General features: G+C 40.7%; 7 protein-coding genes across 7 annotated transcripts; 1 reads left to right on the forward strand and 6 right to left on the reverse strand.

Moving 5' to 3' along the window:
* Positions 1-543: 543 nt before the first annotated feature.
* Positions 544-4,141, reverse strand: rag1 (recombination activating 1). Its single transcript, XM_033038895.1, has one exon. The coding sequence runs from the start codon at positions 4,130-4,132 to the stop codon at positions 1,034-1,036; it is 3,099 nt and encodes a 1,032-aa protein (XP_032894786.1). The 5' UTR covers positions 4,133-4,141; the 3' UTR covers positions 544-1,033.
* Positions 4,142-13,385: 9,244 nt separating this feature from the next.
* Positions 13,386-20,918, reverse strand: LOC116984396 (ETS-related transcription factor Elf-5-like). Its single transcript, XM_033038552.1, is given in 4 exon segments — positions 13,386-13,935; positions 15,120-15,315; positions 19,405-19,423; positions 20,823-20,918. Coding segments are annotated over 4 exon segments (396 nt in total). The 3' UTR covers positions 13,386-13,850.
* Positions 20,919-35,980: 15,062 nt separating this feature from the next.
* On the reverse strand, positions 35,981-56,382 carry ndufs3 (NADH:ubiquinone oxidoreductase core subunit S3). Its single transcript, XM_033038898.1, has 7 exons — positions 56,275-56,382; positions 47,264-47,326; positions 46,294-46,391; positions 45,609-45,758; positions 44,644-44,769; positions 43,244-43,363; positions 35,981-36,277 (listed from the first exon to the last, which is right to left on the reverse strand). Exons 1-7 carry the CDS (start codon positions 56,333-56,335, stop codon positions 36,110-36,112), a joined length of 786 nt encoding a protein of 261 aa, XP_032894789.1. The 5' UTR covers positions 56,336-56,382; the 3' UTR covers positions 35,981-36,109.
* Positions 56,339-66,938, forward strand: kbtbd4 (kelch repeat and BTB domain containing 4). Its single transcript, XM_033038896.1, has 4 exons — positions 56,339-56,478; positions 58,033-58,657; positions 61,935-62,041; positions 63,028-66,938. Exons 2-4 carry the CDS (start codon positions 58,054-58,056, stop codon positions 63,883-63,885), a joined length of 1,569 nt encoding a protein of 522 aa, XP_032894787.1. The 5' UTR covers positions 56,339-56,478; positions 58,033-58,053; the 3' UTR covers positions 63,886-66,938.
* A 974-nt stretch (positions 66,939-67,912) lies between these two features.
* On the reverse strand, positions 67,913-76,591 carry ptpmt1 (protein tyrosine phosphatase mitochondrial 1). The gene is made up of 4 exons (XM_033038897.1): positions 76,361-76,591; positions 73,879-73,959; positions 70,821-71,012; positions 67,913-69,296 (listed from the first exon to the last, which is right to left on the reverse strand). Exons 1-4 carry the CDS (start codon positions 76,505-76,507, stop codon positions 69,129-69,131), a joined length of 588 nt encoding a protein of 195 aa, XP_032894788.1. The 5' UTR covers positions 76,508-76,591; the 3' UTR covers positions 67,913-69,128.
* A 3,286-nt stretch (positions 76,592-79,877) lies between these two features.
* Positions 79,878-97,162, reverse strand: LOC116984643 (SPRY domain-containing SOCS box protein 3-like). The gene is made up of 5 exons (XM_033038899.1): positions 97,067-97,162; positions 85,503-85,687; positions 83,648-83,779; positions 82,129-82,319; positions 79,878-80,846 (listed from the first exon to the last, which is right to left on the reverse strand). The coding sequence occupies exons 2-5, from the start codon at positions 85,678-85,680 to the stop codon at positions 80,652-80,654; spliced, it is 696 nt and encodes a 231-aa protein (XP_032894790.1). The 5' UTR covers positions 85,681-85,687; positions 97,067-97,162; the 3' UTR covers positions 79,878-80,651.
* Positions 97,163-99,165: 2,003 nt separating this feature from the next.
* On the reverse strand, positions 99,166-105,505 carry LOC116984644 (prestin-like). Its single transcript, XM_033038901.1, has 2 exons — positions 105,083-105,505; positions 99,166-102,905 (listed from the first exon to the last, which is right to left on the reverse strand). Exon 2 carries the CDS (start codon positions 102,805-102,807, stop codon positions 100,471-100,473), a length of 2,337 nt encoding a protein of 778 aa, XP_032894792.1. The 5' UTR covers positions 102,808-102,905; positions 105,083-105,505; the 3' UTR covers positions 99,166-100,470.
* Positions 105,506-111,034: the final 5,529 nt, after the last annotated feature.

The following is a 111,034-nucleotide window of genomic DNA, read 5'->3' on the forward strand; positions in this document are numbered from 1 at the left end:
GGCCAAAAATCATGTGGTGACAGGTACTGATTATATCCTTTAAAAAAAAACAGTGCATGTGTGTATTGGCAAAAGTAATGCCACAATACAACAGCTACATAAAATATGAAATGACAAAATTCAAATTTCTATGTCTATAATAAATGTCAGTGACTCTCCTATGAGGTTACTCAAAAATCAAAGCAATATATTTCCATGTAGCATTAGAAATTGACCACAAAATTACTGTATATAAAATAACTAAGGAATACAAACTTGTTGCTGCCTATTTTGGACTCAGATTCAATGCCATGGAAACAGCACATGTCCATGCAAGTGACCTGTATGTTTGTAGACGACATTCCTCACAGCTGAGCTGGAATCATTATGAGGTCCTTATCAGTACTCGCTCGAGCTTTCACCAGCACCTCTCCCAATAGGAGGCATCAATTTGAGCCAAAGCCTTGGCTGCAGGAATCACAAGCTACATTTCATCTTACATTTTAATTGTTTAAAAAAAACAATCGTAAAGTTTAAAATAAAGCAAATACATTTTTTGTCAGAGAAATCAAGAAATTAGATAAAAATTCAGAAAAGCAAAATATCACAATCGACTGGCACTGCAGATCTTCGTCACTTTCTTCCCATCAATAACCATGCCATTGTTTAATTTAAAAGGTTCTCATCTGGCATTGCGAAAATTAAAAGTACTCCTTCATTTGAAGTCCTCATCTTGCCCAGTTTTCTTTCATATCAGAACAGAGAATCTAACCAATGTTCCTGCTTTATGTGATTGCCTAACAAGATCCAAACAATACTAAAATGCTCACTAATTTGTGATTACTTTCCACTTTGGCTGCAGTTGAGACATGCAGTTATCACTGGCCTTGTCCACCATAAAGTGACCATATTATTTTAATAACACTACTGGGATTTCTTCATCAACACCATCTCTGCTCCCCAGGCTTGGCCACGGCAAACCTCCAGACCATCGGCTGTTCAGCCTCCTGTGGTTAAAATTATTTAGAACCGATTTCAGCTCCAAGAACTCAATTTAAAAATTATTGGAATTATTTTCATTTATTGAATTATCTTGTCTGATTACTGCATTGTGCACTTCCATGAACCTCTGTAAATATTTTGAAGTATACAACCAGTGGTGCTTCAGTATATCTTCCAGCTCATAGCTCTTGGACTGCCTTGCATTCATCTTTCTGAAACGGCGAAAGAGTTTGTTGCCCGATTCATTGCCTTCACTTGCCCATGCACCTATTGAGCCATCTCTTTCAATGATCTCAGGGACATGAGCTAAAGTCTTATGAAGGTAGTTGGTGATCTTCCCATCATATCTGTACTTGAACTTTGTATTAAGCAGTTCTGCAAATCTCTGGGAATTAAAGCTGTACTGACAAACAAGATCCGGGCATTCTTTGAGTGGGAATGTGGATCGCCACACGGGTTTCATGAGAATGTAAAGGTGCATCAATTCCCTGAGAATCTCTCGTCTTTCTTCAGAAGGCATCAGTTCACATACTGCTTCCACAGTCTCTTCAGTCATTAGTTTCCTTGCAAAGTTTCCATTCAGCCTCATGATAGGTTTCAGGTTTACTTTTTCCCTGAAATGTTTATCAAGCATTGCCTGCAACCTTTTCCTTTCCTCCTTAGATGGACTAGGATTTTTGTGCAACTCCCCAATCTCATCCTGGAATAGCTTGTAGAATTCAGTTGCATTGCCAATGTCACAGTGCAGAGCATCTATGGAGGTCTGTGTTTCAATAAATGCTTTTGCTGCAACCCCCTTCACCCTGTCACGTAACTCTTCAGCTGTCTCCTGATATGGATTTGTGCGCCAAACTTCATAGCGCTCTAAGTTCTCTTCATGGCTTCTTGTTATGGAATGAAGGGTCAGATTTTGTGAAGCGTTGCTTCGAGTGGCATCACAGAGTGTACACACATACATCGAGCCTGATGCTTCAAGGCCTTCCATCTCACGGACCAGCTTTTCATCATAACCCGTGCCTCGAAAGATAAACTTAAAGGATCTGGGCAAATCTCCAATTTCAAGGATTAAGTCACTGCTTTTCATTGCTTCTCTTTCGGCGACTAGGGAACCCAGGATTGCCGTCATGGTTTCGTGGTCAGATTCATCGGCCAGCATCAGGCAAAGTGGCTTGCAGCACAACTCAGAATTTGGCTTTAGCTCCTCAAAGACGTTCACTTTCTCACCATTTTCATTCTCCACGCTTATAGTCATGATTGTGAAGGAATACCTCACTGCCTTCTCTGGAACTGGAGGACCACATCCATGTTTTTCACTAACATCGCCCATTCCATCGCAAGATTCTTTGATTACTACTGTAAATGGTCCACCAAAATACTCATCGATATTTTGGCATTTTAAACCTTCCAAAATATTATCCTCAAGATCTTTCAGTGTTGATACAAGTGCCACATCGTACCTAAACCGTCTTGAAATTGTTTCCATTGGATATTCGTCAACACAGTGTGGCCAACCACAAGTGCCATCTATTATCCCTACTTCAGTGTTGGTAGAGACTTGTGGTAGAGGAGGTTCCCATTCAAATGGATAATAACCCGGCAACAAGGTTTTCTCTGCACTTCGGAGTGCATGCAGCGGTTGGAAGATTTGCTTCCCGGTTGTTGCTTTGACGGTTTTATACATTTTATGATATTGACTGCAACTTAGAAAGGTACTAACCCTAATGGCAAGACAGACTGCTGGCTTCAGCCCTGATCCATGTCCTTGCATCAGAGCCTCCAGTTCATCTGCTTGCCTGTGCTCGTTACCAGCTCTCAACGCCAGCACGAACAGAGTAAGGCACACTGACCTCACATCACCACCTTCCTCCTTGTCCGCAAATGCCTTCACCTGAAGTTTGAGATATCGCAGCCGATGTTTTTGAGCCCGGCGAGTTAGAGAGAGTAAGTGTTGCCTCGGCCGGCCACCCTTGTTTGTTGGTGAGTAGGCGTGCAGCATTCTTTTCTCTTTGTGATACTTGGCATGGTTGGGATATTCGCCAAGTCTCACCTCCACTCCACAATCTGCCGCCGGACATTTTAAAACCAATGAATTGAGAACACTTACAAATGATTTTACTGGGCTTCTACACTCTGTGGGATCACAAGGAAACCTGCAAACGGGACAATATTTTCCGAGCACTGCAGTGCATTTGAGAATGCATGTTCTGCAGAAAAGATGCTTGCATGGTGATTGCACTGGGTCAGCCAGTAAATGTTCACAGACCTGGCACGACACTGACTGAATAAAGTTATTGGGATAATCGAGCATAAGGAGTTTTGTATTTAGGTGGATCTTCTTGCAGTTAACAATCTTCTTGGCCAATAGAATACTTGTCGAATTTCTTTGATCTTTTCTTTTAGTAATTCTTGATATATCAACTGCCGTTTTGGACTTCTTTGCGGCTGGTGGACTTCGTTTGAGAACTTTCCGTTTGCGAGTCCCATTTCGAAAGTTGCAAACATTGCAGAAATTGGAGTGTGGCTTCCACTGAACAATTGTGCTGATGGGAAAAAATGCATCTTCGTTAGTTGTGTTGTTGATTGTCTGAATAACAATCCGCCAGCAATTGTAGCAAAAGTGGGTGGGATGTCTGGCCTCTGAGTCCAGCCGCACATCAATATTAAATGTGTTGTGGATGAGCTCAGGCCAAAAACTATTTCCATATCCCATTTTCCTAAGAACCTCTTGTGTGACATCATCAACAGGGCCATTGACTGGGTATTTCATGTCATAGCTGTTGGTATTAAAGGAAACTCCACAAATGCGGCAGAGATTTTGTAATCTTAACATGTGATCTTCCAAAGATTTTGTTTCCATTTGCCTTTCATAGAACTTGGCCTTTGGTGGGATGACCTCTAAAGGCATGTGTTTCAGAGACTTATCTTCCAAAGTCTTCTTGTCCAAGGGCAATGTCTCCAAACATGTAGTTCCCGGTGGCTTGATTTGAGGGGGTGACATTTGCCACATTAGACCATGAACTGGCTGAACAGTTTGTGGCTCAAAAACCTTTGGCGCTGAAATCTTGGCTTTCTTTTGGACGTTTATTGTTGGCCTGGTTTCTGAATTCCTGAAATATTCAGGTATTATTTGCAGCGGCATCTCCATTTCCATCAGAAAATGGTATCTAATAGAGACATAAGAGTAATTTTGATTAAAATAGGATCACTATTCATGCCGTTTATTTAAGTTAATCTCTTTTGCACTTAATTTTAATTTATAAAAATTACATTCTCACTGCAAAGCGAACATTGTGCTTTTAATTCCAAGAGGCATAAAATTAATCTAGTCTAATTCATGAGAAAGTTAAAAGTAACTTAATCTACTTGGCACTCTGCCAGAATGTGAAACAGCCTCTTCCACACAGTCTCCCATCAGCGGATTAATGTAAAGTTGCTTCTGATGTCTTTTGATGACCAGGAAAGAACTGAAAATGTTATGCATGCGTTCAAAAATAAGAGACGGATGAACCTAGCCATTTGTCTTAACCTCAGTGATGGGAGAGATTAGCATGGGTTGTGAGATGTGAGATGGGGGGTGGGATTCAATGCAGGACTGAGGCTGGTGAGAGTCTGGTAGTCAGTATGGAAGGTGATGAAGAAAGTTCATCGGACAGAATAGACAGGTGCATGACTAGGAGCGAGGATGGACTGTTGGATTGAATTGCATATATTTTAATGTGAGAGGCCTGACAGGTTAGGAGGATGAACTCAAGGCATGGATAGGTACGTTTGACTGGGATGGTGGAGGAATTATGGAATCCTAGCTAAGGGAAGGATTGCACCGGCAACTTAATTTTACAGGGCTATTTGCCTTATGTTCTATTTGCTTTTAAATTGTTATGGATAAAGACAGGGCAGAACAAGTTAAAATTCTAAAGTGGGGCACGGCCAACTTTGATGGCATTGGACAGGAACTTGCTAAATTTGATTGAAGTAATTCGTGGGCAAAAGAATGTTTGGTAAGTGGTGTACTTCGATCCACATCCCCCCCCCCCCTGGCTCTACATTTCACTCCTTTTTCATCTAACAACTTTTGTCTCCTTTTCACTTCTACCCTTTGTTACTTACCCCTCCCATCTGCCAACCAACCACACCCCCACTTCACCTGTATCCACCTTTCACTTGTGAGGCTTTGCCCCATACCCACAGCTTTTCCAGCTTTCTTCTCCCCTATTCCAATCCATCTGCAGAAGAGTCCCGATACGAAACGTCGTCTGTCCATTCCCTTTAATATGCTGCCTGACTCATTGTGTTTCTCCAGAACATTGAATTTTGCTCATCATTCAAGATCTGCAATCTCTTGTGTCTCTTTAACAGCTGCATTTATTTGATTGGTTTGTATGTTCCACTAAAGTGACACCAATCTATAAGAGTGATCTAGCTAACAACATTTATTCAACACCCTTAGCTGTTTTGAGATAAAATTCAGAAAATATCGTTTGTGTAATGAGACAGACACCATCAGTTATTGATGTAGTCCTCAAGGGTAATCTTTTTTATTCTATTCCATAGCTGTTGACACAAAGTACTCCTGCATTGGCTGCAAGATATTATGTATTTTGTATTGTAAGCATACACCTATTGAATGTAGACAAAGGACAATTGAAGAGAATGTTGGTTGTGATTCTTTAGCACACCGTGGAATATTGCAATATTCTGCATTGATACCAGCATAAATACCAGCTAATTAGCTAGAAAAAGAATCAGGATATACAATTATGCAATTGCTTCAAATGGATTACAAAAGCAGTAAAGAATACATTGTGTCACAATATTTGTCCTGTTGTTTAACTAAAGGTTAACCCCAATACAAGAAATGTGTGGTGCTTAGTTTGAAACCCATACAAATTATTTCCTATGTATATACTTATTATACTATATCTAGAGCTACCCTGACACCAGGTAACTGAAAACAGAAATGGTGGGGTATCTTAAAGATTTTCTTGCCCTTTTTTAAGAAGTGCAATTTCAAAACATTAACAACATCAATCCACCATGTTAGAGGTTAATGTTAATGAGTCTGGACTTAATAAAATCTTGAAACACTGAAGATAAACGTATTGCCAAATAGTTATCAACTGTGTAGGTTAATTGGCCTCTATAAATTGCCCCTAATGTGTAGGAAGTGTGTAGAATGAGAAAGTAGAATAACATACAACTAGTGTGTAATCGGTGATCAGTGTAGACCCAGAGGGCCGAAGGTCCTGTTTCAATGCTATATATCTAAACTAAATTAGAGTAAATGTTAATATTAAATTATATTTTTTGTGAAAGGATGTTAGTAAAACAAAACCAAATTTATGAATAGTTCCCTCTACTTTCTCAAAGATCAGTCATTTGGTGGAAATTTCACTGAAATCAACCCCACTATTTCACAAAGACAATCCAATTCTCCATTAACTGGGGGATACTCCCTGCCAACTCTTCTCATTTTTGTCAGAGTTCCTTCTAAAGTAAGATATAATATAAACTGAAACATAATCTAAAATCCAGCAATGTTTAGGAAAGTAGTGAAATAAACACCTCAATACAATTATTTCATACATATTCTAATTTTAATATATTTAAATAAAAATCACATTAATATTATATAAATTAAACTGACTGTGTGAAATTGTTTACACTCTTATTGATTTTTATTTCAATATTTTCAACAATGTTATTATTCTTTTAGCTTGTTGCAATATGTTCAGAAGCTAAATGTCATGGTGGCCATCACATTTTTATTATTTTACATTAAAATATATATTATAATAGAGCCATTTCTTACCTTTCTCTTGCAGATGGTGTTTTTCACAGAGGTCTTCCACCTGTTTCAGATTATGAAGCTAACTCTGCAATAAACAGGAACACTCTCTCCTCTTCAGGCTTATAGTTTGGCACCTGATGTGGTGGCCTGCCTCTCTGACATGCCACTCACAAACTAGTGGTCAGACTTAACCACATTCTCAAACTGTGAATGTTTTGTTGCATGATGTTTTCTAACATAATAAATTAAGTGGTGCTTTACATGGCCCGTAGTGTCTTTATTTGTATTTCTTATTTAATTGTATTTATCCTTTTTTATTCTTATACTATACTGATGGTGAATCTGTGGAATTCTTTGCCACAGAAGGCTGTAGAGACCAAGTCAGGGGATATTTTTAAGGCAGAGATAGATAGATTCTCAATTAGTACAGGTGTCAGAGGTTATGGGGAGAAGGCAGGAGAATGGGGTTAGGAGGGAGAGATAGATCAGCCATGGTGGAGTAGACTTGATGCGCCGAATGGCCTAATTCTACTCCTATTCCTTATGACTGGCAATAAATCATAGAGTCACAGAGTCATGGAGCAAGGAAACAAGCTCTTCAGCCCAACATCCATTCAATCACTGAGCTAGTCCCTTTTGCCTGTATTTGGCTTATATCTTGCAGTTATAGCATGACATCCCAACTCATGTACTCAATACCCTTACGGATTATGGGACACATTTCAAATACCTTCTGCACCACCCTGTCCGGTATTAACTCATGGAACTCCTGGTCATTATTGTACAGTAAATATAATATTGATAGATATTTTCTCTTTATTGTTAAAATTTAATGAACCCCACTGCAATAGCACACATCTCCTTTAGTTTTCCACCTGCATGCTGCTGCCATCTTCTGGACTGATTTATTATCACAGTATTTTTTTGTTGTTTGTCTCCCAAGTCATCTTTGCCTAAAGGGCCCCGTCCCACTTGGGTGTCCTTTGCGTGTCATTTACGCGACATCATTTATGCGTCACGATGCATGACACGCGCGTCGTGGCACGCATTACGCGTGCATGGTGTGCAATATGTGCGCATGGTGCGTGGAGACGTAGGCGTGCGGCGCCGCAGGATTTTGGGATTCACAAAATCTTCGCGCGCCACCTGCGTGACGCGCAAATGATGCCCAAGTGGGACAGGCCCTTAACTTCTGCCCCCTGACTCTCTTGAATTTCTGGCACATTACTGGTGTCTTTAACTGTGGAGTGACGCAAAATACCTATTCAACCTCTCTATTACTCTTTATATATCTGAAAAAACCTTGATGGATGTGCTCAACGCAGGAGAGAAATGAAGGAATGAGAGGAATCAAGCAGCAGAGTGCAGGACAGCAGAGTGGACATATGGTTGGAGGGTGAACACAAAATACTGGAGTAACTCAGCGGGACAGGCAGCATCTCTGGAGAGAACGAATGGCTGACCTTTTTTGGTCGAGACCCTTCAGACATGGTTGGAGGGAGGGGGACTGGGGGTGGGGAGGTGTGGGGGAAGGGGGGGTGTGGAGGAGGGGTGTGTGGGGGAGGGGGATTGTGTGTGGGAGGGGGTGTGGAGGAGGGGGGTGTGGGGAGGGGGGGAGGAGGGGGTGTGGGGGAGGGGGGTTGTTGTAGGGGAGGGGGTGTTGTAGGGGAGGGGGTGTTGTGGGGGAGAGGGTGGTGGTATGGGGGAGGGGGTGTGGGAGAGGGGGGGTGTGGGAGAGGGTGTGTGTGGGGGATGGGGTGCGGGGAATGGTGGTGTGGAGGAGGGGGATGTGTGGAGGGGAGGGTGTGTGGGGGAGGGGTGGTGTGGGGTAGTTGGTGGGGTATGGGGGGGTGTGGGGGAGGGTGGGTGTGGGTAGGGGGTTTGGGAGGGGAGGTGTGGGGGAGGGGGTGGTGTGTGGGGGAGGGGTGTGGGGGAGGGGTGGTATGGGGGGAAAGGGTGGTGTGGGGGGAGGGGTTGGAGTGGGGTGGTGTGGGTGTGTGGGAGGGATTCCACTCAGTTGCACCACACAGCACCTCCCGGCTCCACACAGCGGCTTCCCTGACTCCACACAGCGGCTTCCCTGACTCCACACAGCATCTTCCCTGACTCCACTCAGCGGCTTCCCTGACTACACACAGCATCTTTCCTGACTCCACACAGCGGCTTCCCCGACTACACTCTTGTGGACTCAATCAGTACGGCTTGCGGACTCAGCCCCGCCTCCGGGATTTATTCTCCTCGCCCCGGAGATTGACAGCGGGTGCCGGAAGGAGCGTTACCTTCATGGTGACTGACAGGCGAGAAGACCAATCTGCTGATCTCACGATTTTTTAAGCCTTCATAACATTTGTAATATTCCACCGATCGGAACAAAACTTGGTGCGCTTGGAGCAAAGGAGTACGGTGAGTACGGTGACAAAAAAATCCTAGCGTTATAAGGCACCGTTTTTGTGCAAATTAAAAAAAAAAGGCAAACCAAAAGAGGACAAGATGAGAGTTTTAGTAATAGTATAGATAGGTGGAGTCAATAATGGGGGGGGGGGGGGGGTGCTGGCTTGTGTAATGGACTGCGCTACTTCCAGAACTTCCTGCAATTTCTGATGGTTCTGTGCAGAGCTGTTGTCATACCAAGCTGTGATGCATTCAGAGAAGTCGCATCTTTGTGGTTGGACCAGGACAAGATGCTGACAATATTTACACCTTGCAACGTAAATTTCCCGACCGTCTCCACCCCATCACTATTGATGCAGATGTGGGCATGTTCTTCGCCAGCTCCTTTACTGACATGGAGAGAGAGGTTGTTATCTTGACACCATACGAGGAGGATCTCTATCTCTTTCTTGTACTGTGCCCCATCATTGTGTAAGATGTGGTTGTGTGGAAATGTTCCACTCATATTGCCATCAAATTTTAGGCCTGCATGTACAAAAAAGTTCTGCAGTTACATATACAAGTTGAATGTTGAAAAAATAAACAGATACTAAATAATATAAAAGGTTGGAAATTATGGCTTATCATTTTGGTGACCGAGTGCTGAAGATATTCTTATAACATTAGGTAGAAACAAAGAACTGCAGGTGCTGGTTTAACAAGGACAGGCACAACATGCTGGAGTACCTCAGTGGATAAGGCAGCATCGTTTGAGAACATGAATGGGTCCCAATACATCACCTATCCATGTTCTCCAGGGATGCTGCCTGACCCGCTGAGTTACTACAGCATTTTGTGCCATTCTCATAACATTCTTCTTTGTGCGACTTTAGCAGAGGTATTAGCCTGCATAAAATAAAGTGTTAAAATAATATCATCACCAGCAATAATTTTCAGCCATCACTGTTAGAAAATAGTTTGCACATCTATATAAAGCGCTGGCCAAACTCTACCTTCAGAGATAAAGGAAATGCTTCTCTATATATTGCACAGAAGGTATAATTTGCTATTCTGCACTTAAGTACATATTTAAATCAAAGTAGACTTGGATTTGGCCTCATGGAAATATGCTGATAAAGTAAGCAGAGGGAAAGTATCTCAACTAATGAAAAATAATACATTTACAGGTAATCTGATAGGTTGACGAGAACATGGAGAGAGACTTTTAAACCAGCCCTTCCATCTATCACCATGGGAAATGTTCGCTGTCTAACGAACAAACTAGACGAATTAGAAACCCTGGTCAGGTACCAGAAAGTGTACCGGGAGAGCAGCATTGTTAGCTTGACAGAGACGTGGCTGACGGAAAACACGCCCGATTCTTTGATCAGTTTCACCGGCTTCAGGTCGATACGTGCGGACAGGGACACCGGAGCGAGCGGTAAGCAGAAAGGTGGGGGGCTTTTACTGCTCGTCAATAACAAGTGGTGTAACCCTAATCACGCTACTATCAAAGAACGGATATGCAACAAGGACATTGAACTCTTAGCGGTTAGTTTAAGACCTTATTACCTACCCAGGGAGTTCACTGTGGTGGTAGCCATTGTTGTTTATATTCCTCCATCTGCCAAGGCGGAAGTCGCGTGTGACGTGCTGCACACCACTATAGCGGGACTCCAGTCCAAGTACCCAGAGGCGTTCATTGTTGTGTCTGGAGATTATAACCATGTCTGTCTCTCTAAGACTTTGCCCACCTTTAAACAGTATATTGACTGTACAACCAGAGGTGATAAAACACTGGACCTCTTGTATGCAAATGTCAAAAATGCATACAAATGTACTGCACTGCCCCCTCTTGGTCGATCAGACCACGACATGTTACATCTCTCTCCCTCCTACACACCAGCTGCCAAGAGGTTGCCTGTCACCATCAGAACATCAAGAGACTGGTATCCTGAGGCAGATGAAGCCCTGAGGTATTGTTTTGAGACAACAGATTGGGATGCGTTCTGTGAGGAGTATGGGGAAGACATTGACGGCCTAACAGAATGCATTACCCATTACATCAATTTCTGTTATGATGACATCATGCCACCCAGGGTAATTCGTTGCTACCCCAATAACAAACCCTGGATTACCAGCAGCCTGAAGGCCTTACTAAATGAGAAGAAAAAGGCTTTCAGGGAGGGCGACAGGAATAAAATCAAAGAACTTCAAAAGGAACTGAAGGTGAGGATTAAGGAGGGGAAAGAAGCCTATAGGTTCAAATTAGAACGACAGCTGCAGCAAGATGGTGTGAAGCAGGTATGGGCTGGAATGCGAAAGATCACGGGCATGAAGCAGAACGGTGGTACACTGCCTGATGGTGAACAGGGTCTGGCTGATGATCTGAATAGATTCTTCAACAGATTCGACGGCTCCACACCACCCCAGCCTCCCCCACCTGGTCTGCTGACCATTGCTGCTTCCTCTCCACCTCCCATCCCTCTCTCCATCACTCCTGAGACGTCACCTGTACGGAGTCCCCTCTTTCCACCTCCCACTCCACCGGCAGCCCCACACATGACTCTTTATACTGCTCAGGTCAAGGTGATGCTGGACAGACTGAAGCCAGGGAAGGCAGTGGGGCCTGATGACACCAGCCCAAGGCTACTGAAGACTTGCTCTTCAGAGCTGTGTGGTATTTTAACACACCTGTTCAACCTGAGCTTACGTCTACAGAGGGTTCCAAGGCTGTGGAAAACATCTTGCCTGGTACCTGTCCCAAAGAAGACCCATCCCACTCTCTACAATGACTACAGACCAGTAGCGCTCACTTCTCACATAATGAAGACATTTGAGAGACTTGTCCTTTCCTACATCAGGACTAGTGTGTCAAATCACATGGATCCTTTGCAGTTTGCGTATCAGCCTAACATCAGTGTCGATGATGCCCTCATTTACATGCTGCAGAGGGTGTACACACATTTGGACACTGCTGATGCATCTGTAAGGATTACTTTTTTTGACTTTTCAAGCGCCTTCAACACTATTCAGCCCCGACTGCTAGGGGAGAAGATGGAGAAGATGAAAGTGGATCCATCACTGGTACTGTGGTGTTTGGATTATCTTTCCCTCAGACCACAGTACGTGCGCCTACAGAACAGTGTCTCGGGCACCATCTTGAGCAGCACAGGGGCTCCACAAGGAACTGTGCTGGCTCCGTTCCTGTTTACCATCTACACAGCGGATCTCCAATGGAACACCAACAACTGCTTTTTGCAGAAGTATTCGGATGATACAGCTGTTGTCGGCCTCATTAAAGGGGGCAATGAGGAGGAATACAGAGACATTATAAGTAACTTTGTGGAGTGGAGCGCACACAATAATCTCCATCTCAACACCAAAAAAACAAAGGAGATAGTGGTGGACTTTAGGAGGGGGAGGAGGAGGACTCAAGCAACGCCGATCAACATTAAGGGCACTGAGGTGGAGGTGGTTGCTAATCACAGGTACCTTGGGGTGCAGCTTGACAGTGAGCTGAACTGGAAGTGTCATATGGAGGCGGTGTACAGGAGGGGACAAAGCCGACTGTATTTTTTAAGGAGGCTGAGGTCTTTTAATATCTGCCAACCCCTACTGTGCAGTGTCTACCATTCAGTGGTGGCCAGTGCTCTGTTCTTTGCTGTGGCCTGTTGGGGAGATGGCGCCCGTATAGCGGATAAAAACAGATTGGACAAACTAATTAGGAAGGCCGGCTCAGTGGTCGGGGCTGAGCAACGAACGGTCCAGCAGGTGGCAGAGGCCAGAACTTTAAATAAACTTGGTTCCATAATGACAAACCCCACTCACCCACTCCATGCCCTGAAGGTGATCAAGAGCAGTATCTTCAGCAAGAGGCTGATTGCACCAATGTGCAAAACGGAGAGATACAGGAAGTCCTGTTTACCAGCTGCAATAAGACTTTTTAATGAGCACAAATAACTGCACTTTTTTTTTTTTTTTTTTTTTTTTTTTTTTTTTTTTTTTTTTTTTTTTTTAAATTAATTGTATTTTAACTTGTATTTTAACGTATTTTAACTTGTTATGTATGAAAGCGTGGTGTTATGTTATGTTTGTCTTGAAGCTGTCGTGGCAAATAATTTCCTGAAAAGGATTATTAAAGGAATATTCTATTCTTCTGTATAGGAAATTCAGAAGAAACCATTGAGTGGAAATCACTGCCAAATTAATTGAATGTCTACACTGAGAGAAATTAAACAATCATTCAAGGAAGAAAAGAATAAAGGGATAAATGGATAGGTGAGGAAAGATGGGAGGAAGGTCAAGTATATTGCTTATTTCTGCACTGTATCCTTTATGTAGGTCAATGTAATAGAGATAAACAACTGGTTGTCTATAAAACACAAGAAAACAAAAGTGATAGGTAGATGTAGATCATAGATTTTGAAGTGCATTGACTCCTGAGTATTTACAAAGTGATTTGCAACATAATACATTGCAATTCAACATCTATATATTATGAGCTTAATGTATATTTAATCTTTTTTTTAATACAACATTCATTGTAAGGGTTTGATCTGTAATAGGAATGTGATTACATTGCCTAGTTATGATGATTACTGATAGCCTAGTTTCTGAAGAGTGCACGAGTGCATTCTAGCGTAGTCTCTTATTTTCCATTAGGGCCATATTTATAATCAGGTTGTAATTGATGAGTAAACGAGGATATTTATCTCCAGCCATATGCATTCCTTCCAAACTTGTACATTGACCTTCTATGCACCCGTTCCAAATTTCCAGTTTTGTAATAATGCCTGAAAAGCAAAATAAAATGAAGTGATCTGTCAACAATTATTTCCCTCTGTAAAATGTGACAATCAGGTATTATTGGCAATAATAAACTACCAGTATTCAGGATTGGTCCATGAGTGATTCTATAATTGCAAAAGATTTGCAGCATGCAAAAGATTAACACATATAAACCGGATTTCCATAACCTTTCTTGCACTTATTTTTATTTATGCTCTGGAACTTGCACCTTCCCAAACAGAAAAAACCTTTAGCGGTTTTTTCTATTGTATCTAATTCATAGAGTCATTGAGTCTTACAGTGTGGAAACAGGCCGTTTAGCCCAACTAACCCAAACTGGCCAACATGTCCCATCTGCACTAGTCCCACCTGCCTGCATTTGGCTCATGTCCTCCTAAACTTCTCCTATCCATGAACCTGTCTAAATGTTTCTTAAACATCCCAATAGTACCTGCCTTATTGACCTCCTCCGGCAGCTCGTTCCATACACCCACCTTTCTTTGTGTGAAAATGTTACTCCTCGGGTTCCTATTACATCTTCCTCCCGTCATCTTAAACCTATGTCCTCTGGTTTTCAAAACTACCCTAGATATTTCAGATATTTCTCCCAGCAGTGATGAAGGAACGACAATGTATTTCTATGTCAGGTTTGTTTGTATCTTGGAAGGAAACCAGCTGTTGAACTCTCTAGTGCCCTTGTCCATTGGTGGAAGAGACCCAGATTGGGGTGATCCAGACTAGTAGCTGCAATGCATTTTGTAGACATCTCATGCTGCAGCCACAGTAGTGTAGAGATTTAATGGTAAGGGTGGCACAAGCCCTTCGGCCCACCGATACTGCACCGACCAGCGATCCCCGTACTCCAGTGCTATCCTACACACTGGAGACAATTTAGAATTTTACCGAAGCCAATTAACCTACAATCCTGTACATCTTTGGAATGTGTTAGGAAACTGCAGCACCTGGAGAAAACTCATGAGGACACAGGGAGAACATACAGTTTTTTCTGGGATATGTTTCTTGTAATGTAAACTGAACAGTGCCTTGCAAAATCCTTCCCTATTATAACTAGATTGTACATAATTAAAAGTGCCTAATTGTGAAATAAAAATAATTCCAATTTACCAAATCACATTTCTGTTTGGAAGTTCAGCCTGATACACAGATTGCTAAAATAGCACAATGTTACCTCAATGTTCTGCTTAGTTTCTCATAGGTCATGTGCTCATTATTTTTCCTTTGTCCCCAGAGCTTAGCCAGAGAATCGGACTTCGCAACTTTGAATATTCCTTCTCCTCTGTCTTCTCATTCCAAAATGCTGCTGTTTTTCTTAGGAGAGTGGAGAAGATCGCGAATAAATTCCCAAAGGTACTCTCTTTGCAAACCTTCAGGAGAAAGCAAAAATTTCACTTACTCATATATCTGAAGAAGGGTCTCAACCCAAAACGTAACCCATTCCTTCTCTCCAGAGATGCTGCCTGACCTGCTGAGTTACTCCAGTATTTGTGTCTACCTTATATATCTTATGTTATGCATGTTACAAAAAAAAAAATCTTCCCACTCCAGTTACCTCCCACACTCCAAAGACGTAAGGGTTTGGAAGTTAATTGGCTTTGGTAAAATTGTAAATTATCTTTAGTATGTGTAGAATAGTGCTAGTGTCCGGGGATCGCTGGTCGGCGCAGACTCAGTGGCCGAAGGGCCTGTTTCCGCGCTGTATCTCTAAACTAAACTAAACTAAACTAAACTAAAAACTCAATTTTAGATAACATGCATCACATTTCAATGCTTGATGTGCTGTGCTCTGAAGAATAATTGCCCAAATAATACCAACTGAGAGCCACCGCCTACAGCACCGCCCCTGGAGCCCCCTCCTCCAAATACAGTGTACTGGGCTCCATCACCATGATCTAGGCAGCAGCATGGCCTCCATTGCTGCACTTAGGGAACCATATGAATGTATTGCCATATATGGCAATATATGTGCGGCCATATTAACGTATTCCCATGCACATCATTGTGAAACGTGGGAAACTAGAGCATCCAGGTGAAACCCACAAGCTGAACATGCAAAGTCCTCACAGACAGCAGCATAGAGTCGGGACTGAACTTGATTGCTGGATCTGTGAAGCAGAAGCTCTACTAGCTACCTCCCTAAGAATTTGAAACTGAGCATCAGCTTGGCACACCACATGGAAGTTTCCTGCGAAGAAGTGACCCAGCCTGCATTCAACATCTCCAGTGTCGAGGAGGCCACATTGTGTGCACCTGGGAACAGTTTGCATTCCTGATCCTCAAGAAGGAATTGTAAATAGCTTGTTCTATGCTCCCCCCAGTCTAGTTTCAGTCAATAAAATACTGAATCTAGCACTTGAGCAACTAAACTTTATTTTGGATAACACAACAACAGTTCCCTATACAATACCTAACAAGGTTCGATCCTTGTATCTGCTTGGCCAAGCCCTTCCAGCCTCGTGCAAGCAGAGACACTCCAAAAGGTCGTGCAGTCCCAAGCGTTCTTGCAGAAGATTGACATCGGACCTCGTGGGAGCTACCTTTTATAGGTCCCCGAACCTTGAGGGGCCGAACCACATGTGGGTGGTCTATTTATAAACCAATCAAACATATTGATAATAACAGTACATAATTGACAGTTCCCTAACCCAATAATACAAACTGGAATGCATTGTATTTGAAAGAAGCTTCTAGAAGGAAGCCAACACAGATGAACAGTGCAACATGTGCCCTGGGATTCAAACAGTTCCTCCAAGGCTCAACATTTCAACCAATCAACAATTAACAGGGCACTTGTTTTGCAACATTATTTATACTATTTGCAATGCCTTTGCAGCAATCCAATCGGAATGATGCATTTAAGATTCATTTGCAAAACTACTATACATTTTATCAAGTTAGGAGAAACAAAGATAACACCTGGATCCTTCACCATCCTGCATATCAGTCTGAGCCTTGGCTGGCTGGCGCCATCCAAAGCCTGTAAATTTCAGCTGACAATGGTTAAGCAATTCTGACAAGGGATCCTCCATTTCATGGTGTCTTTAATTTGGTCAGTGTTAACAGAATGAGTTTGAAGAGCCGTGCTGCATCGCCCTTAGTAGCAAAATGGAGATGCTAATGGAAAGGGAATGGATGGTAAATAAGGAAGAGCAAACCAGGGAGTCACAGAAGGATTGGTCCCTTCAAAATTCTTAAAGGGGAGATGAAGAGAAATCTGTCTGATGGTGGAATGTTCTTAAAGGTGGCAGAAGTTATAGAGATGAATACATGACAATATACTGTTCAAGAATATTAAAATTATAAACTACAAGTCCTTGTGATTTAGTTCCTGCACTCAACCCGAGTCAGAGGTTCCTAGCCAAGCAACACAGTTAACATTACAATTGCTCCGTACTTAATATTCTACAGATTTCTGCTGCAAAATTCTCAATGGCATTTGTCAATCCAACATGCTCTTTTCAAGCAGGAGGTGATGCATAATTCATGTATGAAATGGAACTCTGCCACTTTGTGAGCATGTTAGGGAAGGGTGCTTTTTCACATTGTTGTACAAGATAATGTGATCCAAAGGTATGAATTAGCTTTCATATAAATTAAACATACACGGATATCACCGATAATAATAATTACATGCACATGTAAGATTACGTTCAGGAGAATATAAATGACTAAAGGTCACGTTGCAATTCTCTGCCTGGAGAACATCACTAGAGAGCCCCTTTTCTATTACTAGTTTTATTTTAACTCTCCTCTCTTTCACCACAATAATATCTCATCATGTTATTCATTTAATGAGATTATAATAATGAGAAGGCCTCCCACACATCTTGACAAAACTTTATTTTGCGTAAGTAGTCAGCCAAATCATTCACCTGAGCTCAATTATGGAGGGCCAAGACTCTTCCATTGATGGCTTTTCATCGGCCTTCCGGAAATGTACCTTCAATAATTAATCCGTAGGAGGACTGACGAGATATTAATGAAACTTTGATAAGGAAAGCTTAAGGACAAATCTTTATCAATTAAGTGTTTCTACCAGGTATAGAAAATGGACTTATCCAGACTGTGAATAGAAACTCACTCAGGAGGCAAAAGTTAATTAAGAATTAACCATTTCCATGTATCAGTAACGTGCCAGCATGAAAATGTATGAAGATTAAATATGGGGCTGTTCAGCAATGAATGTATCAGTGTATCAGTTGCATACTTCCTCATCACTGCCTCTTCATGTATTTCCCCCTCCAATGCCTGCAGCCATTTCTCTGTTGGCATTATCACCACATTGTAAACAGCATTCCTGCACTTCTTGTTCCTCCAGGTCTTTTAAATATCATGACTCATCCTGTTCGGCAGACATTTCAATGAATGCTGCCCCTCTGGAATTGTGCCATCCATAATTTAATTTTAAATTTAATTTTAAATTACAGCTTTGTCTTCTGTTCTCTCTGACTACATGAATATGTCACCACATTCTTTGCGTGGTTAAGCATGAAGCCTTCATATTTTATAGCTACCATATTGCATGCATCCTCCGTTTACAGAACAGGCTTAAATATATTTTAAATAAGATGAAATGGTCACAGATATAATCTATTAATATATAGTAGAGTGGGTACAGAATCCAGCTCTGTAGCACTGGCTGTTTGAGCTCAGAGGGTGCCAAATTAATTCTAATTTGCACCACTCTGCAGGCTGAGCCAGTCATCATGTTAGGAAATGTGTTAGCGTGTGCAATGTTAACACCTGCTGGAAGAACACAGACTAGTCAGGCCATATCAACAATCAGTCGGCAATGTCACTTTCATGCCAGTACTGCCAAACTGGTGCTTGATGCTCATGCTAATGAGAGCTTGGTTTGGGAACAACTCTGCCCAAGATCGTAAGAAATTGCAGAGTTGTAGATATAGCCCAGACCGTCACATAGACTAGACATCCCACCATTGACCCCATCTGCACCTCACACTGCCTCGGAAAAGCAGCCAACATAATCAAAGACTTGCTCCTCCCCAGTCATTCCTTCTTCTCCCTGCTCCCGTCTGACAGAAGGTGCAGAAGCTTGAAAGCACGCACCACTAGACTCAGGAACAGCTTCTTTCCCACTGTTATCAGGCTTCTGAACAGTCCTACCATAAGCTAGGGTACTGTCCGATTCACCTCTACCCCATTGTAATTTGTCCATGGAACTGATGTAGCTGAAAGCTGAGGAATGTATTCTGCACTCTGTATCTTCCTCTTTGCTCTATCTATACATGTGTCTGACGATTGTATTTATGTATAATATTATCTGATCTGTTTGGATAGCATGCAAAACAAATCTTTTCACTGTACCTCGGTACACGTGACAATAATAAACCTAAACCTAAATCTAAATGTGTTCAGATGGACGCGATTGGGAGGAGGAAGAATCCCACAAAGTCTATTAAAATGGCTCATCAATAACTTGTTTGGTTTCTCACTGATTTCTACTGACTGTTGCTGTAATTTAACAATGGTTTACTGGTTTCTGCAGGGACTAGTACCCAAAGTTTGCCTTCAAGCCGCCTGGAATAACCAGTTCATCTAAAGCATGCTGCATTTGTGGGGATTCATGTGGTACTTGGCATTGCCGAGAGAATGAGTCGTTGCATGCAGGGCAGGGCTGGCAGCTAGAAGAGGCAGGAGGAGGGAGAACAAAACTCAGCAGCAGGCCAGTGCTTCACAGACAATAACTTGCCAATGTGAATCGTAGTGAGAAACAGTGGATCAGGCATCTCTGCTTAGTAAAGCTCAGAAAACAATGAAGGTCATATGCACACACATATGCCCTCCTCACTGCACCCCGTTACCATTCCTAATCATATTGACCTAAGGGGCCAGGTATATTTCATATCATTCTTGGTCGATTAAGCTGGCAGAACTAAATTAACTTCAGGTAGGTGCTTTTTCCAAACTTAATTTTAATTGACATTAATGTTTTTTATTTAATTTGCATATCTCAAAGGTGATTTTAAGTGATTTTATAAAAATTGTTAATTATGTTTCAGATGCTTTCAAGAAGTATGAGTCACCAGAAAATAATCAAGAAATCCGTGAGCAAGGCCTTTCTGCTGCGTGCAGTTTGGTTGTCACTCGGGTCCACTTTACGTCAAAGAATGATGGCTGGCCAGATTTAGGAGCCAAGCAACTGCAAAAGTCATCCCACCAGAGGCAAACAATGAGCAAGGTTGGGGTCAACCATGATCTGGAGGAGGCTGAGATTGAGTAGGGATATCTTCACTAAAATTTGTCAAATCCAATTTCGGAAAAGGTAAATAGGGTGAAAGGTTACCGTGGATAGGAGGCAGAAATGGAGAGCTGAGGTTCTAGTGAGACCAGTCCTGGTGGAGTAGGCACTAGAGGCCAAGTATACATTCCTGCTCCTGATTCTAGTTCACATGTAATTGCTCATCAACCTCTGGACAGGGCAAGAGCTGATTTGTCACCATGGCCACATCACTGTGTCTCTATGTGTCTCAATCTCCTACAGGCTTGAGCTAGTGATATTTTTAACCTATCAAAGTTTGCCTTCCACTATTGCAAAGACAGAACACTTTCTGTTCCAGAAAGCTGAATACATCTTCTTGCATATATTACAGGGCAGATATCCAAGGGCAAAACCAATCACAAAATGCATTTGGTCCTATTGCATACATGTACACAGCACATGCAAAGCACCTTTAACATTGGTGCCTTAACATCAGAGAGCACTTATTTGTTGACCAAGTGACCAAGTGACCAACAGGACAACGGAGGCCTCCTCAATTATAAGAGAAAGGAGCACTCCTAGCCTCTCCAGTGCTGGGAGTCTGCCACTGAAAATAATCATCAAATTGTCAGTTGCCATTCAATCAATTACCTCAGCACGTTCTGGCTGAGGCCTTCTTTCTTTGTGGCCCAGCCCTGAATTATCCAAAGCTTTGCCCACATCTTCATATCTGAATTCACAATACATGGTCCATTGGAGGTTGTGGTGCCGTTTTAATATCCATCCAGTCTCTCCCATCTTGGTTACTCTTCAAAATCTACTACTCGTTCCTTGAATTATCATTGAGAACCCTTTCATTAGGGCAAGCGATACTGGCTGTAAATGCATACTAATTCAGGGCAACTGCATTGAAAGCTAAAGATTTCATGTTCATAAGTTCTAGGAGCAGAATTAGGCCATTCGGCCCATCAAGTCTACTTCGCTTTTCAATCATGGATGATCTATCTTTCACTCTCAACCCCATTCTTATGCCTTCTCCCATAACCCCTGACACGATATGATACGATAGAACTTTATTTATCCCAGGAGGGAAATTGATCTGTCAACAGTCATAAAAACACAAAATACATGAAACACTGTTGGCTGGCTGCTGTGTGCACAGTGCCTGAACCAGAAACAGTAAGTTTTTTTTTTTTAAATGGCCCCTTAATAATTTTTACAGTCTTACTAATCAAGAATCTGTCAATCTCTGCATTAAAAATATCCATTGACTTGACCTCCACAGCCGTCTGTCACAGACATTTATGACACAGACATACAGAACTACGATCTCATGACGCCTAGCAAGGTCCCCTGTGCAGCAACATATTACTGTACCACTAAGGAACCTCTCAGCCACTTTGTCCTTTGCTCACATTGTTTCCAGGAAGTGCACAAGAGCCAAGAGCGCAGCAATTATTACCCATCCCTAATCACCGTTTGTGAAAGTGATGGTCAGATGCAATTTTGAACCACTGTCTTCTTTGTTGGGAAGGTACTCCCCCAATCCTGTTGGCGGACAGTGATGATGATGGAACTATGATGTCTTTTCAATTCAGGATGGTGGGAAGAATCAGTCCGAATTCTTTTTGTTCAATTAATTTCATCAGAGCAAAGTGATTAATCATCTTTATGTTGGGCAATTTTGGTGAGTGATGATCTTGTTTAGTGACGAAGTATAGCTACTCAGGTTCTAAGTAACTAGGAAGATATAATCATGTCACCAATCCATTATACAGTTTATTATTACACCCACGCAATTAAAATAAATACCTGTGTGGAACAATTCCTTGTTTTTCCAACTCCTCTTGAGAGGGTGGTAGACTAACCTGTTGAACGTGTTTTCCATATACAAAGTCAGATAGATGATTGTAATGATGCCAACATCTGACCTAATCGGCGCTATTCAAAGTATGCCAGCAGAAACAATTGTCAACAATAGCATATACCCACTGCCTAAATATTACTATCTGATTTCAGTTATTAATATTAAAGCAAAAGAGTAGCTATGTTATTATTTTTGATGTTCTTGAATAAAAAAAACTTCAAATAAATAACACTAATATAGGTCGTATTCTAGATAGTGAAAATGTTTATCAATAATTACAGCAGTGTCTTGACTGCAAAATCTGCCCCCAGACAACCTGGTGATCAATCAGGATACACCCAGAATGCTAATGCCCCTGTCAAACTTAGGAAACCTGAACGGAAACCTCTGGAGACTTTGCGCCCCACCCAAGGTTTCTGTGCGGTTCCCGGAGGTTCCCGGTGGTTTTTGTCAGTCTCCCTACCTGCTTCCACTGCCTGCAACCTCCGGCAACCACCTGCAACCTCCGGGAACCGCACGGAGACCATGGGTGGGGCGCAAAGTCTCCAGAGATTTCCGTTCAGGTTTCCTAAGTGGGACAGGGGCATTACTCACCATCCGTTGCACTTGGAGAATTGCTGCATCTTGGATTTTTTTAATGATGTTGTGAACTTTTTCCCCAGCTCAAAGTGCCTTAGAATGGATAAAAGATGTCAGTGCAATATTTATTAAGTTTATCTTAATCACTGTTAAACTTTATATTTTCTCCTCCAAGTACTTTCCAAAATATTTCATTGGCTTCACCCTGATATAACATGTAGACCGCGGCACTCAATCACCCAGTGGAAACCAATGTTTTCTAAATTCAGGCACTCCAATACTCAGTTACCTTTGTCCCAGGTGAGAATATTAACAAATCAGATCTTTGATTCCATCCTTAATTTGTTTTAAAAGCTTATAATGTAAGGGTCACAAATTACATTTATTTAGATATTTTCTTGTGTAGTAATAGAGTCATTGGGTCCCATAGAACAGAAATAGAACCTTTGGACCACTGGATCTGGCTGACCATCTATACTGATCCATCTATACTGATCCCATTGGCCAGAACCCAGCTTTCTCTGCCTCATAGTGTTTCAAGTGTCTATCAACATTCATCTTAATTATTGTTACAGTACTTGTCTCCACTTCTTACTTGAGGTGCTGGTGATGTATTCTCCCCACATTCTCTTCGTCTCCTCCCAGATTCTAACATTCATCTACACATAAAGAGCAATCTACAGAAGCCAAATTAATCTACCAATGTGAATACCTTTGGGATTTGAAAAGAAATTGTAAATCTATGGCGAACGTGGAAACTCTACACAGACAACAGCTGCAGTCAGATCTAAACCCAGGTATCTAGCACTGCGAGACTGTTTATATTTCAGATTACCTTCAACTCTGTGGTTTAATTCTCTCTCGTATTTTTTTCAATAAACAAACCTTCACTATCCTCTCTCAGCACCATCAACTTCACAACCTCCACCATAGCACAGACATACTATTTTTTCCCTCTCCATCCCTTCCTCTTCTCCACAATTTAGAACAAGCTGGATTTCTAACATTTCCTAGTTCTAATGAAAGGTTATTGGATCTATAACTTTAAATATGTTTCTCTCTGTACAGATACTGCTTCTTCTGCTGAGCAATTCCAGCAGTTTTTGTTTTTATTTAATACTAGACCAAGTAGGACCCGTTGGGTCCCATTCCCCCAACGCAATATTCTACCACTCACCCGTTCTCCCAACCTGTTCCGCCAACGCAATATCCCACCTCTCACTCATAGCCCCTAACTGCGCAGAGGCGGCTAATTTCCCCTCATCCCCCAGCCTTCCCTCCACTTCCTCTTCACCCTCCTTCTTCTTTCCCCTCTCCTCCTCCCCTCCCCCACTCCCGCACCTCTCCTTTCCCCTACACTCAGTCACTCCCTCCCTCCCTCCATAACACCTCTTCTCTCCATACTTCTTCCCCTCTCCCTACCCCCCTCCTCTCCCTCTATCTGCAGCCGCGGGAGGGGGGAGGGAGAGGGAGGGAGAGGGAGAGGGTTCACTTAGGGCCCTGGGCTGTGGTTGTAGCCGGTGGGATGTCTGGAGGCTGCTCCCCATGGGGAGGCCTCTTCCATTCCCTCCCCACTGTGTCCAGAATTTTCTAAGCTATCGTGTACCGCAGTGTCAAAAAGTGACTGACTGACTTTCTGCTATTTTAAAATGCTGCAAGCGCAGGGAGACTTTCAGTTATCCGTGCGTGTGGATTTAAAAATAACTGAAAGTCACTTTTTGATGCTGCGGTCTGAAACCGAGGGAGGGGGAGGGAGGAGTGCGGCTCGGGGCCCAGTCTGTGTCTGTGTCCAGCATGCTTTTATCGGGGACAGTGAGTTTTTTTAAATGTAAATGAGATCCCATTGTGACGTCATACGCTGCTAACGGCAAGTGGTGGCGTGTTTTAAATTATTTTAAGTTAAAAATGTGAATAACTTGTAAAATATAACATAAATGTGAAGGAAACTTGATACACCACACCACAGGACAATGGTGAGTAAGGTGGTCCAATTTTTTAAGCTATCGTGTACCGTTTTGGCGTAATTCAGGACATCACAGACACATAAACACACAGACAGTGATAGAAACAAACAAGATGAGTTTTAGTAATATATAGATGTTCAGCATTTTACATGTTCAGCACGTACAATTTCATATTTTTGAGTAGCTTATAATATATCGCAGGTGCTGTTTTCAAGGGTTTGCTGTGCATAGATTGTGCAATTTTATTTCTCTATGAGACACAGAGATTGCACCACATGCCAATGCAATGGCTATGAGACATGAGAGGGTCATAAATGTACAAGTTCTCATTTTTAGCCTCTGTATCATTTCATTTGAAGGACAACATTGTTTTTGGAAAGTCTAGATAGGCTGATATTCAAAAAGACTGACCAGGTTTTCTGAAGCATCCTTAATCTGGAGAAACATCCAAAAACTCTGAGACAATAGGTTAAAATACAAATGTCAATTCAAGGAAGAAAAAAAATTACAATGAGGAAAAACGTTGTCAAGTTGGAAGAGCACAGAGAAGATTTATGTGGATATTGTCAGGACTCAATGGTCTGAGCTAAAGGGAGAGGTTGAGTAAGTTGGGACTCTATTCCTTGCAGCACAGGATGATGAGGAGTGATCTTATAGAGGTAGATGCACAGAGTCTTTTGCCCAGAGTAGGGGAATCCAGAACCGGAAGTCATAGGTTTAAGGTGAAGGGGGAAAGATTGAATAGGAATCTGAGGGGTAACTTTTTCACACAAAGGGTAGTGGGTGTAAAGAACGAGCTGCCAGAGGAGGTAGTTAAGGTAGGGACTAAGTGCAACGTTTAAGAAACAATTAGACAGGTACATGGTTAGTACAGGTTTGCAGGGATAAGGGCCATGCGCAGGCAAGTGTAGGGCTGCCAACTCTCACGCATTGAGCGTGAAACTCATGCATTTTGCCCAATTCTCACGCTCTCATACTGATCACAAATTTATCATGCTCTGTTGTGAGAAATTCTGTGATCAACGAGAATTTCAAAACTAATATCAACTGCATGGGCCGCGGGTGTTGGAGAGCCGGGGCGGTGGGAGGGATGGAAGTAGAAACAGCGGCGGGGACAGATGCGGACGAGGAGCCAGGGCTGGCGAGTGTTTGCCGGGCCGGCAAGTGTTTGCCGGGCTGGCGAGTCGCTCGCTGCAGCTCTGGCCATGGAGCAGCCTCAGTACAAGAGTCCCGGCCGTCGGAGGCGTCGGAAGCGTTGCGCCACTGCCATGAGAGTCTCTGTGCCGAATTCGCCCTGGTGACCAGCATGGATCAGGCTGCGGCTCGGTGCATCCTGGAGGACAACCAGTGGCTGCTGGAAGTAGGTATCAAGCACTGGGTAGAAGCGGTGGAAGATAGTGGCCTTCAAATGGAGGTGGTTGGAGAAAGCATCCTGCTTGCCTGCTAGATTTTCACTTACTGTAACTGCAGGAAAAATGTTCCCGATATAGGGGGAGTTCAGAACCAGGGGGTTACAGTTTAAGAACAAAGTGTAGGCCCGTTAGGACTGAGATGAGGACCAGCTTTCTTCACCCAGAAAGTTGTGAATCTGTGAAATTCTCTGCCCCAGAAATCAGTGGAGGCCAATTCACTGGATGTTTTCAAGAGCGAGTTACATTAAGCTCTTGGGGCTAGCAAAATCAAGGGATATGGGGAAAAAACAGGAAAGAGGTACTGATTTTAGATGAACAACCATGATCATATTGAATGGCAGTGCTGGCTCGACGGGCCGAATGGCCTATTCCTGAACCTCTTTCCCATGTTTCTATGCTTGAGTATATGGCAATAAAACTCGACCACTTGATTTTGAAGCATTCATGCATGGTGGAGGTATAATGTAGTCATAGAGTGATACAGTGTGAAAACAGGCCCTTCGGCGCAACTTGCCCACACCCGCCAACATTTCCCAGCTACACTACATGCTTTTGGTCTATATCCCTCCAAACCTGTCCTATCCATGTATCAGTCTAACTGTTTCTTAAATGTTGGGATAGTCCCTGCCTCATCTACCTCCTCTGGCAGCTTGTTCCATACACCCACCACCCTTTGTGTGGAAAAAGTTACCCCTTAAAAAGTTACCTCTTTAAAATACTTTAAACAAAAAACATTGAAATCGTACTTCCACAATGCACTAAAACATGATTTTAATACATCACATTTCAAAAAGTTCCTACTGTGGGAGGGGACACACCAGGTTTCTCCACTCCCTCAACTATTATATTTGTTTACCTCACTGACTATTTCTAAACCCCCCCCCCCCCCCCAATTTTTTTGACAGGTTGAATAGAAATGTCCCCAATCTCGTTGTTTTATTAATTGAACACGTAGACGAACATCCTCAAGGAGTGTAATCAGATGGAAACTGATTCAAATGCGATGTTTAAGAGTTTGTTCAAAGGAGGGGCATATTTTAAGGAGTGACAGAGATACTTGCAGGGGACTGTGTGAGGAGGTTATTATTTGTCTTTAGTTTTAACTTGAACCAGGACATCTGAAGATTCAAAGTTTAATATAGTAATTGTGCTGATACTGACTCCAACCAACCACGTAATGAATATCATCCATTCCGGAGGTTTTATTTTCTGATGCCATTTAAACTTCACTTGGATTTCAATCACTTCAATGTAAAAGTAATCGGGAATCGGGAGCATGGGAACAAAAATGTGTCCTCGCTACATATTAACTTTATGCATGTTGGTAGGTGCAATCGAAACAAAGATCTTTTTATCATTGTTGTGTTATGAATACCACAGAAAATATTATGTACTCTCAAGATCACATTTAAGTAAATAATATTGCTTAAATATATAGTTATTGGACTTTGCATTTCGGAAAAGTCCCAACTGAGAGGAAGACAGCAAAATACTGAAAATATTGGGGGTAAAAATGACTTCAGGACAGTTTGTTAGGAAAATGAAGGAAAAGGTAACAGAATACATACAGCTGAGTGAATATACTTTTATGGATGAGAAATTGTGTTCAACCAAATGATTACTTCTTTGACAAAGTAACTAGCATGTTAGATAACACAGAAGCCAATGGATGTAGCAAATTTTGTTATACAAAATTTGGTCCGTGAAGTACCCCATAAAAGATTACCGCATTAGATAAGCACCTGTGGACTTGAACATAAAAGGTTAAGTCCAGGGGGTCAGATATGGGGCTTTATGTGTGGGCCAGATATATTGTCAGTGCAGAGGGGCTAGGAGCAAGGCCAAGTGTGCATCCAGATGGCGCCTGCCAGTGGCGACTTTTTGCTAACAGCCAAACAGACGATTACTTACAGCAACAAGCAACTTACCTGGATCGGAAAAACGGCAGAAATCGGCGCCATAACGTACAAGCTGCTAGTGCATCTGAAAGCACTAGCGATTTCGCGATCTCCCGCAGCCTCCGACTGCAAGCGTTCCCTAGACCGTATCTGGTACAGTACCTGGAAACAAAGGGGAAGCCTGCATTGTGTCCGGAAACGTGGCAGACGGGCAGGACTTCAGGTCAGGCTGAAGCGCAGGGGACTTCGGCCCCCTCTCCCTACTATCCTACTGGCCAACATACAGTCCCTTGAAAATAAAGTGGAGGACTTAAGGGCACGACTGCTATATCAAACGGAGCTGAGGGAATGCTCTGTGTTCTGTTTCACAGAGACATGGCTCACCCCCAGTTCCCCAGACTGAGCGGTCCAGCCAGAGGAATAACTCCAGGACTGTTTGGAGTCTGTAGACTGGGCAATGTTCAGGGACTCGGCAACGGACCTGAACGAATACGCCACAGTCGTTACAGACTTCATAAAGAAATGTGTGGAGGACTGCATCCCTACAAAAACCTTCCGAGTGTTTCCCAATCAGAAGCCTTGGATGAACTTTGAGATCCGGTGTCTGATCTCCTGAAGACCAGACACCGGGCATTCGTGTCTGATGATACAGTGGTCTACAAGAAGTCCAGATACGACCTTGGTAAGGCCATCAAAAAGGCCAAAAGGAACGTCTGCTCCAAGCTGGAGGATGAGACAGATGTTCGGCAGCTTTGGCGGGGCCTGAATTCAATCACCTCTTACAAGGCGAAATCAGGAAGTAGCTCGAATGTTGGCGTAGCATCACTCCCTGACGAGCTCAATGCGTTTTACGCGCGCTTTGATAAGGAGAACAATGATGTGCCTTCTCGAGCCCCCTTTCGCTGTGATGGTATTTCAGTCACATTCACAGAGGCCTGCGTCAGAAAATCCTTCAGAGGAGTGAACCCTCGAAAAGCGCCTGGACCTGATGGTATACCCGATCGTGTTCTAAAATCCTGTGCGGACCAACTGGCTGGAGTTTTTACAGACATTTTCAACCTCTCACTTCTGAGGTCTGAGGTTCCCATCTGCTTTAAAAGGACATAATTTAAAGAAGAGCAAGGTGCCCAAGAAGAGCAAGGTGACGTGCCTCAACAACTATCGACCAGTGGCACTTACGTCGGTGGTGATGAAGTGCTTTGAGAGGTTGATCATGCCGCAAATCAACTCCTACCTCGACAAAAATCTGGACCCACTGCAGTTCGCTTACCGCCACAACAGATCAACGGTGGATGCGATCTCGCTGGATCTCCACTCTGCTCTGGACCACTTGGATAACAAAAACTCATATGTCAGGCTGTTATTCATTGAGTACAGCTCGGCATTTAATACAATCATCCCCTCCAAGCTGGTTACCAAACTCGCAGAACTGGGTCTCTGCGCTTCTCTCTGCAATTGTATCCTCGACTTCCTCATTCACAGACCATAGACTGTTCGAATTGGTGGAAAGGTGTCAGCCTCGGGAGAACCTCAAGGCTGCGTGCTCAGCCCCCTGCTGTACTCACTCTATACTCATGACGGCGTAGCTGGTCATAGTGCGAACTCCATCATCAAGTTCGCTGATGACACCACTGTTGTGGGACGTATCACTGATGGGGACGAGTCAGAGTATAGAAGAGAGATCGACCGACTGACCGAATGGTGCCAGCACAATAACCTGGCCCTCAACACCAGCAAAACCAAGGAACTGATTGTGGACTTTGGAAGAGGTAGGATGGGGACCCACAGTCCCATTTATATCAACGGGTCGATGGTGGAAAGGGTCAGGAGCTTCAAATTCCTGGTCGTGCACATCTCTGAAGATCTCTCCTGGTCCGAGAACACTGATGCAATCATAAAGAATGCACATCAGCGCCTCTACTTCCTGAGAAGATTACGGAGAGTCGGTATGTCAAGGAGGACTGCATTGTGGCTTGGTTCGGCAACTTGAGCGCCCAGGAACGGAAAAGACTACAAAAGGTAGTAAACACTGCCCTGTCCATCATCGGCTTTGACCTACCTACCATCGAGGGGATCTATCGCAGTCGCTGCCTCAAAAAGGCTGGCAGCATCATCAAGGACCCACACCATCCTGGCCACACACTCATCTCCCCGCTGCCTTCAGGTAGAAGGTACAGGAGCCTGAAGACTGCAACGTCCAGGTTCAGAAACTGCTTCTTCCCCACAGCCATCAGGCTATTGAACTCAACTCAAACAAAATTATGAACATTAATAGCCCATTATCTGTTTATTTGCACTTTATCTGTTTTATTTATTCATGTGTGTATATATTTATACAATGGTATATGGACACATTGATCTGTTCTGTATTCATGCCTTCTATATTCTGTTGAGCTGAAGCAAAGCAAGAATTTCATTGTCCTATCTGGGACACATGACAATAAACTCTCTTGAATCTTGAATAGAACTAGGTGTGCAGTCAAAGCTGGGACAATGGGAGTGTTCAGCACTGGGAGCCTACGTAGGTAAGCAGCTATGATCAGGGTGGAATAGGGGGCCAGGTGTAAGGCTGGACTCAGGGTCAGGAATGAGAGAAGGTATGCAACTGGAGTCAGGGTCAGGAGTAGTACCAGGTGTGCAGTGAACCCAGGTTGGTCAACATGGGCCAAGTGCTTGATTATAATCTGGTTTCCATACATGAATACACTAAGATCATTCATGTGCTCAGATCATTCATGCACCTGTTGATCAGAGCCTGGCTCTACTGTGGAATGTAATTAGGAATATAATTTTGCCTGACCTTATTCATAGCTAATCCAATTTAAAGCATAAATATTGCATTCAAGTGTAAATTAAAAGACTCACTGCAGTATGCACCAAATTGCATAATTTCAAGCCGAAAAATGCAAAAATGCACCATGCCTCAACTCCTCCTCAATGCCTGCTCCACATAGCTCACAATCTTTCAAAAACAGTTATATCTGCTCTGTAAATACCTCCAGTGCTCTAGCCTCCACAGTTCTCTGGTGTAGCAAATTCCAATGATTCACCACCTACTGTCGGACAAAATTACTACACAGCTCAGTTTTCAATGACTGCCCTCTTATATTGTAACTATTTCCCTCATTCAAGGCTCCCTTCAAGGATCTTGTGCTTCAATAAGATGCCCTCCTTGTTCTTCCAATCTCCAAGGAATACAGCGCCACAGGCGGGACAGCCTATAGCGCCAGAGACCCCGGTTCGATCCTGGCAACGGGTGATATCTGTATGGAATTTGTACATTTTCCCTATGACTGTGTGGGTTTTCTCCAGTTGCTCTGGTTTCCTCCCACACTCCAAAGACGTGCAGGTTTGTAGGTTAATTACCACTCTTCCCGGCCCCACAGCAGAAGCGTCCACGTGGCGGGGCTGGAAACTAGAAGTATCCTGGGCTAACTCTGCTACCACAATCATCTACTGCAACAAGTGATGGCTTCCACTGATTGTTGCCGGAACCTTGCGCCCTTTTCAGGACGGACGATGACAGCGAGGCCAACATTTGTAACAAGATGGACACGAAAAGAAGACCACTCTTCCCAAAGCTGTGATCTTTTCAACAACAATATAATTAGTCTAGGTGACTCAATCCTATCTATTCCCGGAACCGTCATTGCACATTTGTTGCCAATGACTATAATTGGCAGCTGGACCCAGTCACTGCCAGCTCTCCAGCTGTTCATCTAATCCAGTACTTGGAGGGTCCCTCCTGAATAGGTGTGTAGCACCACCTTGGTCCAACTCAGTGAAATATAGTACAGGCTATCCAAGTCTGTGGCCTGCTCTATCATGGACTAGCTCACATTGGTGTCCATTTTCATATGTAGGGTGATGTCCTCAATTGACAAACTGCCTTTACATGAATCATCATCATTGCTTTCTTCATTTGTTCCCAACTCTTCATCCTTTAATTCCACCATAAAAGTACAAACCGAGATGGTTCATACCATAGATTTTCCTTTCTGATTCTAAGGTATATCAAACCATTAGCCCATTTGAAGAATTGCACCTTTGAAGGATGTTCCCTTTTCTTCAGCAACTGTAACATCAAGCCCTCTGTATTACGGGAATCTCCAAAAGCAGCTCTGGTGAAGCCTCCTGCTTTTCCAAACGTCCTGTAGACATCCTAACGTTAGCATGTGACCTGTCCCCCCCCCCCCCCCCCCCACTGAACCAGCTTCAAGTTCAAGTTCAAGTTCAAGTGAGTTTATTGTCATGTGTCCCTGTATAGGACAATGAAATTCTTGCTCTGAAATTAAGCTTTCAGAGTTCAATGAAGACCACACTGCTTTTACTTCAGAAGGGAAATTGGTTCATGTGCCATTTGCAACCTGAACATTTACTCAGCCATTAGGTTCCCCCATTTTAAACCACCATGCATCAATTCTCCCATCCTCTTTAGGCAATGTTAGACCAAAATATCCTGTTAAGGTCTACACTATGTCCTCAGTATATTTTAGCAATAACTTATAGTGCCAGTGGTCTATATATATCCCATCCCTCCTTGAGCAACCATATCTCTTTTCTCTTCTCAATTATCACCATATTATCACCTTCACTCTTCTGTGTCCTCTCCCAAGACCTTAATGATATTTTACACCTTCAGGAACAATGCCACATGTTCCACAGATGAGGCAAGTGATGAGCCCAAATTCCCAGGTGTATCTGCTACTCACATTACAAATAAGTGAAACTGTTATTTCACTATTTTTTGATCACTCTAATAAATGAAGTAATAATTTGAAGACATTTTAATTTAGAAAATGGCTCAAAAGTTCAAACCTTTTAACCAGTTGTGATTTGATTAAAACTCCATTGAGAAGAAAAATGTGTTTCTATGACCTGTTGACAATATATCTTCTTCAAAAATAATAACTCAAAATGAACTCAAAAATAATAAGACCTTTGTTTTATGACAGGTTGATTGCATCACTGAGATTCGGTAAAACTTTGCCAAGTGGTTTTCTTGGCATTGATGATACCATGGCAAATTACTGAGTCATAACAGGCAGTAAATACACCAAACATGCCAGCCAGTGAATAAAACTACTTTGTGTGGTACATTATTCATAGAGTAGATCAAATTGGTAGATGGAATGAGGATGCCAAAAGGAAATGAAGGTGGCAGACAAAATTACATATTGAACTTAATGAAATACAATGCTGGGCTAACGTGGAAAGTTACCATATATAAACATTCCCAAAACAAGTCAGGCAGAGACCCGAGTCTTAGTTGGTTTAATGTACAACTGAGACAAAACTGGAAAAAACGTAGAAGATAAAGTGGAAGAAACTTAGAAGATAAAGCAGTTGAATCTGAGATTCAACTTAGAAGATAAAGTGGAAGAAGCCGCAATTAAACACTATCTACTAATAGTCACCAAGAAACGAGCAAATTGAGAACTGGAGAAAAAAGTTCGTTTAATTCTTTGTGGTAACCCTTCTAGGTTATGAGGAAAGTTTAAGCAAATGACACAAATTTTCAGCTGGTAATTTTCTGCTTGAGTGATATTTAAGAGGAATGTACATATATAGAGTATGGAAAAATGTACTGTGGAATAGTACTTTAAAATAAACAGCGAGAGTAAGACATTCATATTTTCTCATGTTTACTTCCACTGCAGAAAGAGGACATTCAGCTCATTGAGCCAGGGCAAATCTCAGAGCAATCCTATTTACTTTCCTGGAACCTATTCCAAAATCAGGCCCTTAGGCCATCAACCACATGTCAACCATCAAGTACCAAGCTATATTGACTCCATTTACCAGCAATTGGTGATTCATGTTTTACCGAACGCCTTCTTGACCACCCTATCTACCTGTGACGCCACTTTCAAGAAACTATGTACCTGCATTCTTAGATCCCTCTGTTGTACAACTCTCCAGAGCCTTGTCATTCCCAGTGAAGGTCTTGCCCTGGTTTGACTTCCCAAATGCAACACCTCACAGTTATCTACGTTTTATTTATTTAGCGAATGCAAAGTCCTTTAGCCAAGCAGTTGCCTCTTGATCTGCTGTATGAAGGGTGACAAGTCCTCCTTTGAGTCTTTGTTGAGGGCATGCTTCAATGATGTGTTGCATTGTTTGCTGCTCTCCACAAGCACACCATGGGGTTGGACTGCTGCCCCATTTGTGAAGGCTGGCCAAGCAGGGGCCATGTCCAGTCCTGAATCTATTCAGCGTCGTCCACTGCTTCCTTGGGAGATTGGTGCCAGGGACCGGTAGGGTGGGGTCTGACACCAGATGTTTATTTGGGACGTCCTTGGACTCCCATTCCCTTTTCCAAGCTGATTGGATGGTGAAATCAGCTGGTGGTGGGTTCTTCCAAATTGGTCGTCTAGATGGAAGTCGAGCAGTGGGTGGGTTGAAGATGTCCATGTGAATTGGCTGATGAGGGGAGTTTTTGGTCTTTTGGAGCATCCTTTGAGTGAGGACTACTCGCCGGATGTGTGGAGGGGCTATGTTGGATAGGACAGGGAGCCAGGGGAGTGGTGTTGAGCGGATTGTTCCTGTGATGATCCTCATTGTTGAGTCCAATTGGGTATCCACATGGTGTGTGTGGGATGACCTGGACCAAACAGGGGCACAATATTCAGCTGAAGAAAATGCAAGGGCTAGTGCTGAAATGCGCAGTGTGGGGGCTGCTGCCCCCCACTTTGAGCCAGCAAGCTTACTGAGGAGATTGTTTCTGGACTTCACCTTAGCTGCTGTTCTTTTAAGATGTTCCTTGAAGGATAGGGTCCTGTCAAGGGTCACTCCGAGGTAGGTTGGAGTGGGGGCATACTTCAGTTTGGTCCTGCTCAGATAGATGTTTGGTTCTCTTGTGGCTTCTGCATTATGGAGGTGTTAAAGTCGTTAAACACGTTAAAGTCCATCAACCATTTCCCCGCCTAATTGCCCAGCTGGTCAAGATCCTCCTGTAGTATTTGATAACCCTTTTTGCTGTCTACAATGCCACCCACTTCAGTGTCATCTGCAAACTTACTAATCATGCCTTCCACATTCTCATCCAAATTGTTGATATAAACCACACACAGCAATGGGCCCAGTGGGGATCCCTAGAGGAACTCCAATAATCACAGGCCTCCTTCTGCATCTTTCCATGAAGTCAATTCTCTATCCAGACAGCTTGCTCTCCCAGGATCCCACAAGATCCAACCTTCCAGAGCAGCCTACCATGCGGAACCTTATTAAATGCCTTGCTGAAGTCCATGTAGACAATGTTTTGCCCTCATCAACTTTTTTGGTTACTTCTCCAAAAAGCTCAAGTGAGATTTTGAAGACATGATCTCTCGTGTACTAACCCATGCTGACTATTCCTCTATCTATCCAAATCCATATACACCTTATCCCTCAGAGTACTCTCCAGTATTTGCCTACCACAAGTGTTAGGCTCACTGGTCTTTAGTTCTCAGTCTTTTCCTTTCAGTCCTTCTCAAATAGAGGCACAACATTAACCACCCTCCAATACTACATGCATGTCTAATGATGATTTATATATCTCAGCCAGGGCAGTTTCTCAGAAACCTGCAATGTCTTCTCTAGCCTCCCAGTGTCCTCAGATATATCTGATCAGGCCCAGGAGATTTACCTACCTTCATACTCCTCAGGATGTCCAGCACCTCCTAAACCTCCTCAGGCCATCTCCATTAATTGACCCAGTTCCCCAGTCGCCATGTCTTTTTCCACGGTAAAAACTGAGGAGAAATACACCTCTCCCTCCATATCCTCTTACATACCCATAAATCTCCTCACCACCAACTCTCCTGCCCCATTCTTCGCTGAAGCTGGGCAATTTCAAAATTCCAGTTTATTTAAAATTCATTGGTTTTGAAAGACTTGGTAAAGGCCACATTTAGATTTGACTCAGTCGATCACTAAACTATAAAATCCAGTACCCAAGCAATAACAAAGGAATTTGGTAGGAGTTTTTATAGGCCAAATCAAACAGCCTTATCATTATCTCACTATTATTCAGATGTCCAAATTAAAAGTGCCATTTCACAGCACGGAGTTATTAAGAGTTCAAATACAATTAAAGTTACAGAAAAGCAACCTTATACAAGTAATTTATTTACATAAATATCACACAGACCATTTGGTGTTACAGAACAACAGCTACTTGGGTCCATGTGAGAAGTGATATTACTCAGGGCCTTCCCTAAGATGCAGCTGCCTCTATTCACTTTGTCTCAGGCTTTTTCTCTCCAGCGTCAAGTTTTGGTAATTCAACCGGCTCACGATGTGCTGGGAAAGTTTCCCACGGGCTATTGAGGTCAAATTTGCGGAATTCCTGGGATAGTTCAACTGGCTCAGCAACCACACGTTTGACTTCATCATCATAACGTACCTGGAAGAAAAGGTAACAAGTAACATCGGTGACATACTTCATGAGATCGAACAATTAACATTGGTGTTTAATTATTTCTAAATAGCTGATGTGCTTGCATTGCAGATTTTTAGAACATAGAACGTACTGCACAGAAATTGGCCCTTAGGCCCAAAATGTTTGGGCCGAACTTGGTGCCAAATTAAACAGATCTCATCTGCCTGTACATGATCCATATTCCTCTGTTCCTTGCACTTGCATTTCTAAAAGCCTCTTTTTTTTTTTTTTTTTTTAATTTATTTATTAGAAGTAGACATATTATAAAATGTAGTTACATATTATAGTTAAAAAAAAAAACTTTTCATATACAATGTCATACATTATAAAAAATTTCCATTATCAATTACTTCTGCTTCTAGTATTTTTATTTTTTATAGAAAGCGAGAAAAAGAGAGGGTAGAAAGTTACAAATAAAAAAGAAAGCAAAAAACAAAACAAAAAACAACACAACAGAAAAACAAGGGAGGTGGAATGGGTTACCTGTAATACATCAATGGAGATAGGTTCGTAGGTTATAAAGTATAGAGTATAGTTTTTCATCTGTTCCTGAGTTCAAGTTTCAGCTGGGTCCTCGTGCTGTGCCAATCTACCCCTTCAGATAGTTAATGAATGGAGCCCAAATTTTATGGAAAAGATCTTGTTTGTCCATTAAGACAAGTCTAATTCTTTCTAAGTATAGGGTCTCCGACATTTCCGTAATCCACATTTTAATTGTGGGGGTTGTAGGGCCTTTCCAAAATTTTAATATTAATTTTTTTCCGGTTATTATACTGTAATTGAGGAAGTTTCTTTGGTTTGTTGTGAGTGTTAAGCTTTGTTCTGATATTCCAAGTATTATTAATTTTGTGTCTGGGTCCAGTTTTGTATTAATAACTTCTGAAGTTATTTCAAAAATATCTGTCCAGAAATGTTTAAGTTTTATACAGTTTGCAAACGTATGTGTTAAATTAGCCTCTAAATGTAGACATTTATCACAAATAGGAGAGATTTGTGGGAAGATTCTATTTAGTTTTATTTTAGAGAAGTGTAGTCTATGTAAGACCTTGAATTGTATTAAAGTATGTCTGGCATTTAATGAACATTGATGTATTTGTTGTAAACTTTCGTCCCACATATCTTTCGTGATAGGATGACCTATTTCATTTTCCCATTTGTATCTATATGGTTCGGTCGGTGGTACCTCGTTATTTAGTAGGGTGTTATAAATATAAGCTATTAGTTTTTCAGTATTAGGATGCTTGTTCAGACATTCATCAAGAATTTCTGATTCCCTATTCCTGTAAACTTGTGTATTAGATTTAACATAATCTCTAATTTGTAGATATGTGAAGAAATTATTTGAGTGCAGTCCATAATTCAGTTGTAACTCTTGAAATGAAAGAAAAGTACCTTTCCCATAAAGATGTCCTATATTTTTGATTCCATGATTTTTCCATTGTGTGAAACCTTTGTCCATAAAGGATGATTTGAATAAAGGATTATTTACAATGGGAAGGCAGAGTGGTATATTATTCAATTTTAAATCTTTTTTTATTTGTTTCCAAATTCGTATTCCACTATGTATTATGGGGTTTTCTTTATAGGTTTTTTTGTGCAGTTTTGTGGGGGCAAATATGATCGGTCCAATTTCAAAAGGTAGACAGTCTTCCTTTTCCATCATTAGCCAATTTGGTCCATTTCTTCCAGCCAAAAAGTCATGTTTTTAATATGGACTGCCCAAAAATAAAATAAGAAATTTGGCAAAGCCAGACCTCCATTTATCTTTGATTTACATAAATGTTTTTTACTTATTCTATGATTCTTATAATCCCAGACAAAACTTGTAACAATGGAGTCGACTTTTTTGAAAAAGGTTTTTGGGATATATATCGGAATTAATTGAAGTAGGTACAGCAGTTGCGGTAAAAAAATCATTTTTATAGCATTAATTCTCCCAAGCATTGAAATGGGGAGTGTTTTCCAGTATTGAATATTCTTATGTAGTTTATTCAGTAAGGGTGGGAAATTTAGTTTAAATAAAGAGGTATATGTCTTAGTTACATAGATTCCTAAGTATTTAAATTTATCTTTAACTATTTTAAAAGGGGATTGTGTATTGTATGTAAATTGAATTTTGTTATTGACATGATTTCGCTTTTATTCCAATTGATTCTATATCCCGAAAACTGACCAAATTGAGTTATTAGATTTAATAGGTTTGGAATACTAGTTTCTAATTTTGTAATATATATTAGTATATCATCTGCATATAAGATTTTATTCCTTGTGTCTCTAGTATTGTATCCAAATATTCCTGGATGGTTTCTAACGCTTTCTGCTAGGGGTTCGATTGCGAGAGCAAATAATAGTGGGGATAGTGAGCATCCTTGTCTACAGCCTCTAGAGAGATTAAATTTAGTTGATAACATTTTGTTTGTTAATATTCTAGCTGTTGGGTTAGAATATAACAATTTAACCCATGTACAGTACTTCTCTCCTAGTTGAAATTTTTCCATCACCGAAAATAAATATGGCCATTCTACCTGGTCAAATGCTTTTTCAGCATCTAACGAGATAATTGCTAGCTCTGCATTAGGGATTCTATTGGAGTATATAATATTAAATAATCTTCTCAGATTAAAAAATGAATACCGTTTGGGGATAAACCCTGTTTGGTCAGGATGTATTAATTTACTGATCACTAAGCTCAATCTATTAGATAGAATCTTAGTTAGTATTTTCTGATCAGTATTTAAGAGGGCTATAGCTCTGTATGAACCTGGGTCTTCAAGATCCTTGTCCGTTTTTGGTATAAGTATGATTCTTGATTCATTTAGAGTTTCTGGGAGTTTCTGTTGAGTATAAGCGTATTTGTACATTGTCTATAGGCGTGGGGAAAGCAAATCATAATTTTTTTAATAAAATTCCGAATTTAGACCATCGGGTCCTGCCGACTTTCCGTTTTTTAAGGACTTTATTGATTCTTCAATGTCTTTTATCGTAATTTCAGACCCTAGCAATTCTCTCTCTTTCTGATCTAGACCCGCAAACTTACAATTCTGTAAAAATGTTTCCATTCCCGTTGATTGTTCTGTTATTTTAGATGAATACAATTTTTGGTAGTATTGTAGAAATCTATCATTAATATCTTTAGGCAGTGTTAATGTTTCTCCCTTATCTGTTCTAATTTTGTATATTGTTTTTTCCCCGTCCAATTTGCGAAGTTGACGCGCTAATAGTTTTTGTGGTTTGTCACCAAATTCAAAATTTAATTGTTTTGTATGTTGATAAAGTTTTATAACTTGGTCTGAATAAATCTTGTTTAATTTATATTTCAATACTGCAATTTTATTGTGTTTTATCGTGGATGGTGCTGCTGCATTTTCTGTGTCTAATTGCTTTATTTCCATTTCCAGTTTCTGTTGTTTGGCCCTATTCTCTTTATTAAAAAATGATTGGGAAGAAATTAATGCTCCTCGTACAAATGCTTTAAATGTTTCCCAAAGAAGGGAGGCAGAGATTTCAGGGCTATCGTTAGCCTCAAAAAACATTTTAATCTGTTTTACTAGATATTCATTACATGACTTATCTTTTAAGATTTGGGGATTAAATCTCCATTGTGACTGTGTCTCTGCCATTCCGTTTACTTTGATCATAAATGTTAATGGGGCGTGGTCTGAGATTATGATGTTATGATATTGTGAGTTATAGGTGAATGGGATAAGTTTTGAATCTACTAAAAAATAGTCTATCCTTGAGTAAGTTTTATGTACTGGTGAGTAAAATGAATATTCTCGGCCCGATGGATTTTCAAATCTCCAAACGTCCTTAATATTAGTGGTATTAATGTATGAATTTAAAAATTCACTTGATCGAGATTTTAGTTTTCTTTGAGTTGATGATCTATCCAAACAAGCATCCAATGTACAATTTAAATCTCCACCGATTATTAAGTTTTGTTGTGTACCTTCCGGGATATTGTTAAGAATTCTCTTAAAAAACAGAGGGCTATCAAAATTTGGTCCATACACATTGAGGAGTGTCACCTTTTTTAAGTATAACCCCCCTATTATTATAATATATCTGCCTTCAATGTCTTCTATCGTTGATATATGTTTAAAGGGTATACCTTTACGAATTAATATTGCAACACCTCTTGATTTATGTGAGAATGAAGAATGGTACGCTTTAGCAATCCATTTTGCTTTCAGTCTGTGTTGTGCTTCCTTTTTAAGATGTGTCTCCTGGAGAAATATTATATCTGTTTTCAATGATTTTAAATGTGCTAACACTTTGCCTCTCTTGATAGGTTCATTAATTCCCTTAACGTTCCAACTACAGAATTTAATTCCCTCACCCCCAATTTTTATATTCATGTCTTGCATCTTGTGATTAAGTGGTAGAGCAGATGATTCAGCACACTCAACCCTACCTTATACTTGAACTTCAGGTAGATGAATTTTAGGTCACGTCTGTTTTCCATCCGAACGTATCTCCTTAAATAAAATATGCAATTCCATTCCAAATACAAAATATAATGTGATATAAGATAAAAAAAGGTGATAGCTAATAGGGTTAGTAAAGTGTGGAAAGTAAAAAAGAAAAGCAACTACAACTACAATTAGTGCAGTTAGTGATAGCCACCCTAATGTGGCTAAGCATCTATGGACTTCCGTAGCTTTCGGTTTATAAAAATACTAGCTCCGTGCTTTCCTTGAAAGGAAAGTTTCCAATTCGATGCATACAATTTGTGGGGGGGAAAGAAATATTGATTATATTCCATTAATGGTATAATTAGTAGTCTCAAATTGAAATATTAGTTTTGTATAATATAAACATTTATCAAAGAATAATCAAAAACGAAAACATCAGAGAGAGGGCCATCAAACATTTCTCATTATAAAATACCTGAATCATACTTTACTTATATTTCATACTTTTAATTAATTCTTAAATAATCTAAATAATCTTGTTATCATTAGTTAGTGTTAGTTAATATTCTTGATTATTAATAGTTGTTAGAGGTTAGAGGTTAGTACTAGAATGTTAGTATTATATATCCGTTGCAGGAAATATACCCAATTCTTATTGCGAATTTTAGGCAACTCTTAAATATAATAGTTTAAAGTTTAGAGTTCCATATCTTCTCTGCGAGATAGCAGTGTCCGAGTAGGTGTTAAGAGTTGAATATTTTTCAATATTTGATCTTGTCTTCGACTTTCTTGGCAAATTCAAATGCTTGATGAAGAAGTCCATACACATTGAGGAGTGTCACCTTTTTTAAGTATGCTTGATGAAGAAGTATTCCTTCTTCTCGTAACTGACTCTCAGTGTTGCGGGGTATAACAGTCCATATCTCAGATTCTTTATGTTCTTCAGTATTCTTCTTGTTTCTGTGAACAACGCTCTTTTCTTAGCAACTTCCACGGGGTAATCTCTGAATACGCTAATCTTGTCTCCTTCATATACAAGATTTCTGCTTTTGCCAATTTTCCTCATCATGTCATCCAATACATGGTCATGTTGGACCTTTACTATCATTATTCTTGGTCGGTCGCCCACCTTTGGGCGACCCACTCTGTGCGCTCGGGCAAGTAATGGCGCCTGATCCAGGTTCAAAATTGTTTTCAGTACTTCTGCAGCAAATTCACGGGGGTCACGAGTCCCCTCTCTGCCTTCCTAGATGCCCACGATTCTTAAGTTCTGACGCCTCTGTCGTCCCTCCAAGTCTGTACATTTTTCAGTTATTTGATACAATAACTTTGATAGGCGTTGGTTCTCAGTGATGAGTTGTTTTGTAGTTGCGGTGCTTGTCTCTGCAAGTTCCTCAAGTTCTTTTACAATCTTGTAGTGTTGGTCTAATGTCAGGAGAATAGGTTCAAGTTTAGAATCAAATCTGGATTCCATCTTATTCAGTTTTCCATTTACTTCTTCAGCGTTTTGAGTCATATTTCTTTCCATTTCTAATTTCCAGTCCTCAAGGACTTCGTGTACAATCTCTGTGACCTCTTCTTTAATTTGTTCTTGCATTTCTTTTTTTAAAGATGCTAGCTCCTTTTTAACCTCTTGAAAGTTCTGTCTAAGATTTTTAAGTTCCTCCTTAAGGAATGTTTTTAATTCTTCTTTTAATTCTTCCATCTCAGTCTTATTCTTCTTCTTTGAGATGTCTTCTCGGGATGCTGTTAAACCTGAGGCCGAGGCTCCAGTTGGGCCTACCTCTTTAGACTTGCCGTTTTTTGCCTTGTGGGGGGGAGTATGTTGAGTCGACATACTGCCGGTGTCGCGCGCCTGATGACGTCACGGGCTTAGTACAAAACAATCGGTCCCGGTTTCTGCAGGTAGGATCTGTCTTTTCCTCCCGTTTTTTCGGTTTTTTCACGGAGCTAGTTGGCGCGAGTCTCTCCTACTCCATAGCGCCACCGGAAGTCTCTAAAAGCCTCTTAAAAGCCTCAGATCTCCTCCACCACCACCTCAGGCAATGCCTTCCAGGCCCTCAACACTGTATACAAAACTTGACATGTATATCTTCATTAAACTTTCCCCCTCTCACCTTACAACTATGAGCTCCAGTGTTGGACATTTTTACCCTGGGTAAAATGCTCTGACTGTCTACCCTGTTTATGCCTCTCATGATTTTATACACTTCTATCAAGGCTCCCCTCAACCTCAGACCTTCCAAAGAAAACAATCCAAGTTTATCCAACTTCTCCTTGTACCTGAAAGCCTCTAAACAAGGCAGCATTTTGGTAAACCTCCTCTGCACATTCTTCAAAATCTCCACATCCTTCCTGTCATGTAGCGACAGAACTGCAGGCAATACTCCAAATACTGCACGCAATACTCAAGACTTTTTTCAGAAATTTCAGGAACAGGGTGAATGATAGAGAAAAACAAAAGTCAATTAAAAAAAATTGATAGCTACACTATTGTAGAAACAAGATGTTATACCTCCACATAGCCAGACAGTGGAAAGTCTTTGCGGAAAGGATGGCCTTCAAATCCATAGTCTGTAAGAATTCGTCTCAGGTCTGGATGGTTAGCAAAGAATACGCCATACATATCCCAAATCTGGAATGAATAGTAAAAATTTCTAATTTAATTATAAACTTTAAATTGTAGACTTAATAGATTCAATATATTTATGAAAGACATCGGAAATTTGTGCATCCAACCTACAAAATCTAAAATTATCTACTGGATAAAATGTTTTAAATTATAAAACCATACATAATAAATACATTACTTAAATGTCACTTCTGAATTAGATCATTTATTGTATCTTGACTTAATCTAATGTCCTATTTTCCGTGCTTGCATCCCAAAGCGCAGTAGAGTTGTTTTAAATCGTATTATTAATTGTGTGGCTGCTTTTGGAAAATAAGCATCTTACAACAGTTAAGTCCAATTCAACCCTAAAAGCCTCATGATTTTTCACTTGGAATTCAAATTTTAACAGATCAATGAAGTAAAAGTCACCCAGTTTATCAAATCTGCTCTTTCCAGATAAATTAAGAGCCATCAAAGGCTGGATGCCCCCAAAACTGATGCCACACCTCAAATTAAAAATTCAAATCTGTACTGCTGACATCCACAAGCAACTTTCCTCCACCAAATTAGATAGCCATCCTGAATTTATACACACAACCTTCAATTGGTATTTGTTACTACGTACAAAGTAGTTCAGCAAGTTCTATAAAAAAGTAAATCATTTAAATAACATCTCTCGTCAGAACAGGTAAGAAGTCCCATTGAGACTGGAGTCTACCTTTGGTTTTTAGACATTTAACGATAAAGCAATGATTTGTAGTTTTCTTCATACTGATCTCCAATCCTGCCTACAACTAGCTACCTAAAGCCTTGTTTTCATATTCAATTAAATGAATAATCTACCCTCATTAATAATTAATAGGCTGTCAGAATGTTGTTGAACCTCTTCTTTGCCGGTCCATCAGATTCTGTCAGCAAGCTCTAGCCTCCGATATCTAATATTGCTCTGCTCTTAGTTCAATTATCTACCACTCCTTACGGTTACATCCCTCCAAGCATTGCACTTTGTCTTGCCTTTCCAGGAGGCAAACTATTAATAAAACAGGAGAATCCAGGTCTTCTTCTTGCATATGTCGTGCACAGCCTAAAGTTGAAGGACAACTTGTTCTATTTGATCTTATTTGATTATGCACGTCAGGTTGATTGCATTCGTTGAAACAGGGCGGACCACGTGAAGGTTGCAACCTCCCACCTCATGAATTCAGGTCAGCTTATATTCATGGTGAGAGCAACAAAATTAATCTCAGATCAATGCCCTTTGCCTGAGCTGGAAAAAAAATCATTGTATTGCTTCAGCTCACCTCTCTTTCATACCAGTTTGCAGCTTGAAACACAGGTACTAAGGAATCCAACGGCGTCAACTCATCGGTGTAAGTTTTCACACGTATGCGAGAATTAAACCGCAGCGAAAGCATGTTATATACAACCTATTGCAAAAGAAGCAGTTATCTTAAAATTCAATCATGACTATCATTAATCAGAACACTGAAACAAGATACAAGATACACCGAAACAAATGAAAGTCTTGCACAAATTGTCAATTTTTGTAAAACTCTGAAATACATCATTGCATATTCTTTATATTTATGCATGCATGGAATTAAACAAGTGATTTGGCAATTTGGAATTTCCTATCATGGCTTTTGTTTATGATTAACTCTATACTTTTTTAAGCATCAAAAGGAAGTGATGTGTGGAAAAGTGTTCAAACAAAATACGCAAATTTTCTTTGAGCTTTATTTTCTGATAGGTGATTGCTGTGATATTTGCATGTATGAAGTCTATGCCATCATTCAAGAAATGAAGAAGTTGAAGTCCATTCTCATTGTAATTGGCAATATACAATTGGCAATGGTGTCTCATTGATAAAGATGCTGTTGTAAGGTTCATTTGAGACTATGCACTCACATGCCGTTCACATGTATTTTTGTTAATTTCACTCAAAAGTGTGATCTGATGAAGATTGTCAGAGTCCTGACCTATGCCATTTGCTATTTATTTTGTTCTTAGAGCACTGCACACATAACTCTTTCACTTCTGTTCTGTTCCTACTTCTCATACAAGATCTACTTTGGAAGGAAGTAGTCTTCCATTTTAGACAACATTTTACCCAATATATTTTATGCTTCGGCAAGCAATAAGCATTTTAAGTAAAATCTAATAAATACAAAGTAATTTGAAATTCTCATAATAAAATGTGCACAATTTAAAAGCTGCTATAAATGTAATACTTCATAACTGTAGCCCTGACCCTTTATCCCATTACCTCGAATCTAAACGGACGAGTTGGGACATCCACTGCAGTCTCATCAGCAAGCGATTTAAATTGGGCATTGGTATGATCTCGCAGGAATGTCAGCACCGGTATTATGCCATCTGGATGGATACAGAGTTCCAATTCATTGAAACAAGTTACCTATTGAACAAAGGCAAGACAAAGATATGTATTGAAGAAAAATAAAAAATAATTGCAGGTGTTGGGAATTTGAAATAAATACAGAAAATGCCAAAAACATTCAGCGGGTCATAGAGAGTCACAGAGACATACAGTGTGGAAACAGGTCATTCGGCCTTACTTGCCCATGCCAACCAACGTGTCCCATCTATACTCGTCCCACCTGCCTTCATTTAGCCCGTAACCTTCTAAACCTATCCTATCCATGTACCTGTCCAAATATCTTTTAAACATGGTAATAGAACTTGCCTCAAGCTACCTCCTCTGGCAGCTTGTTTCATAAACTTACCACCCTTTGTGTAAAAACGTTGCCCCTCAGGTTCTTGATTACTCTATTCTGGGTAAAAGACTGTGCATTTACCCTATCTATTCTTCTCATGATTTTATACACCTCTATAAGATCATCCCTCATCGTCCTGTGTTGTAACGTATAAAGTCCGAGCCTGCTCAACCTCTCCCTACAGCTCAGGCAGCTCATATAGCTCATACAGCTTACCTGAATGTGTTGGACATATTTGGGAAGAATGTCAGCAACATATTCACCAAACTGGGATAGCTGGTTGCGCTGTAGTTCATCCTTTGGTCTGACAGTTGCTGCAAGATAAAATGCCTGATAAACCACAAGTATGGAGTTTCTATCATATTTTTTCCCCCATTAAAAGCATCCAGGCTTCTTGGTTCATTTTTCCAACAAATCTCAATGTGTCAGTCAATTTATTTTACAAATCCAAGTATTAATAAACGGTGTTGCAATTGGAACAAGTTAAAATCGGACTTGTCTGCACCTGGTATTAGCTTTCCGAAACCTCTCCATCACCAAGTCACAAGTCAGGACTGTAATAGAATGTTTTCCATATCTGGATGAGGGAATCTACATTAATCATGGTTCAACATTACTTCGATGAAGGTAGATTACTGGTAGGCAACACATCCATTGACTTAATCATCTGCAGCACATTAAGCAATAATTTGCTAAAACCAAAACAGCAGCACTTCACACAGCAGAAACCTTCATTTACAAGGATAAGGACAGCAGATACACAGAGTATCATCATGGTGTACCTTTAACACTTGGACCTCAGCAGAGTTAGAAAAAAGCTCATCACCATTTCTGCACAACCAATGGCAAACACACAATACTGTTTTCATCCTAGAGAACAATGAAATAAAAAATCCCACCTCACATATTATGTTGCTTAGTTAACTTAAATTTCCAATTCAACCCCAAGCACATGTTAATCATAATGTAAAAGATTAACCTTTATTACATACCACACCACCTTTCCTTGTAACTGAATCCTCTCTTATGTGGCACTCTTGAAAAATTGTTTCGCTCTCCAAGTAGAGAACCATAATTACTAACTCTCTGTAAAAGAGCGCCTTTACTTGGAAGCTTCCCAATGTCGTCTGTGGATTTGCGTATTAAAACCAAGATACAATTAAAAGAACATTTGGCAGTTACTTACGTCGTGTCTCGGGGGTCGATCCCTCATACCTGGTTTGCGATACTGAAACACTCCAGCCCGGGGCTAAGATAAAAACACAGGCAAGATTTTAACATCTCATTTGGATCAAAATAATTTAAAAAATGAATCTATGTATTTTACATAAACTGAAACTGTAATACAAATCAAAATCACACTTGATAAAGAAACATTAGGAATAAAAAGTGACCGTTAATTAAATGGAGCACTAGCTGAAAATATAAGTGATATAACTTAAAATATAACGAGTACAAAATTAAAGTGGGATTCTTTAATAGGTCCATCAGCCTTGGCTCATCGAGACACAGGACAAGTCAAGGTTCAAACAATTTTGCCCATAATCTAGGACTCTTCTGGAGTACTCACGACCCCTACATCTCAAAAGTGACAACGCTTTATTTTTTATTCTGGACAGCTAGATGTAAATAATGTCATGGTATTATACTAGACACAAGAAAATAGTCTCAGCATCATTGTTAATATTTATCCTATTTAAAAACATTGATTGTTAACAGTAATAAAAATGAAATAGCCTATTGACAAGTGAAGGTTTTTGGTTAGGAGGTAATATGCAGGTACAGAGAGAAAGAAAATGTTGAACACATCACATAACTGAATTAGAGTACTGGTGCCAGCTGGGATCTGTAGCAGGGCGTCAGCGTTTAAACATAGAAAAGTACAATGCAGCAATAGGCTCTCCAGTCCATAATGTCTGTGCCAAACATGCCAAGAATAAACAAATCTCATCGGCTTATACATTACTCATATCCATTCCTAGCATATCTGTGCCTATCTACCTTAAACACCACTATTGTGTCTGCCTCCACCACCGTTCTGGCAGCGCACTCCAAGCACCCACCATCCTCTGTGTAAAACATTTACCCTGCACATCTCCTTTAAACTTTGCCCCTCTCACCTTAAAGCTCTGCCCTCCAGTATTTGAGATGCCCATCCTGTGAAAAAGGTTGACTGTCCACCATATCTATGCCTCTCATAATTTTATAAACTTCTATCAGGTTTCCTCTCAGTCACCAATGCACCAGAGAAAGAAACCCAACCTCTCCTTGTAACTAGTATTTTCAAATCCAGGCATCATTCTGGTAAACCTCTTCTGCACCCTAATTCTAACCCTCCATATCCTTCTTGTATTAGTGCGACCAGAACTCACAGAATACTCCAAATGTGGCCTATCCAAAGTCCTATAAAACTATATCATGACTTCCACATTCTTACATACAATGCTCCGACCAATGAAGGCAAGCATACTATATGCTTTCTTTACCACTCTATCTACTTGTATTGCCTGTTTCAGGGACTTGTGGACATGGATCCCAATATCCCTCTGCATATCAATGTTGTTAAGGGTCTTGCCATTCATTCATTATCTTTACATTCGGCTTCCCAAAGTGCCATACCACGCACTTGCTCAGATTAAATGCCATCCGGCATTTGTCCACCCATTTCTGTAGCTGATCTATATACTGCTGCATACTTTGACAGCTTTCATCACAGTCCCCAACCCCAGCAATCTTGGTGGCATCTGTAAACTTACTAACCAACTCTTCTACATTTAAGCAGCCAAGGTCTCCAGCCTGAATATTGTCTTTCCATCACAAACCTACCCCTTCAAACAGTAAGCGAGTTCTGAACCCAAGTCACTGGTAATCCTGTAACAGTGTCTTACTCTTCTGGATTATCTTACCGGGGAGACTTTATCAAATGCCTTACTAAATCCATGTAGACAACATCCATCACCCTCCCCTCATCGGTCACCTTCATCACCTCCCCAGAAAACTCAATCATGTCAATCCTTGAGCTGCTCTACCTTCTCCCTGTTACCCTTTTGATTTTAAAGTAGGTATAAAAAGCCTTTGGATTTTCATTAATTTGACTCACCAAATCCATTTTGTGGCCCCTTTTGTACCTTCTAATTGGCCGATTGAGTTCTTTCCTCCTTGCTTTATATTCCTCAAAAGCCCTGTCTGATTCCATCTTTTTAAACCTGGCATACGCTTCCTTCAGACACAAGGAACAGCAGTTGCTAGTTTATAAGAAAAAGACACAAAATGCTGAAGTAACTCAGTGGGTTAAGCAGCATCTCTGGAGAACATGAATGGGCAACGTTTTGGGTTGGCACCATTGGGCAGATGATAGTAGTTGGGGGGAGAAAGCTGGAAGAGACATGGGGATGGGACAAATCTTGGCAAGAGATGGCAGATACATGTGACGGGTGGGGGAGGGGGGGGGTGATGATTGATTGGCAATGGGTGGATAAAGGCCAGAGATGAAGAGACAAAAATAGTGAGAAAGGGAGATAAGAATAGGCTTGAAATTTGATGCCAGAGGAAGTAATATAGGTGGAAGAGGACAGGGACAGGAGAAAGGGAGAAATGGGTACGTATCCAGTTAGGGGCACAGGGAAGAGAAGGGGGAGGTTGTAGGTTAGCTACTTAAAATTGGAGAATTCAATGTTCATTCTATTGTGTTGTAAGCCACTGGAGGAGGCTTAGAACGCAAAGGTCAGTATTGGAATAGAAAGGGAAGTTAAAACTGTTGGCAACCAGGATATACAGCAAGCCTTGGAAGATTTAGCCGGTTAAAGGAGGTGCATGTGAATCTCTGTCTAACCTGAAAGGACTGCGGGGACCCTGCATAGATGTGAGGGAGAAGGTATAGGGACAGGTGTTACAGGGGAAAGTACCTGAGGAGGGGGTGGTTTTGTGTGGGAAGTGATGAGTGAACCAAGGAGTTGTGGAGGGAGCTGTGGAAAGTGAAAAGGGGCAGAGGTGGGAAGATGTGGTGGGATCACAGTGAAGATGGCAGAACTGTTGGAGAATAATGTGTTGGATATTGCGACTAGTGAGGTGAAAAGTAACGACCAGTAACACTATCCTTGTTCCGTCTGGGGGCGGGGCAGAATGACACAAGGAACTGCAGAAGCTGGTTGACAAAAAAAGACTAAGTGCTGGAGTAACTCAGTGGGTCAGGCAGCATCTATGGAGAACATGAATAGGTGACATTTCGGGTCAGTACCTTTCTTCAGACTGACCCCGTAGTAGGGCAAGGCAGAGGAAGCTGGAAGAGTGGAGCGGGTGCAAATATGTGAGGGAGAGTTTCGATTGGCAGCTGGGTGGACTAAGACCGGGGATGAAAAGATAAAAAATGTGAGATCAGGAAAGAAAATGCATAATATATGGATCCAGAAGTAGGAATATAGGTAGGTAGGTGGGGTTGACGTAATATTGCAGAATTCAGATCCAAATATCTTGGAATCGTTAAAGCAGTGTTTTCTATTGTGTTAATATGCCCCAGTATTCACTTCTTCTTCTATGCCTGTTCACATGGTCGTTAATTCCTCAATCTTTCAAAAAATCACCAAATTTTTCTTTAAATGCCTCCTGCGACCTAGCTTGCATAATTGTCCAGGGATAGCAAATTCCAGATATGGAAGAATTTCTTTAAGAAGAAATTCATACACATCTCTGTTTAAATGACTTCCTTCTTTTCTTGACATTAGTTGCCCTCGTTCAAGACTCTCCCAAAAACACCTCAATGTTAACTCTATCATATCCCTTTGGATCTTGTGTGACTCAATTTTCTAAACAAACAAAAAGAGATGCAACTTTTTTTTAGTTTTTGATAGAATAACCCACATGTCCCCTTTGGACTGTCTCCAATGGTAGTATATCCTTTCTTAAATAAGGGGTTCAAAACAGTATGCAACAAAACCCTGCATAATTGTAATGATACTTCTCTAAATCTGAACTCTGACTCCCTTGAAATAACACCCAATGTGCCACTTGCATTGTTAACTACTGGCTGCACTTAAATGTTATCGTTTTTGGATTTGCAAGCAAGATCCATGCTAAATTCCAAACAATCTCTCAAAAGTCTGCCTTTTGAGTTCTCCCACTGAAGTGCATGGCATTACACGTTCCTACATAAAACTACATTTCCTCTCTCACTCAACCTTTATCTTGTTCAAGAGTTCAAATATCCCCACTACAGTATACACTCTCATATTTTTTACGTTTTCTACTAATTCTGATGACTTACACTCTATCCTACCCTATATTATGAGCAGATAGTTTGGCATGGAGCAGCTGGCAGAGTGGCTGCCGCTCAGCACTGGGGAACCGGGTTTGATCCCGTCTGTATGAAGTTTGCATGTTTTTCCTGTGATCGCGTGGGTTTCCTCCGGGTGCTCCAGTTTCCTCCAACGTCCCAAAGATACATAGAAACATAGACATAGAAAATAGGTGCAGGAGGAGGCCATTCGGCCCTTCGAGCCAGCACCACCATTCATTGTGATCATGGCTGATCATCCCCTATCAATAACCCGTGCCTGCCTTCTCTCCATATCCCTTGACTCCACTAGCCCCTAGAGCTCTATCCAACTCTCGCTTAAATCCATCCAGTGACTTGGGCTTCACTGCCCTCTGTGGCAGGGAATTACATAAATTCACAACTCTCTGGGTGAAAAAGACTTTTCTCACCTCAGTCTTAAATGACCTCCCCTTTATTCTAAGACTGTGGCCCCTGGTTCTGGACTCACCCAACATTGGGAACATTTTTCCAGCATCTAGCTTGACCAGTCCTTTTATAATTTTATATGTTTCTATAAGGTGCGGGTTTTAAGTTTGGCAGCACAGTGATGCAGTGGTAGAGATGCTGCCTTACAGCGCCAGAGACTCAGGTTCGATCCTGACTACGGGTACTGTATGTACGTCCTCCCCGTGACCGTGTGTGTTTTCTCCAGGAGCTTTGGTTTCCTCCCACATTCCAAAAAGAAGTCTGTAGGTTAATTGTCTTCAGTAAAAATTGTAAATTATCCTTCGTTTGTAGGATTGTGCTAGTGTACGGAGATCGCTGGTCAGCGCAGACTCGGTGGGCTGAAGGGCCTGTTTCCGCACTGTATCTCTAAACTAAAACTAAGATAGGACATAATTGAGGGTCAAAAAATGATCCATGTGGCATTCTACTAGTTGCACTCTGTCAGGTGTCACAAAATCTGAGTACATTTTTTTAAATTCATGGAACCCTGACATTTATCTCACGAAAGTTGTTGAAGAGATTGAAACTACATTCAAAATACTGCAATCAATGGTGGCCTCATTGTTAGGAAGGATATAAACCTTGAATGTTTCAATATCAAATTTTCAGGAGGATAGGGTCCAGAGATTTGTATTCCCCTGATCAAAAACAACAATTAAAATATGTAATTGAGTAAAGAGAATCATTTTCTCTGGTGATAGAATTCCACAAGGGGGGATAAGCTATAAGTGGAAATGAGCCATTCTGAAGTATTGTCAGAAAATACAACTTCACACAACAGAAAATATAAAAAGCTCAAACATACCAAAAAACTGGGACAATTGAAAATGTAAATATGAAATCCATGTAGAGGCATAAAGGGATGTCAAATCTAACAGTAAGTCGAGTGAAGTACAAATCAGCAATGAACTGGCTAAATGGCAGCCCAGGTGGCATGTACTACCTGAAATTCCACTGTGTAAGGTAAAATGCAGAGTAATAACATTGATTCAATCATAGGATCAAACGGTAGTGGGGCAACAGCCTTAACAAATTAAATGGGGCAAAATGGAATACCCAAACTAGTCTTTCATCTGCCAAATCTTCAGCTTTCCTGACCATGGGAGAGTGTTGCATTTATATGTCAACAATGGAACACATAACAAAGCTTTCTGTTGGAATTATTTGTGGATATAAATAAAAGGAGAGTCAGTGTACAAAGGAGAGTCAGTGGACGTTGTTTACCAGGATTTTCAGAAGGCCTTTGATAATATGCCACATGGGGCTTCTAAAGATGAGAGCCCATGGTATTAGAGAGAAGACGGGTATAAGGTTGGCTGAATGGCAGAAGGAAAAGAGTAGGAATAAAGGGGGCCTTTACTGGTTGGTTGCCAGTGACTGGCAGCGTTCCAGAGGGGTCGGTGCTGGGGCCGCAACTCTTCACGTTGTGTATCAATTATTTGGTTGAGGGAATTGAAGGCTTTGTGGTCAAATTTGCGGATGATACGAAGATAGGTGGAACAGCAGGTAGTGTTGAGAAAGCAGAGACTTTGCAGAAGGGCTTGGGACAGGTTGGGAGAGTGGGTTAAGAAGTGGCAGATGGAATACAGCGTAGCAAAGTGTAGATTCGTGCATTTTGGTAGTAGGAATAAAGGTCTAGACTATTTTTTAAATGGGGAAAGAATTAAGAAATTGGAGGTGCTAAGGGACTTGAGAGTGCTGGTGCAAGATTCTCAAAAGGTTAATTTGTACGTTGGATCGTTATTAAGGAAGGCAAATGTAATGTTAGCATTTATTTTGAGAGGTCTAGAATATAAAGACAGGGATGTAATGCTAAAGCTTTATAAAGCACTAGTCAGACAACATTTGAAGTATTGTGAGCAGTTTTGGACCATATATCCAAGGAAGGATGTCCTGAGGAGGTTTACGAGAATGATCCAGGGCATGATTGGGTTAACGTAGATGAGCTTTTGTGGGCACTTAGCTTATACTCACTGGAGTTTAGAAGGATGATGGGGTACCTCATTGAAACTTACAGACTAGTGAAAGGCCTGGATAGTGGATGCGAAGAGATGTTTTCACTAGTGGGAGTCTAGGACCAGAGGGCATAGCCTCATAATAAAAGGACGCACCTTTAGAAAGGAGATGAGTAGGAATTTCTTTAGTCAGAAGATGGTGAATCTGTGGAATTTTCCGGAGATTTTGCAGAGGCCAAGTCATTGGGTATTTCTCAGGCGGAGTTTGATAGATTCTTGATTAGTAAGGATATCAAAAAAAAGTGGATAAGTCTCCAGGTCCTGACAGGATATTCCCTAGGACATTGAGGGAAGTTAGTGTAGAAATAGCTGGGGCTATGACAGAAATATTTCAAATGTCATTAGAAACGGGAATAGTCCCCGAGGATTGGCATACTGCGCATGTTGTTCCATTGTTTAAAAAGGGTTCTAAGAGTAAACCTAGCAATTATAGACCTGTTAGTTTGACTTCAGTGGTGGGCAAATTAATGGAAAAGATACTTAGAGATAATATATATAAGCATCTGGATAAACAGGGTCTGATTAGGAACAGTCAACATGGATTTGTGCCTGGAAGGTCATGTTTGACTAATCTTCTTGAATTTTTTGAAGAGGTTACTAGGGACTTTGACGAGGGTAAAGCAGTGGATGTTGTCTATATGGACTTTAGTAAGGCCTTTGACAAGGTTCCTCATGGAAGGTTGGTTAAGAAGGTTCAACTGTTGGGTATAAATGCAGGAGTAGCAAGATGGATTCAACAGTGGCTGAATGGGAGACGCCAGAGGGTAATGGTGGATGGCTGTTTGTCGGGTTGGAGGCAGGTGACTAGTGGGGTGCCTCAGGGATCTGTGTTGGGTCCTTTGTTGTTTGTCATGTACATCAATGATCTGGATGAAGGTGTGGTAAATTGGATTAGTAAGTGTGCAGATGATACCAAGATAGGGGGTGTTGTGGATAATGAAGAGGATTTCCAAAGTCTACAGAGTGATTTAGGCCATTTGGAAGAATGGGCTGAAAGATGGCAGATGGAGTTTAATGCTGATAAATGTGAGGTGCTACACCTTGGCAGGACAAATCAAAATAGGACGTACATGGTAAATGGTAGGGAATTGAAGAATGCAGTTGAACAGAGGGATCTGGGAATAACTGTGCATAGTTCCTTGAAGGTGGTATCTCATATAGATAGGGTGGTAAAGAAAGCTTTTGGTATGCTAGCCTTTATAAATCAGAGCATTGAGTATAGAAGCTGGGATGTAATGTTAAAATTGTACAAGGCATTGGTGAGACCAAATCTGGAGTACGGTGTACAATTTTGGTCGCCCAATTATAGGAAGGATGTCAACAAAATAGAGAGAGCACAGAGGAGATTTACTAGAATGTTGCCTGGGTTTCAACAACTAAGTTACAGAGAAAGGTTGAATAAGTTAGGTCTTTATTCTCTGGAGCGCAGAAGGTTAAGGGGGGACTTGATAGAGGTCTTTAAAATGATGAGAGGGATAGACAGAGTTGATGTGGACAAGCTTTTCCCTTTGAGAATAGGGAAGATTCAAACAAGAGGACATGACTTCAGAATTAAGGGACAGGAGTTTAGGGGTAACATGAGGGGGAACTTCTTTACTCAGAGTGGCAGCGGTGTGGAATGAGCTTCCAGTGGAAGTGGTGGAGGCAGGTTCGTTGGTATCATTTAAAAATAAATTGGATAGGCATATGGATGAGAAGGGAATGGAGGGTTATGGTATGAGTGCAGGCAGGTGGGACTAAGGGAAAATAATTGTTCGGCACGGACTTGTAGGGCCGAGATGGCCTGTTTCCGTGCTGTAATTGTTATATGGTTATCAAGGGTTATGGGGAAAAAGTAGGAGAATGGGGCTGAGAGGGAATGATGGATCAGCCACAACTGAATGTGTGAAACGTCACCCATTCCTTCTCTCCAGAGATGCTGCCTGTCCCACTGAGTTACTTTAGCATTTAGTGTCTATCTTCGATTTAAATCAGCATCTGCAGTTCTTTCCTACACACAAGGTCAGCATGTGAATGGAAGGGGAAGTTAAAGTATTTAAAGCCTTCACTCTCCTCGTTCATTCCTGCCACAGGTTAAATGCATAAAGCAGATAGTACGGGAAGACCTTGTTGTCCTCTGCAATCTCCACATCCTCCTACACTCTGATAGGACCCTGTGTTGTTCCGACACCAGCCCTGTCCGTGCCTGTAGATGCCCGAGCCCTGCCTGGTCTCCCCTTCCAACCCCTATTCCCATCAACCCTGTCGATCCTCAGTGGCCCTGGAGCAAGCAGCCAGCAGTGTCACCGAGAGAAGGTCAAACAGCGGCACCATGGCTCACGTCCGCCTTGCCCTGCCTACCCGCCCACCGCCTGTGCTGGGCCGGCGCTCCCCGCCACCCCACCGTCTCCACCACCACCACCGCCGCCGCCGCTCCCTCCTCACCCGAGTTCCGGAAGCCTCTCCGCAGCCCAGCGCAGGCCAAACTCACAAGCCTGGCCGCCATGGCAATGGGAACGGAAGCAGCAGCCGGCTGTGCCTCACTAATCCCTCCCCGCCGCACCAACAGCGGGTCCCACACTAACCCTTCCCCCCTGCACTGGACGCGGAGCTGAGTGCGGCGCCTCTGGCCGACAGGTGACAAACTAGGTAATAGCAGTCCTTTTGGCAAAATCATACCAGTGAGTTAACGGGCACTAGGCCCGAGGGGGATTTCCTCAATTTTCTGGCTGTGAGAGGACATGGGGCTCAGATGGACGGCTGTTATATATTCTCCACCAGAAGCCGCTGACAATCTGTTGTTGGGCTTTTCCAGTCCCTCGGCTGCAGCCACTCGGGCCGCTCACAGGCCCCGGCTCTTCACGGACGTGTGGCCAGGCTCCCTCAGCTCCGTTTCTACGCCGATGCTCGCCAATAATGTGCAGCCTTTTCCTCCGAATATTTAGGGGTTTTTTTTTGTCTTTACATTCATTTGCTCGCAGGTTTATGGCAGTAAGCCGAACGTAAAATGTTGGTGTCAAAGTAGCGTAGAAAGGAATCTTCAAATTAGCTTATCATTTAAAGAATATAAAATATTGAAGGCACCGAGTGAGTTATTTTATCTTTGGAAAGAGTAAATGTAATAGAGTTCTATTGGAAATGTCCGGTTTTGAAACCCGATGTATCTTCCGAAATCAAGATGTAATATTCAACGGTGATTTTCTTCATTATACTCGCACATTAAAATGAAAATTCTTTTTTTTTTAAATGTTATCTAAGAAAAGCAGTGAATCTAAGGATTGGCAGCATTTTGAAATTCTACAAAGGATGACCAAGAAATTACTATAGATACAGGAAAACAGAAACACATGAAGCTGATTATAAGAACCGTAGTTATGTAGATAGGAAAAGATTAGGTGAGTGCAAATTAGGGTCTGGCACAGACAGAGATGGAGAAGTTACATTGAATTGGGTTAAGAATACTAGAAAATTCTATTCTATTCTCTTTTCTATTTATCATCTTAGAGCAAGTTACATAAATTCTACCAGAAAATCTATAGGCTAAAAAGTTGAAGTGCAAATAAGAAAGCAAAAGAAAATTATGCGTAAAGAAATATTACTAGAGAAGTATTAATGAGCTGAAAATGTAGGTTCTGAGCACCTGATGATTTACATCCCAGAGGTTTTGGAGAAGTGACTGTCTAAACACACTGGCATGTAAATGATGATGTAACCTCTAGTTGTCATATTACAAAGTTTTGTAGATTCTGGAACAATTTGTGCAAAATTTGAGGGTAGCAAATGTGACTCCACTATTTAAGAAAGAAACAAGAGGTAAAATGAAGAATTACTTGACTAAAGTTGTTAAGTGGGATAGGTTAAGTAGCTTTTTCTAACCATCACATAAATGATGGACTAAAAGATCCTTGTGCATGATACTACTTCTTATTGAGTCCATATCACAAGATTACAAATTGTTCAGCCAGAGCTGAACACACTTCTCAGCATCTGCAAACAATGGCGTCTTGCGCTTCTTGTGAGTAGTGGTGGAAAGATAGGTGGAAACAGGGCCATGACGCGAACGCTCTTTCCTTGACCCCTGCATGATACTGAATGTATGATATAGGGTGTTTGTGTTTTTAGACAAAACAACTTACCAAATATAATATGGTGTTATTTTGCAATATAGGGGGAAAAATGGTATTATGAATTTTATTCCCATAGGATCTGATTGTGCCAGTTATTATGGAGCCAGCGAGTGACATGGGAGGTGCAACCATTGCAGAGTCAACTGAAGAGAGTTATTTTATGAGCTATACCTTCACAGACAGATTACACTCCGTCCGAGTTGCTCAGAGCATAATGGATCTGTGTCTTGAAGACAGGTTGTTTGCAGATGTTACCATCTCTGTGGATGGTAAAGAATTCCAGCTTCATCGGCTAGTTCTTTCTGCTCAGAGCTGCTTCTTCCGCTCCATGTTCACCTCTAATTTGAAGGAAGCTCACAATGATGTTATAGAATTAAAAGATGTGAATGCGAGCGTTTTCCAGCTCCTTGTGGACTATATCTACCGGGGAACTGTAAAACTGAGAGTGGAGGACCTTCAGGAAACATATGAAGTGGCGGATATGTACCAATTGACCTCGCTTTTTGAAGAATGCTCTCGGTTTCTGGCTCGGACAGTTGATATCAGGAACTGTTTACAAGTCATGTGTTTAGCAGATCAGCACAGTGACCAGAAACTGTATACTGCGGCAAAACAGTGTGCAAAAACACACCTGGCCCAGCTTCACAAGACGGAAGATTTTGTGAAACTGCCCATTAGATTGTTCACGGACATCATTAAAGGTATGTGCTTATCTAACATTTCACATGATGGGGACATTTAAACATTTTATTAATTAAAGGAATATATGGGAGAAAATGTGTATGCTGTCCAAAATCTAAGATAATTTTACCAGGAGGCTAGGTCTTTTATGTAACAAATAATGGTGCAGCCTTTCTAGAGAAGAAAAAATGTTCATATTTATTCCTGTATTCTGCAGCAATTGCATTTTATATATACATTTTTTAATAAATAGTTTTTTCAATTTAGTCTTGGAAAATATGTGATCCTAAATATGCAGCTAACTTCAGGTTTTTTAATATTTTTACATTTTTATTTTGAGCTGAAACTTACTAATGACAGGAGTATACAAAACAGGATTGATTATTACTATTAAAATTTATTTGAATGTGTCATGGTGTGATTAAAATAAATAAGTAAATAAATCCCTTACACAAGAAAACAATAATTAAATTAATTTAATTGGCCCTTGAGGATATTGACCAATTAATCAATTTCCTGAAAGACTAATTAAATGCCTTTTAATGCATGTCTGAACGTTAAAAAAATGAGACCCACTCTATTATTTTCTAATTAAGCTGTTTATTTAAACAGCTACGAGGAAACATTCAGTTGGCCATGCCAGTTCTGACTCTTTGGAAGAGCTGTCAAATTAGTCCCAGTCTCTTGTTTTTATTTCCATCAATCCAAACGTTCCATTTTCAATTATATACACAATTCCCATCAGAATGTGCAGATAAATTTGCTTCTATCACTTTTCCAGACAGTGTTTTTTAATTAATAACACTACCTCACAAAAATAATCCTTTTGACAGCATCCATTGATTATCAGCCTGCCAATATAAATTGGTTTTCCTCTTGATGATTTTGAATAACTTTGAAACCTTCCTGTAACCTCTTCACTCAAGGAACATACCTAATGTAACTAGTCATTCCAAGTAATTGAACCCTCTCATTCCTAGTTTCATTCTAACGTAATTACTCTGTTCCTATTCCAAACGCTTGATGGCATTTTGCAAACTAATTAAGCTGATTACTCTCCTGGTTTACCATTTCATAATCATAATAATAATCATACTTTATTAGCCAAGTATGTTTTGCAACATTAGAGGAATTTGATTTTGGGAGGCAAATACTGTCAAAATCATTCAACTTGTTATATAGAGGAAACTGAATGTTTCCTGAAGAAGTCTCGACCCGAAATGTCACCTATTCTTTTTCTCCAGAGATGCTGTCTGACCCGCTGAGTTACTCCAGCTTTTTGTGTCTATCTTCGGTTTAAACCAGCATCTGCAGTTCCTTCTAGACAAACTGAATGTTTTATTGGGTGGACTTCCTTTGAATTAAATGTATTGCCTTCATTTATCTAAAATATGCGCACAATCTACAGCTTTCAGTTTGCCAAAAAAGTTTTGACAAACAAGGATATTAATGGTCTACTGATCTAAGCACTTTGAAAAGTAGAATAATTGACTATAATTTTTGTTACGAATCAATTACTTTTGGAAATATGTGCAACACTTTAATACAGTACAGGAAACTGATTAATTACAGATGTCTGAAGATTAACCAGGATGAAGGGCAGTAAACAAAACCATTTAATGTGCTTCCAAGTGTATCTTGCTTTATTTAGTCTGGGTATTTAGTCCCACGATCTACAAGGATGTACAAATAATAGGATTAATGAATACATTAGTTTCCTTGATTTTGTTTTCAGCAACAGGAATGAGAGATAGTAGAATTATGTCATAAGAAACTGCAGATGCTGCCAGTCTTGAGCAAAAGACAAAGTGCTGGAGGAATTCAGCAAGAGAGGCAGTATCTGTGGAGGGAATGGTCAGACAACGTTTAAGGTCAGGACCCTTCTTCAGATCCAAATCAAAGCAACAGTGGAAAGATTTTCTATTTCACCAAAATCAGGCTAGCATGGCCAGGGAGCTGATATTGTCAGTAGACCCTGTCATTTCCAAAGTCATAACTATTTAGCCTGAGTAATGGAGTAATGATGCCAGCACTAACTGGGTTACAGCTGGGTTACAGTTCCTCTTTAGAAGGGCAGTGATGCAAACATTGTTCATGGGTCTGCAGAAAAATGCTTGCCGGACTTTCTTACAAGTTAGGACTTTATTCCTTGGAGTGCAGGATGCTAAAGGGTAAGTTTCTAAAGGTGTATAAAATAATGAGGGGAACAGATAGAATGAATGGACAGAGTTGTTTTCCCAGCATAGGAGCATCGAGAACTAGAGAGCATAAGCTGAGTGGGGAAAGATTTAACAGGATAACGAGGGGGCAACTTTTTCACATGGTGGGTGTATGGAACAAAGTGACAGATGAAGCAATTAAGTCAGGTACAACAGTATTTTAAAGACATTTGGACCATTTCATGGATAGGTAAGGTTTAGAAGGATATATAGTGTGGAAACGGGCCCTTTGGCCCAACTTGCCCACACCGGCCAACATGTCCCAGCTACGCTAGTCCCACCTGCCCGTGTTTGGTTCATATCCTTCCAAACCTGTCCTATCCATGAAGAGCGGGACAACCAGGTTCTGCAACAGCTTCATCCCCCAGGCCATAAGACTATTGAACTCACAATTAAACCGAAGCCATAACTTTCTTATACATTGCCACTTTTAAAAACTTTCCTACATATCTATTTTACAGAACTATGCACATGAAGCACTTTTTATGGACACACTAAGCACTTTTACTGATCGCCTGATATAAATGTTATATTCTGCTGCTACTTTGAAGAGTCAATGCAACGAAATTTTGTTCGATGTGCACTGTGTCTATGTGTATATCTGAATGACAATTAAAGTTAATCTAATCTAATCTAATCTTCTTAAATGTTCAGATAGTTCCTGCCTCAACTACCTCCCCTGGCAGCTTGTTCCATACACCCTCCATTGTGTGAAAAAGTTACCCCTCAGATTCCTGTTAAATCTTTTCTCCTTCACCTTAAACCTATGTCCTCTGGTCCTCGATTCACCAACTCTGTGCAAGAGACTCGGTGCATCTTCCTGATCTATTCTTCTCATATGAGCCAGGCAAATCAGACAAGCTGAGATGGGGCATCTTAGTATGCAAGGATGATTTGGGCTGAAGGGCCTGTGCTGTGTGTTTAAGCCTATATCAAGGCTTACTTCCAAAATACCTTGGTGAAGTCCTAGACAAGAACAATTGGGTCAGTAGTCTGTAGTCTTGAGCCACAGTCTGGGCTCTAGTTATAAATAATAGGAAGATTCAAAACAATAACATTTTCTTTTATGATACTCTAGATGGCGTTCCCAGCTCCCAGAAACCAGCCAAAGCGATAGAAACCTGGATTGACCATGACAAGGAAGAGCGAGTACAATACTCTGAGAACCTGTTATCCAGTTTAAAGGTACTGTACATTAAAACCAATAAGTGTAAATGTTTCAACAGGGAAATGGAAATGTACTGAAACTAAAATTACTTACCAGTGCAAAACTCAAGACAAACTTCGCAGATCCAGGGATCTAACCTCAAGTGTTATCTGTGTGGAATTGGTTACACTTGATTCTCCAGTTTCCTCCTTTGTCCAAAAGATTTGCTTGTTGGTTAAATTACTCTTCTAAATTCCCCCAATCAGATTGTCAAATACACCAGGATGCAATGAAATTCCTTATTTACATGACGGTCACAGAATAAACAGTGTACATACAATAGTGATAAATACAGCAATTAATACAATTCCAAGTGTAAATCAGCAGAACATTATTGCTGGTATAGGTGAGTGGCAGGAGATTGAGGGAGACCCATAGGAATGTGAAAACAGATAGCTTGCAAGATGATAAACAGGAGAATGAGTGATTGGGTGCTCTCTGAAAGTTAGGGTTGATGGGCTGAATGGCGAATGTGAGAAACATTTTATATTTTGTATTTATATTTTGTTTATTTTATATTTATATTTTATATAGTTTATATTTTGATTGGATCTTCCTTGTCACTGCTACCATTGTCAACAAGAGAAACAAAACTGTAGGATATAATTACTTCTAAATTTTTCTGTGTCACATCACAATATTTGGGCATGTTTTGTTTCTGTTTGATCAATATCTAGGAATTTCCTGCCCACATCATGTTAAAATACAGCTATCATAAGAAAAAGAGCTCTTCAAACTCTGGCAACTGAAGATGAATAATAAATTCAGCCACCTTAACATCACTCACATTCCAAAAATCATGTTTGCAGGGAAAAACTCGCCTAAGTGGAACCGGCCCATTAATCATTCAATCTAAAGATAAGCTTCTGGAGTATGTCCAATAATAAGTTTTGCCTTCAATTGCATTTATTTAAGCTTGTTAAATAAATACCAAAATAACAATGTTATTTTATATTTCAAACAGGAAATCGGTGAAATAGTTCATATTTATCTGATTGGAAAGGAAGACACACGGACACACTCACTGGCTGTTTCTTTGCACTGTGATGATGATGCTATCAGTGTCAGTGGACAAAATAGATTACGACAGCAGATTACCGCTGCATGCAAGCATGGAAGTGACCTGTATGTTGTGGGTGGCCCCATCCCACGTCGGATGTGGAAATGCAACATGGAGACAATGGACTGGGAACAATGCGCATCACTACCAAGAGATCGCCTGCAGCACACGCTTGTATCTGTCCCAAGTGAAGATGCCATTTACTCATTGGGTGGAAAAACCCTTCAGGATACACTCTCCAGTGCTGTTATTTATTATGTGGTCTGTGATAATGTGTGGGTCGAAACAAATCAGCTGGACACTGCAGTGTCATGCGCGGCTGGTGTTAACCTTAATGGAACTATCTATCTACTGGGTGGGGAAGAGAATGACCTGGACTTCTTTACCAAACCATCGCGTCTCATCCAGTGTTTTGACACAGGTACCAGAATGTGCCAGTTAAAGTCGTACCTCCTCCCTTTTGCAGGCCGTATGCATGCTGCTATTCACAAAGACCTGATTTTTATTGTAGCTGAGGGAGATTCTTTGGTATGTTACAATCCACTGCTTGACAGCTTTACCAGACTGCGCTTCCCAGAGGTTTGGAGTCGTGTGCCCTCCCTGTGGAAGATTGCTAGCTGCAATGGTTATATTTATGTTTTCAGGGATAAGTGCAAAAAGGGTGATGCCAATACATTAAAATTGAACCCAGCCACTTCTGTGGTCTCTGTGATAAGTGGAATTGAGATATTGCTGACAAATTGGCAATTTGTTTTGGCATGAATCTAACCAAATACTAACTAAACATGCAGTAATATAGATTTCAGGACAGTTTTGCATTATGAAAATTTATAAAGATTGAATGTCGCAATTTAATCAGTATTTCAGTCAACCTATCATCTTTTTTCAAAAGCTTTTGAAAAAAGATGATAGTGATCGATTACTGTATATATCGGGCCAATATAGAATTTAATTCCAATTTTTAGGTACTTGTTGGCCACAAAATTATTTTTTTAAACTTCTGCAATTAACAAAACTTCAGTACTTGTTTTGTTTTCTAATATGTTAATTGACTGAACAATCCCATAAATATTTTGACATGTTCTATCTTTAAAACTGGGGCAGTACTAAAAGAACCAACAAAATGCAAATCTAAATTAGATTGACACGTTATACACAAATATTTCCAACAAAGTACATGACATTGTTAAACATAATGAAATGTCAGTTACTTACAAAAAAATGAACCACAAATAAATAATGTGTTTCTATAGCAGTATGTGCTCTAACAAATGCAGTCTTGTTGTTTTAAACTTGTATTGGGGATGTTTCTTTATGTCATTGTAGATGGGTAATTATTTAAATCTAAAACATTTATTAATATACATAGTTTATTTACAATATGATTTCACTTAAGTACATTGTTTGTAATGATCTTGTGGAACTGTACTCTTCACCTTTAAATAATTGGTAGTTTGCATCCATAGTACCAACACCTACAAGTTTCTAATTTGCTAAGTTTTCTAATGTTCTCATTTCTCATAGCATGTTCCTATCACTTTAGCTTGGAGTAGTGCATAATACAGAGCAAAAGGGGGCAAAAATGGTAAACAGAATTATGGAAAGAGTTGATTTGCTGTTAAAAGTCAGCTTTGCTAATTTCCAGCTTCTGAAGATTTAAATTCACTCAATCTCACAAAGGAGGCAGAATATGTGTTCATGAGGCAAGTCAGTGACCTTTTATTATCAATAGAATGCGTCCAGATTGTTACATGTTACCCATACAAAATAAGATCAGACACCATGCCAATACTAGGTTTTAAGAATGCAAACTAGATTTGACTAAACGTACTATTTTACTACATAAACTTTTACTTTGACTGCCCTTGGTGAGTTTAAAAATCTACTTCATGGCCCATCTATCAGTAAAATAAGCAAGTCCATGAGGGTATTGTTGCAATCGTTTAGTATTTGCCTTATTCTCTACTCAAGAGCTATTTGGATGATGTATTTTTTAACCAAAATAACAAGTTAACATTTTAAAGAAAAATTTAAAAAAAGTTTATTTATTTATTTTCATACTTTCTTATTATAGTACAACAGTGCATAATTGGCTCTTAACCTTGCAGAAAGGCAAATTTTAAATCCTCCTTTGATCGCACTTCTCGAATGACAGCTCCGGAGAAAACACATGAACCTCCTTCTTAGAAGATGATTTGCTAGCACTTTAATCAACGCCATTGCAAAGTTGAATTACCAGCATGGGAGAAAATGAAAGTTACTGAATTGTTTTAAAACCCATTTTATTCCCTAATAGCTTTTAGGTTTATTATTGGCCAGCTGTACTCATTCTTAACACTCTGATGCCTTAGAAACATAGAAAATAGGTGCAGGTGTAGGCCATTCGGCCCTTTGAGCCAGCTCAATATGATCATGGCTGAGTATCCAAAATCAGTACCCTGTTCTGGCTTTTTCCCCATAACTCTCGCTTAAAAACACTCTTTAACAACTAATAGATCTTAGGCAGCTGGACATGAACAATAAGTAGATTCTTGCCCACGTCATCCAACTCCAGGAACAAATAGAGTTAAAGAAAGGTGATCAACAATGTCACCAATCAGAATCCGAAGAGTTTCTGGTGATGGAACAAAATGGCAATAGATCAATCTACTCGTTTGCTTAATTATACCAGTGACACTTGAGATGTAGCTTACAGGGTTTCTTAATCGGCTTTATAGCCTCAGAAAGGTCCCTCATATAAATTCACAACCCATATTCAGGCTCATTCCCTCGAACTTGCCAGCCAAATGAAAATGCATTTTCCTGATCCCATTCTAATCTATTCAATCAGATCTAAAAAATGTAATGCAATTACTTCTCTTTGCCTACCAAAAATGTTACCTCGATTTCCAACCAGGATCTATTCCAGGCATCCCATTTCTCACCTCCATGGTGTCCCTAAGAAACATTAGAAAAAACATCACTTTCCACATGTGTGATGCTCCACAGAAACTTCCCATAACTACACATTGGGAATAGTCATTGTGTCACTTTGTAGCTACTGACTCCATCTTCCCTATGAAACTGTCTACAGCTATAGTATCATATTTAAATCTTGGATGAACCTCAGACCACAGATTTGGACCATCCCTAGGGCAGCATATTTCAGCTTCCACTACATGATTTCATTCCACTCTGGCCTCTGCTTAGCTGTAATATTTGTTACCATTTCAACTCAGTTCTAGTCAGCCTTCCCTCCTTACACTCTGAAAACACAACATGATCGCGATGTCTCAATCACCCACCATCCATTACTTTCGGACTTTGGCTCCTGGTTAGCCACTGCCTTGATCTTAAAATACTACTTAATTTCAAATCCTTCCTTTACCTCATCCTCCCTATTTTTATAATCTTATTTTTTACAATCCTGAGAGATATTATTGGTATAAGGTATCAGCTTGAAATCTGGACTTTATGTCATCTACAAATTTAATCACTCCACCATTATTGGTCACTTTAGGCAACCAAAACCTGAGCTCTGAAATTCCTTCCCTAAACAACACTTTCATTCTTTCCTCTCTTAATATGCTTTAAAAACTCTTTAACCAAGGTTTTCGTTCATCTGTCCTCGTAGCTCTTGCAATTCTTGAAACATTTTATTTGATAGCATTCCAAAAGGCACATTTGAATATTTAAATGTTAAAGGTGTTATATGGCACATTGTTGTATATAAATTCAAGTTCCTTGCAACATTGTATTCATCTTGCTGTTGTTATTTGCTGTGTTAATGGTTTTATATACCCTAACTCCAGATTAAATGTACAATTTAATCATGAGATTTCATGTATCTTTTTTCAAAATACACCAGTTATATAAAAATGCGTATTAAAAGCACATTTTTGAAATTACACAAGAGAATGTACGATATCTTTTTAGATATATTTAAAACCAGTTGCCTTATTCTGACAAGTCATTGCTAGAGGGTTAGCTTAGAGATACATTATGGAAACAGGCCCTTTGACCCACTGTGTCCACTCTGACCATCGATCACCCATTCACACTAGTTCTGTTATCCCACTTTCTCCTACACACTAGGGACAATTTACAGTGGCCAATTAACCTATAAACCCACACGACTTTGGGATGTGGGAGGAAACCGGAGGATACCCATGAGATCAGAATGTGCAAACTTGTTACAGACAGCGGCATAGTGCCGCAGCAGTGGAGCTGCTGCCGCAGAGCGCCAGAGACCCAGGTTCAATCCTAACTACAGGAGCTGTTTGTGTGGTGTTTACACATTCTCCCTGTGATCACATGGGATTCCTCCAGGTGCTCGTTTCCTTCCATATACCAAATACGAGCAGGTTTGTAAGTTAATTGGCTTCTGTAAATTGCCTCTAGTGTGTAGGTTGCAAAAGTGGGATAACATAACACCAGTGTACGCATGATAGTCGGCATGGAATCGGTAGGCTGAAGGGCCTGCTTCCATACTGTACATCTAAATTAAAACTGCAAGCAAGATCAGGATGGAACCCTGATCTCTGGCATTGTGGGACAGCATTTCTACCAGCTGTGCCACTGTGCTACCCTAAGTTGTGGCAAACACTTGTTATATGCAATTGAATATTAGATCAAAGGAAATAGTATTATTGCAACTGTCTATAATTAAAGTATAGACTTAAAAGTATCCAAACTTCAAACTGAGTCCCATTGGGTGACTATAAGTAAACTAGAATTATACAATAACAGACGTTGAGGATCTGAATATTAATGCTTCTACCAAGTTGCTGGAATGAATAATTCCACAATATTGGAATACTACAACACAGGAGTGCGTATATATTTAATATTGATTCCCAGCCATCAGGCACAGAAAATATTTTTATCAAACAGGCATCCATCAAAAGCAAAAGAATGAACATTTACAATAGTTTGGGATTACTCTAGATATGTCAATTGTAACTCCAAAGTGCCAATTAAATATTTGTTAAGACTGATGAAAGGTGCAATGTTTTTTAGATGCCTCAAATGCCTTCATATATCTTTTTCACTGATATAAGATGGTTCGAACTGGTGAGATCAAATTCCCTTGTCAGATAGTCTCACGGGAAAAGCTTTTAAATGGTCTCAACTTGATATCTAGTGTAAAAACATTCCACATATACAAAGCTATTTAACTGTTAGAATAAGGATTTTTTTTTTAATAACACTTTAAAACACTTTTTTTGCATAACACTTCCCATTTGAAAATACATTATAGAATGTTATATTCACATATATATCCAATGCTTTCAAAGAACTCTAAATGTCCACAAAAAAAAATCAAAATTTCCTGCTCATACCTGCAATTTAAGAAACATCTAATTTTACCATACACAAATAACTGATAAGTGTAAATGTATTTATTTATCATTGTATCACAACAGTTATTTTGTACATTAATATATCAAACCTTTTTATTTTATAAAAAATGTATTTGTCAGAATAATTCTGCAGTTCCAAATTCTCAACAAAAGTGCAATTTAAGCAGCTCTGTTTGGGTACATGAAATTATGGAATTAATCCCTTTCATATAACATTTACAATCATATAAATAACAAAAATATTTGGTTTATTTCAAGACTGAAGATAACAACTTGGTTTCATGAACAAACAATATGGAAAATGTATTTTTACTGGCACAAGATTATAGTGATTTTGAAACACTGCAATGTAGCAGTTACTATACAGTGTTCAGAGAGCTAGCATGGTATTTTCCCTGAAATTAACTTTTAACATTTTAAATTATTTAGCACTATCTATAAATAGCAAACATTTCAACAAAATAAATAGTTCAAAATAGACAGATAGTTTTATCAGTACACCCAGAACAAAACTTCTCCAATTATGTACAAGAGTGAACAAAGATCAATTCATGACTAAAATCCGGTGATGACCAGAACCCAGCTGTAACTCTCTTTTGTTGATTTCTATCAATAGGAATCACTTTTAGTAATTAGTGTATCAATGGCCAGAACCAGAATGCTTTACGATTTGAAAGCAGTACTTCTTGTTTCATACAAGATATCAGGATCCTCTGAGAATATTTCACGATAATAGTTCCTCAGAATCTTAAATTGTCCACTGCGAATAATAACGCGAGGTCTGATAGATGCTAGATATTCACATGCCCTCTTTGGATTCCAGTGATGCAGCTAAAAATAAATTTGGAACAGTTATAAAAGGATTATTTTCTAAACATGATTAAATAAACTTAAAAATGCTATAGCTCAATGTATTCAATATAATTACTTTACACAAATGAATGAAAACTTAGATTGATCAAATATTTGTTATTAGAGACAAAAAATTCCATGCACTTACTCATACTAAAACAGAGGGGAATATTTGGCAGCAGAAGACAATGTTACAATTGTGCCTGAGTACTGGCTTGAAGTTGGTGGAGTAGTGGGAAAGAGGAAGCTGCAGAAATAAAGTGGGGGCCATTTTGGATATGAAAAGGACAACCCGATATAATCGTATTTTGTTTAGTTTAGTTTTGAGATACAGCGTGGAAACAGGCCTTTTCCGATCACCGGTCCGCGCCAACCAGCGATCCCTACACATTAACACTATCCAATACCTACTAGGGACAATTATTTTACATTTACCAAGCCAATTAACCTATATACCTGTAAGTCTTTGGAGTGTGGGAGGAAACCGAAGATCTCGGAAAAAACACACGCAGGTCACGGGGAAAACGTACAAACTCTGTACAGACAGTATCTGTAGTCAGGATGGAACCCGGGTCTCCAGCATTTCATTCGCTGTAAGGCAGCAACTCTACCGCTGTGCCATCGTATGGAACGACATGGGACAGGATTGCAAAACATTTCTGCCTGGTCAAAACTATCTAACCACAGCAATTTCAAGGGACACACATTAATAAACTTAGTAAAGAATAACAGTATATACTGTAGGTCACAATTGCAGCATTGTTCTGCAAATATACTATGCATTAGAATTGAAGAAATGAAAGAGTTTAATTAGAATATCAGCTTATGATCCAAATGAAAACATCCTGACAGAAACGAGAATTACAAATTCCTCCTAATATAAATAATTTTGGACAAAAGAACCCAATGAATAAATATGGGATGGTTGATGCATTCCATATGTTCCAACTTGCCAAAATTAGAATTAGGAGTTGAAGACTCAATCCTATGAACGAAAATGTCAAGTGTATCAATTAAAAGAATGCACCTGGCACAAGATTTTAGGTATACTCAAAAAAGCCTTACAGCCATACAAAGTAATTCTAGCAGTAGGTTTCCCAATTGATCTTTGGGAAGCTAGCCTTCATCCAGATAACCTATTCTTTGTACTACATTAAAAATATGCCATGTATATTATTTGGAGCAAAGCCAAATTTTTGCATTCAAACTTGCAATTGTAAAATTGAGATTTAGAAGCTAAACATCTTGTGCTAAGATTAAACTTAATATTGTTTAACACTGAAATTTCACTAATTATAAACGATTAGAAAGTGATATAGCAAATCTATAAAGTTGAATTGCTGATGTAACTTTGGGTAGATACCAAACTTAAAAAGTTATGTTGACCCCACTGTAACCTCTGTTGTAAATCCCATGATTTTAGCATCAAACTGCCTCAGAACACAGATATAAATAAAGCTGTTGCACAATTACGGTTATAAGATTCAGCATCAGTCAACATACGTGAATTAAGTATGCTGCCACCATCGTGGCACTACGGGAGCGTCCAGCCTTGCAGTGCACATAGACACAACTTCCATTTTGGTGATATTTAGAAATGAAATCAACGCCCTTTTTGAGGTCTTCCATTTTCGGGACACCAAATATATCAATTGTGCTGAGTCTTAACTGTTCAACTCCAACTGACTTCCATTCCTGAAACAGAAACTCCACTAGGAAATGGGCAGCGTTGAAATGAAAGCATACAGACAAGCATGTGTTATTTTTTCAATAAATGCTCCACCTTCTGTTAAATCTTAATCTCAGGGTAGAATTTCTCATTGGCTACATCTCCCAAAAGTACTGTATAAATTCTCTACATAAAATGATGACACAGTTTCAATTCACCATAACTGGCTCCAAGTTGAAACATTATTTGTCTGACATACAGTACTGGATTTGAAAAAAGAAATTCTTCCAACTAAATATTGGAATAGCTAAAAGCTTTACCTTCAGTCTACATCACATATCCCAAACTTTCTACCCAGTGCGTCTTTCTGCCACCTATCTGAAACGTATCCAGTGTGTTTGCAACCTCATATCTGACCTAGGTTGGAGCATACATCCATAAAATCACCAAGGCATGTAGAATATGTGTTCTTAGATAAAGTTGCTTCCAGTCACATGACAAAGTCGCACAACATTAACATGAGTAATAAAGTTCGAACAAATTTACATTAATTGCATTAATTTACCTTGCTCTCTGTAATTGCTTACTGCAATATAGAAGTAAATTGAACAAATTTACGAAAAGCAACAACAATAAAAAAAAATAACTGCTGCTATATAATGGCATTCCAAATGATTACTATACAGTTGCTGAATTTTCTTTCATGTCAGTGAGAACATCTGTGTCAGCAGAGTCAGGGGATATGGGGAGAATTCAGGAACGGGGTACTGATTGAGGATGATCAGCCATGATCACATTGAATGGCGGTGCTGGCTCGAAGTGCCAAATGGCCTATTCCTGCACCTATTGTCTATTGTCTATTGTCTAAAACTGATAAAAACAAGCACTCATGTAAACATAAGTTTACAAATACACAGGACAAGATGTTAAAAGTCCAAAGTGCCGAATATCAACTTACTCCCGATGGTGATGGGAGCCTTCTGCACTCACCTATGCTCCTCTGACGTTGAGAAAGGCTAGGCAGACATGTAATTGGGGTTATCAAGTGGGCACCTACTTTCATCGACGTTTCGCTGATTGAACCCACGGCGTCTCCAGTAGGCTCATAGGTTGCTATTTGTGTTACCATTCACTAAAATCAAGCTTGTATTGTGCATTTTTATCCTACAAGGTAATACAAAGATCATACCTTCTCTAAAACCTGGTCCTATTCAATCACAAAGACAGTAACACAAATCCCATTTGACCATATTGCTTTCAATATTTTATCTTCATTTAGCCTCTATGTCATGACATCTGACAGAAACCAGATGCTAGGTAGCCGAATGGACGATATTAAAGTATGACAACTGTAAAAGTATTTAGCTCTCAGACAAAAAGAAAAATTATCAGTCAACACTGTCCTTTTAATTATTTCCCCTCAGTGTCTGCATTGACCTTTACTCTGCCAGGTTTATCCTGAGAACTCGCCTCCAATTTCTCATTGGCTACATCACCCAAAAGTACTGTATAAATTCTCTACATAAAATGATGACACACAGTTTCACTTCACCATAACTGGCTCCAAGTTGAAAAATTATTTGTTTGACATACAGTACTGGATTTGAAAAAAGAAATTCTTCCAACTAAATATTGGAATAGCTAAAAGCTTTACCTTCAGTCTACATCACATATCCCAAACTTTCTACCCAGTGCGTCTTTCTGCCAACTATCTGAAACGTATCCAGTGTGTTTGCAACCTTACATCTGACCCCGGGCCTAGGTTGGACCATACATCCGTAAAATCACCAAGGCTGGTTACATAACATTACTGACTCCATCTGTCTCAGTTTGCCCATCACATAAACCTTCAACGAATACCACAAAATTATTTATCGCAGCCAAATTCCCTCAACCTCCACTCAGCAGAACAAGACTGCTGCCATATCTTAAGTCATGCCAGGTACCATTTGCCCATCCTACCTGCGCTTGAAAACCTGTACTGATACTTCTATTTTAATTTTCTCACCTCAGTTTTCAAATCTCTCCATGGCCTTGCAGATCTCTTGTAATATTCTCCAGCCGTACAATTCCGCATGGTATACAATTCATGAATGTACTTGCTCCAGTACTAACTGCTGTGCTGTCAGCAGTGAAAGCCCTAACTTCTAGAACTCAGTCCTTAAATTCTATGGTTGAATCTTAAACCTTTACTTTCCACCTTGAAATGACCGTTAAAATATCCTTGACTAAATCTGTCCCAACATCTTACCTAGATCAACAATTTATTTTTGTGCAGGAAGAAACAGCAGATGATGATTTACACCGAAGATAGACACAAAATGCTGGAGTACCTCAGCGGGTCAGACAGCATCTTTTCTTTACTCAAAATGAAGGAACATTTTTTGGTACATTAATAAGTTATTACATTAATGAAAATAATTGTAGAATAAATCATGGTTTGTGTGTTTCCTCCACTACGGACAGTATTGGGTTTGGGTGTGTTACAGATAATGATAAATGAGCCTTCCACATACAGTACAGTAATGTGAAAAATAAATTATGGAAGACAGTCAATATTAATGGAACTGTAGCCCAATAAGAGTTGGGATTTTCAGACAGGGAACGGAAATCAGAATGATATCCAGAACCACATATTAAAGAGTAAAACAACCACATTTGATTAAGCTCCTGTCAGTCTTTAGCCTGCAACTTACTTATGTAATTTTACATTGTGCTACCTGGAAATAACATTAAGTAGAAGCAAAATATGAAAATGATTGATGATATACAAGATTATTACTACACTTGATAACAAAGGTTGAGATGATTATTTTAAGTTTGCTGTCTATTCTTAAAAATTAGAAAAATAATTTGAAAACCTATGTTACTTAGGATTTTTTTACAACTTACCTCTGTTGTGTTTACGAAGAATTTGGTTTCATAATCTTCATTCATGGTTATCACCCCACGCACATTCTCTTTTTTTACTAACTGCAAGTCCAAACACATTAAGAATTATTGAAAGACAGAGACCAGAAAAAAAATGTTTTTTTGCTTTAAAAATTGAATTCTTTATTTGAATGAGTGATGTTCCAAGAATGTATAAAAATGTATAAAATCATGAGGGGAATAGATAGGGTGAATGCAAGGGTGAATGCATGGCGTCTTTTACCCAGAGTTGGGGAATTAATTACCAGAGGATATATTTTCAAAGTGAGAGACGAAAAATTTAATAGGAACCCAAGGAAAGTTTGCAAAGTTTTGCGTTTGGATTGAATAGTTTATTGCTCTATTGCCTTGCCTTAAAGTAACCATTTCTAGTGTCCAGTATAGCATCTACTGAACTAATACTGTGGATGAAAGCTCCTAATTCACAGGAGATGAGATATGAAACAGTACACTGTTCAGTAGTATTCATTCTGCTACTCTTAGTTCATTGAATGTTTTTGTTGCTTCTTGTGTACAAAGTGTACTAAGGTCAAGATAAGACTCGACATTTTTAGGTACTTTAAAACTGGAAAAACACAAGCATGCTGGAAAAGTGGCAACTCTGTGCACTGCCTCAGTGCAATGTATTATTCTTGCACTACAATCATTGCACTCTTGGAGGTGGGTGTGATTGTGCTTATGTAGAGTAAGATTTTATTGAATTGTTTGCAAAACTAAGAATTTCACTGTATCTTGGTACATGTGACAATAAAGTACCATTGAACAACCAAGGGATATGTGAAAATACACAACCATATTTAAGGGTGGCACAATGGTGCAGCAGGTAGAGTTCCTGCCTCAAAGTGCCAGCAATCCGGGTTTGATCCTGACCGCGGGTGCTGTCTGTGTGGAGTTTGCACGTTCTCCATGTGATTGTGTAGGTTGGCTGCAGGTGCTTTGGATTTTCCCCACATCCCAAATATGTGCGGGTTTGTAGGTTAATTGGCCCTCTGTAAATTGCTCCTAGTGTGTAGGGAGTGGATGAGAAAATGGGATAACATCGATCAGATTAGGAAAAGGGGAGGAACAACGACTCCTAGGTGTACATCAGTCACTGAAAGTAAGCATGCAGGTACAGCAGGCAGTGATGAAAGCTAATGGCATGTTGGCCTTCATAGCAATTGGATTTGAGTCTAGGAGCAAGAAGGTCCTACTGCAGTTGTACAGGGCCCTGGTGAGACAGCACCTGGAGAATTGTTTTGGTCTCCTAATTTGAGGAAGGACATTCTTGCTATTGAGGGAGTGCAGCGTAGGTTCACCAGGTTAATTCCCGGGATGGCGGGACTGACATATTATGACAGAATGGATGGACTGGGCTTATATTCACTGGAATTTAGAAGTTTAAGAAGGGATCTTATAGAAACATATAAAATTATTAAGGGATTGGACAGGCTAGATGCAGGAAAAATGATCCTCATGTTGGGGAGTCACAGTTTAAGACTAAAGGGTAGGCCATTTAGGACTGCGATGAGGAAGATCTTTTTCAGCCAGAGAGTTGTGAATCTGTGGAATTCTCTGCCACAGAAAGCAGTGGAAGCCAATTCACTGTATGTATTCACAGGATACTTAGATATAGCTCTTGGGGCTAAGGGAATCAAGGGATATGGTGAGAAAGCAGGAACGGGGTACTGATTCTGGATGATCAGGCTCAAAGGGCTGAATGGTCTACTCCTGCACCCATTTTCTATGTTTCTATGCCCCCACTGCCTGACAATGTCACACCTTTTATGCTCTCGTCCTCCCTGATGGATTTGGCAAATGATTATGTACAACAGACAAACAAGACAGGGGAGAGTTGGCAAACCTGCCTGACTCCAGACCTGATGGGGAAGTTATCTGATTCCCACCCGTTGATTTAGACTGCACTACGGTGTTGCTGAGTAGCCAACACGAGTACACATTTGTATGCTTTTGCCAAATGAAAGATCATTCGATTATAGCATGAGATCAGTATGATCTAACGCCAAGTCAAGAGTGTCAGATTATTTCTTGACAAGTATGAACAGAAGCGTTCAGGGTTTTTTTTTTAAGTGCACAAATACAAATCACCTGTGTTATCCTTTCATTGCCTGTCCCATCCACACTGCAATATTGCTTTCCCTTCCTTCCAGCCCGCTAGCACATCACACCCTCTCACTTCCCACCCTGCACTCTCTCTTACTGCTTCCTCCACATGATCCCATTCCCACTTCGCCGATCATGCCCTGGAAATGTGTTGCCGATCATGCCCTGGAAATTGTCACCACCAGCAACCCCTGGACCTCACCTCCCTTCTCCTCTCCCTGCCATCCACTCCCCCTGCCCATGATGTACCCTCCTCCCCCTTCCATCCCCTCCCCATTCCCCCCGCCTCTTCCTCCCCCTGCCGTCCACTTCCCCCGCAGTTACGGGGCCTCACACCTACCTCGTCGGTGAGTGAACGGAAAGGAAGCGCCCCGATGATGACGGTCTGGTCAATCCGATCATACCAGGGGCGACCGAACATCTTGGACATAAAGACGTTGTAGCCCAAACTCGGGTAAAACACGATCCGTGCAAACAGCGCCGCCATTCTTAACTGCCGTGTCCGCTCAGCCCCGTCCCGTCACATTAGATGCCCCCCCTGCCCTGCCGGCAACATTGCCGCCCGCTCTTGCTCTAGTATCTTTGGTGCCGCCCGCACTTGCTCTAGTATCTTTGGTGCCGCCCGCACTTGCTCTAGTATCTTTGGTGCCGCCCGCCGCCGGGAAATATAGAAACATAGAAAATAGGTGCAGGAGTAGGCCATTCGGCCCTTCGAGCCTGCACCGCCATTCGATATGATCATGGCTGATCATCCAACTCAGTATCCCATCCCTGCCTTCTCTTTATACCCCCTGGTCCCTTTAGCCACAAGGCCAAAATCTAACTCCCTCTTAAATATAGCCAATGAACTGGCCTCAACTACCTTCTGCGGCAGAGAATTCCAGAGATTCACCAATCTCTGTGTGAAAAAAGTTTTCCTCATCTCTGTCCTAAAAGATTTCTCCTTTATCCTTAAACTGAAACTGTCACCCCCCCATCTGTCAGCGAAGACAGAGACCCCCCATCTGTCAGCTTCAGAGCACCTGGCGTCTGTAATAAAATAGAATATTGGAAACCCGCTGACCCTTCAAACAGCATCTCTTGGGAGAAAAATACACTTCAAGAGGGGCTCGACCCTAAACCTCACCCATTCCTTCTCTCCGGAGATACTGCCTGATCCACTGAGTTACTCCGGCTTGTCGTGACTATGTAAACCAGCATCTGAAGTTCATTCATACACACTTCATCTTCATCAATGCTGCTTACTTTAGAAAACTGGGAAACGCCCAGAGTATTTAAAAACACACTGAAAAATACAAATCCTGGAGATACTGGATAATTTAACATGGTTGGATAATAATATAATCAGAAAAATAATATTAAGTTGGATGCACAACTTTCCCCCGCTGTATTACCTATGAAAAATGAATAGAGTAACTACTCAACGCAGCTGGAATCACAATCGGAAAGAACAACTATTATTGAGGGCTTCCTGGTGCGAATTAAGTGATTCAAAGCGCAGGCATGGAATTCGTTCCTGGTCCCTGAATGTGGCAGCGCAGGTAGGTGGGAAGTATGTTAGCAGTCGTTAGCCGAAGTAGAGAATATAAGAGCACAGAGGTTATGTACAGTACAGCTCTCTAAAGCATTGGTGAGTCCATTTCTGGAATATTATGGAGTAACTCAATGGATTAGGCAGCATTTCTGGAGAAAAGGAATAGGTGATGCTTTGGGTCGAGACCCTTCTTCAGACCCGAAGCGTCACCTTTTCCTTTTCTCCAGAGAAGCTGCCTGACCTGCTTCCCCAGGAGATGGTATGGAGGTGATTCACCAGGATATTACCTGGAATGAGGATCTCAATTATAAAGAGAGATTAGATAAGGCTGGGGTTGTTTTCCTTGGCGCAGAGAATTCTCACGTGTACACAGTTATGAGGGGCGTAGATAGGATAGACAGTAATATACTCTCCCCATGACATTCTGAAGAATGGTCTCGACCCGAGAAGTCACCCATTCCTTCTCTCCAGAGATGCTGCCTGACCCGCTGAGTTACTCCAACATTTTGTGTCTATATTTCCCATGACATTGTTGTGTATAAGAGGGACAGGATAACTCAAAAGGTTTGTGTGACAAATCACAACTTCCATTTAACATATCTGGCAATGAACACTACAGCAACCCTGAACTAGATTCTCCGTGTAGATTCTGCATTTTGCATTTTGTCCATGAAATGTCCATTCAAAAGAGTAAAATTCCTTAAATAAAATTTTAAATAATTCCCTCTCAGCCATTTATCTGTTTCTAAATCTTTGGTTTAAAAGGATCAAACATTACTATAATACTTACTGTTCCACTCTGTTGAATTCCTGGACTCGCCATTGACTTTGTTTCACAGTTCAAGGAAGTTTAAGTGAATTGTGTTGTTTAAGAAAAGAAAATAACACTGAAGGATCCTTCAATGTTTTCAAAAATCTCCTCAGCTCCTCACTGTCATGATTGCTTTCACATGCTTTTTCTTAATAATTATTTGTGCAGTTTTTTTGTTATTGATATGGCAAATAGCATTGACTTAAAACATGTATAATGTCCGCCAGATTCCTTATGTTTTCTTAAGGAGAAACTCTACCCAATCTTCTTGCCTTCCATTCCCTTCAGTATGTTTCCTACCATATAACATTTTTCCAAATGGAACCTGGCACCTGTCTCCATCATTGCTGCTCTTCCAACAATAGTAAACAAAATAGATATACAAAATGAGCTGAGATGACCAGCAAAATCATCTTACCAAATGCATACTTTCAATTTACACGTTGAACTAAGAACTCATCTGTGCTCAACTGAATATATGAATAGTATCTCCTCAGGCAAAGTTAACATAATTTTAAAGTTGTATGTTGGAGTAAAATTGTTTAACTAAGAACTTCTGTTTGTTTTTTGTGAATACTGTTTAACGCTTTCACAAACATGAACATATCTTTTTTAATGACTAGCAAAAGTTATTATTATATTCTTACACTTACAATGATATTTTTGAGGTGGGAGATTGCAACCTTCACGTGGTCTACCGTTTCGACTAATGCAATCAACCCGACGTGCACAAACAAAAGATCAAACAGAACAAGTTGACCTACAACTTTAGGCTGTGCATGCCATATGCAAGAAGAACATTTATATTTTTAAACATTAATATTATATATTACATTTTGTAAATTAAAGAATAAATATTAAAAAGTTAAAGGTTGGCTATAAACCCTTCAAAATTGCAACAGAAAAATTCAAGTATCTGGGTATTCAAATTACGAGAAGACACAAATCATTATTTAGTGCCAATTTTATACCACTATTAAATAAACTGAATGATATGATTAAATTTTGGAAAACGCTTCCGCTCTCATTGATAGGTAGAATTAACGCTATAAAAATGACTTTCTTACCACAATTAATATATTTGTTTCAAGCGATCCCAATATATATTCCAAAATATTTTTTCAAAAAACTAGATTCCGCTATCACTAATTTTATATGGGATTACAGAACACATAGAATTCAACGAAAGCATTTGTGCAAATCTAAAGAAGTTGGGGGTTTATCATTACCTAACTTTATGTATTACTACTGGAATCATGTGATGCAGCGGTACCATAAGGATTGCTGATTTCAGTTCATGACGTGGATAGATCTACATCTCCGAATACAGATTTGAAAAATTCTCCTTTAAGGGCCTTCTCTTCTATTTCTACTTGCCACTTTTTCTTTTTTCTTTTTTTTTTTTTTTTATATACACACTTCACGTTTTTCTACTCTCTACCATCTATTTTTCCACTTTTTCCCCTTTCTATTGTTTTCTTTTTCTTATATAAAAAAATAAAAATAAAATACAAATTAAAAAAAAAGAAAAAAAAAAGGTTGGCTATAAAAAGCTAATAAAATGAAGGCTGAATGTATTACCTTTTCAAAATGTCACTATTTGATTGTTTGGCCAGTAAAATATTGTGACCTAACTATGCAAATTAAATTTGTAGGTTTCAGCACTCCTATTGTCTTTAAATGTCATACAGCTTATTCTGGTCCTAAGAACATAGTAAATCATTTAACTCTTACTTACTTTTCCTAGTGTATCCTAGAAATATATATAATTAAAATGCTGGAACGCTGGTCCCCACCAAGTTTACTTCTTCACTTACCTTTTCTGTCGTCTCTTGGATTATCCTTGCATTGCAAAAACATTAAATGATTCAGTCCTGAGTCCCAGTCTTTGGTAAAAGGCTTCCATTCTTATATTTCTCATGAAGTACTTTGAAATATATTATCTAATTCCGACTATTGATCATAAACAAATACTTCTTTGTCATTCATTGTGAACATGTCTGACATCTTTGGTTGACTGAAAGCATTAGCACATTTGAAGTCCAAAAAGAATGAAAAAATATACGGAATGCATTCTCTAACTCATGCTCCTCCAATAAACACTTTTAAATATGAATACAATCTTCTTAATTGTTTTCTAAGACAAAGTCTACATTACGACATTAACGTTTTGGGATTATATTTAGTTTTGTCCCCTGTGAATTCATAGCATGTAAGTTTTAGAGGAGACTGCAGAAGCCACTTTCTCGAGCATAGTAAACTTGGTAATTAAATTTTCTGCCAGACTCAGAATTCTTTAAGTTGTCTTCTGATGATTTCAGGCAATGGCAGTGTGTCTATGTGGACTTTGTCTACCAGATGTTGCAGGACTGTGTATAAACACTGTTCTTGCAGTGACAGAAACCGACAGCTTCTCATCTCCAGATGAAGTTCTGTTTCTGCTGCTGTAGAACTGACAATAGGATACAGGGGTACTCCAACCTGAGAGGATTCAAAAGAAACCAGTGTATGGAAATGAAGTATTGTATTGATTATTATTAAGTATTATTATATGCCACTTTAATCTCCGTTCTTAAAATATTTTACACTATTTCAGTGCCGTACATTTTTTTAAAAATGTTTGTTCATGTCAGATGCAAGAGGGATCTTCTTAACAGTCTAAGGTTTGGATGGTCTTTTTTAAATAGATTATAATCTTCAAAAGGATACACATGGTGTCTTTATATTAAGTTTTCAATTAATGACAGTATTGTGTTCAGTTCTGGGCACCATGTTATTGGAAAGATATTGTCAATCTTGAAAGGGTTCAGAAAAGATTTACGAGGATGTTACTAGGACTAGAGGGTGTGAGCTATAGGGAGAGGTTGAGTAGGCTGGGTCGCTATTCCTTGGAGCGCAGGAGGATGAGGGGTGATCTTATAGAGGTACACAAAATCATGAGAGGACTAGATCGGGTAGATGCTTTGAGTCTCTTGCCCAAAGTAGGGGAATCGAGGACCAAACGGCATGGGTTCAAGGAGAAGGGGAAAAGAATTAATAAGAATCCGAGGGGGTAACGTTTTCACACAAATGGTGGTGGGTGAATGGAACAAGCTGCCAGAGGAGGTAGTTGAGGCTGGGACTATCTCATCGTTTAAGAAACAGTTAGACAGGTACATGGATAGGACAGGTTTAGAGGGATATGGACCAAGCACAGGCAGGTGGGACTGGTGTAGCTGGGACATGTTGGGTGGTGTGGGCAATTTGGGCCAATGGGCCTGTTTCCACACTGCATCACTCTATGACTCTATGAACCCTGAGAAATAAGACAATATGACACATGACATGCAGCCACTACAAATAATTCCCAAATCATGGTAAAATGCAGTTTTTAAATTGTCCCCCAGATATTGCTGTGCTCCCTGAGAAAACTACACTGGGTGATTTCAATTTTCTACTCTTACTGACGCTCTCAGGCTAGTGAGATCCAGTCAACATTACGTCCAAACAGGTCAAAGTACCGATAACAAACTGACTAAACACCACGCTCTTCACACCAGACTCAAAGAGCAGGAAAAGAAAATATTATACTATTGGTTTTAACAGGATTCACAGGACCAAGAGACAATTTTAGTATCCACTGTGCCATCCAAGCAAATAAAGTAATAGAATCCACTGTATATGATAAAGCTACTTTTCACCAGAGCAAGGTAATTAAAATGTCATTCTGTCACTCATAATACAAAAAACAATACTAAAATCTATGGAGGTATGTACTAATTACCTCATTGAGGCCTGTAAATGCAACCCCCAAATTTAGTCCATTTTTATAAAAGACCATAGTACCATCATACAGATTTAAATCGACTCCTATGATCGTAGATGTCTCGTAGAATGGTTCAGTGTACTGCCTGCTTTGTCCACCATGCCAGACTGTACCTTTGTAAGATAAGCCCCAGCTTTCCGAATCCATTCCTGTGAGAAGAGTGACTTTAGGTTAAATAACAGATTAATCCAAAGACAACTTTGATCTGAATATTTCTACCATCATGAAGGAACAGCACTCAATATGAGCCCCATTAAAAACCAGCCCAAAAACATATGAAATGGTTTCATCTGGACTTGCTCCGAGGCTTCTTTACTTCTTTGCAATGTAGATTATTATGGAAATAAAAAGTAAGCCACAGATCTAAGAATGACAAAAATTAGAGCAATGTAAATTCTAAGTGTCTAAGTGACAAGAAATATAGAAAAAAAAAACATTTCAGCAATGAAACTGGTAAATAGATCAGGATTTTTTCTGAAGAAGGGTCTTGACCCGAAACACCACCCATTCCATCTCTCCAGAGATGCTGCCTGTCCCACTGAGTTACTCCATCATTTTGTCTATCCAGGAATTTATACCCATTTACTTAAATTTAATTCCCATTCCAAACTTTATTGGACGTGGATAATTTTGCTATTTGATTTATAGGTCAATCATCAAGATGGGAGTAAATGAATGCCTCAACAAGCTTATAATATCCCAAAGAAGAAATAAAAACATCTGTTTTTGTGTTGATATAACTATAAGAACATACCATGTTTTATATAGTGAGTATTTTTGAGCTACAATGAGACATTGATAGTTTTGCAGTGAGATCACAGCGTAGGTGACTGGATAAGAAAGTTGTACCTGTTAAAGCATAACTTTGATATACAACAGTTCCAGATTATTTACAGATATTGTAAGTTGTTAACAGATGTAGAATTCTCAAACAGCCAGTCACATATGTTTATCATTTTATTTGCAATCATGAGTAGCCTCAAATGTGAAAGGTGGAATTTCAGCTGCAATGCTCAAGGTGTAAGTGAAAGAAAGTGAAAGAGAAGCGCTGTGGAAGCAAGATTTGGTCAACACATATTCTAAAACAAGAGACAAAGAAGAAATCAGTGATGGTAACCAATATAAAAGCAACAAATAGAAACTCTGTAGTGTGGACCAGAACTTCCTGGAAGAGATCATAAACTTGAAACATAAACTCTGGCTCTCCCTCTATATATATTGTCAAATAAATATTGTCTCTTTTATCGTTAAGGTTTCCAGCATCTGCCTTTACTTTCCTGATGACTTTATCACTTTATGAGCACTGATAGATTGTTCCATGGATAAACCTCTGGATCTCTCCTGGATGGGGCCACTAGGGTGCAGCAGAAGTCAAAAGATTATTTGACAATGACAAATAATGCAAATAAAGCAAGGCCAACTTTAAAATATTATGGTATATTGAACAGATAATTCCATATTTACAGAAGATACTCACCTAACATGTTTCTAAATTGATAATTCCCAAGATGTAGCAGAGCTTGTTTTGTCCCAGCACCCACCATCACAGAAGTACCATAGGGGGGTTCAAGAAACTTCACTTCCCAATAATGCTCTCCATGGATGAAACCTATAGAAACAACATGATGATGAAGTAAAAGGAGCATTTAATAATTTTAGTCACTATTGACCATTGTATTAAACATACATAGGGTGGATGTGGAGAGGATGTTTCCAGTAGTGGGAGAGTCTAGGACCAGAGGGCACAGCCTTAGAATAAAAATGTTCCTTTAGAATGGAGATAATGAATTTCTTTAGCCAGGGAGTGGTGAATTTGTGGAATTCATTGCCACAGATGGATATGTCGGCCCAATCATTGTGTATTTTTAAAACAGAGATTGATAGGTGCTTGATCAGTAAGGGCTTCAAAGGGGTGAAGAGGGGAAAATAGATCAGCCATGATTGAATGGCGGAGCAAACTCAATGGGCCAAATAGCCTGATTCTAGTCCTATGTCTTACGATCTAATGGTACACTTCCACACAATGTGCAAAATTTTATGTCAATTAAAAAAAGCTGTCGATGCTGAAAATCTGAAATAGAAACATAAAATTTGAGAAACCTGCAGCTGATTAGGCAGCAACTGCGGGAACAAAATTCTGGAAATTTGTATATCCCTCAATGTGCGGTTTCAATTGACCATTAATAATCTGCTTTAAAACATGTCAACATCGCTCTTGCAACAGGAAAGCAAGACTTTAAAGAAAGGAATGCTATTCGTTCGTGGTTTTCTATATTTGGTTTTGGAGGATACAATTACTGCAAAATTGGAAGGCCGGCTGGACAGAGAAAACAGAATATAAAATGTGCAGGAAGGAACTGCAGATGCTGGTTTACACCGAAGATGGACCCAAATTGCTGGAGTTGCGCAGTGGATCAGACAGCATCTCTGGAGAAATGGAATGGGTGTGTTTCGGGTCGAGACCCTTCTTTAGTCTCAAGGAAGGTTTCGACCTGAATCATCACCTATTCCTTTCCTCCAGATATCCTGCCTGACCTGGTGAGGTACTCCAGCTTTTAGTGCCTATCTTCAGAATATAAAATGGACCAGGCCTGCTGGAAAAAATGATGGTTACAATGACTGGAGAGAATTAATAATAATTGATGAACAAATAATCTGACAAACATTATTTGTGAGAACATTGACATAAGGTCAGCAAATGAAATATGATGAAAAAGGATGTTTAACAATGTTAACTGAGCCAGAAAAGAAATGTTATCCAAGGTCAACACTTACGTAATATTTCTAAATTGCCCTGGGAAGGTGCGACAGAGCCAATTTTTTGCATTGAATTCACCTGGTGGCATGTTTTTTTATGTTTTAATTTTTAAGTTAAGTTTTAAGACAAATGTGATTGAATTCCTAATCAATCGTGATTGCTCGCTGGTTGAACAACCAAATTTCAGAATCACTAGAGGGGCATTTTTTTTTTCCCTGGATGAGAAAGTGATTTCTATACTACCTCCTGATGCCTTTTTGAATTTTTACATATACCAACTATTGATTTTTTTTCCATTTTAATTAAAGGAAAATGATGGTATTTAACTCTAACCCTTACGATCATGTCCATAAAAAAACCCAATCTGTTTCACATACTGGAAAGGTTTGCTGTAGCAAGTGGAATTTGAAAGGCACTGGATGGCTCCAGATTTAGGAAGATGGCCCTAGAGTTAGGGAGTTGATCACCATTGATGTTCTAGATGTGTTAAATGAAACACCTTATAGTGTATATGAAATAAAGCTTCATTTAGTCTTGTGTTAATTTGGACCAAAGAACAAAAATATGAAATCACCTTTGGTTCCTCTCACTCCAGCTGTACCTTCACTTTGCACGATGGGATCAATATGGAAGTAAACAGCTCTCCGACAAGGAGAAAGTTGCACTGCTGGTGACTTTGCATGAACGTCCCATACCCAATGTTCCTCAACAAAACCACTTGTGATGGACTGAGGTAAACAGGGAAACTGCATTGTCAATCTAATGGCATAACCAGAAACAGATTATAATAAGGATCTATTTTTACCATCAATTAAGAAATATCTTCATTCAAAGGTAATCTTTGGTTTAAAATATCTCCATAGATTTGCCCCATTCTATAAATACGTCAGGTTCCATAACTCTTGTAAAATTGATGCACTTCAAATTCTGGCCTCTTTAGTTTCTTTGAATGTTAATGATTGATTGCTGTACCATGAGTTGTCAAAGTCCTAAACTCACAGTTTACAGTTCTGTTGTCTCTCTCTTCTTTAAGATGCACCTTAAAACTTACCTTTGGCCAAATTTTTGATCACTTCCCTCTTATATCTCACCTCTTATTGTCAACTGGGGATTATCATCTACTGGAAACTGAGCTAGATTAGCCATATTCACATTGTGACCACAAAAACAACGATGAATCCAGCCATGAGTAACTAACCTCCAAGCTCCCGTAGCCTGTCCACCATCTGCAAGGCTCATGTCAAGAGTGATAGAATAACCCCCCACTTGCCAGGATGAGCGCAGCTTCAAGAGGTCAAGAAACTCGACTCCATACAGGTCACAGCAACTCATTTGATAAATATTCCATTTACAACCATTCACTCACCCCACCACCGATGCACAGTGGCAGCAGTTTGTACCAACTACAGGATGTATTGCAGCAACACACCCAGTCTCCTTAGACAGCATCTTCCAAACCCATTACCTTTACCGGAAAGAAGGACAGAGCAGCAAATGCAGCGGAACACCAACACCTAGAAGTTGCCCTCCAAGCAATGTATATTCTAATAGGGAAATAAATCACAATTCCTTTACTGTCATAGAACATGGAACAGTACAGCACAGGACTAGCACTCCGACCCTCAATGTTCGTGCCGAACATGATGCCAAGTTAAACTGATCTCATCTGCCCGCACATGACCCATATCCCTCAATTCCCTGCATTTCTATGTGCCTATGTAAAGCCTCTTAAACGCCACTATCATATCTGTCTCCCCCACCACACTCGGCAATGCATTCCGGGGCCCCACTACTCTCTGTGTAAAAACATTGGCCAGCACATCGCCATTAAACTTTCCGCCTTCGCTAATAGTTATGCCCTCTATTTAGTTTCGTTCAGAGATACAGTGTGGAAACAGGACCTTCAGCCCACTAAGACCAGCAATCCCCATACACTAGCACTATCCTACACACTAGGGATAATTTACAGTCTTTACCAAAGCCAATTAACCTACAAGCTTATACATCTTTGGTGTGTGGGAGGAAACCAGAGCACCCGGAGTAAACCTACGCGGCCCCAGGAAGAAAGTAGGTGGGCGGCGCGACTCTCGTCAGCAGCGACCTCTGCAGTCCGTCTGTGTTTTTATTATTTTTTGTCTCGTTTTTATGTAGTTTTTGTTATTTTTTTTGTTGGGGTATGTGTGTGGGGGGGAGGGGGTAACTTTAAAATCTTTCCCCTGCACGGGAGACCCGACCTTTTCTTTGTCGGGTCTCCGTTGTCGTTGGGGCTGCAACGTGGAGCGGCCTCCAACAGGAACGACCTGGGGTTCCAGCTGCGGAGCTGCCGACTACTCACTGTCACGGGGCTGGCCGAGTCCAGAGCGGGTGGAGCTGTGGTGGACGCTGCTGCGACCCGACCCCCGGAGATTCGGAGGCTGCAACTGCGGGTTTGGCGGACGGCGGCACCGGGAGCCCACGGGTCCCTGCTGAGAGACCGCTTTTCGGGGCTTCCGCAACGGCGACTTCTCCCGCCCGAGTTGCGGGGTTGAAGAGCACCTGAGCGGGGCCTTGGAATGGCCGTGGGACTTTGCGAGCGCACGCCGGGGGCTCTAACAACTAGACCCGGTGTGCGACCTTGCATCACCCGGCGTGGCTTTAATGGCCGCGGGACAATTGCCATCGCCAGCCGGGGGCTTTGACTTTGACTCTGACTCTGACATCAGGGGGGAGAGTGCAGTGGAGAGATAAGTTTTTTTGCCTTCCATCACAGCGATGTGATGGATGTTTGTGTAAACTGTGTTGTGTCTCGGGTCTTTTTGTTTTGTAATGTATGGCTGCAGAAACGATATTTTGTTTGGACCTCAAGGGGTCCAAATGACAAATAAATTGAATTGTATTGTATTGTATTGTAAAGTACAAACTCTGTACAGACAACAATCATAGTCAGGATCGAACCCAGGTTTGCGGGACTGTAAGGCAGCAGCTCTACCGCTGCACCACCATGCCACCCACTAGTGTTCGAAATCTCCATCCTGAGAACAAGGTTTTGACTGTCTACCCTATCTATGCCTCTCATAAATTTATATACTTCTATCGTCTATTCAACTTCTATTATGGGGAGAAGGCAGGCACGGGTTATTGATTGGGGACGATCAGCCATGATCGCAATGAATGGGGGTGCTGGCTCGAATGGCCTCCTCATGCACCTATTTTCTATGTTTCTATGTTTAAGTCTCCCCTCAACCTCCAACAAAATCCTGGGACAAAATCTTGGAACGGCCTCTAACAGCTTTATGAGTGTGTGCACACCTCAAAGACTGCAATGGTTCATGAAGGCAACTCATTCTCAAGGGCAACCAAAGCTGCAAAATTAAATGTTGGCTCAGTGTGTGATGCCCAGATCCTTTAAATGAATAAAGCTGGATGTTCAGCTTAACTTTATTTGTTCACTATCCTGTGAAATGCCATGGGATGTTTTCATTATACTGAAGGTGCTTTATTATTGATGTTGCCATTCCAAGTTACCCAGAAGTAACCACACAGTGCAGAACAGATGTTAGAATGTTGTATTGAGATGGCCTGGCCAGTCCCTCCCTTAACAAATTTGATTGAAAGATTGTTGCTTAACCAACATTCCAGGCATCTCTACAGATATTTTATCTGTTGCTAGCCAACATATGATTAGACGTAATTAATTTCACAATTTACCATGATGAAATTGGAAATTATGGTGTCTGAACTACAAAGGCTAGGGATAAGATAATTTGATACTATAGTTTGTTGGAAAACTTTAACTTTTCTAGAGCTTGGTATGAAGAAATTAGAAAATCTCTCAATCTTCACAAATAATAAATACAAATCTACAAGAAGTTAACACGCTCAAATTGCTCTTGGATGACCAATAAATAACAGAAAATATCTGTGATCAGTTTACAAAATGTGGGATACTGATTCCCTATTTAGCATTCACAGACCATTTTTCTTAAAAATACAAGGATTTGGGGTTGTGAACCAGTATACAAAGAAACAGTGTTCTTTCATTTTCCATTTTTTCTTGAATTACTGACAAAGCCCTCCCACATTTCACCCAAGGTTTGTTCAGTTGGTAGGTTTTGAAGAATGGCGCATTCTCACCTGCAACTCTTCTATATAATGAATACCAGATGATATACTGAAGGAAAATACACATGATTCTTTCTCCATCCTCTCCCAGAGATAATAACAGGAATTCTAAAATAACAATCAGAACTCTGTCTGAGATCAGATCACTGAACAGTAAAAGGATTGATCCATAGTCCTCCTTGAACTAAATAATTAAATTCTGCACTTCTCGATGAACTGATGCTAAGTTCATAAGGGCTTTTTGATTTATTAATTGGCAACATTAATTAAATCAGCAGCAATATTAGGTTGGAAATGTTACTGGTGAGAGAATTCTGAAATTAAATATCCTTAAAACAACAATACATTTCTGCTGGTGGCCATTCCATCTTTTTCCCAAGTAGGTCATCTTTCTGTTATCCACTATATATGTTGATAAGTAAAAATCAACAGAAAGTCAGAAATAATATGCTGATAAGGCTTGAATAATTTAGTATTTTGTGTCTTTATTTAATTGACATTAATCTTGCTTCCCTGCAATGATATTTGGCCATTTATAAAACTTTATGTATTATGATTATTCTGCAAAGGAATTATAATTAACTTATTGTACATTGTTATTGAATTGTTAACTTCTTGTACTTGCATGTTAACTTCTTGTACATTTGATTATAACTTGGGCTACATGATCTTTCAGTTCTTCCTGTCATTTTAATATTTTTACCAATTTCAATGTATTGAATCTGATTTCTGTGCATAATGTGCATTTTCCTTCAGATGAATTTTGCTTCTGATCTGTCTTAAATTTACTCCTTGTCAAACTTAGTCTAACTTATGTGAGAATATATTTCCTCCCACTAAATGTTTGAAACACTGATGCCAGTGTCTTCAGTCTCCACCATAACTCTGCTCCCTGTCCTTACACTCAATTCCTCTCCTAAGTTGGCAATAAAGACAACACCAACCTATTCATTACACATATCCATTTTGTCAGCAAGACTGTGTAGTGAGACCAGGCAGGTTGAGCGAAATGATTTTTATTGACAAAACACAAACAGAAGCTCGTAAAAACCGCGTACCTAGTCTAGCTAACGGACACAGCTCCTGTCGATAGAAGGAGCGCTAATAACTAACTAAAAAGTCCGCGAACGAACCCCCGCGGTCACGTGACAGTGCCGACCAATGACGAGGGTTCTGACTTCCCAACCCCACCACTAGGACTCTCTCCCCCCCCCCCCCAGAACCAGAGGAAAGAAAACAAGTCCAAATCAGGCAGCCAGACCGTGTGGAGACAGGAGGACCAGGTAGAACAGGCACAACAGGCACAACAGGTGCAACCGGCGAAAGCGGGATGGCCAGCGGACGACCTCGACGATGGGGCTGGGCCACCAACACTGGGCTATCAACATCCAGGTGGGCGGGCTTGAGGCGGGCCACCGAAACGACCTCCTGCCGGCCCCCGACATCCAAAAGTCACGATGCCAGGTTGCAACACCCGGAAGGGACCCTCATAAGGGCGCTGCATCGGAGTCCGGTGCGAGTCTCTGCGGAGGAAACCAAATTGGCAGTCCCTGAGCGCAGGCGGAACATAGGATGGAGCAACACCGTGGCGAGAGGTCGGAACAGGGGCTAGCCCACCCACTTTCTCACGGAGGTGCGCCAGCACAGACGAAAGGGGTTCCTGCTGCCAACGAGCCACTGGAAGAAAATCACCGGGTACCTTCAGTGGGGAGCCATAAACCAACTCAGCAGAAGACGTGGCCAAATCTGCCTATGGGGCCGTGCGGATCCCCAGCAACACTCAAGGCAATGCATCTGCCCAATCAGGGCCCGTGAGTCGTGCTTTCAACGAGGACTTCAGGTGCCGGTGAAAACGCTCGACCAAGTCGTTGGCCTGAGGATGGTACGCAATAGTATGATGCAGCTGTGCGCCGTACAGCTGGGCCATAGCCGACCGCAGGAGAGATGAACTGACCACCACGTTCCGAGGAGATGTCGGCGGGAACTCCAAAACATGCCACCCAGTGGGCCGCGAGAGCCCGAGTACAAGCCACGGCCGAGGTGTCAGGGAGCGTGACGGCCTCGGGCCACCACGTGAAACAGTCCACAATGGTTAGCAGGTGGGTGACACCTAGGGACGGCGGCAGGGGACCCACCAGGTCGACGTGAATGTGATTGAACTGGTGCTGAGGGACGGTGAAATCTTGGAGGGGCGCACGTTGGACCTTGGACATCTGGCAGGGAGACGAACATGCCAGATGAACTTGGCCGCCACCAACGCAGTAGTCGCCCAGATGGAAGGATGGGCCAGACCGTGGATAGAGTCGAAAATACGCCGTCGCCAAACCGCAGGGATGATGGGCCGCGGCTGCTCGGTGGAGACATCACAAAGGACCGTCACGCCCGAGGGCCTGAGCAGGATGTCCTCCAACACGAACCCCGAAACAGGGAAGCATCTCGTGCCCATCCCGTTGCGCAGCAGCCAGTCCAGAATAATCAATGCCCGGGTTTCGGACAGAACAGCATGAATAGCAGGGCGAAGAAAGGCGTCAGCGACCTGGTTAAACTCCTCACCCGCCACGTGCTGCACACTGGTGGTAAACTTTGAGCTGAACGGCAGCTGCCGTTGCTGGCGAGCGGACCAGGGGTCGGACACCTTCGCGAACACAAAAATGAGAGGCTTTTAGTCAGTGAAAGCCGTGAAGGGTCTGCCCTCCAGGAAATACCGGAAGTGTCGAACCGCCAAATAGAGGTCCAGGAGCTCGCAGTCAAAAGCACTATAGTTCCGCTCGGGGGGGTGCAGTATGCCCGACGGCAGTATCAGAAGCGTCGACAGTGAGGGTGGTTGGGGCAGCAGCATGGTGGCGTTAGCAAGCGCCACCTTGGCCTCGTCAAAAGCGGCCGTGGTCTCCGCGTCCCAAACACTGCAACAAAGGCCGCATGACCCGGGCCGCCGCTAGCACAAAACAGTGAGCGAAGTTGATCATGCCCACGAACTCCTGGAGCCCTTTTACGGTGTGCGGCCGGGGAAGCTGCCAAATCGCCTCCACCATTTAAAAAAAAATCAAAAATATTTATTCAAACATTAAAATAGTACTTACAACACAATAAAACAAAACAGAACCCACCACCATAGTACAAGACAAAACAGATATACCAAGTAAACTACTAAACAACTATATTACAATCCTTGTCCAGGATATACTCAACCCACCTCGGTGCCCAACGGAAATCCCCCAGGGTGCCCATGGACAACGCTTAGTCCCTCTCCAGTACTACCCGGGCGCAGATGTAACCCCGGAAAAGGGGCAGGCAGCTGGCTCAGGCAGAGCATCGCCTCCACCTTGGCGGAAGGGGACGGTGGTGGCCGAGGAAAGAAATGGAGTCGAGACCAAACTGGCATTTGGCGGGGTTAATGACAAGGTCGTGGTCCCTGAGATGCTAGCACAGCACCCGGAGATATGCGCAGTTCTCCTGGCGGGAGCGGCTGGCGACCAAAATGTCATCCAGGTATATAAACATGAAGTCCATAAGCATGTCCATAAGCCGCTGAAAGGCTTGCGCGGCATTCTTGAGGCCGAACGGCATCTGCAACCACTCAAACAGGCCGAACGGGGTAATGATGGCAGTCTTGGGCACATCATTGGGGTGGACGGGGATCTGGCGGTATCCGCGCACCAGATCAACTTTGGAAAATATTTTTGCCCCGTCTAAACAGGCCGTGAAAGCCTGGATGTGCGGGACTGGGTAGCGGTCCGCAGTCATGGCGTTGTTAAGGCGGCAGGAGTCCCCGCACGGTCTCCACCCGCAGGACGACTTAGGGACCATATGGAGTGGGGAAGCCCATGGGCTGTCGAGCGCTGCACAATACCCATATCCTCCATGCACTGGCAGGGCCAGCCTTAAGCCAATTGGACCAATTGCTCCCAATTGGGCCCCGCGCCTAATGGGGTCCCACGCCAGGCTGGTGGGCAACACACTCTATCCCCTCAGCATCGACCCCAGTAGATGAAATTCCTCACCAACAACAACACAGCCCCATGGTTAACTCTCAATACTGTCGCCCCAGTGATGGAATTGGGGGGTATGCAGGGGGATGGCGATCCCCTACTTTTCAGTTTCCAGCTCGGGTTTAATGAGTGCTGCAGAAAGATTGGAATCGTTTAACACTTGATTCAACTGAGACGAAAACGATTTGTTAACTACCACTGTTAGCACTTGTTCACAGCCAGTAGTTAACACGTAGTTATACAATGTGTCACCAATACATCGATCTGCATTCCAGTCAATATAATTGTGTTTTGACCAAGACGCGTTCCTTTGAATAGAATTCACGGCAGAATTTCTTAAAACTTACTGTCATTAAGGGCTTCAGACCGCGAGCACAGGCTTCTTCTGTGCAGTCACAGTCATTCACCCATGTTATTTTAAGAAGGAACTGCAAATGCTGGAACAATGGAAGGTAGACAAAAATGCTGGAGAAACTCAGCGGGTAAGGCAACATCTCACCCGCTGAGTTTCTCCAATATTTTTGTCCACACACGTTATTTAGTAATTTGTACCTGTCATTTAGGGATGTTATATGAATTCAAAAATATATAAGTTTATGCGTGTTGTTTTCTCTCTCTCCTTCAAGGTTAGTTCTTCAGTTTGCCTTTATTTGCTTCAGTTTTAAGATTGTTGGAAGTGACGTGCCGTACAGCAGTGAGGAAGATTGAGAGGAATGTGGGACCAAGCAAGTATTTGCTTGTTCCCAGCTTGTGGTGGGATTGGGTCTGTACTGGATCTGTTGATTAGGATTAAAGTTTGCATGTCAAATGAGGAAATGGAACCCATTTCTGAGAATTGGCAAAGATGAGAGGGATTCCTCTCAGGTGACAAAGCCAAAAGCTTTTGTGAGTTCATAAAAAGGCTGTATAGTGGGTGATGCTTCTCTTATCATTTTGATCTGGATTTGTTGCATAGTGAACATTATTCCCATTGTGCTTTTTGATGGGGGGGAATCCACAGACAGCAGCAAAGCAATGGTGCTCTCTGCGGACCTTAAAGAAAGCTGCCTTTCCAGCATTCCCTCTGGCTGCGGTCTTTACACCTTCAGCTGCTCCCATAGATCTCCCAAGTTTTGCAGCCTTTACGTCATCAGGCTTGATGGCAGCCGATCTTATTCACACAAGCACCAAACCAGGAAGGGTAAACTACAAACTTTAGCTCATACGTTAAACATTTTTGTGATATGTGAGGCTAATATGTGAGGCAGACTTTTAAGATTGAAATTAAAGTATCATGAAAAATTTTGTTAAAGATAAAAACATATACTTTTTGTATTCCCAAATATTTTGAAATATTTGTGGATGAATATTGGATGCAATTTTAAGTAGGCCTTATTGAGAGCATTGAGTGCAATTCTAGGCACCAAATTACCAAAAGGATGAGAGGGTTCAGAGGAGATTTTCAAAGATGTTGCCAAGCATGTAAACGTTTAATTAAGAGTGGAGACTGGTTAAGTTTGTGTTATGTTATTTAGAGTCAATCAAAATGCTTTTCTATGAGGTCTAGAAGACCAGAATCGAAAAGACCATTTTCCTTAGCATAGGCTAATATGTAAGATATATTTAAGGTAATAGGCATGAGAATTAGACGACAGTTAAGGTAGTTAGAGGAGAGTAAATAAACACCCATTCCTTCTATACAGAGATGCTGCCTGTCCCACTGAGTTACTCCAGCATTGTGTGTCTATCTTTGATGTAAACCAGCATCTGCAGTTCCTTCCTACCCTAAACCTAATGCCCATTGGTGAAACCCCCTTTATATGAGCAACCACCTGGATTAATACTTGATGCGCTATAACCTACAAACTAAATACCCAAAAAACAGACACCTTCCTGCCCATTGAAATTCAGCATTTTATTCTCTACATTTTGTATCAATTCAATACAAAATGTTGACAAATGTAGTAGGGGCATCATAGTGGCACAGCTGGTAGAGCTACTGCCTCTACATGCCAGAGACCAGGGTTCAATCCAGACCTCGGATGCTGTCTGTGTACAGTTTGCACGATCTCCCTGTGACCATGTGAGTTTCTACCAGGTGCTTCCACACCCTAAAGACGAGCAGGTTGGTAGGTTAATTGGCTTCTGTAAATGGCCCCTGGTGTGTAGGGAGTGGATGCAAAAGTGGGATTACACAGAATGAGTGTGAATGGGTGATCGATGGTCGGTGTGGACTCAGTGGCTGAAGGGCCAGTTTCCATACTGCATCTCTAAACTAAAACTAAGAACTTGAGGGATCCTCAAGTGTTCATATCTACAGATAGGTGAAGACAGCAGGGCATGTGGGTCAGGGGTTACATAGAAACATAGAAAATAGGTGTAGGAGTAGGCCATTCGGCCCTTCGAGCCTGCACCGCCATTCGATATGATCATGGCTGATCATCCAACTCAGTATCCCATCCCTGCCCTCGCTCCATACCCCCTGATCCCTTTAGCCACAAGGGCCACATCTAACTCCCTCTTAAATATAGCCAATGAACTGGCCTAAACTACCTTCTGTGGCAGAGAATTCCACAGATTCACAACTCTCTGTGTAAAAAATGATTTTCTCATCTCGGTCCTAAAAGACTTCCCTCTTATCCTTAAACTGTGACCCCTAGTTCTGGACTTCTCCAACATCGGGAATAATCTTCCTGCATTTAGCCTGTCCAACCCCTTAAGAATTTTGTAAGTTTCTATAAGATCCCCCCTCAATCTTCTAAATTCTAGCATGTACAAGCCAAGTCTATCCAGTCTTTCTTCATATGAAAGTCCTGCCATCCCAGGAATCAGTCTGGTGAACCTTCTCTGTACTCCCTCTATGGCAAGAATGTCTTTCCTCAGATTAGGAGACCAAAACTGTACGCAATACTCCAGGTGTGGTCTCACCAAGACCCTGTACAACTGCAGTAGAACCTCCCTGCTCTTATACTCAAATCATTTTGCTATGAATGCTAACATACCATCACACAAAGGGATACCACCCTAAAGGGTTAGGATTGTACATGAAAAAGCTGCCTTAATTAATTGCAGCAAAGAATACCACAGCATAGAGTTCATGTCAGATCTACATTAAGCATCGATGGGACACTGCTAGAGTATTGTGTACAGTTCTGGTCATCACACAAAGGGATACCACCCTAAAGGGTATGGAGGAGATGATGTTTTCAGCCCTGGAGCAATAATGATTGTAGGTTGAGGCTGTTTTCTATGGAACAGCACAGGCTAAGAAGAGATTTAACTGCAAATAAAGTTATGAAAGGTGTACACAATTATGTACACAAGAAGAATGATCAGTTTGGCTTAGGAAGAGCGTGATAAGGAGCCAAATAATTAAATTAGATGAATTACAAAGAGCTGGGGGAAATAATTTCATTAATGGAGGACATTCTCTAACTGCTGTCTGTAACTCGAGGCAAAGCCCGTCACCCAAAAAGCACCTTATCCCATGAGACTGTGAAACCGTGAGCTGGCATGGGATTAATGCAAAACCTGCACAGAAAAGGTTAAAAAACCGCCTTCTGCACCATTAATTTAAATGATTTTGCAATTCAAACCCACGACCTTCAGAGTTACGACTGTGACCTGTACTTGCCGTAGGAAAGTTCCTGAAATCATTTGGGCAATAATTCCTGACTTGCACAAATCCAGGAACCACAGTAAACGACACGAGGACGTAGAGCAGGGAGAATGCCGAGGGCATCTGAACGTAACCGAAGATGGTGGGTATCTGCCAGAGGTGACACAGAGTTGGGTGGGAAATATGCAGTTGTATATCTACATGAAAGAGTGGCTGGGAGGATTAGAGTCTTGTAGATACATGGAACTGCACATGGTGGTTTGCTCCCGATGCTCCCGAGATGTGGTCAGCATCTGCATCACGGGTCTGTGGGAATTATTAGAGCGTGTTGAGCCCACTGGCTGGAAACAACTAGACTATTAACTGCAAGATCTGATTCACTTGCAATTACCCATTCCTCTCTAACCTACTGCACTTACCCACACCTCTCCTTTCATTTCCCACACTTACCCACACCTCTCGCTTTAACCCCTCTGCAGTCCTAGAAGTGGAAGGAGTTGTAAACACGCGGCTCTGGCCAACCCGTGACAGCTCCCTCGGTCATTGGCTGGGGTCAGTAACTAAACCCGCCCCTAAATTTAACATTTCCTTAGCGTAGACGCCCCAGGTGTTGTTTGTCAGCGGACGGCGAGGGTAGTGCAATCCGCTTGGCTGCGGGTCTCACTCCGGGCTGAGCACATCGCGTCTGAAGAAGGGTCTCAACCCGAAATGTCACCTATCCCTTTTTCTCCAAAAGATGCTGTCTGGTCAGCCATGATCATATTGAATGGCGGTGCTGGCTCGAAGTGCCGAATGGCCTACTCCTGCACCTATGTGTCTATGCTGCCTGACCGCTGAGTCACTCCAACTTTTTGTGTCTACATCAATCGCTGAGCCTGTCAGTGTGTTTAATCTCTGTCCCACGCAGGCTGGTGGTGTTGCATTCCTCAATGCTTCCCATTTCTTAGAATTAAATATTGTAGCTTCGAGTTGTGCATTGCAAGATTAAAGACTCTTAAAAGTTCTTGTTTCAATGTGGCGGTTCACGATTCAATACAATTTGAAACTGAACTGGAGTAGCCATCTACATTATGTGGCTACAGTAGCACGTCAGAAGCTCAGGGGGGAAATGACAAAGTGCTGGAGTCTCAACCGGCCAGGCAATATCCCTGCAGAACATAGATAGGTGACCTTTAGAAGGCTCAAGTCAGGAATGTATTGAAATATTCTCCATGTGCCTGCATGCGTGCAATTTCAACTTAAGAAGCTCCACATAGCAACCTACAGTACTCAAGAGGTAACCCATCCGCAACCATTCACTTAACCCACTACTACCATATCCCTCCAAACCTATCCTATCCATGTACCAGTCCAAATGTCTTTTAAATGTTGTTATAGTACCTATACCAACTACCTCCTCTGGCATCTCGTTCAATACAGTATACTCACCATCCTGTGTGTGAAAAAGTTGCCCCTCAGGTTCCTATTAAATCTTTTCCCCTCTCATCTTAAACCTGTGTCCTCTGGTTCTTGATTACCCTACTCTGAGTAAAAGACTGTGCATTCACCCTATCTATCCCCCTCATGACGTTATATACCTCTATAAGATCACCCCTCAGCCTCCTGCGCTCCAAGGAATTAAGTCCGAGCCTACGTAATCTCTCCCTATGGCTAAGGCCCTGAAGTTCTGGCAACATCCTTATGAATCTTCTCTATGCTCTTTCTTGCTTAACATGACCCTTCCTATAGCAGGGTGACCAAAAATGAACACAATACTCCAAATGTGGCCTCAACAATGTTTTGTACTAAGTAACATAACATCCCAACTTCTATACTCAATACCTTGACTGATGAAAGCTCATGTAGCAAAAGTCTTCTTAACTACCCTATCTATCTATGAAGCCACTCTCAAGAAATTATGTACCTTCAATCCTAAATACCCCTGCTTCACAACACCCCACAGCCATAATTATATTCCTTCATGCCAATTCTGATTAAAGGTCCCTAATCTGAACTGGTAAATGTTTTCCTTGTTCACAAATGCTACCTGACATTAAATATTTTCACTATATTCTGTTTTATTCCGTGATTTGTCCTGATTTCCATTGACTTCAGGTTTACTCTGTTGGTTTTCCTCACAAAATTACCAACTAAAGAGCAACCATTTATCAGCTTTAAGTAGCAGTTTTGTTTACTTTCTGAGGGAATTGGCTCCTTGCTAATTTTGCTAAGTAAACATGCGATTAAGTGAAAAGATGATTGATTCATTTGCGTTATATTGGATCAACAAACAAGTTGTTGAAGGAACTCAGCAGCATCTGTGGGGTGATATTTATATCTACACTTCCTCCCCCCCCCCCCCAACAATTGCTGTTCAAACATTGAGTTCCTCCAGCAGATTACTTCATGCCCACATTTGTAGTATTTTATTGTCTCAATTTTAATTGAGCTGTTGTGAATAGGGTGATATGTTTTTTCAACTATTTCAATGTCTTGTTCCCCCATTTATAATCCCGATTGATACAATATCAATAACATTCTGCTTTCCTTTTTATAATGATGAGTAGGAATTTTCAACCATAGTTTTAATGAATCACAAATGCTAAAAACATAAATTATATACAACCCAACACAAATTTATTCTATTTGACTGTGATTGTGTTTTCATAAATCAAAATCTGCACGCAACTCCGTAAGTAAACAACATTACTTAAATTGATGCAAATAAAATAAACAATTAACAGAAGTTAAGGTTACAGGTAAAATTATAGAAGTATACGAGTAAAGTTGCAAAATAAAATAAAAACATATTAAAGCCCATTTGTTCCCTGAATAGGGGATAGAACATGTTTGTAGTGTTAGTTGTAAATAAGTCCACATATAGCAGGAACATTGAAAATAAGCATAAATACATTTTCAAAATAATTAAGTATTGCATGAATATGCCATGCTGTGTTATTTTTCAAGATAGCATTATGGCAAGAAAATCTGCATGTGCTTAAACAGCTGTTCCAATGCAGTGTGCCACAAAGTTTTGAAATGTGGGTCCAAACACACAGCTTCCTTAATTGCTGAATTAATGAAGGTCAGAAAGGGCAATCAGTCCACACACTTGAAAGAAGGAAATGTGAAATTCACTTCATATTGTGAATGTTGATTCCTAAAAATGGTTTCTCTACTTTTGAGGCACCAAATGAGTATTAAATATATCCTGGAAGTTAACAGGTAGAAACAAGGAACTGCAGATGCTGGTTTATATAAAGGACACAAAGTGGTGGAGTAACTCAGCGGTCAGGCAGCATCTCTGGAGAGCATGGATAGGTACATTTGGGGTCAGGACCCTTCATGCCTTTTTAATCTTATGTCAATTCTACCTTTGGAAGTTAATAATTAAAAATACTACTTTAGATCAGTCTGAAGAAGGGTCCTGAACTAAAACTCCACCCATCTATGTTCTCCAGATATGTTGCCTGACCCGGTGAGTTACTCCAGCACTTTGTCTTCTGGAAGTTAATAACACCAGCTAGTATTTGTAATCACCAAAATACATAAACCTCAATGCAACTATTGATACTGAAGATATATCATTGATACTGAAGAATATAATTGATGAGTTAGTTTCTTCATTTAAAAAAAATCTTCTTACAGTGATATGGCTTCTACCCTTGGATGCCAACAATGAAAAGTACTATTCTAAATCACGATTACAAATACCATTTGTTAGAAAAGGCAATTATTAATATTTAGATTGTGTCCATTAGAAATTCCAGCTTTATTATGAAGAAATTAAAGCCAACAAAATGCCAGAGCAGAAGTATGGTATCATGTGTTAATCATAATTTCTCTGATTGGGTGGAGAATAATCAGAATATTTTTTACAAAGCTGATTCATATTCAATGACCCTTGGCATTGCCGATTTAATATCGGTCCTTTGATCGGAAATATTCTCGTCTCTCTCCTCAGGGCCAAAGGCTTCATTTGTACTGTTACTTGCATCCGTCTTAATTTCGATATCCTCACATTGGGTTAGCATTTCACCATCTGTCTCAAGAATACATTTGGATCCTTGTGCACTCTGGTTTCTCTCAGCTGCTTGTTGTAGGGAAAACAGTACAGCATCATGGATACTGCTGAAAGTGCAGCTTTGGCTTGTTGCTTTGAAATAACCCATTTGTTGTATAGTTTTTAAAACTCCACTTGAACAACCAGCAAGAATAAAGCTGATGCCAACACCTTGATATTTCTTAAATAGATTAATTAAAGCATTAGCCCCTTCATCGTCTACAAAGCTGACAGACCCACAATCCAAAATAACAGTGTGAATGACTGCAGTTTGTTTGGATATTTTACGCCTATACAGTACAGTATTATTCATTCGCCTCAGAGCATTTTCACCCAATGCAAGAAACTGTGAAGATTCCATTAACATATGATATTTATCCTCCTCACTGTATAATTTATTATCACTTCCTGAATTTTTACGAGGGTAACAATTTACTTTAACTTTCATCCTGGACAATAAATAATCAACATTCCCATAATATATAGAATGAAATATTTTTATAATTTTAATCCCAACTATTTCTTTGGCAGTTTTCTCCAAAGACATGTCTATATAGTTTTCGGTATTGGGAATATGACCTAAAATGGCAATAGAAGGCCTTTGAAGTCTGTGTAGAGTGAGCAAAATAGAGAAAATTATGCCCACACCTAAACCAATATCTATGTCTAAGATACATACAGCCAAAAACGTTATGATTGCAACCAAAAACTCATATTTTCTCTTCTTACATACAAAACAGTATTTCCAGAAGAACTTGAAGTACCATCCCAGATTCACAATTGCAATAGCACCGAGAACTGCTTTTGGCACCAACGGAAGTAAAGATTTTGCACAAAGCAGAGCTATTAGACTAAGGCCAGCTGCAATCAACCCTGCAGCTTGCGTTTGACCCCAGGTTTTTTCCTGTACCATAGATTGTTCCCAAACCCCAGATGCAGCAAAGGTACCCAGAAATGACAGCAACAGATCACAGACTCCTAAAACAATAGTCTCCTGGTGCGAACGATAACTTTGGTTGTGTTTTTTGGAGTTTTCACTCCCCATCGAAATGTTAACTGCAAATGTCACAAGTGCCATAGCAACAGCATCTGCAGCAACGCTAGCTATTAACGAGAAAGAAGGAAGAATGGGTTTTGGCAAAGTGAATGGATAATTATTTATGAGGCTGATATTGTATCTCTCCTCTAGTTCCAACCAGAATGACAAACACATGGAAACAGCTATTGCAATAAACTCTACAGGTATAAGATGCCTACTATATGTACAATTTATTACTTTAAAAGGTGCCAGAAATGCTAATGTTGTTAAACCCATAATTACTGAAAAAATGTTTATCTTATTAGTATTTACAATTATGTCTTTGGAAGAATAAAAGAGAGATAAAGGACCATGATGAACTGTCCCATCAATACCAAGCAATATCCTCAGGAAAATGATTAATAAGTGCAAGGCTAATCCAGCTCTGAAGCCAAGCATAACAGGCTTGGAGATGCAAGTTCTTAGGAAACTGACACAAAAAACTCCCATAAAAATTAAAATAATTCCAGAAACACAAGTGAGAGTAGCCACATGCAGTTCTCTTGAACATTTTGGAGAACAGTCACTGTCAGAGGCAGGTTCTTGAGCTTCAATATGGCTTGTGCTCTTGGCAATGAGAAGAGCAGTGACTGCAGACATCCCATAAGACAGATGTTGAGTTGTGCCAAGGAGGCAATATAAGATAGTGGTAACTAAACTTGTATAGACACCATTAACAGCTGGCTCTCCAGCACAAACAGCAAAAGCAAGGGACAGGGGAATCGTGAGTAGACCCACACTAATTCCAGACAGCAGGTCTCCGATAATCCATGTCTTTACTTTATACCTGGGAAACCATTTAAGGAAAGGAAAAGTTCGCCGGAATAATTTCTTCAAATTATATGTAACTGGTAAAGTTAGTTCAGATGCTTTTTTTTCATATTCATACAATTTTTCTGCATTGTGATTATCTATGCGGTGAAAATAAGGAATGTCACCAGTAAATGAAACTCTATATGGTGTCTTTGCAACAAAAGTATAGTTTCTGTCAGTTCTGACCAGAGGGATGTTTGAACCAGATGGGTCTGCATTTGTGTCACTGGACCAAAAGGACTCTGAACTTCCCAGCATCTTCTTTAGCTTTATGGTGATCACTGCCCTTCGTCACATTATGTTCATCTTTGTGTTCATTGAATATTTCTCACATACGTTTTCATTTTTTCAAATATCTAAAAATAAAATAAAACTACAATTAAATAAATCATACATCTACTTCATTTTAGACCAATTTAGAGTTTGAGTTTAGTTTATTGTCACGTGTTCCGGGGTAAAGTGAAAAGCCTTTGTTGCATGCTAAACAGTCAGTGGAAAGACAATACATGATTACAATCAAGCCATCCACAGTATACAGCTTATAGAAGGGAATAACGTGAATAATAATTAGTGCGAGATCAAGTGCAGTAAAGTACGATCAAAGATAGTCTAAATGTTTCAGCAAATGAATGCTAGTGTTCCTTAACTTCCCAAGATATTAGCCAAGAATTGACATCAACATTGAAATTGGGCAAAGGTATTGAACAATCCCCGCACTGATCCAGTCATCCCTCTGGCATTGCTTTTATGTAAATGCTCATCACCATCAGGTATCACTTCAACAGGTTATCCCTCACCAGGAGGTTATCCTTCACCAGGATCCCTCACCAGGAGGATATTATTGCTCATCGGGTGCTGTGTGCTGTACAAAAGGTCTGACAATTTGGAACAAGTAGTTAGGTCAGCATGTGGATAAAAAACAGAAATTCCTCAAAGATAAATTCCTAGTTAATGCCAGAGGGTATAGAAGTGGTCAGGAAAAGACACTATTATAGATAATATCCTCTTCGTGACTGAGATAAATAAGAGAAACTATGTGCATTATTTTCCACATAGTTAGACTGATACAATAATGAGTTTACAATTAAAAAAGCCAGGGACCTCAACAAAGTTCATTTATATCTAACACCAGAATAAGTAAAACTAAATAAATATAACAGATTTTGATTGCTCGTTTACCTTTTTACAACTCCAAACATTTACACATAACATTTACAACTTCAAACATTTTTAAAATTACAAAATAAATTCTAGCCAATAGTCCATTTCAGCAACAATTATGCCATTTCTCAAACCACAGGAAGTGGCGAGCATCATATGAAAATGTTGGTATTTGACTAATGGTGCATAATTCTTGATACAATATTTCTTCCAATTATTTTTAGGCTTGGTCTTTTTCCTTTTATTTGTGTTTTTAGCATTACAGAGAGGAGAGATAACAATCATTCGCACAGTGTGAAGCTAAGTCAGGCTGTGGTCTGTTGGAATTGGGCTGGTGACTGGTTGTCTGGTCTGCCTACAGTTTGGGGTGTTTGATGATCGAGAAAAGGGTGCGGAAGATATTTATTAGAATGGTTCCAGAAATGAGTGATGTCAGGTGCGAAGAAATTCCGGGGATTTTCTCCTTGAAATAAAAGTTGAGAGTAGCTTTAATCAAGCTATAAACGATCATGACTTTGTCATAAAGTAAATGGAATAAAGCTGATCTCCTTGGCGGATGGTTTGAGAACCCGAGGCACAGATTCAGTGTTAGGAGAAAAAGGCACAAAGGGATGTGAAGACACTAATTTTATGCAGAGACGGATTATGATCCAAAACTCACTGTATGAAAGAGTGGGAACAGAGACAATAAAGGAAATTAGATGAGCCCTTAGGGAAAATATTTTGCAGAGATTTGGGCAAAAAGAGGGGGACTGAATAGATTATTGTACAGTAAAAAAAAATGATGGGCTGAATGGCGTTCACTGTGCTGCAGCAATTCAAAGGTTCTAATTACAGCAGAAGCAGGATATTTTAAGGCTGTAAGGTGGGGAAATTCCACCAGAAGTTGGATCAGTTGATCAGAGGAGGCACTGAGGCAATTATGGGGCAGGGCAATTAGAAGTGAGGAAACATTTACAATTTAGTTCCGTGCTCATTAGGCAACATTGAAAAAGTCATAAAAATAAACCTCCCTCGATCTCTTCTGGCTGAAATCCTGCTCGCTGCAAGCATTTTATCAGCGGATTTGGCAGTGGATGGGTGGCTTCAGCTAAAACAGTGAGTGCATCCAAATGATGTCACCATCAGGCAATTTTAACAATGTAATCAGGTTTCTGTTTGTTTAAGGATGACATGTATCTAAAAGTAAAAGAATTATTTGAACGGCATCCAAAATAAATGGTTCAAAAGTTCCCCAAAGTTGAGGTTAAATCTCTTGCATTCACCATTCCCTAGCCAGCTGGCTTGGGTAAAATCGGTTAAAGAGATCAGCAAAACTACAAATTTCACTTTTAGTCCTGTGAATAAAAATATTGAATAATTTTACACTTACCGATTTCCTTGGGCTGTTGTTTTGGTTAATCAGCACAACAGTAGTGGTTGTTGAGAGATTTGAAGCGACCCTTTGAAGCACTGCTGTGAAGTCCAAATGTAGTCTCCCAAATAAGGACTAGCATGGTGACCACTCGCTAAAAATAGACATGCTATATGGTAACTCAATCTATTTGCATGATATTGGTCTTTACAGTTGGGAACCCATTAAAAGTACACTACCATATTTCTAGTAAGATTTTACCCATTGCCCAAGGAGATAAAATTAATATAATTTAGAATGTACAAAATTACACAATTTATCTGTTTATCATGTTTGTTTTTTAACAGTTTAATGTGTGATTATTTACTGCATTAAGCATTCTGCTTTATGAATCATTTAATTTCAAATGAACAACAACATTCTTTAACAAAACACCACATTGAAATTAAAGACTTCTTTTTATCAGTCTGAAGAAGGGTCTCAACCCGAATCGTCACCTAACAATATTCTCCACGGATGCTGCCCGACCTACTCAGTTACTCCAACATGTTGCATCTGTTTTTGCAAACAAGCATCGGCAGTTCCTTGTTTCTACTGTGTTTTTGTTCCTCACTGACATTTTTAACAGCCAATTTTAGATGAGCAATAGGTTAATTTCCTTATTTCTTGCACACTGGCAGCAACCTTGTGAGTATCCCCTAAATTGCCAATAACTCAGTACTACCAGTCATCAGACATAAGTACTGGACAACTTCTGCTCCGTTTCTAACTCCAGCTATAGCACATGTGAGGTGCTAATTGGAAGCTGCGGATTCTCCCAGCAGAAATATAGAAGCAAGAGTCACCCTGGCTGTACCGTCTCAGTGACTCCTCTTTGAAGTTAGTAACTAGATCTGTTTGTGCTTATGGCTCTTTACAGCTGGGAATCCCATCAATTATCCATTGCAAAGTTCCACCACAGCAAATTACATTGCTCACAGAGATAAACTGAATAATGTACTGGATCTAATAATTTACTTTAAAGTACATAATGGAACCTGGTTCTACTTGTTATTTTCCTCTTCTGTTCCATTGCACTTGACCAATCTAAATATTCTTTCTGTCCTCTCTGAGCTTTGCTGGTTTTCCCCCTATTTCATACATTCCCTCTTATCCAAGTTCTTGTTATCCTGTTGTTTCAACTCTATTCCCAATAAATTGCTGATCATCCAATCTTTCTTTCTGGCTGAGGGCAGTGATATTATTCATGGACATCAATCCTCAAGTCCTGCTTATTTAAATAAGACAAGGAGTCTTATTCAAATTTGACAACAATTCATTTGCTCAAAAGAAACAAAATTGACTCTTATCTGCAATAACACCACCTCTATCATTGTTCTGACGAAGGGTCTTTGACTTGGAACTCTGTTTCGCTATCCATATATTCTGCTTCACCCACTGTGGGATATCAGCATCTTCTTCAGACTGAACTCAACTCTCGTCGGTGAGAGTACTTGTGATTGTCTGAAAAAGGGTCTCGACCAGAAACACAACCCTCTCCCCAGAGCCCCCCTCCTCTCCCTCTCTACCCCCCCTCCTCTAGCCGCGCCTGCGCAGTTGGGGGTTATGCATGAGTGGATAGCGCGCGGGATGGGGTAAAATCCCGTTTCAAAAGCTGCCTACCCCCCACACTGGATCTCTATCAGTTTGCCTACCGCAAGAACAGGAGTAGAGGATGCCATCTCAACGGCACTTCACTCCGCCCTCTCCCACCTCGACAACAGAGACACTTACGTAAGAATGCTGTTCATCGATTACAGCTCAGCATTCAACACCATTATACCATCAAAACTGATCACCAAACTCGGTAACCTGGGCATCGACCCCTCCCTCTGCAACTGGATACTGGACTTTCTAACCAACAGACCCCAGTCTGTTAGGTTAGACAAGCACACCTCTTCAACCCTCACCCTGAACACCGGCGTTCCACAGGGCTGTGTGCTGAGCCCCCTCCTCTACTCCCTCTTCACCTATGACTGCACACCTGTACATGGTACTAACACCATCATCAAGTATGCAGATGATACAACGGTGATTGGCCTCATCAGCAACAACGATGAGTCGGCCTACAGGGAGGAGGTCCAGCACTTAGCAGCATGGTGCGCTGACAACAACCTGGCCCTTAACTCCAAGAAGACCAAGGAGCTCATTGTAGACTTCAGGAAGTCCAGGGGCGGCACGCACACCCCCATCCACATTAACGGGACGGAGGTGGAACGTGTTTCTAGCTTCAGGTTCCTGGGAGTCAACATCTCCGATGACCTCTCTTGGACCCACAATACCTCAACTCTGATCAAGAAGGCTCACCAGCGTCTCTTCTTCCTGAGGAGACTGAAGAAGGTCCATCTGTCTCCTCAGATCCTGGTGAACTTCTACCACTGCACCATCGAGAGCATCCTTACCAACTGCATCACAGTATGGTATGGCAACTGCTCTGTCTCCGACCGGAAGGCATTGCAGAGGGTGGTGAAAATTGCCCAACGCATCACCGGTTCCTCGCTCCCCTCCATTGAGTCTGTCCAAAGCAAGCGTTGTCTGCGGAGGGTGCTCAGCATCGCCAAGGACTGCTCTCACCCCAACCATGGACTGTTTACCCTCCTACCATCCAGGAGGCGCTACAGGTCTCTCCGTTGCCGAACCAGCAGGTCCAGGAACAGCTTCTTCCCGGCGGCTGTCACTCTACTCAACAACGTACCTCGGTGACTGCCAATCACCCCCCCACCCCCGGACACTTATTATTATTTATTCAAATCATTTGCTATGTCGCTCTTCCAGGGAGATGCTAAATGCATTTTGTTGTCTCTGTATTGTACACTGACAATGACAATTAAAATTGAATCTGAATCTGAATCTGAAAAGGAATAATATATTAATATATTATAATAATATTAATATATCAAGGGGGGGGTTAGTGTGTGTGTGGGGTGGTTGGCGTGTGTGTGTGTGTGATAGTGTGTGTGTGGTGGTTGGTGTGTGTGTATGTATGTGTGTGTGTGTGTGTGAGTGTGCAACGCCAAAGGCCACCCCCCCCTCTCCCGCAACCGCGCGTTGAGGGGACGGGACCCAACGGGTCCCCCTTTGTCTAGTCAGGTAATGATTAGTCAGAGTATAGGGGGGAGTTTGATTGTCTGATTGAATGGTGCCAGAACGCTAACCTTAGTCTCAACATCAGTAAGACCAAGGAGCTGATTATTGACTTCAGAAGGAGAAGAATCAAGGATCCTCAAAACCTGTCTTTATCGGCAGGTCAGTGGTGGAGAAAATCAACAACTTCAAGTTCCTGGGTGTGAATATCTCTGAGAATCTTTCCTGGACTCAGCACATTGATGCAAAACTATACAACCAAAGACCATCAATGCCTCTACTTCCTTAGAAGATTGAAGAGATTTGGAATGTAGACTCTTGAATCTCTCTTGAATTTCTAAAGATGTATAGTAGTGAACATATTAACTGGTTGTATCACGGCCTGGCTCGGCAACTCGATCGCCCAGGTACAAAGGAGATTATAAAAAGTAGTGAACACTGTCCAGTCCATCACAGGTACTGACCTCCCCACCATCAAAGGGATCGATAGGAGGCACTGCCTCAAATAGGCAGCCACCATCATCAAGGACTTTCTCCACCCTGGCCACACACTCATTTCACTTGCCATCAGCAAGCATTTATAGGAGTCTGAAAACTGTGACCTCCAGGTTCAGGAGCAGCTTTTTCCCAACAAACATCAAACTCTTGAACACTTCAAACACCAACTAAACAACAGTATGATCAATGATTTGGCTTGTTTGCACGAGGGACTTTGGCCTTTTGTTTTTTCCTAATATTGTATTTTTAAATTTATTGAACTTTATTTTGTTTATTGTGTTATCTATGAGTGTAGTGTTTACAGACCTGTTGAGCAGCTGCTAGTAAAAATGTCTATGTTCTGTTGTCGGTACTTATGACAATTAAACACTCTTGACTCCCACTTTTCAGCGATATAGTTAAGACTCTGTTTTTCTTCTTTCTTTGGTTGTTGTTCAGGCACTCGCTGAACAACAAACCGGTGATGCAAATTGTCAATTTTCTGGTAAGATTAACTTTCCATACAATAGATTAAATGGGTGACAAAATTAATTGACCTCTGCTGATGCCACTGTTCAAACATTCACTGACGTACATCGAGCTGACTCACCATCTTTTTATTTCCATGCAAAATGAAGTGAAAGTGCTTCACCTGTCATGGACCCATCTTCGCTTCTAACATATTCAGTGTTTTCCAGGTTGGATACAAGCATGGTTTTGGTATGCTAATCCACAGAGTCAAAGACTATTTTTATCTGCACTTCTTTGCTTGAATTTATAATTTATGAGCAGTTATCACAGACTTAATATTATTCATTCAATACAAAATTAGGATTTCAGGCAATATGATGAAATTATTTTTGTCCTAGGCTGGCAGGAAAAGCTGCAGTAATGCTGCAAATATGATTCATCAAAGTTCTGCACCATCCTTTACTGCTATGAATAATATTAATGATATGCTGAAGGTCTCTACTTCTTTACACGTCTATTTATAATTCAAGTTAAGTCAAGAGAGTTTATTGTCATGTGTCCCAGATAGGAAAATGAAATTCTTGCTTGCTGTAGCACAACATAATATTGTAGGCATAAATACAGACCAGATCAGTGTGTCCATATACCATAGAATAAATATATATATATATACACACATATATATATATATATATATATATATATATACACACACATATATATACATATATATATATATATATATATATATATACACACATAAATAAACAGATATAGTGCAATAGGCAGTTATAGTTCAGTTTGTTTGAAGTTGTGTTTAATAGTCTGATGGTTGTGGAGAAGAAGCTGTTCCTGAACCTGGATGTTGAAGATTTCAGGCACCTGTACCTTCTACCTGATGGCAGCGGAGAGATGAGTGTGTGGCCAGGATGGTGTGGGTCCTTGATGATGCTGGCAGCCTTTTTCAGGCAGCGACTGAGATAGATCCCCTCGATGGTAGGGAGGGCAGAACCAATGATGGACTGGGCAGTGTATACAACTTTTTGCAGCCTTTTCCACTCCTGGATGCTCGGGTTGCTGTACCAAGCCACGATGCAACTGGTCAGCATGCTCTCTACTGTCACCTGTAGAAGTTCGAGAGAGTCCTCCTTGACATACCAACTCTCCGTAATCTTATCAGGAAGTAGAGGCACTGATGTGCTTTCTTTATGATTGCATCAGTGTTCTGGGACCATGAGAATAGGTTGTACAGTCAAAAGAACTTCAAAACATTTTCTTTGAGAGACGATTAACTATTTTTTAATCCACCTGCCACCAACTCGTGTTCGGCACGGACTAGAGGGGTCGAGATGGCCTGTTTCCGTGCTGTAATTGTTATATGGTTAACTCATTCCTAACCTGATCCAGTTAATAATTTACCCAAGCTACACCTGCACGAATGCTTAAGTATGTTTCTCAAGATGTAGAGGTGAAATGTTGGGCAGTCAAAGAGAACAGTCATGGCAATGAGTTATTATTTTGCATTGGGAGGGTAAGGGGCCAAATATAGGCCAAATCACCTCAAAAGAATCATGCTTGTTATCCAGTCATTGACACTCTGACTTATGACTGTGATTTGGAACCAGTCAAACCTTTGGCCATATGGTTGGTAAACATTTTAAAAAAACAAATGAGAGAAATACAGTAATTTGTATTGATTTAATTTTAAATTATTTTAATGTTAGTTCATTAATTTTCATCTGAATATAATATTATAGGATAAACCATTTCTAGTTTATGGCAATCTCTATTAGAGAATCAACAGCCATGAATTTGTATAAAGTTACACTGACTATTAAAAGTGCAAGCTGGCAAGTGCAGACCCTACAATTCATCCCTGAATGTTTCCACCCATTACAT

Source organism: Amblyraja radiata, chromosome 20 (genome assembly GCF_010909765.2).
Source record: "Amblyraja radiata isolate CabotCenter1 chromosome 20, sAmbRad1.1.pri, whole genome shotgun sequence".
Lineage (NCBI taxonomy): Eukaryota > Metazoa > Chordata > Chondrichthyes > Rajiformes > Rajidae > Amblyraja > Amblyraja radiata.

Bases quoted from the DNA above. Each gene is read 5' to 3' on its own strand.
- LOC116984644 (XM_033038901.1), bottom strand. From the start codon at position 102,807: ATGCTGGGAAGTTCAGAGTCCTTTTGGTCCAGTGACACAAATGCAGAC.
- kbtbd4 (XM_033038896.1), top strand. From the start codon at position 58,054: ATGGAGCCAGCGAGTGACATGGGAGGTGCAACCATTGCAGAGTCAACT. The intron at 58,658-61,934 runs GTATGTGCTTAT...ATGATACTCTAG, and splicing joins GTTCACGGACATCATTAAAG to ATGGCGTTCCCAGCTCCCAG. The intron at 62,042-63,027 runs GTACTGTACATT...TATTTCAAACAG, and splicing joins ACCTGTTATCCAGTTTAAAG to GAAATCGGTGAAATAGTTCA.
- LOC116984643 (XM_033038899.1), bottom strand. From the start codon at position 85,680: ATGCAGTTTCCCTGTTTACCTCAGTCCATCACAAGTGGTTTTGTTGAG. The intron at 82,320-83,647 runs GTGAGTATCTTC...CTCTTCTCACAG, and splicing joins TCAATTTAGAAACATGTTAG to GAATGGATTCGGAAAGCTGG. The intron at 80,847-82,128 runs GTAATTAGTACA...GAATCCTCTCAG, and splicing joins CATTTACAGGCCTCAATGAG to GTTGGAGTACCCCTGTATCC.
- ndufs3 (XM_033038898.1), bottom strand. From the start codon at position 56,335: ATGGCGGCCAGGCTTGTGAGTTTGGCCTGCGCTGGGCTGCGGAGAGGC. The intron at 47,327-56,274 runs GTGAGGAGGGAG...TTTTTATCTTAG, and splicing joins GAGAGGCTTCCGGAACTCGG to CCCCGGGCTGGAGTGTTTCA. The intron at 44,770-45,608 runs GTAATGGGATAA...CTTTTGCAATAG, and splicing joins CTCGTCCGTTTAGATTCGAG to GTTGTATATAACATGCTTTC.
- rag1 (XM_033038895.1), bottom strand. From the start codon at position 4,132: ATGGAAATGGAGATGCCGCTGCAAATAATACCTGAATATTTCAGGAAT.
- ptpmt1 (XM_033038897.1), bottom strand. From the start codon at position 76,507: ATGGCGGCGCTGTTTGCACGGATCGTGTTTTACCCGAGTTTGGGCTAC. The intron at 71,013-73,878 runs GTAAGTTGTAAA...TTTCTGTTTCAG, and splicing joins TCTTCGTAAACACAACAGAG to GAATGGAAGTCAGTTGGAGT. The intron at 69,297-70,820 runs GTATGTTGACTG...ATTTATTTTTAG, and splicing joins TGGCAGCATACTTAATTCAC to CTGCATCACTGGAATCCAAA.